General features: G+C 43.8%; 5 protein-coding genes across 12 annotated transcripts; 3 read left to right on the forward strand and 2 right to left on the reverse strand.

Annotated features, from left to right (window-relative positions):
- The first annotated feature begins 2,246 nt into the window (after positions 1-2,246).
- Positions 2,247-7,033, forward strand: LOC136766841 (GTPase IMAP family member GIMD1). The gene is made up of 3 exons (XM_066720676.1): positions 2,247-2,335; positions 3,804-4,203; positions 6,328-7,033. Exons 2-3 carry the CDS (start codon positions 3,814-3,816, stop codon positions 6,595-6,597), a joined length of 660 nt encoding a protein of 219 aa, XP_066576773.1. The 5' UTR covers positions 2,247-2,335; positions 3,804-3,813; the 3' UTR covers positions 6,598-7,033.
- A 2,699-nt stretch (positions 7,034-9,732) lies between these two features.
- Positions 9,733-27,269, reverse strand: aimp1a (aminoacyl tRNA synthetase complex interacting multifunctional protein 1a). 2 transcript variants are annotated; one of them, XM_066720678.1, is made up of 7 exons: positions 27,169-27,269; positions 21,428-21,561; positions 21,032-21,145; positions 19,582-19,746; positions 17,877-18,082; positions 11,599-11,767; positions 9,733-9,987 (listed from the first exon to the last, which is right to left on the reverse strand). In XM_066720678.1, coding segments are annotated over exons 1-7 (957 nt in total). In that variant the 5' UTR covers positions 27,171-27,269; the 3' UTR covers positions 9,733-9,820. The 2 variants fall into 2 exon arrangements, with proteins under 2 accessions (XP_066576775.1, XP_066576776.1); XM_066720679.1 differs by lacking the exon at positions 27,169-27,269 and adding an exon at positions 23,614-23,782.
- A 771-nt stretch (positions 27,270-28,040) lies between these two features.
- cyp2u1 (cytochrome P450, family 2, subfamily U, polypeptide 1) lies at positions 28,041-33,829 on the forward strand. Its single transcript, XM_066720677.1, has 5 exons — positions 28,041-29,643; positions 30,366-31,016; positions 31,493-31,654; positions 31,818-31,985; positions 32,486-33,829. The coding sequence occupies exons 1-5, from the start codon at positions 29,208-29,210 to the stop codon at positions 32,671-32,673; spliced, it is 1,605 nt and encodes a 534-aa protein (XP_066576774.1). The 5' UTR covers positions 28,041-29,207; the 3' UTR covers positions 32,674-33,829.
- An 840-nt stretch (positions 33,830-34,669) lies between these two features.
- Positions 34,670-38,762, forward strand: hadh (hydroxyacyl-CoA dehydrogenase). Its single transcript, XM_066720680.1, has 8 exons — positions 34,670-34,855; positions 36,353-36,481; positions 36,735-36,892; positions 36,999-37,125; positions 37,371-37,460; positions 37,564-37,636; positions 37,894-38,010; positions 38,338-38,762. Exons 1-8 carry the CDS (start codon positions 34,739-34,741, stop codon positions 38,454-38,456), a joined length of 930 nt encoding a protein of 309 aa, XP_066576777.1. The 5' UTR covers positions 34,670-34,738; the 3' UTR covers positions 38,457-38,762.
- Positions 38,763-42,690: 3,928 nt separating this feature from the next.
- On the reverse strand, positions 42,691-95,792 carry lef1 (lymphoid enhancer-binding factor 1). Of its 7 annotated transcripts, none has more exons than XM_066720686.1 (12): positions 94,707-95,791; positions 92,197-92,263; positions 90,167-90,300; positions 64,907-65,039; positions 61,607-61,697; positions 61,000-61,083; positions 59,208-59,327; positions 57,815-57,977; positions 57,115-57,222; positions 53,886-53,922; positions 52,972-53,012; positions 42,691-43,978 (listed from the first exon to the last, which is right to left on the reverse strand). In XM_066720686.1, the coding sequence occupies exons 1-11, from the start codon at positions 94,914-94,916 to the stop codon at positions 52,978-52,980; spliced, it is 1,182 nt and encodes a 393-aa protein (XP_066576783.1). In that variant the 5' UTR covers positions 94,917-95,791; the 3' UTR covers positions 42,691-43,978; positions 52,972-52,977. The 7 variants fall into 7 exon arrangements, with proteins under 7 accessions (XP_066576783.1, XP_066576781.1, XP_066576780.1 ...); XM_066720684.1 differs by having other exon boundaries at positions 53,886-53,925; XM_066720683.1 differs by having other exon boundaries at positions 53,886-53,928.
- Between the last annotated feature and the right edge of the window lie 48,387 nt (positions 95,793-144,179).

Consider the following 144,179-nt stretch of genomic DNA (forward strand, 5'->3'; position numbering starts at 1 on the left):
GACACGGACCCGGGGACACAAATGGAAATTGGGCTTCAAGGCATTCAAGACAGAAAACAGGAGACACTTCTTCACACAGAGAGGTGTCACAATCTGAACAAACTCCCAGCGATGTGGCTGAAGAGACAATTTGGGAACATTCAAAAACAGACTGGATAGGATCCTTGATCACTTAGTTATTAATGGACACCAAACGAGCACGATGGGGCGAATGGCCTCCTCTCGACTGGACACTTTCTTAAGTTCTTACAGAGAATCATTGAAAAGTCCCCTTTGAGTAAAACTATGGGAAATGGATTTCCTTTTGCAGAATTTTTTTTGAAATGGCGTTTGATTGCTTTTCACTGCAATTTGGACAGCATTCATCCCGACTGGCAGACAGCAGTGTCTCTTTTTGCTTATTCCAGTATCAATCTGCTGACTATGCTTCCCCGGCGTACAATCATCTTAAATACTTTATTTTTGACTGCTGCGATTCAACGAGCCTTGTAAGTATCTCTCTCGTAAAATGAAAGCAAAGCAGGACTTGCTATGAAATCCCAGCCTTTCTTTGAGAACAATATTTTCATAGACTGCGTATGTTTGATCAGATACACAGATGTCATAGCAGAGCATGCTAGGAACGCCTGCTCCTTGCTGGGTCTGACACTCACACAGTGTTGTGGTGTTGTGTTTGATCATTTTCCCAACCCTGATGCCAACAGACTGGCACTGAACATCCCCAACGGCCTATCTTTCATCCCTCTGCTGCCAATTTCGCGATTTCCCTTGTGGTAATCAGATCCTCCCTCAGACACCTTCACTCGTGTGTAGTGAGAGGTGGGGGTGTGCTCACTTTGCAGCTATGCATTCTGTACACAGCCTGAAACATTGTGATGTCTGAAACACAACCCCAGCTACAGCAACCACTGCTGCCCCCTAGAGGAACTCCTGACCAACAATCTGAGGGACACCTTCTTTAGGATTCATGTGCTTTATCAAGGCACACAATCTGAACAAACTCCCCAGCGATGTGGCTGAAGAGACAATTTGGGAACATTCAAAAACAGACTGGATAGGATCCTTGATCACTTAGTTATTAATGGACACCAAACGAGCACGATGGAGTGAATGGCCTCCTCTCGATTGGACACTTTCTTATGTTCTAATGTTTTAGATGTCCCTTGATACGATTATTTGAATTTATTAACAGGCACCTGACACCTAAAACATCAGTGGGATGGTTTAGACTCATTATCATTAATAAATTTTTTACAATCGGAAAGTAACAGACAGATACATTGTCTTCCATGTTCAAAAAACGCACAGAAAATTCACAGCATTAATAGCTGTTGATCCCATGTTGTATAAACATGTACAAGAACCACTGCAAGCTCTGCCAGCATTCTTTCATTTGATATAATCGTATCAAACATGGGGATACCACATGTTTTGCTAACGCTGTTGTTTGTCCACTACTCTCAGCGAACATCCAAAAACATCCAGAAGGAAACCGGAGTCACATGTCGTTCAGTCTCAACATATTCCGTAAATATAGCGTTGTGTTATGGTTGGTCATCCTTAAACATCTCATTTCGCAGACACAACATCGCGTCCGTCAGTTTCAGGATGTTGTGACGAGCTTTTCCACACACACTCATTCTCTCATGTAATCCGTCTCAGATCAGCACTGTGCCTCTGTGAATATGATGAATGTGTAAGGATGACAAATGAAAGCCCTTTTCGTTCACCTGTAATCTGCAGATAAATAAGCCAAAAAACAACCTTTGAATTCATTTTTGTAATGTCATTTACTTAGATACAAAACAAAGACAAAGATAGATCGATAAATAGATATAGGTTATTAATTCATGTCTGTATGTTTGTATTAAGACTGTTCAAAAGAGTGAGTGCAAATTAATTGTGAACTAAATCAAGACACAACACTGAACCACGACTAACACCTTCAGATGATCTGCTTTCGATTGCTGATGAACCTGGACTTTAAATCTATGATCCAACCTGGACTGTGGAGGTTTTCCTCAGTTCCTGATTGGTACAGCATTGAAATTGTTTTGAGCTGAGCAACAGTGGCCTCCTTTCTATCTGTTTCGAGAGAGATTGGACTCTGACCGTCTATTATACCTCGATATCGATCTCTGTTCTTGAGCTGCACGTTCACCTGACAGGCTGTTGCGATGATGACACCAGTTGGCCAATGTCAGTCAGCAGGGAAATTAGTAAATCTTTAACTAGAGCAAACACCAGGGAGATCTCTCCAGCAGGTACAGAGCAAACAGCGCGTCAAAGTACTCCAGCACATTATGACAACTTGAGGTTTTCAAACTCATAGAAGGTAAGCCCTGGTTCATTATTGTCATATCTAGTACTTATCGTATTGTTGTTTAATGCATTTTGTTATGGTTTGGCTGTATACTGTTTTATAGCATGTATTCGTTTAAAGAAGAGGCAGTAAAGAGGTTTAAGGAAGGAAGTATCTCATTATATATGCACTGGCAGTCAGACTTATGCCAACAGCTGGAAATCCACAACTCAGCAAGCGAGTTAGAACAAATGATGGATATGCAGAGATATTGTTCAGCGTTTGTTATTGCCAGCTGTTTATGGCTCACTTTCCTCTCCCAAATACCGTACAATTGTGCTTCAAAGAGGGTTAGTGTCAGGTGAATGAGGAACCTTAAGAAAGCTTTGTGAACTGCATTTCGATGGTGGGGTTGCGTAGGGCGATTGTTAATGTTATTCAGCTAATATTCGGCTAATCAAAAATATTGTTTTCTGTTCAACTTAGATACTGGTTCCATTGTGTTTATTGTGGATTTCTATGGAAACGGGATGAAACTCACTGAAGCATATTTACTATAACATACAGACGGGTGACAAATTAAAGGAAAAACCAACATAAAGTGTCTCAGTGAGGTGTTGGGCACCACAAGCCCCAGAACAGCTTCGATGCTCTTGGCACAGATTCTACGAGTTACTGGACTCTACTGGAGGGATGAACACCATTCTTCCAAAAGATATTCCCTCATTTGGGGTTTTGATGATGGTGGTGGACAGCGCTGTCTAACACGTCGGTCCAAAATCTCCCATAGGTGTTCAACTGGGTTGAGATATGGTGACTGCGAAGGCCAGAGCATATGATTCACATCATTTTCATACTCATCACACCATTCAGTGACCCTCGTGCCCTGTGGATGGGGCATTGTCATCCTGGAAGAGACACTCCCATCAGGAGAGAAATGTGTCACCACAGGATAAAGGTGATCACTCAGAATCACTTTGATTTGCAGTGACCCTTCCCTCTAAGGGGACAAGTGGACCCAAACCATGCCAGGAAAATGCCCCGTACAGCATAACAGAGCCTCCGGACCCCCTCACTGTAGGGGTGCAGCAGTCAGGCCTGTCCCGTTCTCTTGGTGTCCCACACAGGCAGTCGCCCACTTGTCCAGAACACGAGCCAGTTGAGCGTCTGTGTGACTGAAGCTCCTGCCATTCGTGCCCCAATAATGCCCCTCTTTCACAGTCACTTAGATCCTTTCCTCTCGCCATCTTGATCCAAAATCGAGGTCAGCTGGGCTGCTCAGTATTTGTATACATGCCACAGAGCACGATAGGATGATAATTGCTTAATTGTATCATGCAGTGAACCTGTTTGGAGGCATCTACATTCGTTATGTTCCTGCACTCATTTATTCAGGTTTTTCCTTTAATTTGTCACCCATCTGTATACGGATATAGATAACAAAAGTAGATGATTGTAAACCAGTAAATACAACCTCGCCATTGTTGCCGTTGATCCCCAGCACCCGGAAGATGCTGGCGATGGCGACGGACACAGACACACTGACTCTCAACATCCTGCTGCTGGGGGGTCCGCAGAGCGGGAAGAGCGCCACGGGGAACACCCTGCTGGGGAGCCACGAGTTCGAGAGCCGTCCCTCGCTGGGCTCGGTGACGCAGTCCTGCCAGCTGCTCGGAAAGACCTTTCCCCGGTACCTGCGCCGGCAGGGCGGAGAGGCGGCTCTGAGCGTGAGGGTGCTGGATACCCCGGCCTGTCCCCACTGCCTCCTGAGCGACGGGGACGTGCAGCGGGCTGTCGGTGATGCCGTGGCGCGGAGAGGGCGAGTGCACCTGGTGCTGCTGGTGCTCAGGGCAGACGTGCCGCTGTGTGGGGTGGACCGCCATGCTGTGTGGCTGGCCCAGGTGAGCCGGGCTTGGGGCGGGAGACGAAGCGAGGGGGATTGAGTGGGATCTTCTGAGGGAGGCGCACACAAGTGAAGCCTAGAGCCGACTCTTTCAAGGGTTCCCGAGTGAGGTTTTAGAGGTCAGTCTGTCTGTGACGCCCCTTACTGAACGCCAGGCCGGTGATCGGGTAGAGTGTAGCGATCCTCGTTCACTCTCAGAGGGGGTGTGTGCTCCCAGATGGAGGGAGGGAGGCACCTATTTTACAGAGACCACCAACACGAACGTGAAACAGTGAACAAAGAGAGGGGTCTGTCTGCAAAGTGGCGTTGATTATCGATGAGAGTAAACAGCCTGCAGAGGAGGAATAACAACAGATATGGAGTATGACGGCTATATGCTAATTCTTGGATTACTTTGTGCAAATGGTTTTTGAAATGTGTGTGTGATATGATATACATATATAATCATACAAAGCTGTCTTCTGTACTTACACAGCAGTTTAGCTTTTGTTCTGACATTTAAAAATGATTTACAAGCAAAGTATTTGTTGTTGTTGATCTAAGACAAACTCTAATGAAATGGGTATCGTATGATTGTTATCACAGCCATTAATTACACGTGGAAATGAATTCATAATCACACAAACCGACGCCTAATTGGACGCCGCGCTGTGCCAACGCAGCTGCTGAGCAATGGCCGGCTGAAGGCACTGCGTTTGTGGGGCGCTGACAATCAGACCTGCGCTGGGATGATGAGAGCGCCCGGGTATGTTACTTGAAAACAATGAACTCTATAACAGTCCTAATACTACTTAATTGCTTCCAGAGCCTTAACAAACAACGCCAGTTAGCCACAGAAAGCATGGCTAATTACTCCAGCCCCACCAGGACGGCCTTCTGCTTTAACTATGTTCGTTCTACACGGAAACCTGATTTGTCAGCTCGGTGGAATTTCACCAAGCGGTCGACAGTATGGGATTTGTTCAGCGAAGCTAGTTGGCAGCAGAGAGGACAGCGTTACTGACCAGCTCTGTTTCAGACCAGTCATTATACCCAGATTGACAGGGTGCTGTGGCACACACTGCAGGTCTTAAACCAGTGGTTCCCAACCTTGGACCTTGGGGACCCCCTTTCCCTGTGCGGTTTTGTTCCAACCCACCTCTCAATTACTTAATTGGACCCTTAATTAAGTAATTGAGAGCGCAGTTGGAACAAAATCCAGCAGGGTAGGGGGTCCTCCAGTAACCTGTCCTAAGGTGACACATTGATAGATTGATAAACACATTTGCCATTATTCATAAACATACTAAATTAATTCCAACAGATTTGCCACCCCCTTCTCTCACAGTTTTTTTGTTCTCTTAAATCACAACTGTGAAATGTTTATGCATCACAACTCTTTTTCCTCATTAACAACCTTGTCAACACCGGCCCGGCAAAAAGGGTTTCGTGATTATGTCTGTTCTCTGCAGCTAAATTTGTGAAATTACAAAAGGATGTCTCTCTCTTCCCGGCTAAGACCCTTGTGTTTATAGTGAAGAGTGAAGGTTTGTGTCTCGAATTCCTGCTACCCGAATTATCTGATACTCCGAGATGGCCAGCTGGCCGTTCAACATCTTGGGGAGGAAAAGCAGACATCAAACTTGACCCACATGCTGGACAGATCGGGGTGACGCATTTCAAAAGCAAATCTAGCCGTACGAGATCTGTTTCACGACGTCACACTGACGGAGATTAGAGGAAAAAAATTCTATTGTTTTGAATTATTTTTTGTGATTTATCAACAGAGGAAACTCTTCAAAAGACGCAGCTGTTTGGCAAATATGTCCCGAGCATCACAGAGTATTAAGTCTGTCATATGGAAACATAAAACCTTAGAATAACTAATTACAGACATCTTTTCAGGCTGGAGGTTGGGTTCAAGACGAACAGCACCCAACGCCTTCAGAGACGTACACAGCCCTCTGTCCTCTTAAAATATTCTATGGAGTACCAACCCTTACCCAGGTCTCTGAAAGACCCGTCTTCTGTGGACAGTTCAGTGAAACATTAGTCTTTGAGCGACAAAAGCGACCGCAAAGTAGTTCAGCTCGATCTCATTCAAGTAAACGAGCAGTGTCACTAACCCCTGCTCTCATTGCAGGAACTCTTCGGGCCAGAGTGGACCACGCACGCCCTCATTGTCTTCACACACCGGGACACCCTGGAGAGAGCCGGCGCCGAGGAAGAGGAGTACCTGAGACGGGCCTCGGGGATGGTCAGGGAGCTGCTGGACTCGGTACGACTCCGGCACCACTTTGTGGACAACTCTGCAGTCTGGCTCCGGACAGAAGGGAAGCCACTGCTGGATAAATTATTGGATCTCTCAAGGCAGAACAAATACAGAGAGCTCCCTTTAAAGGATAGTTTCTAGAGATTTTTGGAGGTTGATAGATTGTTCTTTAAGGCGTTGATACTGTTACATTAACTCCTTGCTCAGAGAAGGGTTTTTGTGAAGATGCATCCGTAGAAAAATGTGTTTAACTTGAAACTGTACAAGTAGCACACCTAGCTCTTCTCCTTATATTTAAATGTTCCAATGCAGGTTGCGAACACTATCTGTCCAGTAAAAAGCCTGTTTACATTTTGGAGATGTACAGCAAGGACAGGAGTTACAGACTGGAATTGATGGGAAGGAACTTTGCAATAAAAGAACATAAAATCATCTTAATTGGCAAGACTTCAGGCTACCGACAATATCCAAGATTAATGACCCGATTCATATTCTTTCTTGTGTGACCATTAGCATGCAATCCAAAGATGTATTTTAAGGTTGTGCAAATTAAAAGCGTCTAAATGTATAAATGTAATGACTTTGGTTCAGATTTTCTGCTTTTCTTGCATCTATCCTCATATTTCACTCGCCAGTTCTTCACAATGCGATCTTGACATTACAACAGGTATTAAAATGTATCTGATCCTCGTCGTTTTGCAAGTGCAACCCAAGAGCGCGAGGCTGCTTCTCATTAGAACGAAATTTACATCCAACTGTTCCCGATCAATAAACTTTGGCCTTGGCAGAGGGGAGGTACGAACGTTAACTCAAGTCCTCGAAACAAACCTAGGTGTTGTCTCTGGCCTCGACACGAACTTGGAATGATATTGTTTTATTTCTAAGCATAAAACTAAAACACCATAAATGTGTCTGTAAGTGAATATTGTCACCTTTTTTTAATATTCAACCAATCCTAGAGACGCTGGGAAACTTTGAAATGATCGAATACTTTTGTCAACGTGAGCTAAAACTAGTTGGAAGTAACAGAGATTTATTGAAACTATACCACTGTTACAGAAGTCAAAACTATCTGGTTATATTACTATTGTGACTGAGACACGAGAGAGAAAAATAATATGTTTGACTTTTGTAACAAACGCAAAAATTACAGATAAACCCGATTACAACGATGCAAACAGCTTGAACACACAACAGGGTTTGGCAGCGTTCGTCCAGGTTTTTTCTATGCCAGGCCATTAACCCTACCGCTCGCTCAATTACTCAATCACAACTGATGCGATTCCACTCGGAGACATAAATTAAGACCCCTGCTGGAATGAGACGCTCGGGCCAAAGCCAGCGGTCCTGCGCCTCCAGAACGACTCTTAAAACTGAGTGTGAGATTTATCTGACGAGCAAATAATGAGACAGCGGACGCAGAATAGAAATCAAATCAGAGGCCAAAAACATGTTTGTAATGATAGCTTTGCAAAGAACAATACGATCTCTGGAAAGAACAGGCCTCGACTGACCCAAAGTCAATTTTTCCAGCAGGCGGTTCCAGAGCTCGGGCGATATGATTTACCTCCCCACTCCTTTTCACTAATAACTGTGAACAACTCACTGCCAGATCAAAAGGCTAAAGAAAATAATCTACCTAGCAGAGCAAGGCAAATACTTTTGGAACTTTAATACGGTTTGCAGAAGACGAGGAAGGAGAAACTATTTTTGAAACCGAGATCTAGATAGACCATCTCTCTGGGATTGTTTAAGACCAATGTTGGGATTTTGGGCAATTTATAAAGAATCTAGCACGTGAAGAAACTGCAAAGACAATCACAGCTCTAGGGTGCGTAAGGGCAGCAGTGCGAGACGCACAAACCGATACAAACCTCTTTATACTTCCTAAAGTTCGTCAAAACTCGGAGAGACTGAGGGAACTGAACCTTCTCACCCTGGAACAGAGGAGACTACGTGGGGACTTGATTCAAGTCTTCAAAATCATGAAGGGCATCGACCACATCAAACCAGAGGAGCTTTTCCAGATCAGCAGGGACACACGCACCCGGGGACACAAATGGAAATTGGTGTGTGCGATCACGAATAAATTACAAGTTTATTAGCAGCATGGAGTGAAATCCACGTACAGAAACAATGACTGCTTACAGTTAATATCCGAGTGCATTAAAAACTTGGATTTAATAGGACCGGTGCAGTGCCGTGACTAGTTAAAAATAAACTGAAGGATAATAATCAAAGCGGTAGCAGCCGATGTTCTTAATATTTTATGAATAATTGGCCGGTGTTTCAGGCTGTGTTGTGTGAATGGTGTGCAGGACAATCCGCAGAGACAGTCAGTGAGAAGGCGAACACGATTCAGTTAACGTGTGCCCATTTACAAGTTAAATTAATGAATAGATAAATACAACAGATCTGGGTTTCCTCTAAAACATAAGGACTGGTTTAATAAATGCGTCCATAAACGCCATGACTGAGACGTGCACTTTAGTTGACCTGCTATATTGTATCTGGCCGATTAATCGTGAAACGTGTGTATTTTGTTTCAACTGTAACTTGCCCTGGTTAAGGACATCTGATAAGTAAATTATAAATAATACAGCAAAAAGTATCATTTGCAGTTACAAATCTGTAGTAAGAGTAATAAATTAAGTGAGTCACGCTGTGCCATTTAAAATACATATATACTAGCACAAATGATGACGATAATGATAACAATACATATTTGCGATTTAGTATTATTATTGCACATGGAACCGTATTCTTATATGAACATGCTTGTCTGAATATAATGTTGTCTACACGTTTAGCTCTTCCTAAAATCTCTTAACAGAAACGTGTATTTATTACGCTGTTTACAGTCATGTAAAGCAGAAAGAATAAAACAGACACACAAGTAGTACGAGTACGAGTACGAGTAGTGCTCGTAGTGTTGTTCTCTGTCTCCGTTTTTAAAACGAAACAAACCAAACCCATAGTCGCTGCTCCTCCATCAGAGGGACGAACTTCACAGCTGCCTGGTTTTGCAAAAAAAGCTATGGGACGCGTCTGAGGACGGATGCGTCCAACACGGCATGGCACGACACGGACGCTTAAGCCAGTGGAGCCGAGGCATTAGTTATTAATGGACACCAAACGAGCACGATGTGGCGAATGGCCTCCTCTCGACTGGACACTCTCTTATGTTCTTATGTTCTAAAGGAGAAGAACAAATTCCACCCCGTCCTCTGGATCCAAAGATCAAAAATCAATTGATAAAGACACCATCACAGATCATCAATTTCAAAACCTTTTATTGCGCTCGTGCTCCCATTTCTTTTTCCTCGTGTCAGCTGGGCTTTCGGGGGTTCATCCAGACCGGCTCTTATTTGATCCCGCTCGAGCTCATGGTCTGAGCCTTGCAGACCCCCTTGCCCCGGACCTCGAAAGGAGCCCCCTTGTACGTGGCCACGCACTGCGTGTCAGTGCGCAGGTCTGGCTGCACCTGCTCCCACACCTTCTTCTTGGGGTTCAGCTCCTTGTCGGGTTCACCTGGGGAGAGACGTCAGAGCACCGGTTACAATCGCAGCGGCGGGGCGCGCAGGTTCCTCGACACACTGAGACACTGAGTGACGCTTAGGAAGGGCCGCTGTGCGTGTCTGGAAAGTCCCGCAGCTTCGGACAAAAGCATCAGCCTTTCCACTCACTGCAATTAATCAATTGACTAATCAAGTCTTCGACTCTGCTGATCACTGTGATTCGGGAGGGAAAGGTGAATTCGTGGAATTAAGTTCGAGTCTGTCTGCTCTCCGCATGGAAGCTTTCAAAAGCCTCATTCTCGATACCCGTCGTGCTCCCGAGACATTCTGAGCAGCCGACTTAATGAAAGAAGTATTTGCACAATTACAGACGAACGTCAATGCATGGCAACAATTAGATTTGGCAGTGGCGGCGCTTGTGAAACGCTTCCTGCTTGCCGGTTGCATTGGACAAGGTCATGATGCAACACTTGAACCCGATGCCTCTCTGACTGTAAATGAATTCTACTGCTTTTAAATGACCTGGAGTGGGACTCTCTCTCTTTTTCCATATTCACCCACACAGAGATTAAACAATACATCAATAGCAAGCAGTCCTGAATAAGCGCTCTTTTTAACCTCGCCTCGATCCCACGAATTCAAACTGCATCAGAGCCGCCTGCTCACTGCAGCACCGCTGAGCTGCAGAAAAACAAGCCCAGCGTCTCCTGGCCCGAGCTGTAAACATCCTGTTGAGAGACGACGTGCTCACGGCTGGGCTTTTACGACCGAGTTCGTTCAAAGAACAGATGGGAATGAGACACTTTTTTCCGCACATCTATGGCCAACCTGAGAACGGCTTCCCTGGCGCAGGAGTTGATCCCACCCCCCCAGCCAGAGCACTTTCACAACACACCGCTTTAGTGGGGGCCCTGAAACTCACACTGAGGGGATGAAAACCTTGATGAGGAAGAAGGTGTTAGGGGCGGGATCGTGTCTATGAATGTCTATCGTCTTTCTGGTTCTCAATATCAAGAGGCAGGCATTGCTGTGATGAAACTGACACGGTGGCCAAGCGATAAAAGCCAACTCAGCTGATTAGAGGCAGGGAGAATACACCTGTCTGCTTCATCCTTGGCAGGGCTTGAAAAACACATTCCTGCCAGCGTCTTCAATAGCGTTTCTCTGAGTAATCACGGCCACAGGCCATTAAGATATATTAAACAGTTGGCAGACACCATCACGGAGAGAGGAGACCTCACTTCGGAAATACTTTCCGTCTCCGAACGGATTTCACAGCACGTCTTCAGATCAGAAGAAGACAAACACAGCGATTGTTTCTCTTGGCGATTACATACCCTTCGTTTAGGATGTACCCCTCATTTCATTAAACACAAAGTAAACCACCCATGAGGGGTAGAAAAAATGAACCATAAAATCCTCATTTACACCAAAAATCAAGGAATAGTTCTGCCTAATTTATTCCAGATAAAACGAATGTGAGATTTTTACATTCTGCTTTACAAAAAGAAAAAGAAAAAAGGTTTTGGAAGATGGGAGATCTACTGGGTGGATGGGTGTGTAATCACGGATGGGGATTGACCCGTTTCCTGGAGCCTCACGCAAGGAGACAGGAGTTACAAACCTGGGAAGCCCTCGAAGGAGATCCTGTCCCCGGGCTGCGCTCCGCTGGGCGGGTCGAGGATCTCCACTTTGTCCGGGGAGCTGGCACACATGACCATGGCCTGGGAGAGGACGCCCCTCATCTTGGCCGGCTTCAGGTTGCAAAGGAGCACCGCCATCCGGTTTTGCATCTGTCCGAGAAAAGGACGCAAACAAAATCCAAAAAGAGTCATTCTTTCTTTCCTTTCATCCCCGATTCTACAGCTCTCCGAAGCGCCAGTGCTGCAAACATGTGGAGGAAATGCCAGGAGTCTGTGCGGAAACGCAGTCACTTTAAATCAGCGCTTCCATTAATTAAGGCCCAGCCATTGTTTTATGACACACACAGAAACAATGGCTCGTTCCTGCCAGCTGACAATCATTGCCCTGGATTGGCATCATTCAGGATTAATTAAATCTAACTGGACAAGCGTGTGCACTAAAAAGGGTTAATTGTTTATTCCTTGTGAAGATAATCTATAGACAAACTGCACAACAATCATTATCTTTGTTTGTATAAATGTGTAACTGTTGTTCTTTGGAAAAGCTTTAAATACCAACAAATCTACATTAGTGCATAAACTCTCAGTCGTTTTGGAAGAATGGGACTTAAATTAGCATGTCTCCACTGTAATCTAATCTGGATTAAATTAATGGTTTATTGAACAAGACAGGACCTCCTGTATTAAGATGCCCTGTGATAATTGTCATCATTGTTTAGAGTGTTCAGAATCACACAGATTTGGCAGCCACATTTTTATGGTCAAGAAAACCTCAAACAATTGTGGAAAATTAATTCCCTTTAATTATCTATGAAGGGAGAGAGACAGTACGTAAAAAGGAGAACACCATGCAATCTAAAACGATCTACAAATGGCCTAATCTGTCTCACTATTTTAATTTCTAGCATGTGTCCAAATGTTTCATTACAGCAACATTTAGCCCAGAAACCCACATTTTCACACGAGACGCACGTTTGTGTTTGTTTGTGTCAGACGCCAACCAAACACTGCAGTGGAAACTCAAGTCCTCAGACTACAAGATAAACTGCAGGGACTTCTTGTAAAACAGAGACGAACCAACGCACATTACTCATCTGCCGCTGCTCTGTTTCTCTAGTGGTGAGATCTGGTGCCGCCCTAAACATCTCCGGCGACAGCAAGGCGCTATAAAGCAGTCTATTTCGTGGCCCCGGATTTACAGACAAGGCAGAAAGGAAGAGGCGTCAAGATCTTATGGGTGGTCTGTGTGAGGATACAGAAAAAGGGAGACCAATTCTTATGACAGCCAAAACACCTTTTAAAAAAAAGACACTAACATTTGGATTTCAAAAGCTTGGGGGACGAGTGGCTACAGACAATGGTGTCTCTCCTACGCCTCGATGGCAACACACGATTCTCTGCCGTCACAAATGACCCCAGCGGTTCACCGGTGCGGGGGGTTTACGACTTTGTTCTAAAATGGTGGAAACTTTAGGTTCGTTTCAGGCCAGGAGGGTTTTTGGTTGGTTTTGTTTTCGCTCTGCAGTATAGAGAGCCGCCGGCCTCACGCTGTCCTCGATGACAAGATCTGTTTCTCTTCAGCTCCGGAGGCATCGGACACACGCAAGTCTAGTGGAGCTCTCTGGACACCACAGCAATGTAGCAATAAAGCACATCCACAAAGGCCAAATGCATTCCCACCCAACGGCAAATGCTACAGAGCAGTGGCTGTACTGGAAAATTATTAAAATTGCATTTTTTTTTTGGTGTTACCTTTTTGGAATAATCGTACTGCTTACACAACCTACAAAGTGAGTTATGTTTGCACTGCCTGGAAAGAAATCTCTCTTGCTGTAAAGCTTTGACAATAAAACAGCTTTATTTAAGCAATTAACTTTTACGTACTCGTTAAACATAGACATGATTATTCATTACTCGAGCAGAGAAGCCAGAGGATTACTGGCAGTTTTTAATCTTATTCCAGAAATGACTACTTTCCCAAAAGCTATATATTCAGAGAGGTCAGTGACGTCCTACATGGTTTCTCGATGCGTCTTTATAAATATAACACACACAAAACAACAATCCATTCTCTCCATTTATGAGGTTTCCCAATAAAAATAAAAATAAAAATGCCAACACTGAGATTAGCACCATGTGTCGTGCAATTTGTCAAAAAGTCCCCAGAAATGTCTCACAAATTAAAGAGCTGAGCTGCTCTGTGGAATCAGTCCTGACTCGAACCCCTTCAATTATTTAGTGTAAAAAGAAGTGTACACATGACATTTTTCTTTTAAAGGTTCAGATACACATAGATTAAGTGTAAACTTAATTGATTGTGCATCTGAAAGAAACGGCTCACTGTGGAAAGGTAATCTACCCATTGCAAAAGACCAAAGACTGGGACAGAGTTTCAGCTTTCAGCAGGATAATGACCCCAAACACACAGCCAAAGCTACACTGTAGTGGCTTAAAGACAAGAAAGCGATCATCCTAGAGTGGCCCAGTCAAAGCTCAGACTTGAAACCGATTGAGAATCTGTGGCAGGACATGGAAGATCGCTTTCCGCCAACGATCCACACCCAACTTGACAGAGCTTAAATATATTTCAAGAAGAATGGGCGAATATTGCACAATCCAGATGTGCCAACCTGGTAGAGACCTGAACCAAAAGTCTCACAGCTGTAATTGCTGCCAATGGTGTTTCGACCAAATTATGAACTGTTGTTTCACAATACAAATTCTCTTGCCTCTTTAAAGTGTGGAGCAGATTGTGTCAATCAAAGGGAAAAATCCCATTTAAATACAGGTACAGAATATACATACATATCATCATCATAGGCCTCCCAGAGAGCTTTCGACTCACTTCAACCTATAGCTTCCCTTTTCACTCCTGCAAAGTTTATTATCTCATCTCCCCTAATTTTATGTGTTTGTCTTCTAGGTCTTTTTTCACCTCTTGGGATCTGTTCAATAGCTTCCATATATACATACACACACACACATATACGTGTACGATTGTGTGTGAAGATATCATATTTTGTCAACTTAGCAAAACGCCATCCCTCTCCTCTCCCTTCTCTTAATGCGTTGGAGGTCACATCTGCTGACTGAAGCATGAAGGGGGTCCGTCAAAGCATGCAAGCTGTAATTATGCCAAACGTCTACAGTCTCAGCATAGTTAACATTAAACCCTTCGCATAGGAAACGAGGCCTGAAAACACTTATTTTCGGCACAAAGGAAATCTCAGCTTGTCAAGGCTCAGCTCGTTTAATTTCTGTAACAAGCAAGCCTTGTCGATTTAAAGATCCAAGGCCCAATAAAAGCACTTCAGGGGGGAAGGGTGGCCTGTATGCCCCCCGCGCAGCCATCCACTCGCCTGACGCTTCCCTTTATAAGAGCAGAGGAGTGCTGGCGCCACGCCATGCCACGTCGGCTCTCCCCGAGACACTGAGTGGCCTCGGAACGAAAGAAAACAAACAGAGGATGTGAAGCGCCGCGGTCTCTGCACCGGTCCCCGCGCCCCAGAGCCGCAGTCTCGCCGCAAGAGCGCCGTGAGAGAGAGAGAGAGAGAGAGAGAGAGAGAAAGAGAGAGAGAGAGAGAGAGAGAGAGAGGCCAGACGCCGCCGCCGCGATGGTTATTACTGAGAGCGGGAGCCGCGGCCCTCCCCTGGCCATCCCTCAGTCCCTCGGCCAGACCTCCACACTCGAGAGACGCACAGCTTCCTGTCCGTGCGGCGGTCACCAGTGGCCCGCTTCCACTAACCACCCGCTCCTCGGCGACGCCGTAAATGACACAGCGGGCACGGACCTTCTCCATGCCAAGATCCGGACGGCTGCCACAGCGCCGTGCGAGCCGCTCGGCCCGGGCGTTATTTCCTGTCCTCCTCCTCCTCCTCTGGAGTTTTTGTTCTGCGATTTCAAAACCTGAGCTGGACTTTTATTTTGGGCTCGGAGAACGTGCCCGCCTGTCTTTTTCCAACGAAACCAAAGTGTTTTCTGAGGATCTTTCTTCTTTATTTTTAAACCGAAGTATGAGAGCATACTGCACAATTTTCTTTTCTGGGACACGTCTTATTATATCGAAAACTGGAGGGAACGAAGCTGTGGCCGTGGCAAGTCCCTATCTTAGGGAGATGTTAACAAAACAGAAAGGCCGTGCGTATATATTTATGTTATATAATCACGTTCGTTTTTAACAAGAGACAATTAAACTAGAGCAACTTTCTATGAGCTTTGAATGCTTTATCTGTAACCTGCATTTCTCCCAGAAAACAACGCAAGGTTCACTTTTACTTGGGTCAGGTGTTTAAAAAGAAAAAAAAGAAAGAAAACATGGCTCGGTTGACCATATTAAAAAGACAGCACCCTCCCATCAGCACAGTTAATAACAGAGCGAATCAGAAAGCGTTTTCCATCATTCCTCAAAGCATTTACAGCAGAATTAAAAGCACAGAGTTCAAGCGCTGAAGCTGCCAGTTCTATTAAAAACAATAAATACATAAATAGCCGTCAATGTACTAAGTAAATGAGTTATGACCAGCAATTATAAGATGTGCAATAATATGACGGCTTCCCACAGAGACCCAGTCGACACTTTTTCCCTTCTTTTGTGTCCAATGTAAACGTTTCATGGCAGCCTGGTCTTTATTGGCACTGCATACGTGTGAAACTGTTTAATCTGACGCCGTGCCAGATTCCAAGCACACGCCACGACTGCCACTCGATCGGTAAACCTATATCCAGCCTGCCGGATCATGCGCCGAAACACCGGTCCTGTCTGCACGGGAGAGACGTCGTTTAATTTTTCTGGCTCGCCACCTACACTGCTCCTCCAGTGGTATAAACAGGCCCCTTGCGTACGCTCTTTGTTTGTGCCCCAGAAACCACCCTCTCACCACAATGACAAAACTGTGTGCGCTGCGTGGTCTGGGCAGACAGACGCAGACTCGCAGCGCCGGCGGTTTGTGGGACGGCGGCTCCCCGGGGGAATTTCGATGCGTCGGGAGGGGAGACCGCAGCTTGTCTCGCAGTGTGGTCTGCCATGATCCGCTGGGGGGAGGAGAGCACCGGTCTGTTTCGGCGCCCAAGGATGCGCCGTCGCCAGGAGGAGGCCCGTCCTGTCTGAAAGGGGGCTATCGGTCTCACAGAGGAGGCCTGTTCCAGTGGAGACCCTATGGAGCTCCTGATGGGGTGCTATGGTGTCTTTTCTTCATATAATCGGAGGGGAATGCCGTACCAAAGTGGAACGGCACGCCAGAGTGGAGAAATAACGGTAGACGGGCAAAACGCATCTGTTGCCATAATGCCGAAGCCTAGAAGGGGACTGACGGCACAGGTGTCCTCCCAGCCAAGCCACGGGTGGACACACAGGACAGATCAGGACAATGGTAATAGTCCGGGCCACTGTAAGAGTGTCAGAGAGTATTGCTGGGCCTAGACACTTAAGTACATTGAAAACAGCTGTCCTCTGTCGTTTTTGTATTAAAACATCATTTAACTACATCCTACCCTGCCGGCAAATCAAGTATTCAAATCAAGAAACGTATAATATAGCCTCTTGGCAGACCGTCTGGAAGAAATTAACAGGATTAATGGGTTAAAATAGCAAACTGGAAGGGACTTGGCATGGCTTCAGTTAGCAGAGAGGGTTAAAGGGGTCAGGCAACAATCAGACAGAACAACGATAAGGGCGAGTGGATGTCCAGTCCCCTTTTCAATCCCAAACCGAATCAAAGGACTGACCAATAAGTGCCGGGTTTGTGCTGGATTAGTGCCGACTGGCAGGTCAATGAACTTTTGATTTTAACGCAGTGTATTCTTTGTATTAAAGGGTAAGCATACAACAAAACTATGACTTTCTGCTGTTTCCACTGACAGCAGAGTCTCTGACAGCTTGAAGCATCTCCGTCAATCCAAATGTTTCCGATTACGTGAATTTACTAGTTTACGTACACAGTAAATACAAATCATAAGACATTAATGTCTGGGTCTGAAGGCAAAACCTAAAACCCAACGTTTGCTTTGGTGGAAAACGCCGGCGACACATTCCTCCCAAATAAACCCTTTGTTTGCGAGAGAACCGGTCCGGCGATGGGAGGAAGCGCACGTCTCTTATGTCTGATCCGAATACAAACAAATCTATACGATCAATATCATATCAATACGATTCTAAATTCCACAGGAGTCCCTCTTATTCGCAGCTTTATGACAAAACTAAACATCTTGGTTAACACATCCCGCTCTACACCGGTGTGGGACCCGCGGGCCAGATAGTACCTGCTCCAGGGGCACGTGCTTCACCAGCCCGCTGACCACTGTCCTGGGTGCCGCCTCGCCCACGTCCACCTCCTCCACGTACAGGGCGTCGGCGTCCGGGTGCTTCTTGGCCGTCACGATCCGGCCGACGCGCAGGTCCAGGCGGGACACGTCCACCGTCCGGGCCTCTTCCTCCCCGCCCCCCGGCTGCTTCTTCTTCTCTCCGGCTGCGTGGCGGCAAAACAAAAAACAAGACAGTGGGGTAAATCACTGAGCATAACGCTGAGCACCCATATATGAACACCCATATAATTATCCACACCGCTGTAAGACAGGAGGAGAAACTGGCTATTCAAGTTCTGGATTTCGGTGGGGTGGCACGACTGCCCCGGGACTCTTTCTCTGATCCAGTACTGCATCGGCCCGTCCCAGCCCTTGACAGACGTATATTTTTGTTGTCGGTTGGGGATTCTGATGTGTAAAGTGCCTGAACTGTGTTTGCTGAAACTTTATATGCCAGGTCTATCCATCCAACTCGTTTCACAACCACTCAAACGAAGCATAAATCATCTGCGTTCATCAGGGCAAAAAAAACAACACAAAAAAACTTTAATTGTTGCCGACTCTGTGACATCTGGAGGAGAGGGATGCCAGAACTCACACATTTGAAAAGCTATAAATCTTCCTTCTCCCCCAACCAGGAAAAAAGTAAAAGACTGGACTGTGTGTGGAGATCTGCAAAGAAGATCCACGGATGTGCTTCCCGAGAAATATGCACATATACAATTTATATAAAAGAGCATTATCACAAATCCCGTTTCCCGTAAGTCAGGAATATTAACTTCCAATTTATAATTTGGAAATCTGGCCGTCACCATCGCATTTCCTTGTCTGTTGTTGTGTTTGTTTAACCACATGAGCAAAACTCTGCGGACGGAGGGGGGAGCTTTTCTTCATTTGCAACTAAAGTGAAGGCTTTCTGGAGTCATTAAAGCTGTGAAAAAGTGGATTTTTGAAGCTGGAAAAATCCTAAAACAAGAAGTAAATATATTAATTGCCCACACCTGAGGTGGTCCGTGATTTATGTTGATTGGCCCCCGGAGCACGGTTTCCCGCCAGTGCGTTCGCGGGGAGCGCAGAGAGCTTTTGATCTCGCCACGGTCCCGACCAAACCCGGAAATTCTGCGTATTCTTGTCAGTCCGGACTGGAGAGAGGGGCCTGGGTTTTGCCGCGACCGTGGAGGCAAGTAAACAAGGAAACTGAAAGCAGGCGCGAGGCGGATCCGGTTTTGCAACTAATCTAAACCTCGACGTGTGGCTTCGGCGGTGGAGTCACGGGGAGAAACGGTTCGCCGGCGTCGGCCTCGATTTCACTTCTCCTTGACAGGCAGGAGGGTTAGAACGCCCTCGAACTCGAGCGCTCAGAGGCACGCGGCAGAGAAAACGCTGCGAAAACCAAAGATGTCACGTACAGAGGCCGGTGCCAAGGCCTGGGATAATCGTTCACAGGACCCGGACCCGACGGAACCAGACATGGACCTGGCTGTGTTCGTTAGCTGAGCAATCACTTAAAAACTCTACTATTTCCTTAATTCCTACGTGCTTTAATGCCACTGGGTAACATTAACTAAAACCCCTTCATCCACAAAAGCTGCCCTGGAGCCACAACTCCGTCCTGCTGAAAGCGAGAACAAGGAGCACTGTTGACACGTTTTCTTCTCATTACCCTTCTTCTCCAGCTTGTCCTTCTTCTTCTTGTCCTCGCCGTCCCTCTGCGCTTTGTCCTTATTGACGGCGGCGGACGGAGAAACGGATCGGATTGGCTCGGGGTCAGGGGGCTGCGACGTGGACGGCGTGGCGGCGTCCGCAGAGGGGACTGCGACCGGTTTCACTGCAGACACAACAGGGAGAGAGAACAGTCTTTTGTAGCAGTTGTCTGAACCCAAGACAAGCCTCACAACCGTCTTAATCTTAGACAACATTCTCTGAAACTGAAGCCAGCCGAGGGAGGCCTTGAACTTAAGGCCTTGGACCTGCAGAGATTTAATTAAAACCCACACCTAACAATTTGCCATAAGGTATTTCTCTTAATGACAATTCCCTTCATATCTTAACAATACAGTTATGTTTTTAGTTTAAACACTATATTAGTAGTAATGATGGCAGCTGTTTCCTCTCTCTCTCGCCTGCGTGTGTGTCGTGCACATGCGATTGTGTTCACACAGAGCTGGCGTTTTGTGCCGATTTCCACTTCACACTTTCAGAACAGCTACACTTGCCTGTTCAACTGCATGGCTTTGCACAAATGCCAAAACACACAGGTTTTACAAGACACGGCGGGCTATTATTCACTTCACAACTCACAGGAAAATGAAAAACATAGCAAAGACGACGGCGTTTCTGCAGTGGCTAACGAGCGAAACAATCCTCCGATGGCAGAAACCGCACTTTTGTGGCTGGCAATGAAGTGCCAACCCCCCTACACAACTTGGCTTACACCTACACAACTAAAAAAAGTACATTTTAATAGCCGTTAATGGCAGTTGGACAGTAAAGTTTCGACTTTTTTGTCCCAAGTTGCCTAAATCTGCATCGACCTAAATGGTTTTAATTTCATGAAATTAGAAAGGAGATTAATTTTAATACACTGACACATTGTGAAAATAAACAAGATGTCGGCAATGAAAGAGCTTTTAACTACATGGTCTTTACAGCCTCACCGAAGTCCTGTTTTTTCAGATCTTGTTTCTGTCCAGATTCAATCCATATAACCTCCAGTTATACGGTGCAAGATTGACTGACCGATCAGTAACAGCGCAGCCTCGCCAGGACACTCGGACTGTTAAAAAGGAAGGGAAACGCAAGAATCTGTGCCGAATCGGAGACGGTTAAAGAAATGGCACTTGCGATCTCCAAAACCGGTGAACCGTAGCTTAAAGACTTCCTGCGCCGCCTAAAAAGATTAAAACCAAACCCACAGCCTGCATTCTGCGGAATCGTTTCACAATGGAAGACACTGGGATATGCAGATTCCTCCGCTGCACTAATTGACGATACGACAGTAGAAAGAGTGCAGACAGCGGACGGTATTGCGCTGCAGTGAAGACAAAGAGCAACATGAACTTGGCCTTAGGCTTCGTAAAGCAGAAATAGAGAGACAATCGTGCCCCCGATACCTCCTTTTCTCTTCTCCTTGTCGAGCAGCTGCTGTTTCAGGTCCTCGATGTCCTTCTTCAGCTTCGCGTTTTCCACTCGGAGCTTCTTCTCCTCCCGGATGGAGGCCTGTAAAACTGAGAGCGGAGAGCAATGAGATTTCTCCTCATTGTGTTCTAGATGGCTGAGCAGATACAGATATATTTTTATATATTCTGCCAGGCTTGGGAGTGTGTGGAGGCAATATTATTCTCAGTACTGGGAGTCAACAATTCGTGCTTTGGGACGTTTATGTTTAGTTGTGCAACCAGCCATAACACAAGTTACACAAGTCATGACAGCACCCCTATATTGCTCAGTCGCTATCTATTTAAAACCAGGCTTCGATACTGCAGCGGTCCTCGGAGATGGCGTCTTACTGGCTTTCTCCTTCAGCAGCTGGACCTGCTGCTTCAGATACTCGATGATCTGGTCGGCCTCGGTGGCCCGCTGCTCCAGCCGGTTCAGAGGGGGGTTCTTGCCTGACATCCTGAGGGCGAGGCGAGACAGAAACCTGCGGAGAGCGGGAGAAAGAGAAGGGACGGGTTGAACAGATTTGGATCGAAGGGCAGGAACGGAGCTGCCTGAGCAAATCATTGTTGCACGTCCTGCCCAAATACAACCCGGCAGTCCATTTTTTGATTTAGGCCCCTCAAAGTAGCAAATAATGATGTTGTGAATAGGATAGGACACTTTTCTGTGCTTCCCTTATAAACCCAGCTGTCAGAAACTGAATACTCAACCGGAGAAAGCATTGATGGTCCATACAAATGAATCTCACTTCGTCATTTTAGAGCTTTCAGATAAGGTTAAATATATTTAACCTTTCACCCCACCCACATCAAAACATGTCAGCTTGGATTTTTGTTTTCATTTATAATATATTTTAGCCTAAACCCTTAAATGCATTTCCTGTATCTTTAAGTTTGCGCCCAATAACAACTGAAGCCCAGTACAGATTTGTTTATAAGTTTGTAAGATCAAAATCATGTTTTATTTGGTATAGCGTCCTTGGCAAGGCCGCCACAAAGCGCCCCACAGATTAAAAGAACAATACAAGACAGTGGTGGGGATTTGGATGAATTAAGCAAGAGAAGCGATTCATTAAAATAAATGTAGACCACAGTGTTTCCACATTTTAATGAGTCGTACAAAAACAAACGCAACACAAGCATGTTAGCAGCCTCCACACTGTGAGTGCAGTAACTGTGCAAACGCCTTCCCAAGCAGAACCGATTCCCAACCAGGGCTACTCGAACGGCAGGGCGACCCGGAGAGAGACAGGAAGAACTATCTAGTCTGGGCCGGTTCCACTGAGGTCAACGGGATGAAACCGAAATTGCAGCGGACGTGAAAAATAAAATCACAGTCCTGCCTACGTCAAGCATTTACGTCTGAAATTTTTACTAGTCTGTAGCAGAACAACACATGGGCCGGGCAGATATATTGCATTTTAATTACTTTTATAGGTGCATCGAAAAGATTATTAGTATTGTTAATAAGAAGAACATGTCTAAGGGGGTAATAGGAAGATAGTTCTTTACAAGAGCAAAGAGAAAAGCTCTGAGGGATCAAACAAATGCTCTGTGTCCCCAACTGCAGAAACAGCTGCTTCCCAGTCAGTGTCTGACTCGGGACACGGACAGATCTGGCAAGCGTCCCTTTCCGACACAGGAATAAAAGGATTTTACAAGGAAGGGAGAGAAAGAGACAGAAAGACTAACACACAAGGAACAGGGTGGTGCTGGAAAGATCATAATTGGCCCTAGATAAAGATCCGACGAGGAAATTAGAAACATCAGAGGGGCTGGAGCTCAGACTGTCACTGATCAAAGTGTCGGTTTCCGAAAAACACAAGTAAATGTAAACACTGGCCCCGTGATGCGAGAATGTACGGGGCAGTGTTCTTTAAATACAGGGATCTACTCCAAACTGAGATCTTAATTGATTAATTGAACTAATTATTCACTTAACTGTGCCACCAAAACCTCTTCCCAAAGTCTAAAACGGGAGATTTGAGGAACACTGGTAGAGCTGTGACAATTCTTGTCACGTGAAACCAGTCAAATAAATCATGCGGATCATGAGGACTGAAAGGGGGAAGAGTTCAGAAATCACACATCCTTCACTAGAAGAAGAAGTGAAATCCTAACGTACTGTCAAGGTAGTAAGTTGCATTGCTGATGACAACTAAGACAGACTACGGGAATTCACAGATCCTGGTCTCTGGTGCGCAGAAGCGGCTGTGGTATTCATGCGGAGACAAGAGGCCCTCAACAGACATAACAGCTGCCACAGCCCCCCGAACACAGACAACACCATGTGCAAAACTATAAATAAACAGAGTGCAGGCCTCGGCACAGTGACAACAATCGCAACAGTCAGCAGCTTATCAGACTCATGCAAACTTTTATCACACAAATAGGTCCACCAAAAAAGAAACACGCAGTTTACTCTTATTTTAAAAGGTCTCTCAAAAGCGTCCGCCAGCAAAACGGTGACTGTAGAAAAAGGGACAACGACAAAAAACCCAACACAACCAAAGACCACACTCGCCGCTCACTACCTGAACTCTCCGACCCAAGCGACGGCGTTCCTATCCTCCAGCGACGGATCCCGAGAGAGAGAGGTGTGTCGATACGGACGGGAAGAGCCGTGGCCTCTCCCGAGTGGTCTCGTGAGCGCAGAGAAAAGCCTATACAGCCTCGAGAGCAGCGCCGGCGACTGACCCCCTCCCCGGGCCGCCCCTCTCTCTCAGCACATAGTTCGCATAGTTGCAGCTTGAGAGCAGAGACATGTGCACATTCCCAGGCGTGCCACGATCACCCGTATGCTCCCGTCTTCCTGTAGGCCCCCTCGGATTGAGACTATAGCATAGCTCCCGATATGGTCCTAGTGACACCACCCCGATGAGCGGCAGGAGGCCATGAGAATTGTGTCACACTGCGTTTTCGTCACGGCATCAAATTAATAAGGGAAACAAAGTTGCAGATGCTGGAATTAAGTATTCCTCTTATTCCACAGAACTTCCTATAGAGCTATCGGTGCCTACAGGTTCACTAGAGTCTCGAATAAAACGAGAGCGTTTACAGATGTTTTGGGGCCGAAAGCATCTTCTCGTATTGTAACAGTCGGTTGTCACAGAGTGTCATTACACACTGTACTAGAAACAAGGCCAACTTTAAAGTTCTGTACGCATTCCTATAGTTTATGCGTTTTATTTTGTGTTGGTTGACTACGAATTACAATTATTGCAAACTATCAGAGGGTGTCAGGGAGTCAACGGGGAAAAATACAATATAATCTACTCCTCGACTGCCTACGAGACAATTTATTAAGTCGTAGTAATAATAAAAATAATAAACTGCACAGGGCCCCTGCAACCTGGCACAAAACACAACACAAGCTTCTCTCATCAGCAGAGACTCCCGAACAATATACCGAGCGATCAGATTGGTTTCAGCCAAGAGCCAAACATTATAAGTCTTCTAACGATGGCTGGCACGGATCACACATAACCGTAGGGAGAGGACGGACAGATGCCCTTTGAGTCGCATGCTTGCTACATGTTAACAGGGTTTATAACCGAGACAGGGCAGCTGCTGTGAATAAAGTCACGCTGTATTATTAGATGATTAATAACACGGACGGTTTCTGAGCTGTGATAAAAATGCATAACAGTTTCACACTCCAGTACTGATGCTGCCGGTCTCAATGTGTCAAACCCCTTCATTGTCGAGCAGAAACACCACAATTTACCCAGGTATCCTAATTCTGAATGTAAAAACAAAGTGAATTGAAGGACTGCACATACAAGTCACTGTGTCATTGTCGAATGGCTTCTACTGCACACCCAGATCAAACACACACGTGGGAAATGTCACACAATTCGTGTAACTGCTGAAGAGGGAGGAGAGAGCGAGAGGTGGGAGGGCATGCTGTGGTCGCCTGCTCCAGATTGCCAAACCAAACCATGCACACTGCCCGGTCCATCACCAGGGGTGTGAAAAAGAAAGTACAATTAAAACCGCAGAGAACATCTTGTTAAACTCGGTCAACGAAGAGTTTGAGACGCATTCCTGCCTCGTCTCTGTCTCTGGCCTCTGTGGTATTATAAGGACTTTTATCGGGTTACCACCTGCCAGCTCCCAGAGCAGTTATGACCACTTAAGGCATAAGGCTTCAATATCGCGCCACAGAATACACTTTTTCTGCCAAAATACTAAAAAGAGAGATTATCTGGAGACCAGCTGTTCTAAAGCCTTTGCAACTTCAAAACTCGACTCTAAACTGATCAGGTAAGCGAAGAATATATAATGAAGTTATTCACGTCTTTATAAAGGAGCAAACATTACAAGAAGTTCTCCGTTTCTTGGAAGCCAGTCTTAATACATTTAATTCTGTCCCAGGACTAAAAGACAAAAACAAAGCAGCGATCAATAGCATCCTGAAATGATTTTCACTCCTTCACCCGAGTAAAGTGTCAGTAGAGTATTAAAAAGCAGTGTACTGTACAAACAAGTGTGCTTTAACTTCATTAAAGAATAAATACAGCATTCCAAAGTATTAATCTCGTCTCATTTTGTTCTGAATGAATCTCCTGATCATTTTTCTATTTTTATAACATTTCAATAATGAATAAAGAAAGAAAGAAAGCTGGCAGCCCTACATCTGCCGCCTGGCAAAGCTCGAGTGATTCCAGCTCAGCGCTGCATACTTGCACCAGGTCGTCAGAAACCCAATTAAGTGCAGCGGGGTCAGGGACACGTGTTTCATTAAACGCACTGCATGGCAAGTGATAACGGCCTGGGTTTCCATCCCAGTGAACACATTTCAAAATGATAAAAGGCCCGTTATAATGCAAACCAGTAACAGCATTCTTCAAATCTGTGGTTTTGGCTTGAGAGCAGCGTCTATCCACACAGACTGGCCTGACTCAAGACTGGAGCACCGGACTGGGATCAGACTGTCCAGGACCTGCTTATTTGCAGGTTTCACTCTTTGGAAACAATTAAGGCCATTTTAAATAGATATAACACTGTTCAACAAATCCAGACTCAGTTTAAGACTTTATTCGGCCCGTTTCATTTGTCTGAAACATGTTGATAAATGTATTAATTAATTGTATTGTTTGTAAAAGTCAACATTTTCCATTCAGCACACGATGGATAGGTTTCACCTCCTCTTCATTAGTATCTGTAAGTCTAAAACAGTTTTAAAGAAATGTCAGGGGATGACTCCTACTGGACGCCACTGCCTAGGGGATGTAGTACATACTGATATTTTAAAAATTAATAAATAATGTATAGCCTGTATCAGCAAAAGCAGCCTGTATCAATCCACTGGTGGACAAAGGCGTCCCCAAGACGTCTCCACTAGTTTTGATTAGTCTTATTATTGCATCTTCCCATCTTTCATGTGCTTTTTCGTCTCTTGGGGTCTGATCTCTATAGTCTCTCTTGTTTTTAACTAGTCATTCCAGCATGCATCTCTCCAGTTTCTGTATCGTGTACCATGAGCGGCCGGGCTTCAGTGCCGCCAGTGCGCACAGGTAGGTGCATCGATCAAACACACGTCCAGACACACATGCACACTTCCTTTCAGTAGCCTGTAAACATGTACATTCAAATACCCACACGGGTATTACAGCCATTACCGATCACGTCATCTGTTCACACGCTTCTTAATGATGAGAGATTAATGCCAGTGATCAGACGGGGATGCTTCTGGGTCAATGGGGGCATTAACCCCTTCATTGCACAAGATTAGTATGATTATTAGTGCTGCTCTTTATTTCGCAGATCTAACGCGTCGCTGCTGTATGTGCAAGTGTCTTCCGCGACACACGTGTTCAGGTGTCCGCACAGAAGAGCCCGAGCCCGGCCTGCGGTCCGGTTCCGCACAGGAGGGCCGGGCTGCCGTGACGCTTTACCTCGGTGTCCCACGCCTGTGCTGAGGCGCGGAGCTGCCCGCCAGCGTTTATTAGTTTAACGTATCGCATCATTAGTTTTGCGTGGACACTGCCGGTGCTGGCCGGTGCTGGCCGGTGCTGGCCGGCGCGGGGAGGGAGGCACGGCGGCGCAGGGCCGGTGAGGCGCCTCTGTCCGCGGGTTATACTCACATGCAGCTCCGCCGCTTCACACGCCGCAGACCTGCCGACGGGGCCTTGCGCACGGAAGTAAATACTATGCTGTCCTTCCAGCGCCTGATTCATTATCTGGTTATTATATCTATTTAGCACGAAATACATTAATATACGCACATCTCGTTCCGGGGATCGGTTTTATATCGGTTTCGAAATAAATTAGATCACAGTTGCACACTGCTGGCCCGTAAAACTCAAGGACGCGGTACTGTTTTGTGTATGTGTGTTTTACTCTCGGTTTCGGCGACACATTAATAACGATTTTCTTTCCGTGAAAATAATGAATCCAGAAGCCTTTAAAAAAACGAAGTGAAATAATTAATTGTCAGGCACGCGTAGGGAGGACTAGTGAGTGACGCGGGTAGCCTGTCAATCAACGCCGGCGAGGTCTGTCCAGCAGCGGGGACAGGGCGCCACCTGGCGGCACCGTGTGGATCGACAGGCACATCTAGTCATTTTAAATGTCCCGGCACTGAAGGCAGGAGAAAGAAACATAAACCCGGGGCTGAAGGGTCCGGTGCAGCCTTGTGAAGTCACTCAGAGCTCAGTGGCATCCCGTGGGATGTTGTGGACCTGAGCTGGAGATTGCATTGTATTAACAACGACAGAAAGAAAAGGAAAGCATTGCTATTGTATCTGGGTGAGTCTTTCACACACATAGTTGGTGTCTCACAGCTGCCCACACGTCCTTGATCCCATCATCTGCAGTGAGGTTTGGAGCAGAGCAATCCACACACAAAACTGAAGAACACACTCGTAAATGTAAGACTTTACTATAAACATAACAGAGGCAATCACAAGACAGTAAATAATAACATTAAAAAATATACATTCACTTGCTGTTATCCAAGGCAACTTACTTGGTTTAACAATCACTAGCTTACAAAGTCGCTCACATGCACGATATTACAACGATCACAACATCAGTATAAAAACAATCTGCACATTACAGAGAATAAGATCACAGTATACAATAAGATTGGGCTATAGGTGGAAATGCGACAGAGTCACCAGAAGAGTGGGGTGGAGGTGTAGAGCAGTGATGTAGTGGGAACACAATGAACGCGTTTTCTGCTCCAGGGCCTTCTGTGTGGGGAGGTCATTGCATGCGTGGGTCGTGTGTCAGCGGGTCATTCAGTGGCTGGATAATTGTGTGGCTAGGTCGTGTTATATAATCTGAGTTTTCTGAGTGGCTTCTACGGGCCATTTTCTCCCTTTATTGTGAACATATGCACTGAATTTAAATGCACTGAATAATTTACACTTCTGAATACGTGGCGTCCACAGCTCTGAGAAAACAGCAGCCAGTACATTACAGTGCAAACAGCAGACATAGACAAGATACAATCATGCAGCTCAATACAAGTCACAAGGGGACATAAATATATGTCATTATCAAAGACTAATATACCTAAATATAGTAAAATAAAAATGTGTATTCAGGTTAAATAATACAGGACTACAGAACAAGTTGAAACCCATAAAACTAATTATAATTGCACATATACAACTTTAAATATAAGAATACAAACTTGCTTCCTATAGCTGAATCTATAATGAATTAGGCTCTCTATGTAGCAAGTTCCCAAATACAATGTATCAACTTTTTTCCTTCCTCTTCTTAACAATAACAGTCGTCAGCTCCGGCTCTGCACATCTGGCCAGCGGTGTGTTCGCATTGCCGCCCATGCTTGTGTCAACGTCAAGCCCTGGGCTCCACCCCTTTGTTGTTATTACAGTATTCTGACCAATCGCGTCCACTGTAGGGCTTTCAGGGGGCGGGCCGACAGGGACCCGCTTAGCCAATAGCGGAGCAGATCCAGCCACTTGTTACAACGTAGCGGCTGCGGATGATTGACAGTGCAGAAGTGTCACTAAACTGCGTGAGCGGAGAGGCAGCTGCACAAACGCCTGCAAGGACACAGTTTCCAGCACGAATGCAATGACTGGTGGCCGGCTCTTGCTGACCCTGAAAGCCCCGCAGCTCCGCTCTTTAAATCATCATCATCATCATCATGCTGGGGGAGGAAGGGCTGTCCCGGCGGCGCTCCTGGCTCATCCCGGACCTCAGCCTGAGCCTGCTCGCTGCCACGGTCTTCCTCGTAGTTTACTTCGTGTTGCACAAACTGCGGGACAACCGGGACCTGTCCAGCCTCCCCCCGGGCCCGAAGCCCTGGCCCCTGGTGGGCAACTTTGGCTTTTTTCTCATCCCGGATTTCATCCTGAGGAGGAGGACGAGTGAGGCCAAACCCCGAGCGCTGTCTTCTCCGCACGTCCTGCTGACGGACCTGTCCCGCGTCTACGGGAACATCTACAGCATCTTCGCGGGGAATCAGCCGATCATCGTGCTGACGGGCTATGAGATGGTGAGGGACGCGCTGGTGAACCACGCAGACGTGTTTTCTGACAGGCCGGACGTGCCTCTTATTACCATCATAACCAAGCAGAAAGGTAAGGATCAGAGACACACATGTATGTTCATACACGCACACATACATACATACATGCATGCGTGTGTGTGTGTGTTTTGTGTAAGCGTATTCGGTTAGCTTGTTGTTGTCTTCTTAGTAGGTCAATTATCTGTCCCAGTTAGTTACACAATTTGTTAATTAACAACCTGTATCTCTGTAGTTTGCCCTCAAGTTGCCCTGATACAGACGCCGACTTCATCACAATGAGATCGTTTGTTTCGATCAGCTGTCTTTCGGAGTAGCCTAGTCAGGGTCCAACTGCAAAATAAATAAATACAGCAAAGCCTTCTTGGAACAGTTATACACTAGGCAAGCTGAGATCAATTATATAATTCTGTACATGTCCCATCCACCACAGTGCCACCAGAACAATAAATGCTCAGGGATTGAGTTGTCAATCTTGATTAATGTATAGATTAGTTGTAAAGTGTGTGTAAACATGAAACTGAACTGACAATGAAATGGATGTTGAAGTCTAGCACCAGTCCTGGAGGACACGCTGTCCTGCTGGATTTTGTTCCAACAGAGCTCTTAATTGCTTAATTGATTCCTTAATTGAACTAACAATGCAATATAAGGCTCAATTATATAATTTAAGAGTTCAGTTGGAACAAAACCCAGGAGGACAGTGGGTCCCCCAGGACCGGTTTGGGAACCCCAAACATGTATGATTCTGTAGGTTTTTTCTTCTTTTCTGCCCAGGGATAGTGTTTGCCCCATATGGCCCAGTCTGGAGGCAGCAGCGCAAGTTCAGCCACTCCACCCTGCGGCGCTTCGGCCTGGGCAAGCTGAGCCTGGAGCCCAGCGTCCTGGAGGAGCTGGTCTTCATCAAGAGCGAGTTCCTGCGGCTCGGCGGGGACGGGGGGGAGCCCTTCAACCCGGCGCCCGTGGTCAGCAACGCCGTCTCCAACGTCATCTGCTCCCTCAGCTTCGGCCGGCGCTTCCACCACCAGGACCAGGAGTTCCGGACACTGCTGGGCCTCATGTCCCGGGGCCTGGAGATCTCCGTCAACAGCTCGGCCTTCCTCATCAACATCTGCCCCTGGCTCTACCACCTGCCCCTGGGCTGCTTCCGGGAGCTGCGCAAGGTGGAGAGGGACATCACGGCTTTCCTGAAGGACATCATCGCCCAGCACCGGGCCGGCCTGGACTCCACCGCCCCCCGGGACTTCATAGACATGTATCTGCTGGAGCTGGACCAGCATGGGCAGGAAGGAGGTGCCGGGGACAGCAGCTTCAGCGAGGACTACCTGTTCTACATCATCGGGGACCTGTTCATTGCCGGCACCGACACCACCACCAACACTCTGCTCTGGAGCCTGCTGTACATGGCGCTACACCCACAGGTGCAAGGTATACAAATCCAGATGTTACCCAGATGTCAACAGCTATGAATCTGAAGTGCCTTATCCAATTCCAATTACACAATTTAAACTTATTTGTGAGGGGCAAAAGTGAATGAATTAAATATTTTGCAGGCCTCCTAGAGTTTGTTTGTCGATGTGGCTTTTTTTGTATCAGTCACAAGTTCTTGATTCTAGACGATAGAATTGGCTGCTTCCCTGGTTTGATCACGAGTTGTGCAGATCTGTCCTGTGGCTTCTCCACAGATCATGCCGTCAGCATAACCACACAACAAACAGAACCATCACATCCTCTTCCACACTTCCACTCAGGCACCAAATCACGAGCTGTCTTCAATCCGTAGATCGGTCCAGAGGGTGTCCGTAACCGAACGCGTGGCGCTACAGAACGGAGCAGTTTGAACAGGTGATCTTCTCGCCTGCCGTTAGCGTTGCGGTTTTCAATCCGTGCCTCTTGTTTGACAGAGAAGGTGCAAGCAGAGATCGCGTCAGTCGTGGGGCCGGACAGAGTCCCTTCACTTACTGACAAGGCTGACCTGCCCTTCACGGAGGCCACAATCATGGAGGTGCAGAGGATGACGGTAGTGGTTCCTCTGTCTATCCCTCACATGGCCTCTGAAACCACGAGTGAGTATGAAGAGGGTTGTTTGCTTGCAGAAGAATACATCTCTAAAAAAGCACTTATCATCTCAGCAGCCTAAAATCTCATCGGGCAACATCAGTGTGGCAGAGCTTCCTGCAACAAGTTGTTGTCATTTATTTATTTTCCCAACGTTCTTGTCTCCTGCAGCATTTCAGGGGTACACCATCCCCAAAGGAGCTGTGATCGTCCCAAACCTGTGGTCGGTGCACAGAGATGCGTCCGTGTGGGAGAACCCAGATGACTTCAATCCGTCTAGGTTTCTGGATGAAAACGGATGCATCGTGAAGAAGGAATTCTTTATTCCATTTGGGATAGGTTCGCTTTCCAGATACCCATGTTTATGTTGCATACCATTTTGAAGCATTTTGTTTTATATAAACCCTTTATTTATTTATATTCTTTACTTTTGATACTCAAAGGACTAAATGGACAATCAGAAGTATTTATTTAAGTCTGATTTGGGTCAGATTCTCGAATATAATATAACAGTTTGAAACGGAGAAACAAGGCAAAAGCCACAATTCAAGTTTTAATACAAATATACCAGAGGTTTTGTCCATTTACACTTTATACTCTCTGTTTCACTTGGTAAGGGATCTAGAAAAACAAAATCATAACAGACCAGGCACAGCAGATCGTTTATTTTCTGGAAGTGGTATGTATGAGTGACGAGTTTACAGAAAATCGTTCTTTGGCCGAACATCCCCGTCAGTGTGTTCAGGGCTCCATGGCTGCTGGTCATGATGATGATGATGATGATGATGATGATGATATTGACTGCAGTGACCAAACCAAGGGCTTTGCTTTGTCTCCAGGCCGCCGGGTGTGCATGGGCGAGCAGCTGGCCAAGATGGAGCTCTTCCTGATGTTCTCCAACCTCTGCCAGGCCTTCACCTTCCGTCTACCGCAAGGGGCTCCCCCACCACCGATGCACGGGCGCTTTGGCCTGACGCTGGCCCCCTGCCCGTTCGTCGTCCGCGTAACTCCTTGCACATCTGCATGAAGAAGACCTATGTCCTATGGACCGCACCAGTCCTCACGTCACGTTGGGCCCAACAGGGGCTTTGTATTGATGATCCTCCTGCTGGACTATTGCGCTCGTGCTGAGGTGCTGATCAAACCGAAGGCTTGCAGGGCAGACGGGGAGGGAGAATAGGCTTAATCTGGGCGTTTGTTGAATGATGCTTCACACGCTTGTAAGATACAAACGCAGGGTCTGGCTATGCAGTATTGGATAGCGTTCTTTTTCATTTTCCTAAGAAGAGTGGACTCTTTCATGCCTGTAGAATAGACCAAATAATACTTTAAAATGTCAGCAGCTCAGAGACAACCTCCCCTCCCTCTGGTGGCGTGGCAGGTCCGTCTCTCTGCTGAGGAAAGCGTGCAGCACGGTTCGTTTTTCTTTTTCTTTCCCTTTACATTCTGACTGAAATGTAACGGGTAATGATGTATTCAGTTAGCCTATAACACTTTAAAATGACTTTCAAATAAGGTTAGAAAGTTGTGTATTTTTATAGGATGCATTGTATATCTTCAATTGGGAAGAGTGAATTATTATATTTTGTATTTTGTTAATACAGCATTTGCATTCTAGAATGATGTTTATGGACTTGGCCTTAAAATAATGACTTGATGAATGTTTTTGGATCTGATTGACCTGTAATTCCCAGTTGTTTCATTCCTCGAGGCAGCTTTGACATTTCCTTTGAAAACTATTGGCCCTGCAACATTTCAGAAGGAAGCGACTATTATCAGTGAGTTAAAATCATGTAAAAAAATGAAGTACAAGAAATACAAGTTTATAACTAATGAAAGATTTCATGTTTTAAATGTGACTATATTGTACCACAGGCAAAGTCATACCGTGCTTCTAATATATACACAGCACTTATAACAAACACTATTTATTCATGAAAACTGTTTTTGTGAATAGAAAATGCTTCTGTTGAATTAAATTAAATATAAAGATAAAGATATATATTTTCTTAAAAGACATCTGTAATGTAAAGTAGTAAAACTACAGGAATGGTAAATGCCTTTGATTGGTTTCATAATTGCAGAAATCCACTGTTTTACCAGCATGTCTGTTCTGCTATTCTGTATAACATTGACATTGTTATATTGAAATTAAAGCAGATGGTGCACAGAATTGTCTTTATTATACTTGTAATTTTGTTTTAAGTATCCTTGACTATTTGTGTCTATATTAAACGTCCTGGTGGTGGTGTGGGGGGTTTACACACACACTGACACTGACAGCTATTTATATACTAGCGCTACACTATCACACACAATCTTATTATTATTATTGTATTATTATGTAGGTATTTTTTGTATACCCTTATCCAGGGCAGTTTACAGTTTACACAAGACACATTGTAAAACATTACAAAAGAGCAGTAATACAGTTTAGCTGCAGTGGGTGGGTAGTAAATCCATAAAGATTGTGTGAAGGCAGATCTAGGTTTGTGTTTTCTTTTCTTTGAACTGTACACGTCTTTGTTTAAATTGATGTTGTATTTTGTTTCAGTTGTGAAAGAAGTTAAACCTTGTTCTGATATGACAGTGCACCCCCTATTATGACGCTTCCTCCTCACACTGTCATAGTTAAAGCACAATACTTTGAAAAGCTTGATGGCAGCAATTTGTTCTTGATTAATGATGCATGTTCAGGGTGAGCAGTGAAGCTGTACTAAACTGAAATAATCAGGGCCTGGATTGAGCATTAGTAATCGTGTCCTGTATCAAAGTGTCCGATTACTATCATTATAAGTATTATTATATTTGCAAATGTCCATATGCATGCGCAGCACAAACAAGTGGGGGGTGTATGCGCCAAAGTAACTGTGCTAAAGGTCGCGACAGTCACATGACCAGCACTATGTGTGGGACTATGACCTTGCTGCTCCTCCTCCAGCCTCGGCCCCGCAGATCTGCGCCGCTCCACCAATGGGATCGCCGGGATTCTGCAGATCTGCGCAGGCCTGCGGACGTGAAGGACGCCCGGCCTCTGCTCGTCCCCCGCCCGCCTGCGCTCTCATTCCCGGCAGTCGCGCAGCGGAGCAGCCATGGCTTTCGTTACTCACCGCGCCGTCAGGTCTCTGTCCTCGTCCGCCGTCAGGAGTGCGGCGATTCAACACATTACGGTCATCGGAGGGGGACTCATGGGAGCTGGCATTGCGCAGGTAAACTGCAGGAGAGACAGGTTTGGTGGCTGCAAAGTGAGCAGCAAGCGACAGGCAATGCACAGGCCAGCTCACTGTGCCAGCAATAGCATGCCTGTTGCTCTGGTGCACACATATGTAACACACTCCAGTGTTTTCTTGGTGCTTTTCGTTAATGTGCGTCATAGACCGACATTGTATCTGTACAATCTGTTCTTATAATGATCTGGGCTTGTGATTGAGTTATGCATGTTAAATAAATGCATTTCAGGTTTAACGAATGACCTCCAGATGCTCGTGTACTGTCACTGCTCCTGCATCAGTCAGATATTTAGAAATACATTTTGTTTTCGTGTAGTTACTGTAGGTGACTTTCAGCTGGACTTTGGTCTTCTGACGCTATACAATGTGTGTGTGTACTTACAGTGCCTATAAAAAGTCTACACCCCCTTGAGTTTCATGCATTTGCATTGTATTGTTTTATTCCACTTCTCTGCAAACCATACTCCACCCTGTTAAGGGGGAAAAGTTATTTCAGTTTTGTATGTTTAATATATATCATAATTGGATAAGTCTCCACCCCTGTTGAGTGAATACTTTAGCAATGACAGCCCTGAGACTTGGGATCAGTCTCTACCAACTTCGCACACCTAGATTTGGCCATATTTAACAATTCTTTATAAAACTGTTCAACCTGTCAAGTTCCTTGCGCAGTGTTGATGGACAGAAGTCTTGAAGGACATGCCACACATTTCAGATTGGATTTAGCTCTGGACTCTGACTGCGCCACTGAAGGACATTATCATTTCTGTTCCTCCACTCCAGTGTAGTTTAGGCTGTGTGCTTTGGGTCATTGTCCTGCTGAAAGGTGAAAATTTGTCCCGGTTTCACTGCACAGGGCAACAGGGTTTCTTCAATAACTTTTCTGGACTTTGATGCTGCACCATCATGCTTCACAGTTGGCCATAATAACCTGTAGCTCTTGCAAAGTTGCTATTGGCCTCTTGGTAGCCTCTCTGATCAGTCTCCTTGACCATATAATTTTATATTCATAGTCAGGATTAAGTGGCCCATGAAAATAAACTGTGATTGGATGCAGTTTGTCATTCATGGGTAGGTTAAAGCTAGACCGGTTTTGATTTGGTCTAGGTGAACGTCAAGGACAGTGTCTCAGATATTGATTTCTCCTGCTGAATAAAGGCCAAACCAAATCAAAACTTTGACCTAACCTCGAATCGCAGAGTACAGATCTCTACCCTGTCACAGTTTAATTTATTGATAGAAGCCACTTTCTACCATTTATAATTTAAAACGCAATCGGGTACAACTTTGAAATTCACGATTTGCAGACAGGTCAATGTTCTGATTTGTTCTAGCCCTTAGTCTAATCAAGTGTGCTTCAAAATAGTGGAAATCCTTAAAAAACACTTACTGGCCATGCTCACTGACTCTGTGACCAAATATATGTTGTTTGGCTGCAGTAATACAGTGTTAAATGTTGTTTATGGTCATTTCTAGGTAGCGGCATCAACGGGCCACTCGGTGGTGCTTGTGGACCAGTCTGAAGACATCCTGAAGAAATCTCAGAAAGGCATCGAGGACAGCCTGAAGAGAATCGCCAAGAAGAAGTTTGCAGACAAACCAGAGGTAATTTCTTTATTTCCAGCAGTTACAAATAAACATACAGAAATTAATAATTAATAATATCAAATCCAGCCACTAACATCCAGAGTTTATGCCCTGAATACATTTAACTCTCTGGATACCTTGGATTATTTCACATCTACAGTAGTCTATCTTAAATCGGTCGCCTCGTTAATAATCGAACGCAGAACCTCTTGCGACCAGAGGAGCAACTGGGACCTGATCGAGATCTCACCATGTTCTGTTGGGTTCCCAGGCCGGGTCGGAGTTCATCGAGAAGATCCTGAAGAACGTGTCCATCAGCACGGACGCCGGCTCGGTGGTCCACAGCACTGACCTGGTCCTGGAGGCCATCGTGGAGAACCTGCAGGTCAAGCGCGACCTCTTCGGCGGGCTCGACAAGTTCGCCCCAGAGTGAGTGCCACGGGGCTTGACGTTTATGGATTGTATATTGCGTTGTGTGGCGTGGCTTGTCGTGGTTGACCGTGTGTCTGTGTTCGTCCACCTCCTCTCTCCTCAGACACACTATATTCGCCAGTAACACGTCCTCCCTCCCCATCACTGACATCGCAAACTCCACCTCCCGGCAGGACAGGTTTGGGGGCCTCCACTTCTTCAACCCCGTGCCCTTAATGAAACTCGTGGAGGTGAGTTCATAATCTTGGTTTTGTTTTATTTTGGTTTTAATGCTGGTGTTGAACAGTTTGCATTTTGACCATGTTTGCTGTTGATCTTCTCAACGCCTTCATCCACTAAAATAATGTTCAGACAACATCCAGTGTGTGGTTGTGCATCTTTCCTGTAACTGTCCTTCAGTGAGGTGGTTGCCGTCAATGTTTCGAATATTGTGTCAAAGGAGGTCCCTGAGGTTTGGTTGTTATTCTGTTTTCAGGTCATCCGCACCCCAATGACCAGCCAGAAGACCTTCAGTGCTCTCCTGGAGTTCAGCAAAGCCTTAGGGAAGCAGCCTGTGTCTTGCAAGGTAATGGTCATACACGTCTTTATGCCTTGATTGATTTTCTTCCCACGCTTTCACAGTGGTCTGTCCTCACATGGTCACTGACTCCTCTCTGGTTGCGTTGAAGGACACTCCTGGCTTCCTGGTGAATCGTCTGCTGGTGCCCTACATGGTGGAAGCGATCAGACTGCATGAACGAGGTAGGATGGCAAATAGTGGAGAGACGTACCTCCATATGTGCGCCTTTACTTGTCTTAGCTTAGTGTCTGGGTCTGAAATAACAAACGGGTCTCCACAGCCCCTCGTTTATTGCGGTGATAGTTGGATAGTTGACCCTCAGGTGTGGATACGACCCAAAGGAGCAACAGACCAGCTCCACTAACACTCTGGATTCACACACTGTGAGCCCGGCCTGATACCGTTTCACTCTGACGTGCCATCCTTTCCTTTGGCCCAGATCACGGCTCAAAGGAGGACATCGATCTGGCGATGAAGCTGGGTGCTGGATACCCCATGGGCCCCTTCGAGCTGCTGGATTACGTTGGACTGGACACCTCTAAATTCATCATCGACGGTCAGTGAATAATGAAAATACTACAGTGATAAATTACTGCAGCACAGTGTGTTATTGGGCTGGGGATTGAGAAACATTCACTTGTAGTAATCGTGAAACCTCCGAATGGGATCGGTTGAATTTAAGGTTGTAGATAATGACTTGAAACTGGGGAGCTGGACTGTGGGGGGACAGCTGTCTTATTGTGGGGAAGTTTTAGAACAATTTAGATCAGATTTGTGTCTTTGTGTGTTTACATTTTGTACGAAAAAAGTGCTTGAATTTAAAAAGGATTCAGAGCTGGTCTGTTGATTCATTGCAAGGCTGTTGTGTTTTGTTCTGGTCCAGGCTGGCACGAGAAGGACCCCGAGAACCCCTTGTTCGCCCCGAGCCCCCTGCTGAACAAACTGGTGGCCGAAGGCAAACTGGGGAAGAAGACGGGAGAGGGATTCTACAAGTACAAGTAACCAGCGGCCATCGCCATTGGGAGGCTCCTCTGAGTTCCCCATGAAGTCCACAGTTAAAGGGAGAAGGGACTGAAAGGGGGTGTCGGGGTGCGGATTAACTGTGTTGTGCGTCGCTCAGACTCGACACCGCTGTTGCACTTGTGATCCTCAGATGCGCTTCAGTGCCTCCGCAGACGCTCTCTGTTCAGCACCCTCGGGGCGACGCTTCTTTGCCACTTATTGTGCTTCTGAGTGACAGCTGTGCATTTGAAGTGTTGTTTGTTTTTGTGGTTGCAAAGTTCCCGACATTAAAAGTACATAAGTAACTACTTGTCTCCAAATATCTCCTCACTCTCATTTTACAGAACAGTGAGATTCTGTTAATTCATCATTCTGGAGTTGAATTTAAATCTATATACTGCTAATCATTTTTTCTTTACAAGACTTCAGCTCACAAATCACCTGCCTAATTGATCGCATTGAAATTGCTCCAGATGTTAAGAAATTGGATAAGGGCCCTGGGGGCTGGGTTTGGGCAGCACTGATTTTGTGTATGTCTGTATAGTTAGGTATTTTGTCACAAATCTGGAAGACTCAGTTCAGTCTGACCGTATTCAGAAATGAAATTCTGCCTCATGGCACCAGGGGGCACCATAGTATCGTGAAAAGCAGAGCCGTTGCTCTGAAACAGCTCTGAATTACACCGACTGAGACCGGCTAACCTCTTGATTGGACCAATATGAAGATTATACAAGAGCACACACTGTTTTCCAACATAATTAGGATAATGAAGTGTTTTCTGGAGATGCACTCGGCGCTGGAATTATCCAATTAGCACGTCTGGTTCAGCCGGCTGCTGAACGGCCGGGTTCGACGGCAGGAATCTGTCAGACTGGCCGGCACCCACTGTCCTTCGAGTGGCACGCAATTGGGAATAGGAGCGCCTCGGATTACAGGAGGGGACGGAGACGGTTGGCCAGGTGTCCCGAAACGTCTGCGATCTGACTGTAGCAGCGTCACGATCCCAGGAGGAGCCATTGCAGATCCCGGCACTGGGAGGAAGCCAGCCTGATCCAAGGGTGTCTCTGAATTCCTTCCCCATCTCTGCTCTTGTTCTCATTAATTATTTGACCAATTAAAACCAGGGGGGACTTACACAGACCCAAGCAAGACAGAGCCATCTAAGTTATTGTTCCTTGACAATGGGTTCCCCTTGTTTACAATACGGTATTTGTTCATTATTTACAAGTAGAAAGGCTGACTTGTCATCCTCCAAATCACTTAATACTGTTTCTTCAGGAATATTTATTTATTTTCTCTACTGTGAGATTTCTGTGCATACACAAGCCCCCCCCCACCTCAAAGCTGAAGATCTCACTCAGAGCAGGATTAGTATAAAGGAGGGCCGCGTGCCAGAGAGAGAGAGCGTGCATGTTTTTCTGTTCTTCTTATTTTCCGAGCTTCACTCCGAGGCGTTTATGTAATCGGGCGGTGAAATGCAGGACAGGGCGAGGTCTGATTTCCGCAGCCTTGCTGGGTTCTGCGCTTTACTCGGGGTGATAGCGACCACATAAACGCAGGCTTTTAAATTATGCACAAATATATTCTCTTTGAAGCTGGCCTGGAAAGCGCTGGAAGACCCCGAGTTATATAACGGCACAGCTGACCGGAGCCGGTGTGGACACTTCACACAGCCTTGTATTTGAGCGACACTGCTGTGCCGCACCACAGTATCGCAGTGTGCCAGTGTGGTTAATAGATTTCTTTCATACACACGTCCTGAACACCCTCCGAAAGTCCTCTGTGACATCAGCAGACATCTGCAGGCACCAAAGAGGGCGATATAGTTACTGTCGATTAAAGCCAGTGACTGGATTCCTTCTAGAAATCGCTCATGTTTACGTAGGCGTGCCGAGAGAGACTCCTCTCAGAAGTGGCAGTGGAAGGAGCCGGAGAACCCCAATCCGCCTTTAGCGACGGACAAACCTGCACCTGGACGGCCAACTAGGAGTGTCCGAGCAGGGACGGGGTGTGCGAGTTTAGCTGATGACCATTAGGAAGACAAGATGGTGTTAGGAGTGGGATATTTGGAAACTGCTCAACTTCCCCATGTTTTGCATCCTGGTGTCGCCCTGCTGATCGTTTCAGGGGCTTTCAAAACGCTGGGGTTCGAGCGTTTGGCAAAATAAACACAAATCTTTTGTTTGGTGCACGACAGAAGGGAGTTGTAGGCAGTGGTTTATTCACAGAGCATCTTCGGGAAACCTCTCAGCAGGCCGAGCACATCCTGCTGTAGCAGACCTCGGTGACGCCTCAGAAGCTATTTTGAACACAAGACAGGCCTAGGGCAGTGAAACTGTGTTTTGTGGAGATACAGCAGGCAAAGGCAACACGAACCAGGGACACGTTTCTATCTCTGCAGCTGCTGTCAGATTATCATATCCGGGGGGATGTCTTTAGGAGTTTTGTGTCCGTTTTTAACTCCCAGATTCAGCTCGGGTCTGCGGTCATCATGAGCCGTTACAGTCTCCGTACGATGGAAGCGGTTTGGGGAACATGAGGAACGATTGTGCATATTTAATCCCCCGTCTGAGAAACGCAAGGCCCTGCAGGCACATCGGACTCACTCGGCCCCGTGTGCCGCACATTTGCTGGATTCAGTGGGAGTGAACGATATTAATAACAGCTGCTCGAACGCCATGAACTCTTTTCTGCCACCACCGCTACCTCTTCGGCATCAGCGAATCTCCCCATCCCGGCTTTCCAAGACTCCGGCTCTGATACTCCGGCGACACTGGCCATTGGACTGGCGGTCGTACACCAGGCGGTAGAACCTAGCATGTATGGTAGTACAATTTTGGTACACTGTGACAGGGGTTTAAAATAGGTGTGGACAAATGTTATTCCTCCCCAGAGCCCCGATACGTTTGTATCTGCCTCTGTAGCCAATTCCTCAGGAAACCTGGCGGGACTGCCCTGTGCGTCTTAATTCCAGTCACTCAGCGAGGCTCTCTATGGCTTTACGACGTCGAACGCACTCGAAAGAGCAAAAGTTATTGTTCATCTGGTTTGTGTTAATTTCAGTTACCCACACAAACACTTCATTTATTCAGTATAAACCGACCGTAGTGGCTGGCTTTTGTAAAGATGTCAGCCCGAGTCATTTCAAACGACATAAATGCTGGCGGGGGAATCTCTGGTTTGGAAATGAGGGAGATCAAAACCCAGCCTCTGAAGAAAAAAAAGAAAGCACACAATCCTGTCTCACGATTCAGCATCGCAGCAACAGTGCGAGTCAGACTGAAATGATTTAATGTTTAAGCTGCTGCTCGTCATGAAAGAAGAAACAAATGTGGCTGAACGCTCTTAAATATCAAAATGAAGACACAACAATGACTACAATGATCAACAAGCATCCCGAATTGTTAAAGCCATTTGCAAGAGACTTCAGTATGATTTTGAACTCAATATGTTTGTGTGTGTGTGTATCCCGGTTTAATAAGCACAGAGGTCTAAAACACGGACTACAACATTTGAAAGTACAGGAACGGAGAACATATAGCCGTCCCGGGCAAAAAGGCCCGGCTCAGCAATTTCAAATCAAGAACGTATTTTGGTCCGTTTTAGTTGTTGTTGTTTGAATGTTGTCTTACATTTTGAATCTTTGCCTTCTTGTGCGAGTCGCAGTGATTCCAGCTCCGTCTTGCATTTTGTTAGTCCAATGCATTCATGGTTTTAAGACGCGCCACTCGACCAGGTTTTACAAACATGTTCTTGTTCATAGGCCAGACACCCAGCCACAATAACACAACTACGACACCCAACACAAAGCCACTCTCAGCAAAGCAAAGTCCTGCAACGGTAAGAGAAGACCCGAGCTCAAAGATAGTCCAGTCGTTCAAGTCAAGAATAACAAATGGCTAATATTGAATATATTATTGTAAGGCTGGATAAAGCTCATCTCCAGTGCAAAAACCGATCCAGGGTGGCACAGACTAATCCAACGGCAATTAAAATGTTGCCATAGCACAGCAGACAAAGCACAGAGCAGAGAACGACCTACAAAAACAAGTAACATCGCTTGTATTTGGCAGAACAAACTCCCTCTACCCTCAATTCTCTTTGCTACCATACGATGGCAATATTTTCACTGTAATCATTCGACTAGGTAGAGGGTTGTACAATGCAAATACATCCGAACGTGCTGTAGAAAAATGTTGCTCATGTTAAAAATCAACAGGCCTGGACACAGACATCAAATTTCAGTCATTGCTGCCTTTTTATTTTCTTAAAAAAACAAAATCTTAAAATACATTTAAAATGCAACCACTTGAGAGCAAAGTGCCGACCCAAGTTGACAGTGATTCAAAATTAAAAAAATAATTAACATAACGTAAAAAAAACAAATGCATCAGTTTATACGAAAGAAAAACAAAATAATTCAAAGGTGTTACAGAAATGCTTGCATGGAGCAGAAATGGCATAAGATCACACTATCAGCTACCAGAAACAGAAGACAAATACATTGCAATAAAAAAGACTGCCAAGTGCCATATTTGTTCCAACTGTCTCTCAAGTGAAAAGGAAAATACCGGCTTCTGGGCAGCCTAGTTTTACTGTGTTTATATAATCACCTGCAAAAATACCAAGAAAAATATAACAGACATATCCTGACAACCTTTAAAAGAAAAGAAATAAAAAATACACATGATGGCCTATTGTACAGGAGACATGAATGAAAGGTGGAATAGTTATCAAAAGAAGCCTTTATATTTCTCATTTCCGCAAGACGCTCCAACAGGAAAAACTCAACGAGACATAAAAATCGCCTTCCTTTTGCCAAAGCTTATTTCTTTTTCATATACAGTATATATATATTTATATTAAAAAAACTGAAAATATACACCAAGAAATCAAAAACTAAAAAGTTAAAATATAAAAAAAAGAATTAAAAATACATCGGAACCCCCCCAAAAGAACAAAAAGCTCAAATCAACCGATTCCTGGTGCACCAATCTTTTTTGCTATAAATCCGTTTTGATCTTTAAATAAGAGAGGTTTGGGGAGGCGGTATCTGTGACAATCCCTCTCCGTCCTCCGGTGTTGTGCGGTTGTGGTGCGATTCGAGGTGAAGTCCATGGGGACGTGCTTCTTGGCCAAACGTGGACAAATATCTAGTGTGCAGGACAGTGGGAGTGCTGAACAACAACAACAAAAGTGTGGTGGCCATTAACACCCTAGACCCAAGTGTGGGGACAGTGAGTGAGATAAACTGTGTGGGTGTCGTCTTTCTTCAAAAGTGGGGGGCCCTTATGGCGGTTTGTTTCTGTGAACGTGCGTTGTGCAGGTGAGGGTCCGAGTGTGATTGTCTTTACAGTTCAGTGTCTCTAAAGCCGGGACTGCGGGGTGAGGGACGTGGTCTTGCGCTGGTGTCCTCTCAGTGTGGGACTGTGCCTTTGGAGTCTAGCAAGCTTCCATCTCTAAAAGGGGGCCCGTAGCTGCTGCCTTCGTTTTGCACGTGGAGAAAGAGTGTTGTTTTCCTCCTGTGGAGAGGACAGACATGGCGACGTTACACTGGCACACCGAGACGACGCCAAGCGCCACCAGAGAATGCATACTTCAAACAATTGACAATTGTTTTGTCAATATAGACAAGATACATTCATGCAAAAACAGAAAAACACATCAGAACAGCAATGAAACTGCAGAGGGTGGTCGTTGGAAAAGTAATCCAATTAGATGGCTAATTGAAATAGCTATTGTGCAAATTGTGCAACAGCTGTCCAGTGCAGAAAAGGGCAATACGAAACGCACCCTAGTCCAGTCTGTCTCTCTACTAAATCTCACGGCACAAGAGTGTAGTTTTCGCTTTTTAAAAAAGTGGTTGAGCCCAACTAAGTTCTAAGAATACAGGCAACTTATAAATCAAGCAATTACAGCTGCTCTTCATGTGTTGGTAACTTAACCTTTTCCAACACACCACAATCATTATAAACCTTGCACTGAACCACGGGGAAATCTTCAGTTACGGCAACACCACCGCCGAGACGTGACGAGTCAATTTGAGTCCGAGCTCAAGCACACACACTAAGCGCTCACGTGAGATTCGTTTATTTAATTAGGAGGCAAAGATGTGGGTTTCTGATACAGCAGAGAGTGATGGGACCATCTCTGCACACATACACACAATATGTTTTGATAAATGTACTGGCTGTCAGTTTGTGCGTTTTGTTTGTATCCAGTATCCAGGAAGGAGAGCTGTTTGAAAGCACGTGTGTAAAGGGAAGACAATAAATAATAAAACAACCTCTCTCGTAATTGGGCTGTCAAGTTAGGGGCCAATGCACTGAACCAGACAATTCATCCCCGTTCAAGGCTTTCATCTTCAGGGTGGAGGTTACTCTGACACAGGAGGCCGTGTCAATACAGCGCAGTGTGCCGAGGCTCCAGGGAAAACCAGTATCTTCTAGGAATGGTAGCAAGATCCTTCTCACTGATGCATTTCATATACAAGTATGTCTCAGGATATATATTACAAACAAAGTCAGATGAAACAATTGGGCAAGACTGTGGGATGGGGAGCGGGGGTCCCCAGTTAGTTGAAGCAAGTTATCACAAAATGATAAACAGACTGACTCGCAACTTAATGAGTCCTGTATGCATCTCCCTGTGCCTCTATTTGCACGGCTCAGCTTGATTCCAGTGGTTTAGTTTTTGCTACACCTCTAGGACAAATGGAGGGCAGGGGTACAGGAAGTAGAAACCCCCCTCTCGTTGACGTCTCACTTTGACGGGTGTACAATTGGCTTCGACCCACAGCGGAGCTTTAATCCGCCCAATAAATCCTCCATTGTGCAGGACGAGACTGTGGCCGCATCAGAGGCGCTGGCCATGGCAGAGACCTGCAGCTCGTCTGTCGGTGGGGATTGAGAGCCTCAAGCCTTCCTCAACACGCACCCCCACCCCCGTCCAGACTACTTTACCACATGTGGATGAAAGGGGCCGAGCAGGGCGGCCTTTCCCAGGGAGAGCTGACCCCGAGCCGAGGAAAAGCAGGGAGGCAGCGCCGGCCAGAGCACCCTGTCGCTTTTATTTACCTCCTCTCCCCTTTTCATCCCAGGATTTCAAAGCCCCTGCGCCGACCGGCTCTTCCGGGGAAGGCTCTTCCTCTCGGCCTCAGATGAAAACACTGGGCTTCCTGTCGAGGAAGGGGCCCGGGGGCGCCGGTCCAGGCCTTCACAGCCTCCCCGGCACAAATGCCAGGATTCAAGAGCGACTCCCCATTAGTGCTCAGGAATGCCGGCTGGACGCGGAGGAAATGAAACGCTCCTCTGTTTGAAGGGCTGGCCGGGGCGGCGGGGCCCTTTGAAGTGTGGGAGGTTAAGATAACTGGCACGGCCCCGCGTCTCCCCAGCGTGGCCTTCACCTCCGCGTGCAAATCAAAGCGCCGCAGCTGCGCTGGCCCCCTCCCCTCTCCCCTGGCTCTGGGGCCGTCTCCAACCCCCGAGCGCCCGAGGCAAAATAAACACGACCGTCTATAAAACGTACCTAAAAATAATCCAATTAAAGACACGAACCAAAGAAAACAAACAAACAAACAAAAGAAAACGGACGGCATGAAGTGAAAACACTGGAGGTGGTGGAGCGAGGCCAGAGAGACGTTTCCTTCACAGACGTGGGCTGAGAGGAGTTATTGACCGGACAACAACCCTGCACAAAAGCACAACAATGGCTACTAGCACACCTCAGGGGTTATAAGCCACCTTTTAATTGGGAGAAAGCTACTGTTTTATGGGTCTTCTTGTGGAAAAAAAGGTTTTAAGTACCACCTCCTTATGCAATAGCAATCAGGAAATGTAAACTATCGAAACACAAAAATATGAATTGTGGAAGTGAGATTGTGTGTGGAGGGTAGTGTTTTATCATGCATTTTTTTGTTTGCTTTGCTTTCCTTTGATGGAATTAGGTGTAGGTGATCCTAGCTGCCAAATTATAGTTTTCTCTGGCCTACAATTACGTTTGTGGTAAAAAGAAATGTGTGGTGCAATATTTACAAGGGCGGTCTTGGGACTCGGAATGAGTGGTGTGTACCGAACAAGATTTCCAAATTTACAGTTTCCAAACATGTGCCCAAACTGTAAAAGCAGCTCATGATGAATTTTTCCACAAGACCCTCAACTGTGTGATACAAATAGAGGGCTCATTTTTCACTAAATAACAGAGTTTCTACCCCATTTATGGACTGAGACTTTGCATTTGGATTGGAGATTTGGATTGGTTATGGGGTGTTTGTTTAGGGAGGAAATACAGTATTACAGGTTTAGTCTCTGTAGTTTGTGCGTCTCACATTAAAGTCCAGACACTACCACTATATCCCACTCTGTTCTAGAAGAGCAGAACATCTGGAATCTAGAACAATGCTTTGCCGTTCACTGAGGATTCAGCCCAAAGACACTGAAGGTACATTTCCAATTATGGCTTTAATTCTAAATTCAAACTAACGAGGCGCAGCCGAAACAAACCGTTCTTCCTGCCCCTGGATTTATCAATCAGAATCACACCAAAATGGCTGCTTTTGCCAAATCTTAAACCTACCCTCTAAAATAAAAACCCTTTCCTCTCTACAGGACTGTGTGTCCAGCCGTGATCCAAATGACTGCTTTCACCAAAAACCAGGGACTGGAAATCTGCCGACTGCTCTACACACATGGGTCCTGGTGGCGAGTCTGTCCTCTGCTGTGACATTAATACACAAATACACAATAAACAAGACATAAAAAGAAAATGGGGGGGAGGCTAAACCAAGCTGGACGCAGGTCCCTGGGAGCGCACCGCCGCCACCCCCTCCCCGGCGAGGCAGAGCAAGGCGAGCGAGTCGCATCAGGATCCCTGCGAGAGAAACCACAGGCATGCGCTGCAGAGATGGGGGGGATTGCCCACATCTGAGGCAGCGCTGGGGGCCGCCGCTGAAGCGCAGCCAAGCCAGGCGTGCCCCTGCACAGCCCGCTCCCCAGGCCGGCGCGGCACAATCAAACGGCACAGTGGCGGCCGCTCTGCTGCGGTGAGTCTTCAAAGAGAGAAATGGCTGTGAGTCGCTCTCTGCAGTGTGTGTGTGTGTGTGTGTGGAGGGAGGGGGCAGGTGTTTAGGCTGTGACAATAGGAGCCAAAACTTCTCCCAGAAAGACCTCCAGTGCAAGAGGAACAGACCTCACAGTAAACAAATGGGCAGCGACGAAGCAAGCATGAAGCCGGAGGAAACTCAGTTTCTGTGCCAGTGTCTTCTCTCTCTTGGTACTGAGCTGGCCTTGCATGTATAAAGTCAAGGGCTGTAAAAATGATGTTTTATGTAAATATGTAATAGGAGGAGAGAGAGAAGGAAGAAAAAAGTATCAAGTATTGAAGCTCTGAGGAGAGACACCAGATATGCTAAAGCCATGTCTTGTTTAGATGTTTTCCTAAAACCGCTGGGGAAAATCCTGCTCCGGCTCCGGCCACCAGACAATGTGGGATCTTTTCAGTTCCAGTTTTCAGTTTTGCCTTTTTAAAATCTGAACTAATTGATAAGTATAATTGAATGAACACGATTTATTAAACTAAACATCCCATCAATGCTTTTAGCTGAAGGATGTAAATACTTTCAACTACAAAAAAGTTATTTTACTGTAATAGGGGTCGAGGGAACACGCACATTTTCACACCCCTTTAATTCTTGCATATGGACTCCTTGCATGGATAACGTCTTATTTTTCTTACGATTTAATATACGTGGTTTATTATACCGCAGAATTGTCTTGGGACTGTAAATGTCAGTATTTTTTTCCCCACTTCAGAGGGAAGAAAGTTATCCCAGCTTTCTACATCTCATTGCTTTTACCATTTAAACCTCCTTATTAGGAACGGAAAGATGGGGGTAACGTTTCAGATTCCTTCGAGTAGTATTAGCTGGGACGAAGCCTTTGATTTCTATTCAGGCTCTCCCCTTTGTGAGATGTACTGTATAATGACTTCAAGGCGGGGAAAAGGTACCAGCCGCGCATTTTCACTTGTGCGGCCGTTTCCCAAGTCTCCCATTTCACTCCGGCGCTCGTGGCAAGAGGCAGCCAGCGCGGCCCGCCGTCGCGCATTCACACATTCAATACCAATTATTGCAGGTCAGGAGTAACAAAATGAAACTTTAGCTGCCGCGTGTGATTGTGTCCTTAAGGTAGAGGATTCAAATTGAAAAAGCCAGGGAAATTAAGGGATGCGCAGGACCTTGGCTAATTGCGAGCGAGCGAGCGAACAGACTCCGGCGCTCAGAGGGCCGCGGAGCCGAGAGAAAGAGGGGACTGCGTTCCCCCTCCATCATCGAAGTCTAATGGTCGGATCCCATCGCCACGCGGGTGCCGAGCGCGGAGACGGTGCGCGAGGGTTTTGCCAGCGCAGCAGTAAGAGCGAGCGCTTTCATTTCAGTCGCGTAGCTACGTTTTCATCGCCGCACCACCGCAAAGCTGGTTCTCTCACACTTCTAAGAGCAGCACAGACAAATGTAATGAAATAAAACCTACTGCTGTGAATGAGTCGCGTAGGATCAAATTTGGATTTATTGAACCAAATGAACCAAATTTTGGTTTTATCCACTTCCAAACACTGGTATTATTCCACTGTACTTGAATATTATACTATACAATAACTTGCATATCCTAATAACTTCAAATTCTATAAATATCAGCTAGGATTACTGCTCAAGTTGTAAAGGAAGGTTATTTTTAACTACACAGAATCGCTCCGCCATACACAAACACAGAAGAGAATTGAAATCCATGGTTGCCCCTGGAACGACCCGTGCAGTTGGCCATCCTTTGCAACCCCCCGACCAAACGCTCTGACATCTCTGTGACGTTTGCTCTCCCCGGTGGCAGGACTGGGAACCTCTAGGGCATGTGTGTGTCTTACGCCGATAAACATCTCAAAGCCCGCGAATGAAAAGGCCCATTCAGAGCCGACAGGAAAGAGGAACCTGGGTCTCACCGATTCAAAGCGGCCGATTGAGCAGAGAAAGTCTCGAGCACAAAGGAAGGGCCAATTCGGCGGCGAGAGTGGAAGCAGCTGGTTGAAAGGCGCGTTGCTTTGACTTGATCATATGAGGAGAGAAACTTGAACGGGTTCCAGCCCCTTCACTGCACTGTGTTAACATCTGGTGCACAGGAAGGCGACCATTGAACTCGTCCGCTCCGCACTGCTATTTGGCATCGAGACCTTTCAACTCGGGAGCATCGTTCTTCTGGGAGACAAGACTGGAAAAATCGGGAGCTCCGCCAGCAGGGAACGAGACAGAAGACAAGACCCTCGCCCAAAAACATGCCAAAACATGACAGAACCAAAAATACAACCAAGTCAGTCAAAACTTAATAGTCAAGACTTCAAAACACAAAAGGAAAACAAGCTTGAAACTAACCGTATTGTAAACCAAACACCCAAATATGAAGATGTTTTCAAAAAGTAAGTGCCAGACCCTGCTCTCTCCTCCATCCTGCCTTTCTGTTCTGCTTGTCAACAGCTCGATTTCATTGCCTTGGCTCATCTCTACATGTTATTCAGGCATTAGCCGGGGATTTCCCACTGCATTGTATACCACCCAACAATTTCAGGAATCTTGGTTGGAGAGAGACTCCACGTTCAATCCTTCAATATTGCAAATAAATGGTTTGATACTCTCGTATAAAAATCACATATAAAAATCAGTTTACACCGGGAAAACGATTGGCAACGCAGTGAGAACGTTGCCAGGCCGGTGCAGTCGCCACGATTCTCCAACGTTGTCATCTCCGCTCCTTTGTGAGACGCTGATGTACGGCCGTGTATCGGGTGACAAGAGCCGAAGACAACTGTCAGAATTCAGCTCGACACAGGAATCTGTGTTGCGGACGATGGAAACTCCCCGCCGGGCTGAATAGGCCGTTCTTCCCTCCGAGGCTTTCATCTTCAGAAGCATCACAATGGTCGTTTCACATCTAAGGTCTCAATTTTTGTGTGCGTCTTATTTGGGTTTTAAAAGCAAGGGGGGGGTTTCCCCAACTCCGAGACCTTCCGATTCACTTCATGACAGGAATGTGTCGCCACAAGCTCTGTAATTATGTAACTGAACGTATGAATAACATCTTAACCCTGGGATAAGATGGAACAGGAGGCACAGTATTAAAATCCCAGTGTATCATTCTATCCCACCCTTTGGCTGACACGGATAGGGACAATTTAAAAATCTGGGTAGTGGATAACTGCGTCCGCTAAGAAATATTATTATAACAGAAACTAAACCAAAAAGCAAAAAAACTACAAGAACCATCCTGCCTGAAACAGAGGACTCCGATAACACTTCTGCATGAAACTAAACCCCCCAAATGTAAGCAGTTTCACACTGTTGGCAAGAATTGGGATCACATGGGGTGCCGAGAGCAAGACATTACTCAAGTGCCCTTTGTTAAGTTTCATATGTATTAAACCCATCATACATTTAGCAGAAGCCTCAAGACAAGGTCACTTACAGAGTTACACAAGTCTAACTGCCATATACACAGCATTTTAACATCACTGTGACAAAATGCCGAAATCAAATACGCACTCAAACACTTTTTGTTAACTTACATCACGCTTCTCTTTACGATATGATTATAACACTGATCATCGTTTCTCTTGGGTCTTAGATGTCTTTTGTGTTGCCTGCTTTTGTTTAACTCGACTATACATTCATTTATAAATCCCTCCCTTCCCCCCCGCGGATAAATATGCTTTGCTTTATAAATCGGCACTGAACTCTCCGTCAAACATTTGTGCTGGAATTAAAATACACGTTTTACATCAGAAGCAAGCAGTAAAATAAATGAGCAATGGCAATAATATTTAAAAATATGAACCACAACTTGATTTTTATACGAGAGTCACAGGAAACATCACGCATAAGAGTAAAACCCTCCACGATTACATTAAGTCACACAAAACATCCCTCAATGCACAGAAGAATACAAATGGTTATAAAAGACAGCATTCAATTCCTGCCATTCAATCGTTGGTGTTTTCCTACGGAGGAACGTTTTTTTTAACGCTATAAATTTTATGAAAATGGATACACACAATTTTATAAACGATGTTACAGACAAAAGGAGAAAAAAAAATGAGGAGGATAAACCAAATAAGTTCATTTAGCGATGTTTTCTGCAGTATAAGCTAAGCTAACTTCAATCCAGCTCTTGGGATATGCATAAATTGGATGCTTTTGAATTGCTCCAGTATTCGTGGTATTATGCATATTAGTTCAAGGCTGTCACAGAGCATCATCCGGGGTGTCAGTCTGCGCTGGGCTCGGCGGCGCTAATTATTGGATCGCTGTCGAAGCGTGTAAGCCAGCCTTCTCTGGGATCCGTGTCAACATCCACCAATAGATACGGCTCGGTGGAAGTGACGTTGGTTCGGGACAGGTGGGGGGCCGTACCGATAAGGACCTGCCTCATTATCTCGGCTGAATTAATAAACTAGATCTGCCCTTTTGTGCAGCAATGCAGGGAGAGGAAAAACTATATATAAAAAAAAAAGATTCCCTACAGTAAGCAAGAAGGACCAGTAATGAAAGGAAAACCGAAAAATTATCAAGTCTGCCCTGAATGTACCCAGGTGCACTAATTCAACACACTCAGGGAGCTACACAATCATTTTGCACTGGTCTGAAATAGAGCACCTTAAAACTGCCCTAACAGGACACCAGCCACTTATCGCAGTTAACTCAGGTCAACGACAACGGATCTCAAAATGGCACGACAGTGCAGTGGAACGAGGATTTAATCAAATATACGGTTTTGGTGAGATAATTACACCCAACTATAATTATACCTGCTGTGAACAGACTTCCGATGACTGTTTCTGTAAAAACTTTACTTAATAAAAAGGTTGCTACCACATCCCCTCCATCACTACAAATCAATATAAATCTCACAATTGTCAACTACAGTCACATCCTCTGCTGAAGAGGCTACAGACTCTTCAAACAAAAGCTTGCTGAGCCAGGATGAATACATAAGGTCCAGGAACAAATCATATGTATATATCCTTGAAGAATGCAATTGAATACATTAAATTGTTCTCTCTCTCACAACTACAACACTACGGGCATCAACACAAGCAAAGATGGGTCTTTTCATGTCTGTGCATAATCTTCTACAGCGCAGTAATTACAAGCCATCCTAATTTGTTGGGATCTTCCCAGACGGGGCGAGAGGAGGTTTGTTGGACAGCAACCAGCAAAGACGCACTCTTGATGTTTAAAGCTTTAAAGCCACACTCTCTACACACAAGCGCTACAGATGTGTCACCAGCCCTGTATTACACACACATCTCGTTTAGGTTTTGAAGCAGTTCCAGAATGAATACAATACTTTTTAAGGTAGACTTTTAGGATTAGTCTGTAAATCCATACCAGCAAAAAAAGGGTTTAGAAAAATGCATTTTGCTAAAACAAACACGACTAAAGGTAAATCAATGCATAACATAGTTGAGATTGTCTTACCATTGCTCAGATGTACGCAGTTTTCATTCTCTGGCCTGTACCTGTAGGAAATGTTGGTCTTTTTAATGTTTTTTTCATCCTCCTCATACAATAAAACATGTACCGTATAGATCTGTGTAGATAAGCCAGGATTCACCAATCAAGTGAAGAGGGAGCATCTCTCCAAATACAAACTTCTAAATATTAGCGGCAACCGTTTCTAACCCAGAGATGGACGGAGATCTCATTAGTGGTGGGCAAAGCGTGTCCACCGGAGAGACCGTCGCTCACCAGTGGATTGACAAGGGTTCGAAATGGACGCATAGATCCCAAAGACACGCTTAATGTTAAACAGGAGATCCCGTACACACACAGATCTACATGGTAGCATACATAGAAAAACGATAATAAGAGTGTCAAGCCATTAATAGTGAATAATTGTGCACCACTTTCTCCCACCCCGTCCCCTGAGAAGACCCTCTTCACAGACTAATCCCAGAAGTCTAGGTGCCATGGAGAAGATGAGTAGGCAGAGGAGATTAGAGGGGGTGACGGGAGAGGACAGGAGACTATCGTGCCTGGCGTGGTCAGAGAGCAGCACAGTATACCTGCACGACGGGCACCACATGCTAATTCCATCAAGGCCCAACAGGGTTAGACAGCGCTGGGGATCTAGGGGGATTGGGAGGAGAGTTCATTGGAGAGCGCGAACATCCGAGATGAAATCCAAAAGGTCTCCCATGAAGGAAAAATCTAATTACACTAAATCTATTGATATCGCCTTTAAGGGCATACAAACATCACATTCAAACATAACCTCCCATCTGTACGCTGGCACCATATGAAGAACACATCGGACAAGACAAATAACACAATACACAAAATACACACACATACACACGAGGGGTTAACGGTCGACTAGGTACTCGGTTTACCTGATGCTGGTTCTTGTAGCTTCTCCCGCTTCCTCTTCTTCTTCTTTCCCTGTAAAATATCCAGGTGAACGCTTAAAGTGTGGCTCCAGCACTCATATTCACTAAACCACTCCTCCCGTTTGCCATGCCCATTCATTCCCCTCCTGGACCCCTCGGGCATTTTCCTGTGCGCTTGAACACCTTTTTCACCAAAGGAAACCAAAACCGGCTGCGGTGCCCAATTCGGAGCGGTCGTCTTCAGATCAAACGTGGCCGTGTCACCGGTGACCCCCTGCAGACCGTCTGTGACCCCAATTTCTAGATTTACACTGCAAATGATCTGTCTTTTTGACATTAAAAAAAAGTCACATACCAATCTTCTGTGTCCAACGAGTGGACTTGATTAGGAAAACCGTGAGAACGACGGCTTATAAAGGTTTAATTTCATTCAATGTTTATCTCCGAGTGATGAATACAAGATTCATCATCAGATCTCTGTGATTTAATAGAGAAATGGACGAGGATTAACAACATTAATTACAGATTCAAAGCCGGGCACTGAGGAGCGCATTAAATGTGGAAAATAAGTCAGTTGTAAAGAGAACGAGAGACTGTTTCCATTGATATAATCTTGCTGTGCTGCTCTGGTGATAGCACTGCTGAATAACATGAATCTCTCTTGGTCTGTTAACAGTGTTCCCATAAATGTCTATATCTGAGCAGATGCACACAGACAAGGCGGTGCTTGAGTGTGAAGGTTTCTTTGGCTATTGGGGGTCTTCCCTTAGCGTGGACCCTCATTTTCAGCAGCAGCGACATTCTGTAAGCCGAACCCTAAGACAGGTATAACACGGCAATGTTCACCTTGGTTAACTTGGGGTGCCTGGCTTGCTACACCTTAAGCTGGGAATAAATCCACCTGACGTCCAGTGCTTTTTCTGAATACCGGGTTTAGCAGTAAGGGGCGGTTCCAGAACAGTCTGCTGGGTCCTTGCGCTCAGTCTAGGCACACGTCATCGATCGGTGGACGGTCAGTGCCGAAGTGAGCAACGCAGTCAACGCCACCCAAAGAAACCCTTTTCAGTTGTTGCTAGGCGGTCATTTTACTTTTTTCATAGCGAGAAGAGAAACGGCCCGTCGCTGTTCGTGGCAGAAACGCAGCGGGGCGAGCCGCCAGCTCTGGAGGTCGAGGCCGAGCAAAGCTTTTAAATAATGCATAAAAAGTCGATCCTCTGCTACACTTCCTGTACTCATCCAGCTTATGTAACCCCTCTGCTTACGCCAATACCGCAGAGGAACAAAAAGCCATTCTGACTCCAGCGATGCTTTTTTAAACTGGAAACAGCCTCCCACAGGTTTAAAAAAATATATGATATAAATAGAGGCAATACAAATCCTCGAGCTGGAGGTTACGTGGCAAATTTCCTGAATACTAAACAGGATTTTATTAACAGGTCTCTTAACCGAATAGACTTGAAAAGAGAATCCAAAAGTGGGCGCACGATTTCCAGGATGTTGGAAAACTAAAGGAGGTTTTTATGGACTAGTTGAAAATGCCACAATCCTTTTATTAACTGAAACAAAGCATTCCAACAAAAGTTAAATAGTTCAATAAATCAATAAAATCAGATTTCAGGGTTAGTTGTCTCTTCGATATTAAAAAGCTCGACTCTGGTGGCTGTGAGTATTTGGCAAGCAGAAAGAAATAAGCTTTTGATTTCATTGTCAAACATTTGGATGTCTAATTAATTTATACAGACAGACTCTTAATATTCAGTAGCTAGAGCACATTCAGGAAGTCTTAGTTCCTCTCCAGTTCTCCAACAATTCACTGAATGTAACGGTCGTTAAAAGTATAATTTTGAAGCGATACAGCATAGCAACAAAGCCAAAGATGGTGAACCTATTTCCAGAGAGGTGAAAGCTGCCATTAAACAGAGGTAGAAGAAAATAAAAAATGCCCAAGGTGTCCAAGAGGAGGCAGATAAACACCACAAACCACACTTTCCAATGGTGTAGTGAATATGAGTGCTGGAGCCACACTTTTAACAACGTCAGTCACACACACACACGCAGACGTGCATCCACACCGACCAAAACATCAGCGTACAGCACAGCCGCCGACACCAGCATTTGTTTTTGAGCCGCACGTTTCTGACAAAAGGCGAAAGGTTGGGAAGAGGGACCATGCAGCGTCGGGTTATTCAAGTCGTAAGTAAAAGGGGGTAGAAGAATGGACAGCTGGCAATTGCAATGGACAATTACTGCGAGACATGGGGTAGGGCAAATGGACAGCTCACACTACTGCACAACAATGTCAGGGAGATGGTCTAGAAACTCATGAAAATTATATGCTGAATATAATGTAAGTTTATTCTTACATTTTACACAATCCATTAAAAAAATAATCTACCCAGTTAACCCAGTCAAGTTTCTCTTAGCTAAAATATGATAGAAAACTTGACAACTACTTAGGCAAGATTTAGATTTAGAAGATTTAGAATGAAAAGCAAACTTCTGGAACTTTAAAATACACTGACCTATCCTCTCAATCTTTTTTAATTTATTTTTTTAAATCCCAGTTTCCCACCCCCGATTTCCAATTCAAATTTCAGGAGTTTTGCACACCAGGCAGGATAACTAAATATTTAATGGTTTTCTGAACATAGCTCAAAGCAAAATCCTTCTTGCGTAAATCGGTTAAATAATCAGCGGATTTTACCGAGCTCTTACGGCCTGAATGATGATGTTCGGGAGAGATCTCTCGATCCTCTCTCCCCAGGTTCATTCAGCACCGGGGCGCGAGAAGCTCGGACCGATCTACATAATAACCGTGGAAGGATTCAAACGTGGGCATCACATGCAAGAGATAAATACAGCAGAAGAAACGGCGTACTACAAAAAATTTTACAGATGTAATCCTTATTATTTTAAAATGCATCAAAAAAGTCGGGTATGAAAACTTATTTCGTGTGTATTTTAAAGCTCTGTCTAGATACCAGTTATTTTTATAATGTACAGGTGCATTATTAGTAGCACACTGTTTTTCCCCGAGTGCATTACTCTGGGAGATTGTGTTTTGCGGGCTACCATCGGCTCAGCGTCGGCTCAATGTCCGTACGCTGAATATCGCCTTGGTTGGGGCTCAGAAAGAAATGCTGCGTCTTCTCACGGTCAGGCTGTGCTGGGCTTCATTTCGAGGTTCACAGTTACACACCTTTCTGCTTCCAATCTGTCTGATGATACTTACATAATTGTCTCTCGCGGACCAGCCCGGGTACAGCTGCATGTGTAGCTGTCGCTCCTTGCGGGCTAATTCATAATACTTAGCTTGCTCTTCCCGAGATAAAGCATGCCACTGTTTTGCGCCAGGAAGATTAGAGAGCGAGAGAGAGAGGAAGAAGAAACAAAACAACAACAAAAACAGCAGTCAATTACTGGCATGCGCTTTCAAGTTCCCTCCAGAAAGACGCGTGCTAGTGTTTTGGTAAAATCCTTTTCAACTTCCAAACGATTTACACAAAAAGAGCAGAGCACGATGAACAGATTACCATGTGTAGCTGAAACTTTGATTTCATATCAAAACACTGGTTCCAATTTGGGTTTTTTTCTTTTTCCTTTTTTGTAGTACGTTAAAAGAGCAATTACTGTACATACCCATAAATTGTGCTTGGCTGTGGCATGGTGCCTAGACTGTTACAGCCTTATTTAATAATAGTATGAGGTAGTAGTTTATTTTACCGCTTTTGTCTCTTATTCAGAAGTCTATCATCATTTCAGGAACTGCTTAAGCCCTCTCTCTGAACGTATGTTGGCCTACGAGTGTGCCGGGTGCAGGAGTTGAGAAATAAGACGCCGGGGATAATTATGCAAGACTGTTTCCTAATGACATGCTAATTAGACACGATCTGACGCCATGCTGTTGGAGCGATCGGGCGGGAGCTACTCACCCTCCTTCCCAGGATCTGGTTGATGGCCGCGCTCTCCTTCAGCGTGCACTCGGCTACTACGTTCGCTCTCATCTCTTTCATGTACAACATGAAAGCGTTTAGAGGCTTCTTGATGTGAGGTCTTTTGGGCTCCTGCTCTTTTCTCTGCTCATGCTGAGGTTTCCTGCAGAAAACGCAGGGAAAGGGGGAAAATAAACCTGGTGCAAACAAAAGTCCGCAAAGAGCTCAGAGGCGATACAGAGGCCTGGGCTGGTTGGGAAGCTGGGTTGCATTTAGTCTCCTTCACACACATAGTTTGAAAGATTCAGCTATCGTGTATATTAATGCATTATTAAAAGAGCAGGCATTCATATTTCTGCATAGAACTGAAATCTATTCAAGCTTTGCCACGCTTCATACCTCGGCAGACACTGTGAAGCCTGAAGGAAGAATGCAGCTACTAAATACTACATATAGAGCAATACAGCATTAATGTTTTAAGGAGGTTTTGGTACTTACAGGTTGTACAAAACTGAAAAATTAATAACTTCCATTTCTTTAACAGATTTTTAACTGATTCTTGAGTTTCAGCTAAATGAGGAATTCAATACCTGCATAGAAACCCAGGTTTGGCGAACAAAGTGGACATAAAACCAGTGTGTGGAAAGCTTAGGGGGATTTTTTTTTTTTTTTTCAGAAATCCAAGCAGCAACAAAGCAAAACATCGACTCTGAAATGTTTACAAGGGAGGATCTGAAAAGCATCACAATCAGGGAAAACCCCCACACAGTGCCGACTGGGCAAATGTCTCTCCGGGAGACCACAACATTTTGGGAAGGATCAAGCCAATATAAAAAGCCTGCTAACCTTGCAATACCACAGATTTTGTTGATGGTTTGTGTTCTTAATCATTTTTCTCAGATTTCTGGCTTCTAACCTCTCCAGTACAATCTGTTCCCATGTAGCTTAAGGGCTACGGTAAGGAAATTGGAAAGCTATGCTCTGGATCTGGGCACAGGGCTGCGTTACGGGGCGTTAGTAGCGCTTTGTGTGATCACCTCTTTGACTACTTTGGCTCCAGGGCCACGGACAGCCGAATCCAGAAGAGAAACTCTACACAGGACCTCCGAGTTTTCTGAACGTTCTGCGAGGCTGATGACGGACCAGTGAAAGTGCCAAACGGCTACACTAGGGAAATCCCGGATGTCCATACGTACGTTACGGTAACTGCACGTTACAGGTGAAGGAGCACAGTCACTACAATGATTTAGCGACTCATTTAAGCGACTGTGCCCATTCCCCTTTTACAGCGTTCATTTTTATTGAACTGCAAGCTTTAATATGCAAAAAGAAACCAATTATCATACAACTACTACCAATAATCACAATCACAAGAAGAGTGACAGTAACTTACATGTGCATTAGGTCGCTGTCATGGGGATGCTCGTGTTTGACCTGGGGGTTGACTATGGCGGGGTGGGGGATTCCAGTGGCATGGGGTCCCTGGGGGCCAGGCACCATATGATGTGAAAACCTACGAGAGAGAAGGAAAAAAGGAGAAAAAAAAATGCAGACTTTCTCTGGAGAGCGTGAACACATACTCACGAGATAGTGATTCAGAACAAAGGAGCGAAATAAAATGAGAGAAAAAGCACTAATTCTATACAGAGGAGTCCCCACCAGTGCAGTAGAATACAGTGGGGGGTGGAGGAGTCACCGTTTAAAACCAATATGACTAATACGTCCATCTGTGTAGAGAAATTGTGAGAGAGACCCGACACAGGAAGTAAAGTAAAGGGCAAGGCATTGTTTTCACCAGTCAGAGTTCAAGTGCTTTTCAGTAACAGGAAATGTCACTAGTTTGAAATGTTTGAAGGAGGTTTAGGTACACTAGGGAGAAAAATAAAAACGACAAACTGCCAGCCACTTCCTGGGAAGATCGTTAAAACCTTCTCTGTCATCAACCATGCTTAAAGTGGAGGAGCAGAGACTGAAAGTGCAGCGCGGGAAATGGTTTTAACTTGATATTATTCGGTTATGCAGAAACTCAAACTCGCAGCAGTTTGTCAGAACAGATTATTCTAATTTTCAACGCGCAACACCTAGTCCGCGGTGTACCACATTTCACACTGTAGAAACGCATCTTTAATTAGTCTGTTGACAGATAATCTGCAGGAGTTGCTCTTTAAAGCTCTGCCGACAGATTTATCCTTAAAGAAGAGGGTGGTAAGTCTCCGGTAATGAAGCTCACGTCGCTGACGGGGAGGGAGCTGAAAATAGAGGCAGTCGTCTCTGTCTGAGACACGGATGCAGCAACGGTGGCCTTTGGGGGCAGAAAAATTAATCTTCAGGTGACATAACTGGCTATCAGACTCGACCTGCTTCAGTTAGGAAGACCGTGGACAACTCAACGCTGGGGGGAGGAAAAGTGCTACTACTACTCCCATTGAAAAGATTAAGGTCCTTCGCCGGCGCCAAACTACACCGCCAGAGCTGCGCCGGCACGAGTCTGGCAGCTGCTGCTGAAACTCGGCTCCAGAGCGGTGCACTAGTCTCCGACGAGCATCTCTCCAAGGACCCAATTTAACACGGCCCGGGGAGGAGTTAACGGAGTGCTAATTAAATTTACCTGAAATACCCAAACGGGGCAGAGCGCGGCATTGCAGGAGACAAACGAGATGCATTCCACCATGAACGACAGCAAGAGGAAAGGGGGGAGGAAAGAGGAGGGAAGCCTTTTCTTCATCCTGGCAATATTTCTGTCTCCCATGTGTTCCCTCTCTGGGGAACATGCAAGGTTTCCGGCCTCTTTTCCTTAAAGTGATTTTCCATGTGGAATATATACATTTATAGTGGGGGGAATAGGATGCCCAACATGTGTCCACATTTCAATACAGTACAGTTTTCTAGGGGGGTAACTGGCATTACCAGTCCTGCGGGGGCAGCAGATTCAGCAAGGGCAATTAAAATCAAAAGGAGGTGGTATAACCAATCTTCAATTCCTCAAGAATCAGTCCTGCGCTAACCGCTCGGCAGATCCACGGATCGTGCTCAGGAGATCAACACGATCTGGCTAAGAAAGCACATACAATAATCTCACCCCCCACCCCCCGCTTAAAGCTTCCCCGCAGGCAAGCGCAGGAGGAAGGAAGCGGGGCGGGGGGGGCAGCGTGCTCCCTGCGGCCTGCAGAGCCCGGCCCACCTACCTGGCCATGGGGGAGTCGACTGGGAGAGCAGATGGGTAGGGTTCCCTAAATCCACCTGAGATTGGATACACAGGCTGACCTTGCCTGAGGTTCCAGAGAGAAACAAGAGGGGAGATCAGAACTGCAGTCCAAGTCCGAGACCGGCACATTACCAGAGGGAAATGGGTGCAGGTTTCACCAGGTCGGCCACAAACCAACATTTTAGAAACCAGAACAGTGCATCATTGCGCCGGTTTCTTTCTCTCCCCACCCAGTAATCAAAAATCAAATAAAAACCTTGTGAAAATGGAGGATTTCAATTTTTTTGCCAAAATATCACTTCGCACGGTGAGAAAAATAAAGACTATGCCAGCATTGGTCAAACCAAGCATGCTTCATAATCCAGTGAACTCTTTAGAGAGGGTAATTGGAGCATAAATCTGCAGCCATCTTGAAAAGCCCGATTAAAAGGCAGGCGGCATTTCTTGAAGCCACCTTTAGAAATTAATACACGTTCCTTAAACCCTTGGGTTCATAATCATCTACACTCCCAGCTTCGCTCAAAGGCCGTCAATCCTCCATTTCCACACCAGCGAACAACTGGAGCAGCAGCGGTCCAACAACTTACCATCCTAAGGGCGGGGTGATCTGTCCGACTCCTCCGGGAGACAGAGGATAGAAATTGGGTATGTCAGGACCGGGATGGTGTCTGGGCATTCCTGGAGAATGACAGAAGCCTGTTACACTCCAGCTTTCCATTCCGCCATTTACACAACATGTAACGCAACACCAACCCCTACCAGAGCCGCTAATAGGAAAAGTGCCCCTCGCTATTATGGACTTAGCAAAAAATGTAGTTTACCCTCCTCTCTCCCCTGTTCAACCTCTCCACTATATATATAGATATAGATATATAGATATAAACTCCTTCCACTGGCACGTATAGTTTAAGCACGTCAAGCACGCACTTATCCAGGGGTCAGAAGCCCGGGGCTTTTGATTTTGATTCAGCACTGAGTGGTGCTCAGGGACTCCACACATCGTCAAATAAATGTGATGCGATTAATATCGGTTAAATATGCAACTGTCTCAACTGTTACCAGAAAACCCTAAGAAAACAATCCGGTTTTAAAAAGGTAATCTGGCAGATGAGAAATATCTAAAGGAAAAGCCATTGATGAACCCTGAACTGAAATTGGATAAAGGTCCTCTTTTACAGAACTGGAACTGTTCAGAAAGGCACGCATCAAATTCTGCCTCGGAAAATTCCTGCGTTCCTCGTAAATGTTCCACCCATCGATCTGCATAATATAAAATAAAAACGATCTTCCTGTGCGGCGCTTAAAGTGCCAGAAATGTGCCAGGTTAGCCCAGCAACCCTGAAATAAACAGCCTTAAACTGGCGTTTGGAATGGGTGCTGCATTGCAAAGCGACAAGACGATTCGAGTAAATTATCACTTGCCTATTTTCAGCCCATTCCCTACAGGCTATACAGGTTTTTGAAATTTGCCACCAAAGCGGATCACGAGTTAATTAAGACCCGTCCGCGGTCCCGTAATGCTCGCGCTTGATACGATTCATTTGGCTCATGATTGTCACTCCAGCTCGTGCTAAGCTCTTCATCAAGGCGATTCCTCTGGGCTTCAAGGTCAAGCGCGTTCTGCATTTCATAGCGTTTAACGGGGGAGAAATAAAGTCTGCGCTGAATGGATCCGTCAACTGGCATTCCCGCCGTACAAAGCCCTACAGCTGTACAGAGGGAAAGAAAGTCACTGCCTGAAGATTAATACCAAATCCTAATCCCAAATGGATCAGAGCCTTCAGACCCCCACCTCCCCTCTCCTATTCAAACTCAACTCAAAAGACTAACCCTTAAGGAGAGCGTTCCCCACGAAAAACTAGTCTCCACCCGTTCGTTCCCCACCTACTGTATCCAGGGCGGTCAGAGCAGGGCGAATTTTGCAGTCTAGCTCACTTGAAAAGCCACGAGCCCCTCAGTTATATCGGAGCAAAGTAACAGTTCGATTCATAAGTGACCTATTTCGACAGATGCATGCAAATGAGGCCAACTTCCTGCAAAGCTCGTTTCTATCAGAGTTGTGATCTACAACTACAGTGTGAGAGCTTTACCACATTTTGAGTGTTGTTTACTGCCCGATAGGAGATCTTTTATATATTAGAAAAGGGCACAATCATACAATTAGAAAACGTGCACCTGGATTACACCGCCTGGTGGCTTTTGCTCGTCTCTATGCAACAGACGTGGTGCTAAAATTAAACCATGTGGGTCAGATTAGAAAGGAGTGAAGAGTCAGATTTTCTGACTGAATTAAACGTAAGCATGAAAACCAACATGAGCAAAGCACGGCTCTCCATTCCTACCTCTCTCTCTGCATGGTTTTATTCCCATTTAAGTACCAAGGGATCTAAATCTGCAATAAATTCCTAAGAACATTTTTTTTTCCATTGCTCCCTCCTAAGAAATCTACGCCGAAAAGCAGATTTAATCTGCAGAAGAGGTCGATCGTTCGAGAGCTTGAGATCTCCTCTTGGGCGTCCTTGGCAAATGTACTCATCAACTCAGATTACTCACAACAGGCAGCGAAAGACTGTGGACCCCAAACTACAGACAATACAGCAGATTACTGTGGATTATTCAAAGTTTATTTGCTATTTGCAGGGGCAAGCACCTTTACATTCATGTCGTGAGCAACTTTAAATGTTTCTCTGTGACTTGACCAAGGTGTCAATGAGGCCAATGGCAGTGTTATTTAAATTCCTGAGTATCGAGATTATTGCCACAACCTGAAGGGTTCAGAGGGGGTTATGAACGAGAGTATCACAACCAGACAATTTTTTATTAACAGTAAATGGGTATAAAAGTATATAAATCTGCACACATTAACCAATCACTAGATTACTCTCAATAAACCCCTTTAATGAAAGTTTAGAATCATTCCTTAAATAAAGATTGATGAATCTGTCCTGTGTGTAAGATGCTCAGACCGTAGTTAAAAACTTCCCCTTTAAAGAGTCGAATAAGAAAGGCATTGTAGTCTTTGAGGTATTAAGGAAATCACACTCATATTTGTGGAGAGGAAAGAGGAGGGGAAAAGAAAAAAAAAAAAAAAAACCTTCAGGGAGGCCTCTGACCCCTACTGCTAAAAAACACGTCGCCTTTCATTAGAAGTAGAAACTGCCAGAGAAACTGGTGTGAAAAAGGCACGGGTGCCATACTAGACCTTCAGATCACATGACAGGCTGTAAATAACGCGGCGCTAGATGAATACATCGAAGCAGCCCCTGGCTAATCTAGAAGAAAGGTTTAATGTCTATTAATGGTTGGCATACGGCCCTGCGGGGTTATTTATATCCCCACCAAACTTCGTTGTGGCATCACATCCTGTTTTGTCCCGACTGCTTTTAAGTGGTATATGTTGAATGTCAGCCGGAAGGAAAAGGCACATATGGAGCTCGCTTGTGTGTAAGAACTGCTGCCAACAATCATCCTAAACCGCTTTGAAGACTCCTCCAGCTCAGCTCGTGTGTTGGCAATCATCCGCACGCTTTACCTTCATGGCGTTTGTTTAGAAAGAGAAGAAGCAGTCGAGAGCCCGCGAGCTCGAGCGCATACAGGAGACCACAAACACATTTCTACGAAAGCCAGGCTGCCTCGTGCAGAAGTGTGAAATACTCTATAGTGGAAAATATTTCGGCTTGCTCTCTCAAGCCTGCCTCCCCCCAACAACAACACACACATCGTACCTGCCATCATCTATAGACATCTGCAGTAAAACCTACATGGACGGGAGAGAACAAACCCAGCAGACAGGTTCTCGCATTCGTGACTTTGACACGTCTGTCGTGTGTGTCCGGCGAGAGATGGCCGGTCAGGGACTCGGAGGAGTCGCTTCCCCGGCAGCTCACCTTGCTTGGCGTTGAGGTCTTGGGGGTGGTGTCCGGAGTGCGGCCCGGGGGCAAAGTGCTCATCGCTGTACGTGATCAGGGGTGTCAGGGGGTGCACAGCGTGGGACGGCTGCACCACCGGCACCTTGTTCGACTGCAAGAGACCAGAGAGAGAGAGCTTTTATATAATGAAGAAAACCTAGATATGTTTAGTTAAACATATCTAAACATATACATACAGGCAAACACATATTGCATACCAAAACACATCTCGAAACGTTATTAAAAAAACAGGTTAGGGTAGACAATCTCTTTATGCAGGCAAAACAATTTTAAGGGTTTTAAGACCAGGCTTTTTCATTTTCAGAGGCCTTTTTCATGAACTCATTTATTTATGAAGAAAACATCTCCTAAATCCTCAAGTTGTACACATTCTGGATCATGACGATATACATTATAGTGTTAAGTCAAAAATATTGCCAGTGTTTTAAAGAAAAAGCAAAAAAGAAAAAGCAGCAAGGAAATGGACCCAAGGGGCACAAACGCAGAGCAGAGGTCTTAGGTTTATGATCAAAGGAAGTCATTAAGTTGTGAATTAGGTTGTTCATTACGCCACAAGTGGAAGGCTTTAAGAGAAATATTGTCAGTGGAGCTAAGCAGGGTTTATCGCGTCAACCAAGAAGTAGAGCAGAGAAAGGGATCGCTGTGTGAGTGAGACTCACACCTTGGGGCTGATTCATGGAGATATTAAAAACCTTAACCACTTCTACCTCCGACTGAATTTCTGCAGGAAAACACACACGCTGAAGCAGCACCACCAAAAATGGCACCGATCACATTATGCACATTGAGAAGCGACTTGGAAAGCGGAAAACCACATATCCAAAATAAAGAGAAGATTAAGGATTTTCCACCAAAGTCAAATGACCAGCTGTGAGCGGGAATCAATTTCCTCCTCCTTAACCGTGGTAAAACGACTCCACCACACTTCCGTTCACTTCACGTTTTGAGGAGGTTGAGTAAAAATCGGTAAATAAAGAGCGATGTGTGGTCTTAAGTCCACCACTTTTGTCTGAGTGTCATTGGACTCCCAAATCGTGATGTGGGTCACGACATCACTCACTGTGGTTCATCCCACGGGTGACGTCTTAAGCCTTGTACACGGCTGAAACTTCGGCATTAATGGGTCAATGGGATTCTGTAACCCCCGGGAGCTGCTCTTTCATTCCACACCATGACTTGATAAAAGGGTTTCTTATTCCAAGCGAACGGGACTCGACGCAGTCCGACAGTCTCGACAGTTTTGAAAGCAAGGCACGACGCAGATGAATGCGTGTACGAACGTCACACATAGGACACAAAGTCCTTCAGGACCAGAGGACCACTTCCCTGCCACTTGAGAAATACAGCCTATGGAGACCAATCCACAGAGCGTACCACGGGGTCTGGACACACATGTGAAGTATGATTAGTCAAATGAGATGCATGTTCAGAACTAGCTTCCAAACAAGGCTAAGAGCACAAAGAATTCTGGGATAGGAGTTCAAGTTCTCGGACGATACGAGACCATATTTAGAAAAGATATGGGATGACATTGTGAGGATAACGTCTGAGGTCTGAAAGACGGGAGAAGATGTCTGGCCGTGTGTGTGTGGGGCAGACAGCCATCATCAGCACACACACCCACAGACCCACCTTAGCTGACACCAGGACCCAAAGGCAATACACTGAACTACGTCAGCTCCCACAGTGACGTTTGTAAACTGATCTGGGCCTTGAGATGTTGACAGACCAGACATGGACCATTCATTATTTTTGTCACAAGAATTATTCAAAGTGGTAAACATCAGTTTGTTATGTTTACCACTTTTGATTCTACCAATATAAACCATCTACAGTAATGACCACTTTTGTCCACAGTTCAGTAGAGCGACAATTAATATGTTTGCCTTATCTTTAATATTGAACAGGGAGGTTGTGAAAGACTATCGATTAGGCTAGGGTTGAGTTTGGCAACAGTGCTGAAAAGTCAAGACCCCTGTGAACCCAACGCTGGGGGACATTTACCCAGAACTGCTTCCAGACGCTGAAGAGGATGACTCGGGCAATCAGTGTGGGCTTTTATACATTGACTGGCTTCCACTGGTCAAATCGGAGCGAAACCAAGCCTGAAGTAATGCCTCATCTTTCTAGTTTTTTAAAGTACTTTGAGGATAAAAAAAACATAAGCAGGCGATGTTTGTGATGAAGTGGCAGCTTCTTCCATTACATTTCTGAACCATTACAAAAAAAAAGGTCTGAAGATGTCAATTGCAAGAAAAGGTCTTGCAACCAGAAACCATATGGAAGAAAATAAATGGATGTAAAGATGTTCCGTTTGGCGAGGATTAGTTTGTAAGGACAAGATAGTACCTCTTCACCGCCTGGCAAGCTTGTGACATCTGTAAGTATTACCAGGAGTATAGATCCCTACAGCCCTGCCATCACAAATAACCGAATGGCATCGTCTCCCTATTAATGCCCGACCTCCCCCTGGAGGCAAACGTGCAACTGCGCAGACGAGCCACTAGTCGGCTACCCGATACCATCCGCGCTCTTAATTTTACGCTTTTCAACTCAGATTTACTTTCCTGTGGGAAGGAGATAAGAACCTTGAGGATTTTAATTTAAGCTCCAGTCTTGTCTTTTACTAAGGAAAAAGAAAGAAAAGAAAGGAAGCATATATATATATTTGAGAGAGAGAGAGAGAGAGAGAGAGAGCACAAGTATGAGAGGAAAGGGATGATTCTGCCAGTTTAATGCCAAGCTATGAAGACAAATAATTAAAAAGCAGCGTACTATCGAACGCTCTTCCCGATGAACAAAGACAACATACAAAGCTAGCCAGTCATCCACCCCCCAACTCCACCCCCCCCGGCTCCCATACCACCACATGGGAAAATGAGACAGAAGGCTGACATTGTGTAACCCTTCCCCATCAAAGCGGAGACCTGCCAGAGATTAGACGCACACGCTCCGCCATTCGGAGAGAGGACCTCTTTTGTGCTTTCTGGCTGCAGCTGTCAGTCCTAATTTTTCTCAACTTCTCAATAAACACCCTGTACTGTACCACGTTTGAGGAAAGCAAAAGCTATAGCACTCGATTCCATGTCCAGTACGACAGCGTCGAGGTCGGGATGTATAGATGCACAACGCCAGGACCAGTGGCCTTAGCTGGGGGTAAACCGAGCGTTTCAGAGAGGCAGGATCCCGAACGCCTGCTTTACCACGTATGGTTTAAATAGGGAGGTGACAAAATAAATCCGATGGTTTATGCAAATCTCTCTCTCAAGCATACATGCAGCTGCAGTGTGTAATTGTGCATGTCCCCCAGCTTCCCCTTTGTACGATGATGGGCCTACATCCTGGCCCGTAGTCTGTAGGCGCTGAATCACTGTGGAAAGTTTTTTTGTGGTGGCCAATGCACAATGTTGACAGCCACAATTAGTACACTGAGCTTAAAATTTTAAAGTATAATGCTTTCCCGCTGCTAACGTAGATACTTTTCCCCACAATCATGTCTTCTCATCGTCCCCCCAGTTTCTGTGGACGTCCGAGGTCAAAGATACATCTACGGAAAGCGAGAGGCTTCAGACACGTTGAACTGCAGACAGAGCAAGAACAGGGATGCGTTTAGTTGGTCTTTTGTTTTTATAAATCATAACCCTCCTGGGACTGAATTCAGAACGATTGAATTATTCCCAGCTAATCTTCAAACACTCGGGTAGATCTTGAGAGAAAGCTGTATGCTCCATTTTTTAAATGGAGAATAGCAGAAGAAATCACGTACATATATTACCGCCAGGTCTGTTTGTCAGCTCTTGATTAATACATTGTTCGCAGCGATAAATGGAGTCAATAAGGATGCACTGAAGGGATTTATGATATTAAAATATACAGGGATTGAATTTAAATGCGTTTTCTTTTCCACAAAAGGAACCCAATACAATTGCAGTATCTGTAGTGGATTTTTATATAGGAGCTGACCTATAGAGCAGTCTTAACCAAGTCTAAAATGCACACGTTTACAATTTCCACTCCAACGCAGTATTAAAATATACTAATTATATTGCTCCCCACATGATTTGTAACATACGAGTATAAAGAAATCCCTATAGCAGGACAGCTGAAGGGTAAAGACTCCCAACATGAACTCCGGTTCGTCAGCAGTGCACTCGTTGCCCCTCGTGAATTTGTCAAACTGAACAACAACTGCCGCGGTCCGCTGCATCCTGCCTGATCCGTGGCCGTGTCACCAGTTGTTAGACACAGACACGGAGCATATTTCTCCCCTCTTCCTCAGCAGACGGTTATGATCTGATCGAAAGTCACCAGCAGCCCCCGGGCCAGGATTTGCCAAAGCCTTCCTGCCGCTGTCGGGCTCTCGGGGCGGGGGACGGCCGGCAGACGGGCTGGTCTGTGGGCAGCTGGGGGGCATGCTAACGAGGGCTGCTGCCACGTGTCGTTATGGAGATTGCTCCTCTGCTCGGGGGGCCCAGCGGCCAGTGGAGGGCTGACACGGAGGGGAGCTTACCCGTAGGACAGGCCATAACACTCGGGGAGAAGTCTGCCCAGTTACATTTCGGGAGAAGGAGGAGGAGATGCCAAAACAGGCTTGACCAAGTCCACGTCCCCAAATCTGTCGGCTCCGTTTCTGTTCAAAATGTGGCGCTGCCTGCTCAGTTTTTAGATGCTCTCTCATGGTTGGCCTCATGGAGGAAGATGTATGTATTTATGTATGTATTTACAGAAGATGTATATTTCTCTATGGAAAAACTACAAAATGGTGCTTTAAAAATTCTCTCTCAAAGAAGCATCTCAGCATCGTACCAGAAGGATGATGCCATATATTTTTAAGCATGGCAGGAGTGCCTGATGTTTCCAAACTGATGGAAACCATCAGGCAGACTAATGAGAAACAGCAAAAAGAAGCCGCATTAGGTCGGCCTGGAGGCTAATTTCGACAGCGTTATCCCCCCACACCGCCAGACAGTTAGATCACATTACAACAACGTACCTTTGATTCCCCAGGTCAGTGCTGGCGAACGATCTGCCCACGGCTTTTCAGGGACACCGCGTGGAAAGAAACGCATCCTACCCACTTTCTCCGGGCTACAAAAAGGGCTGTGACAGGGATGGAAAACGTCCATATCGAGGCCCTTTCTTGTGAAGGAAAATAATAAGCTTAGATTCCTCAATTCAGATTTCCAAAGCGGCAGCACAGATTGGAAATAAATGTTCCGTTTCACGTCTGAAAATAGGGCTCGGCCAACCCCATTAAAGGCTCAGATGTGGTTTCAAGAGAAATTCATTGTGCGTATCGCAAAATGGCCAACTGCTGGGTGTACGTCGAGCCTTACAAAACAGCCACCGCCAGCCTGGGACTGTGGGTGGCGAGTAACTGAGCTCTCTCTGGAGTTTGAGGGATCCTCTCTCAGATACACACGCACAGACACACACAGACTGACCATTTTTCTGCTAAATAAGCAACTCCAAATTCAAACTCCACAATGAAGCAGTCATCTGACTAGGGTATCCATCCAGAGTGAAATGAACAACTTGGAAGGTGTGCATTTGTTTCCACCGGTCTGTAACTCGGGATCGATGGAGGAACAGCGAGGAGAACGTTTGTGTAAGTTGGAGGAGAAAGTGTTAATTGTTTAGGGCCCTCAATCCTCAACACAAAGCTCTCACAAGTACTGGGTGCAGGGCACAGGACTGCAGAGGAGAAGGGGAGCGGGTTTAAAATGTGCCATTACATAATCCCTGGAGAAGAGAGATCAAATGTACTAAGCCTTTGATAAGGGGGCTAACAATACGCAGTGCGCTGCTGGACACGTTACACAAGCAGTCAATTAAACATGGCCGGGACTGGAAACCAGCACTGAACCCGACAGTGCAACTTTTCCCTCCACGAATGCCCTCATAACAGAAACTTTCTCCTCTCCCCCCTCCCTAATACCAGTGCTTCATAACGCAGTCAATTATCACCCTGTGCGGAGTGGGAAATGGGAAGCAGGGTTTTAATAATAATTACTTCCCACTTCAGTAATTTATATGCAATGAGGACTCCTCTGGCCCATGGCTACAATCAAGGGAGTGTTAAAGCATGCGAAGTATCTTGCGAACAGTTTGGAAGATAGAAAATTAACAAGTGGCTGCAACACGTTTGGAGGCTGGTAAACGTTTCCAATTCGCACCTCTCTCCCGTCGCTGTCCTCTCGCCAGCACCTCCGAACATTAGAGACGATGATCTGAGGGACTATTAAGGGGTTGCGTTTAAAAATAAACAAAATCATCAACACAACAACTCCACTGCCTCCACAGAGCCGGCCGCCATTACTTCGCTTTTATTCGCTTTTTAAGGAGAAGTCAAAAGGAGCTGCTAACTGCTGGGAAATAAGCAGCTTGGTTGAGAGAAAATGTATATTTGTGCCCAAAGAAATAAGCTTTTATATTGCATAAGGTTTCAAATTTAATTCTCATCTCGTTTTGGGGTAATTTGGGTTTATAAAAAGGCGGGCACTACAACAATAAGCGACCTAAACCGGTTCACCTCACTTGCACCTAGTCAGTGAAACAAGGCTTTGGGAAAACTGCTCCTTTCTGCTCTTATAAAACACAACGGTCCTAAAAACATGATTCTCAATTTCATGACTCTAATCTTGTGGGTCTCTGCCGTTCCTACATTTCCCATCATCTGTGCGGTCCGCCAGGGCTTGGAGGGGAAGGCCCTGCCATGAAGTCTAACCGCCCCAATACAGGACCTCAATAATCACACTTCCAGGTGGCAACAGACACATTGTGCTGTGTCCTGGTAAAATCCCGAATTCTCTGACCCAAAGTACGTCCTGTGAAGGTCGCACAACAACCCACTCATTTATGAACACAAGACCATCCGAGAAAACACCCAACAACAACCTTATACAGCACGACAAATGTCTGGGATCAATATAGGAGCTATTCTGACCAGACTGCATATGCAACTTCACACAAATGTAGTTAAATTAAAAACTGGCATGCAAGGGTTGTTAAAACATCAATACGAGGGCATGTTTTTAGCGAAATGTGGTTTTAAAAAGCATATTTTGAAAGCAACAGACTGTCCACACATTTCCAGGAAATCAAATTATACTTCCCAGTATAGAGGTTTCAATCTTTTCACTCTTAAATATTTGCATATAATCACAGATTTTAAAAAAAGCAGGCAATCGCATACAGACGTTGAATTTGTTTAACTTTACCACAAAAATACAGTCGGGTAATGAAATAAATTGTATTATACTGTATGGGCACACACTTGACACAAAGCCCAGTCACTGCTTCCTGGTGCCGGAGGAAATTGTCTTTTTCAATGTATGCGTTTTAATTGGGAGTTGAAGCATTGGTTGCAGCTTTCGGTTTGGGGCAAACATTACACTGAGCAATAGTGCTCCCATTTACAGACCTTAAAAACAGGGCCGTAGAGCTGAACAGACCTCGCTGTAACCTTTCAGTTCAGCGCTTGAGTGACAGGTGAGGGTGGGAGGGTGGGAGGGTGGGAGGGTGGGAGGGTGGGTGGGTGGGTGGGGGTTCGCGTCCTGTAGACCCCGCTCTCTGCGCGCCCCACCCCCCCATGCCTGTAGAGACGCACAGCCCTCCCGCGCACCTGAGATGCAGAGCGAGATACAGCTGCTCGACGGCAGACTGTGCCGAGTGCAGATAGCGATCATCCCCCCCGTGTGAGCGCTGCAGCGGAAACGTAGATCTGCACACCATCTCCAGCCTCGATACGCGGGCCGGCGCGATTGTAGCAGCAGAGACAGACGACCACAATGGAAAACAGCTGGGCTTCGGCAAGGCTGCTAACCACCCTGGCAAAGCCTCTCGACTCAAACCACGGTTCGACAGCACACCTACTAGCTCGGCTCTGCAGAAGAGTCGTTAACCCTCAGCACACCGAGCCATTAGGGTCTGTCCCGCTGTGTGGTTGCGCGTGGTGGGGCTCGGGGGGGGAAGAGAGCAAGGTATGCATGCACAGGCTCAAACACGCAGAACGAATGCCCTGCCCGTCATTCAAAGCCCCTATGAGACAGAGGTGAAGTCAAAGTGGTCTGAGAGGTGGGAGAAGGATTGCAATGGACACTGCCAAACACAAACACGCTGGACACTGTCCTTTATGCATTTAGCACTTGGCAATATTTTAGTCGGGGAGCAACATACATAGCATCCAAAGAAAACCAATGAATTCCAATGAAGCGTGCGGGAGAAATTAACCACTAGTTTCTTTCACAACACTTTAAACTGGGTAAGGGATCCCAACACAAACTAGCCTTTTGACACAAAGCCCCGATGCTAGAGAAGTTTAAAAAGCCCTGCAGCTAATAAACATGTATACGTGGGAGCAGCATTTTATATGAAACTTAAGTCACTTGACAATGAGACTCGGTGGCAACAAAGAAGCCTGGATTATAGCTTATTCCCCATTGTGAGAGCCGGACCCTCGAGCACAAAGACACACCGACCCACAACCCCCCACTGCATGGCTGGCAGGAAACATCTGCCCAGGTGTTCCTCTTCTTAGAATCTCAGAGCACATGACCTTTACAACAAAAGGTGAACAAACGGCCTTTCAAACCAACGGGTGGTGACTTTACAACACACGCACACAAACAAACAGACCGTATATGCAGGGCTGTGTAGGCATGTGAATTGTGCATTGCTAATTTAATTGTATGGCAAAAGACACACACAAAAAAGGACACTGACAGTTTATTTGATCTCCCCCGGTTTACTGTAAACCTTAAAAAATAAATAAATAAAAGTGGGTGTAACACAATTAACACTGTTTTATTGGCAGCCTGGCCTTTTGGCCTTTGGGCTTCAAAAATATAACAAAACCCAATTAATGCAGAAGGAAGGTTTGCCAGAAGTGGCAGCAGCAGCCACGTGCCCAGGGTAATGCGAGCAGTGGAGGCATAGGCATGAAATTTGAAGAACAGAATATAAAAAGAGTAAAGCCTACCCTAAAGAAAGATTTACATCACCACACCCCCAGATTACAATTGTGAGGCAGAAGAACACCACAGAGAAGCCAATACTGATTTGAATAGGTCTGAAGTAGACTTCTTGAGGTTTAACATACAAAGCACATTCGTGTGATGTACGAGTCCCAAAACCAGACCGATCGAGTCAGTCGTGATGCACCCACTGCTCCTAAACCCTGGTTGCAGTCATCGATCCTCAACCGCTGAATCACTGAGTCACTGACACCGAACCCCGAGACCCAAAGAGAAATTTAGATGTAAAAAGGCTCCGTTCTGCTTCATCGTAATACTGTAAATTCCCTACTGCGGGAGAGCAAAGAAAAGAGTTTTGTACGTAGAGCTGAATTGTGTACTTGGTTTGGTTGGCGTTATAAATGCAAAAACGGGGAAAAAAGCTATGCAGTGAAATTCCAGTTCTACAATAAGGAATATAGCGCTGCAGTACTGGTAAGGTAACCAGTTCCTTTTAAAGAAAAAAAAGTCAAGTAATTGGGGGTGGAAGGACGGAAATGTAGAGTTTGTGAACACAGGCTTGCCAATTAAGCTCGGTGAACCGTCTGCTGAGGATATCTGTGGGCCACGCATCCTGGTTTTGAGGTTTTATTAAAGATTTATTCTTCAGCTGGCATTCGGTTGGCAGTGCCGGGTTGATGGACGCTGCTCTCCTGGAAAAATGCAGGGTTCTCTGACCATGCGCTCATTTTTGTTGCAGTCACAATTCAAAGGTAAAAAAAAGAAAGGAAAAAAACAGATCTTGATGTAAAAAAGTTCTGAAGGTATTGAAACTGTTCAGGAGTGACAGTGCATCCCTGGAATTTCATGTCAAGACTTGTGGCTTTCTGGCAGGGGCGTCCCATGCTTAATTTCTCCTCTATTTCAGTTCTGAAAGTTTATTCCTGTTTGTTTTTTCAGCACTAGCCCTGCTACTTAAAGAGTCAAGTGCCAGGGGGGTTTATCATTGTCTGACTAAGCCTGGCCTGGAAACTCACCTCCTCTGTGACCTGAAGTGGACTCGATTACAAATCCCTGAAGGAAGTTGGGCCCATCATACCTGGAGGTTTTCACACAGTCATGTTAGTTAAACTGAAATGTTTTGTAAACTAAAAAGTCTCATTGGATCGGAGACTTCTGTAGGCACACAAATGTCAATGTGTGAACGCTGAGGGTCTCGCATGGGTTATGTCACACCAAGCCTGTGTTACAAGGTACCGGACACACTGTTTATTATTCCACAGAGTTAAAACCTCCAGACACACAGCATGTGGCTCATCTCAGGGCGACCTCCGCAGTTTCCAGCGACCGAAAAGATCAAGCCGCCCATCAGCTCACACACACGCACAGACCCCGTTTACTACATCCACCCCGGCTTTCACCAGAGTGTTAAATTAGGAAGTCAAAACAGTTCCCCAACTTATTTCGCCTCCACCTACAAGTCAGACAAAAGATACAAGCTGTTCCTTTTAACAAGGCAAACAAGGGGCATCTGGGTATTTAGGTCACAACCAAGGCTCAAGTAGCTCCTGAAAAGCAATCTTAGAAACTACCCACTCTTTTGTGTGGAGGCACCCAAATCTAGCCACACAAATATTTGGGTAAGCAAGAGGAGAAATATAAATAAATACATTAATAAAACAGATGCCCATTTTCTCAGGTAGAGAGGAGAGGTCTGCCTTGCTCCCTCTGCCGCCTCGGCAGGACAGTCAACTCGTGGCTGGCCGTGCGGCTCATTAACTCGGCGGGAGTCGGGCAGATCAAAGGCCTGAGAAAGGTCAAGCATTCCTGAGGAGTGACACTCAGCTGTCAGCAACACCGCCCCTCCCCCGGCCTCCCTCTCTCTCTCCCTCCCTCCCTCCCTCACTCACTCAGTTGGTGAAGAATAAATAACACCCTGCAGGCTGGTCACCAGACTTCAATTACAGCTGTGGAAACCAATGAGTAGGTTGGGGGGACAGTCAGATCGACCACAGCTTTAAAAATTAACACCTGGAGCCGGTCTTCCAAGAACGAAGGTGGAGAAGAAAAGGGAATTTAAATCAGCCTTGTTCTCAAGCACTCTCATCAGCAAAGTTTCCACAAACAAGGGCATCGTGACCACTTCGGTCTTCTGCCAAGATGAGTAACATCCTTCATCCCTGCAGACAATCTCACGAGCAAAACGGGCACCTTTGTTAAATCCAGATGGAATCGAATCGAGATTTACAAGATCATATCTGGACAGGGCAGACTGTGGGACTGAATCATTCCCCGCTTTCTGTGCAAAGACAGTCAGACAGAGACAATCATCTGGGGAAAGAGGCTGAGTCAGTGGGGGTACACAAAACAAACCGCCTTTTCTAGCAGGCGAAGATCGGGGGTTGTGCAAAAACAATGACGTCTTTTTCATCTCCACAGTCGCTAGAGAACCGAAATGAGAGGAAAATGCTGAGAGGGAGCTTAAATGTGCTTTTTAAATATGAGCAATTCCATTTGTCTGCTACACCTAGATAGCATTTGAGCCCGGTTTAGCCAGGTATTCTCCCGGTGAATGGCTGTCAGTTTCAATTTAGGACAGGGTGGCCGGGGGAGAAAATGGAATCAAGCTCGGTCTTTGTAGCTTTACCTGTACAGTCGACTCGCTTACAGCACTCGTGTTGTGTGTACTCAGCATAAGTTTAAATTTCATCTGCTCAATAACAAAAGCCAAGAGGTAAATATTTAAGCTGACATCGTGGGAAGTGCGGATGGGGGGGGCATGGGGCGAGGAGCTAGCTTGCAATGTTCTTGTGAGCGTGACCAATCACATCTCGAAACTGAAAAGGATTTGAATGCACAGGGAAAATAAATACATACGTATGGGGGGAGGGAAACAAACAAAAAAACAGCTTCCGTTACACTCTGCGCAAATCCTGGCAGGTGAGACTCGGCTGGTGAGGACTGACCTAGTTTCCAACATCACTCTTTTCTGCCCAGCACTTCGCAGGACTGCAGCATGGCCTTTAGCCAAATATGTCAGAGAAAACTTTGCAGCCGATCCACACAGTGAAGTGGGAGATGAGAAATTAAACTTTCGGTTGTGATTTGGTGGGTGAAGACATTATATAACCTCCAGGAAGTACTGGGAGGAAACTGAAATGTACAGCTAACTTCAACTCAAAGTATAATTGTTTAGTGCATATAAAACAAATACACTCTGTATTATAATTTAATCGCCAAAGGATATAAGCATTTGTGTTAGGTAGCAACCCTGAACGTTTGATTAACTCAACATGTATGTTTAAGGTACAACACGCTCATCAGATACGGTGCCAATTTAATAGTTCACCCCTCCCACTGTAGTTCTGTATATTTAAAAACTGAAATGCATTTCCGTCTTGATAGCTGAACAGGATATGTTAAATACCAAGCTTGTATTAAACCAGCAAAATATACAATCATCTCACTGCCATTTTGTGTGTGGCTACAACTAACAAAACTGCATTAAAGCCACAAACCATTGTATAGAATTTTTGTTATATATATATATATATATATATATATAGTGCCTTTGAATAACCCAAAAAACATACAAGAAAAACAAGCAAACACTCTTCGTCTGCGATCGCTCATAGCAGCTCGCTTGGTCGTGGAAGCTGAAACCAGTCTGAATGGATTACCGAGCTCAGAAACCCAAACAACTGCTTTTCGGCCTCAAATTAGCCATTGAAATCCTAACGTCAGTGTTTTCCCAGCTTAGCACACTTTCTCCTCAAGAAAATGGGTTGAAGGACACGCCCCCATTCGAGCCTAATCTCCTCTGAACAATCGGCCCTTCAGCGCCGGTCTGGGCCCGTCAGAGACCGCGGCACTTCACAGGCCACTCGAGCCGATTCGACGACCCTCGCCTCCCCGTGGGTCAGTACGACACCCTGCACGCAAACAGAGACCCAGTTTTAAAACAATGACCGCCGTCTAGTACATATTTTATATTTAATATCTCACTACATTATCGGACACCGAGATCTAACGGATGTAGACGAAGTGAAAACGAGCTAATCATCTTTAAAGCCCCCGAGCACAGAAGAGATGCATCTCACACGCATTTCTATGTATTTCTTTAGTGAGCCTGAAAATGCTACTAGCAAACAACCTCCCTATGGCGATCCTGTGCTACAATTTAAGCCAAGGCAGTATATACACCAGGCAGTTCTAGGTATAATGCAATGCTATGGTCCAGTAAGGTGATCGGAGGCTAGAACCATCTTTTTCTTGCATGGTTTTGCTACCATCTTTGACGTATTGTACATTATGTACGGACATCACCCACCCAAAACAGTAAAATAAACTTCAATACTACATTATTTCCCCCCAACTCCCTCACCTTGTCAATATTCACTGACATGTATGGACATTGTATTAATTTAGGAATCAAATTAATGTTCTAACCGAAGTCAGTGGTTTACCAGAGAGAGAGAGAGACCTACTTTTGGATACAAGCGGGACACAAGTGACATGTACGAGGCAAGACTGCAACACGGACATGCCTCATCTCTCATCGTGCCGATTGAGCCGGCCAGTCTCCGAGGGAACAGTAACACCAGGGCCCATCCCAGAACAACAGCCGGTCTTTAGAGGCAACGGGACCATGGAGGTAATTTAGTTTTGGATTGTCTGCCCGGATTTGGAGAGTACGGTTTAAGAGTAATGGGGCGGTAAAGTGCCCTGTACACTCCGTCCCCAATTATCCAAAGCTTAATGAGCCACACAGCATTTTTTGGATGCATTTCATCCCGTCCAGCACTTTTAATTTCCACAGTAAAGTGCAAGGAAGCTTCACTCCCAAGTAAAATGCATTGTCATTTGGCCACGGTTATCACATCACCATACTGAAACTGAAAAACACGCCGTACGTAGACATTCAATGCCAACAGAATATGTTTACAGAGGACATCGACGGCGGGTTATCTAGTGCAGCAGGCTTTTAAAAACTCGGTCTTCCAGCCCAGAGTGGCTTTTAGAGAGCCAGGCCTGAACTGCCGACCAGAGCGAAGGAAACTCTTATAGGAAATACTTTCCAAAGAGCTTCCCCCCACCCTCCTCCCCTCGCACATTTTGTCGGCAGCAAGCTGTTTGATGTCTGGAGATGATGTGAAGGGCCAGAAGGAAACAGGAGGGCCTAGTGATGCTTGGCAAGCCCAGGGAAGGAGGGAGGGAGAGAGAGAGGCAGACAGAGAAAGGCAATGGAGATTTTTTTCCCCAGTTAGGAGCGGTACTGGTTCTGGGAGAACGAGAACGATCTCGGCCCACAGAGGGGAACGGTCACCGATGCAGCGCCTAAACCCAGGCCTATTAACTGTGCCGAAAGAAGGTTTTTTAATCAGTATCTCACGACTACCATAAAGGCAAGACGATATGGATTGCTTTACTTTTATAGCCATTTGAAGGCAGCTGCCGAGATAAAAGGATGGCTTCACGCCTAAAAGGGTGGTGATCCCGAGGCAGCAGGTGAAAAAGCGCACGGTACTCTTCCACCTGTTCAAATACAGCATCAGTTCAGTAGAGTAGAAATCGATCCGGGATAGAAAAAGACCCGACTGTGGCGCATTTTATTAACCCGTCGCACGAATGCGCACGTTCACCACCAGCCAATTCAGTGGACACGTTATGGTTTCTACCCTTACCCAAGTGTTTTATATCCATCAAACGATATGCAGTGTCTGAAATCCAGTGTATATGCATAATTAGATGTAAACAAAGATCAAAATAAACAATCTCTTGCGGTCATTAATAAATTGCTACCATTATTCATTTTTGGTCGTGGCGACATTTCTGTTTTGGTAAAATTCAGCCACAACACCTCAACTCCCTCACAAGTACTTGAGAGAGACAGAGAGACACACAGCTTTACAATGACATGATCATCGTCGAGGCACAGGGAGACCCGCACACATCTGCTCAGAGGGCTCGTGGTCTACTTTTCCACTAAAAACTTCAGAGCTCGGAGAGAAAGAAAATTTCTTTATACTGTCCATCAAGTGAAATCCCTGTAAGGCTCCAAAGAGTTTCCATTTAAGAAGTAGAAGAAAGTGAGTGTGTAGGGGGGGGGATACACAAAACAAAATATAAGTAAGGAAGCCAGAGACGAGAACATTGCCTGAAGCACTTTGAGATGATAAACCCTGGATGAAATCACCCTTGAAACTTCCAGATAAAATGAAGCCCATTGATGTCGGTTCAGAGTCGGCCTTGCCGGGCCTGGCCGAGCCACGGAGCCACCCAGCGCTCCTCCGCACCGATCCTCAGCTCCTGCGCCGTCAGCTCGCGCTCGCTCTCGGTTTCCACCCCCCTTTCATCTCTCAGAGAGCCGCACACAGGGATTGGGTGCATTGATTTTGTGTTTGGACTTATTGTTTGAAGATCGCTAACTCAAAGTGGCACGTACTCCTCTGATGTTTGAGCTAGGAGAACATTAAACGCCTCACCTGGGCCCCGTGCAATCAGTGCACATCAATGCAGCCCCACGGGTCTGTAAATAATCATCCAGGCTAGAGGACACACACTCACACACTCGCATGGTGGCCCAGGAGTGAACACAGCCAAACACCCGTACGCAGCTCCAACACCAGGCTATTCCTTTCAATATCTATTCCAGTTTACTTGTCGTAACGGGATCTTTATACTTTTATCCGGAATTCACAAATTAAAATCAATCCAGCCATTTTTTTTTTCATGAAAAAGCCTACATTTCCTACTACACTTTGGTATGGCATTGTGATCGATCAAATTAATTAACAACCAAAATAAACACTGGAAAACTGCAAAATCATTCGCCAAAAATAACAAATTAGCACATGATTAATTACCCAATTATTTTTAATTGCAAAACTGGTTTAATTATTGTCGAAGGCTATAATGGTTAATTTTGTTCTTTATCTAACTTTAACCCAACATGTTTTGTTTTAAATTCCACAGGGATCAAAATTAAACTAAACCAAAGTAAAGAAGGATTCTAAAAGTGGGGAAAAGTGTAATCATCATCATCATCATCATCAACAAATTACTCTTGGGAACAAACGTCCAGCCATTTCCCATAACATGCCAAATCTGTATAAAAACATCCTTTGGTTTCAGAGACTGGAAAATAGCAAGCCATGAATCCGAGATACTATGATAGTAGCCATAAAGGAAACCAGCTCCTGAACATATTAACTGCTGGACTCCTATCTGTTCAACTCCACAACACTTCCAATCCCAGAAAACCAAACTACTTCTTGGTCCTTCATTGCCGATCTTATACAGATGACGTGTCTCTCAATGAAGGACCTGCGAAGGGAAATTAACTTCACAATCCGGCTACATTAAGACTAAGGAAACAATGGACAGGATTGGAATATTATTTCAGAGCAGCAGACAAAGAACCATAATGGACACATGAACCAAGCAAAGGATAAGTTACATAAAGAGCCATTGCAAAGTATGAAAAACAAACGCCTTTGTCACAATAATGCACAATATACATTGAGCATCTTCCACAGCAGTAGAGTGGGTCAAAGACTGCAAAGGTTCCTCATCTGAAACAGATAAAACTCCTCAACCTCAGGGCTTAAAGATCAATCTGTCCTCAGACACGTATAACCGTGACAAAGGAAACCCAACCACAGACAGAGCCGAGTTTTACTTGGGCAAATTCTCTCTGCTCACATTTGTCACTTTATATGTTTAAACTCTACGATCATCACGTTAGTTGTGTTTATTTGTTGTTGTTTTCTTCCCATTCAACCCAAAAACAGAGTCAGTAGGGCTGGTGAAGTGACCCCAGTCCTGTAGGCATCTGCATTTGCAGACGTTCGTGAGACCGAGGGACAGAGAAGTGGCACGTGCCCGCCGACAAAAGACAGCCTCATTAGCCCAGTACAGATTTCAGCCTCGCAGAAGGAAATAAATATGGTTACATCTGCAAGTGTAATCTCTCCATTGTGGACCGATTTTCCGCTCGGCTGGGCGGCACGATGGCGGCTTTTCAACAGCCCCGCACCCTGCCCCCTCGCCGTCCCCGTCCACCGCTGAGAGATGAAAACCCACCCCCGGTCTCCCCCGGTCTGAATGGGCCTCCCTCTTCCTCCGGTGTCTCTCAGTCACTCAGGTAACAAACCCCCTCGTCTCAGCCTGCCGAATTACACATAATAGCAACTGCGCAGTGATTGATTTCAGCCTGCATACAAAAAATAAAACCTCCCCCCCTCCCCCTCCCCCTCCCCCTCCACTCTCCCCTCTCCCTCCTCGGCTCCAGCGAACAGCAGCCAAGAGTCTCCATCTAGTAGGAGGCAGGAGGCTTTGAAGAGATCAAAGCCAAGGCCGCGAGCAGTTGTGCGCCCTGGGAATATGGAGAGGCTTTCTGCTCCTCAGACCCATTTCCCAGCGTCATGTCGGATTGCAGCTGTATTGCATTTCGCCAGTTTCCTTAATGCTCTCGGTATTGACTCTTTTCAAATCGAGAGCATAAAGAGGGATAGATTGAGAGAGAGAGAGAGAAAGGAATATAGAAATAAATAAATAAAATAAAAAGAGCCGCTACAGGCTGATTTTTATTTTCACAACTCCATAATTGGGCAGTTCAAAGGGAACGCGGAGAGATTTTTTTTTTTTTTTTTTTTTTTTTTTAAAAGCATTTGTTTTCAATTCGGAGGATGATATGAAAGGAAAAGCAAACTTTTATGAGTTTCCCTGAAATTAAAAACATGTTGTTTTTGTCATATGCTAAGAACAGGGTTTTTTTTTTTTTTTTTTTCAGTTTAGACCACACAAAATGAATTGATGGCTATTCTGGGAATTTCCCCCCTGCTTTTACTGTAGGCTGGAACTTAGAGAAATAAATTGTGTGACAGCTTGGCTAATCAGACCTGGTGGAAAAGCACCTTTACAACTTGGAAGATGTACACAACATTTACACACAATACCTCCACCCTACGTGTCAATGTGTGCAGCAATAACCATCCAAAGAACAATATAAAAATAATAAGCGATGGGGGAAAATGTTTATATTTCATGTGAAGAACAATGACTAATTGTGGCTGTTTTAGAAAGACAAGAGCCCCAGTATCAGATCATCTTGGGCAACAAATTATTTATAAAAGGGCTCCGACTCTCAAACTGAATTATCCAAGGTATCCAAAGCTTGATTGATATTATAGGACTCATGGAATATGACAGACTGGACAACAAACCTCTTCAGAGACGAGCAAATAAAGGAAATCGATATTCATTTCTGAGGCGGTCTCTGTGTGCTTCAAACCCTCCCAACAAACTGTTAAAACAACAAAGTTTTCTCTCTCTGTTCCTCCAAGGCAGCGTACAAATGCCAAAATGCATCCCATAAAGTGTTTCTGATTTGTCAGAAAAGCACCTAAACTGTTAAAGCTCAACTTCACTAAAAATGTCAAAAAAGAGAAAAGCCAATCTGGCCACATTCCCCTTCAGCAGGAAGGACTGTTAACAAGGATTCCCAGTTTCATGCTCCAATCATCACCATCTCACAATGGCTGAAGAAACTTGTATAATAAAAAATAAACACTTTCTGCTCAGTCTTTTACAGTCGACACGATTTCTCAGGTTAAAAACAGATTTACTTAAAAAGCTATATCCTCAGCTTTATCCTCAATGGAATATCTTGTAAGCAAACTATTACCAGAGGATGGGGAAAAGCTAAGGAAGAATGATTTTGAACTCTATTCAGAAGGGAACGAGAGTCTGTGGAGGAATCATATGAATTGAAGTCCAATTTATTTGTCAGCCTTTTCATTCTAGACATTTTAATGCAAAACTCAAGTGAAAAACTACTCCCCTTAAAAACCATTAAAAACAAATGTACATCCCCTGAAACTTGTGCCACTAGCGTTGTGTGTCCTGAAACATCGCTGGCACCTGAAGGGTCCACGGCACTTTTCCCACAAGAGGTGTAAACAGGCCAGGACTCGGGCAGAAGCACACAAACACAAGATGCTTCACCTCATGCGTGGTTAAAGTCTACTTCCACCCTAATTGGTCCCCATGCACAAGCTGGGTGCGTCTGCAAAAGCATCCGCTGCAACGGACCACAGAGATGATTGGACATCGTGGCAAAATGTATCCGTTGGCTGTAACTAGCTTTGTGTTGCACATCTTCAACAGTGGAAATTCAACCTGCAGTTGAGAGCAGACACACACACAGGTCTCCTCACGGGGGGAAGCAAGAGCATGGCTCATTTAGCTCAAACAGTGCGTTAAACCGGAAGATGCACAGTAGCGGTTGAAGAGCAACAGCAACAATACATAAAACCAGACACTGTCTATTTTCCCAGCCCCCCACCCACCAGCTCTGAGAGCCCACCCGACCACAGAGAGAGTGAGAGAGACACACAATCTCCAGTCATGCCCAGTGTAGGCCAACTGCAGAGTGCTGCCCCTGGCCAGGTGCGCTTGTGGTTTCGTGGTGGCTCCATTTTTCATCCTGCACTCAGCACTCACCCTGCTATCTCCCGCCTCTGAAGACCCCGGGCCGGGCAGGACCCCCAGCTGAGGCCCTTCGGCGCTACATCCCTGTGAGGTTTTGCGCGCCTCACTAACACCTGCAGTGGGACACACTTTAGACTCCAGTTCTCATGCCTACAATCCACTTCTCTTCACAATTGGCAAATTGGTTGTGCATTTCTCTCAGTGTCCCTTATTCTGCCTTTTAAATTATAAATAAACCCAAATAGTAAGGGAGTCTTTTTTCTTGGGGCAAGACAACCGTAGTCATTACACCAGTAACTCCAAGTAGATTTGCCCATGTCTGTATACCTTCACCAAGGATGTTTTCGGCCCGAGATGCCATGACCAAGTTATCTAGCACCTACAATGATACTCTGCTCCTAAAAAGCATCACGAGTTGAAATTAAAAGTGGGGAGACACACAAGAATGCCACCACATCAATCTAACAACCGCAGGGACTTCCCAAGTTCAAGGCCGAGAAAATAAACTATACACGTGTGACAGGGGATACTACAACATTGACTGTGCGTGTGAACACTTCCCTGCGTGAAAAACAAACACTGAGAAACCAAATCCGGTGGGGAGGCGGACGCTTCGCATCTTTGTTACCAGCGCTGCCTCGTTAAAACAGTGGTATCGGGTTTATAGCGCGTGACCAGCCGCCATCTGAGAAAGAGAACCCGAATGAAGCCATCCAGTACAGATATCCAACAGGACATCGGTTTATAGTTATCTGGACAGTAAAACTATTGACCATCCAGTGTAAATGCTCCAAATGTGCACAAGTCTTCTGAATATTTAAATCCCCAGGTATACCCACAATGCTCTACATCTGTACATGAACATTGAAACACGTATGTTGCTTCATAACTCAAGACATTTCCCACAAACCAGAACCAGACCTTTCCAACAAAGCAAAATACAATAGAATATGCCCATTATGGAAGTCTCTCTTCCATACTTCATTATATATCATTGGGGGGGAAATCGAATTACTAAAAATTGAAGAGTCAGAGGCAATAGAACACAAATATTAAGGGATTTTAAAAAGCATACCTTGGTGGAGACAAACAACCTAGCCTGATTATTGTGAATCAAATCCAGTGCCATTCAGTCCTGGTATTGGCGAAAATTGGTGAACGTAACAAGCAATGGACATCAGCTGAAAGTGGATGTTAGGGTCTTCATATCAGGAGTTGTGCGAAAGACCACTATCAACTCACTTGTGGTGCAGGGGGGTTTTCTCAGTGCTTCCAGTGTTTGAAAGCAAGAGCAACACCTGAAAGTTTAATCTACAGTAAAGACAATTTAAATAGTTATGAAACTCCCCCCCACCCCTCATTGCAAAATATTTATATTTCAAAGCCCCCTTCTAAAACACCAGGCATAATACGTACCAGACCTCTCCGAGCAATGCCATTACCAGATGTTCGAGAGAGAGGGAAGTATCGGCTCTCACATGAAAGACCTTTATTTCACATTCATGAGAAATCTTCATCTGAAAATCTCTTTCGATAATCATCGCTCTTCAGTGAATATCGTGTTTATTACTCATCGTTGACATGCTTTGCAGAGGGAAGCTCCGGGTCCTGGTACACAACATCCCTAGGAATAATATAATCTGGTGGGTCCATAACAAATGCTTTCATAAACTGAAGCCATCTTTATTCATCGAGTAAAGCACGACTAAAATGCTGTTTCTCTCCTCTTTTGTTGACCACAGTGAAGTGAAAGGGTTAGATTTAATTGTCAGGCAGATTTCGCATCAACACTTTAGGCCAGTGACAACAATTAAACCAAAAACCCCTCACGGCGGGGATAATAAATAGCGCCGGTTAATACTACACACCGAGACGAGCACAACCACGGCGAACTGATTGGGAGAGTAAGGTTTTAAAATCCATCACAGCCATTTAAGCAGCATTCAATCACGGAAATCCCTTCTTGTGTGCATGTGCAGCCTATTGCACTGCGTCTACGGCACCGGATCACTCATGTTTCACATCAAAGGCATGAAAAGGTTCACAAGAGGGAAAAAAAAAAAAAAAAAAAAAACACCTGCGCTGCATCAGAAAGCTCTAGAAGGATTTTTTTTAGGGAGGAAATAAATACATGCTTTATGTTCAGGTCCACGTGATAAATAGATGGTTCATTTTGAAAAGTGGAATAATTGCGTAGGTCGTCGCAATATCTGCGGAAATAAGAAATTTATAAATCTACAGGATTTTAATCCCCTTGTAACATATAACACATCTTATAAATCCAGTTCTGTGTCTTATAGATTAGCTGTTCTTCTACAGAGGAAAACCCAAACATTAAAAAAAAAAAATATCCTTACAACAAAGATAAATCAAAATAAACGCATCTAGAAAGGAAAAAGCTATAGCATACAAAAATGTTTTAGGTATCCCCAAACTCCACTCGACCTGCTTTTTAAATTGGCTTGGCTCCAACTGGTTGTAACCTCACCAGATAAAAAGCAAGACAGTAGGTTTTTTGGGAACGTGAGGGAAATTGTTATAGCTCTCCTGTGCAGCCTTTAAAATCAAACACGATTATAATGACTTGAAGTCAAGCACAGGGTCTCCGCAAAGATAAGGTGTAACCCCAGCCTCATATTTTATGAGGGATTACATGTGTGGCTCCATTTATAGTCTGCGCCCTGACTCACAATTTCCTTCTGCAGATTACACGCCAAAAGGAGTGACCACAGGCCTGTCTAGTAAAGTGGTTTAAAGAGACAGCAGCCCTTTTGTCATAAGTAATGTGGTGTAATTCGAGACCTCCAGATCATTAAATTAACTTTCAACAAGAGCCAGTATTTTTTCAAAAGAAATCCCAACGCGGCCTCAAAGGAATCTCGCTCAGATTCGTCACTGGAGACCCCAGAATGGAAGCGGTGCCAAAGGATGCCTATATCAATTACGATCCCAATTCGAAACACATTTCCTCCGAGATCGAAGTCCAAGAAAGAGAGCCAACGATGAAAACGTTTTCTCGTAACCATGGTTGAAGACTAGAGACGGAAAACGGACGGCACATAGAAGAAAAAACGAACAAAAAGTGATGTAAAGGTGACCATGACAAACTATGTAAATTTAAGTTCTACATTTATAATTCTTGCATCCATATTTTGATGAGGAGTTGTGTGTGCGTGTGTGTGTTAAAGGTGCGGTTTAGATACTTGACCAACTCCTAAACATGTCATGGTCGGTCTCCTTTTACCCCCACTGAATTATTCAGCAATAGTCCTCCGCAGGATTCCTTTGTGACATCAGCAATGGAGACCACAAACCCCACAGAGAGGAAGACCCTGGTAAACTACTATTGGAGACCACACCTAATGATCTCATGACTTCTCATCCAAAAGCACAGCGGAGGAACCGGCTGCTGTGATGCGGACGAGTGTCTCCACAGAAAAGGAAACTACTTGGGAATGGACACAATCACTGACCTGTCCTTCGGTGCGCCGATTGCTGGACGGATTCAAGTGCACTGGGTTCAAAAAGTAAACTGTGGGCTCAGCTAGAGAATCTCGGACCTGTCTTCCAATTTTGGCGAAGCAAAATAAGACTAATCATCAGAAATGGGATGACACCCAATCTGTTTCCCATGTTCCTTTAATTACACACAGTGAAATGTGACAGTATGTGGCACCAGAAGCTCTGGAAACGATGCTCCTAACCCTCGGGTTAATTAGAAGGAATCCACAGGGTGCCGAGCAAATCTCATTAGAAGAATGATTCGTCCAAAGAGGGGGATCTGCACCAAACTAATCAAGAGAAACTTTTCTGCTCCGTCTTATTTTCCTTAGAAATAACAACCGTGACAAGAACCTATTCTTCTGAATCAGAACATGGATAATTCCTTTACCACCACCTTCGCACACAATCCTTCCCACCTTGTTTCAGATAGAGAGAGAGAGAGAGAGAGAGAGAGAGAGAGAGAGAGAGAGATTCTTGACAATACAGACATATCAAATGCTCAAGGAAATACTTAATATGATGTGGAAAAAAAAAAAAAAATTATATATATGCACTTGAATATTAAAAACACTTGTTGTTGATCCAATTAAGTAATCAGAGCCTATATACACACACAAACAGAAAACAAAACAAAAAAATCTATATAAAACCATATACACCAGAGAGCCTTTGTTATGCTGCGAAACAGGAAACAAAATTAAAGCCTCAGAATTTGTTGACTTTCGCGGAAACTAAATCCCTTTATAAGGCCCAGAACTGACAATACATATGTATAATCAAAAGACTGTAAATACTTCAGACTACAGCTCTACACAGATAACTGAAATATATACACAGGCAATAGCAAACAGACACACTGACATGCTATTAAGACACTGAAGTACTTCCAACTTGCTTTCTTAAAGAGTGAAAAACCATTATAAACAAAGTAGCCCTGAGAGCTGAAACGCCAGGTCAGACGGCACATCTGAAATCATGACTTCTGGTCAGGTTGGGTTTCTATTCTGTTTTACTAGCTGTAAAAACATGTGTCAGTGTGCTGCGCCTGCTCTTACCTCTTGGCATCCACAGTCCGCTTCCTAACCAACACCATTTGTTCCAGATACCGGCACGACCGAACTCGCAGGTCATTATGAGCTTCTGCTAACAATTAGATCAGTCACCACATTAGGCACCGAAGCATTGAAGTTTTTTTTTTTTTTTAAACGGTCGACTGTAAGGATATTTAAATGCCTATGTGGTCTTGCAAAATTACAGGGGGAGAAAAAGAAGAAATTACAGCGTAAAGCGTTCCTCTCTGGACAGCAGCGGCAACCGCATACGGAAATCATGCTAAAGACGGAAGCACTGATACAGAACAAAACCAGATCCTGCTTAGCGTGTAAAAACAATGGGACAGAGGTACAGCCTTCCACACAATCCCTCTCCCGCTCCTTCTCCTTCTCCCCGTATCTCCCTTTCCTTCTCCTTCTCTCCCTCTCCTTCTCCTTCTCTCCCTCTGCCTCTCCTATACTTCCTCAATGGGAAAACAGGCCTTAACATAGCGCTACAGTACGTTTGATCAGTGTGTATTCAGAGCATTTCTGATGATTTCATAATATACAAGAAGAATTCTGTTCGTTCCATAAACATAAAAATCATAGAGGAGCTCAACGCATAAAGCAACTATAAAAGCCACTATAAATCCTCCTTCTGCTTTGCAAAACTGAACACTATGTGCCACATTATGAACTGCCAATTCAGGTGGGTGCAAAGTTATGCCCTTTGAAGCCTCTGGCATAAAAAATACCCTCCTTAATATTTGAAAATAGCACCGTGCAATAACGGCACTCGGCTGTCGGCTTTAGCAGCTTCAGACAGCGTCCACTGTGGGTGTCTCCCTGGCACCGAAAAGGAAAAAATGGATTAGAGCAGACAGCTGTGCAGTTTTTTTTTGTTGGTCTGCCTTTCATATGTCAGCATCGCAGACCGGGAGCCAAGTGGACGCAACACACAACCAGGAACTCGTTCACGGGACGAAAAGGACAGGAAGTGAACTTGTGACAACAGAAAAGCTTTTCACCAGCCTCGATTCCACAGGCGCACTTCCAGTCTCCCACCATCATCCCCCCAATCCCCTCTTCACCCATTTCTTCTGACGTTATAGAGCACAGAAAGCGAGAGAAGATCCGGGCAGAAACACAGGAGCAGAGGATGGACACAGCCATGAACTGCGTTAGCGTGGCGTCGATTTGGAGGAACTGAGAGGATGCCAGGGTCTACTCACCGTCCTGGGCATGGGGGGCGAGAGCGAGCCATTGTTCATATAGGAGTCATTGTTCATGTTTGGCATCATGATGTAGCCCGGGTATCCTTGGTAGGGATGCCCTTTGTTGTAAAGCCCTCCATCTTGATGTTTCCCTGAAAGAGAAGGACGAGACCATCTAATCAGGGACACGTTCTGCTGCTGGAAATGATCCTCAAATTCATGATTGCGAAGGAACGTTAAATGCTCTTTCTTCATCAGACGCAGACTGACCACCTGAGTCACAGTTTCACCAGGAATAAACTGACGATTAAGTAGAGAAGCAATACATGTGTAATTATGGCTGCATGGTGCTCTTATTTCTCTAGAACAGACTACACTCACAAACACAAAAAACATTCCTTATGAATTTTAATTAAGAGCTTATTCATGGGAAAACAGTCAAAAAATTTAAAGTAGCTCATTTAGTTTCCTAGATTTGAACAAAATCTATTAATTGCATGCTGAAATTATTTAATTTTTTTAAGAAATGAGGGGTCAAAACTCCTTGTATCAGGGTATTTATTGCTTAATTATTTCAGCAACCTGGTTTAACGACGTGATAAAGTACACAAGGCCGTCTGGCTCATTGTGCCGTGTTAATGTTTGACATGTTCACTTTGTTTGCCATCAGCTACCATTTAACCACCCTGTTCAACTGTAAAGCAGAACAAAGATATTATTCCCCAGAAGAATGGAGCCCCTCCATGCCAATTAGGAGCAATTAAGAAGAAAAGACCGAACCCGGTCAAACAAGGATGTCCCACTGTTCGCCGCGGCCTTTGACACAAGAGGGTCCCGCTCCCAGAGACCGCCTCTCCCACACTGAAAGGCGACGCACGCTAGGTTTCGGGGGATCGCAGTTTGACACGGGGGAAGATTGATGGCAGCACTTTGAGACGCCGTTTTGCACGTTGTGGAGCCAGAGTGTTTAGCGGTGGCCTTTTCAACATCTTCAGCCTGTGCTGTGGGCCTATTCATGGCAGAACAAAGGACAGACACTTCTGCGCCTCCATGCTAATCCAGGCTCCTCCGTCTCGGTACAGGAGCAACAAAGACCCGCCCCTCTCTGTGCGCAGCGGAGACCTGCCCCCCCAGCCAAGGTGATAATATCAAGAGTTCTCACATGAGGACCACAATCTTCCCCCATTGTCCTCTCCTGAACGGTGGGATTATGGCAAACTCTAAAATCGACCCGTGAAACGTTGTTGTTTTCTTTGTGTGCCACAGGAAACACGACAGAAAATGTGCAGTAGCTAGATTTTTAGCTTTCCGAATCGTCAAAATGGATTTAAGTTATCGGAGATGATCTCTGAATACCAATGGTTAACTCAGGTGGAGCAGAAAAAATGACTATCAGTCTGCGTTGAGACCAAACAATTGACCAAAACAGGGTAGGGGTTGTTCTCCTCAAGCAGACTGCGGTTCTATTCCACCACAGAGAGCAGGACACGTCTTCACCACACACACTATTCAACCCCCTTCTTAAAAATGCAAGTTAGTAAGAAATAAATAACTGGAGTCACTTGAAGCCATGTGATCAAATATAATAATAAAACAACTACTCTATCCCTCTCCGTTCACCTCACTTTGTTTACATTTCAACACAGAGTTCTTGCCAATACATTGCAATGAATTTTAACCGATCACGTTTGAGCAACCCTTGTTTTGGGCAACAGAGAAATGACTCCAAATGTGGATTCCTGTGATATAGGAATAAAAATAAAAATATGTGTTTGGCTGTAACCCACCGCCAGCACCCCTCCTACACACACAGATAGATACAGACTTTATTTAGAAATTGAGTGTCCATGTTATTGTTTCGAGTGAGGTTTGAAAATGAATAAAAGAGCCAAAAGAAAGGAGTGGCTTCTTATACAGTATTGAAGAGTGTGGCTGGAAATAAAATAAAAAGAGTATATTAATAAATTAATCCACAAGGGGTATGTGACCTATACCTATGGCAGAGGGCGAGGAGGGAAACTGTCAGACTTCACCAGTTCGTTACTTACCCTCATCAGAATGATTTCTGTGCTTTTCGTGGTACGAATCCTGGGGTATCTGAGATTGCCGAGCTGCCTGCCAGGGGGAACAACAACAACAGGACGCCGTGTCAGTACTCACACTCCAAGGACACAAACTTAGCACTGCTGGACTTCACCAACACATAGCAGAGACCTTAACCCTGCCTCCCTGCCCCAGGTCTTCAGTTTGCTTTTGGCTGCAGGTGGCCATCTTGTTTATTCAAAACCCCTGAAGCCCAGATATCACAAACGAAGAATATTCCTGCCCTGTTTTAATTAGAATAGCGAGGTTTAGGAGCGCGGGGATTAGCCGTCTCCGTCAGGCATCTCCACATTCACCCGGCTCCTCGGCCAGGCGTCACATGCCGAGGCCTAGAATTCAGGTTTTATTTTCGTCCGGGGTATTAGCTCCTGTAGTAGGTTTGGCAAAAAAGGAAAACGAATGCCAGCTGATTGAGCTCCAACACAGACAGGCAGCCTCTCCGAGCGTCTTTGATAGCAGGGCCTCAATCAGAATTCATAAAAGATTTCCTCCTTTTTGAATTCAGTTCCTTGAGGCCCTTGCCAACAGAGCCAGTGAATTGCATTTAATTTGGGTTCAGATTTACTGTCCTGGAAGTGTTCTTACCTGACTGTGATTCAATTTGAACAGGAAATTAAATGAAAGGTGTTATATTTCCTGTTTGTTTAAGTAGGAGGCAATGGCAATACGTCTGTGTGGTTCTACATTATTTTAAAATTCAGTTTATATGCATCAGTCAAATTCAGTTATGCCTCTTCCTAGATCTGAGCAATATTTTCACCACAGAAAAGAGTTTTATGTTTATACCAGTGAAACAGTGGGTTTACCGCCTGAGCAAATCAAATAATTTTAAAATGGTAAAAAAGGTATAATTTATGTCGGCATCATTTTGTTTTAAACGCATGTATTGCATTCTATAACTACAGGCTTTGCAAAAACAGGGAAACGGCCAGAAGCCTTTGCAAGCATAGTTTAAATAGTTTTTTCTAGAAGGCTGCAATTTTTATTTAGTTTATTTTGATTTGAGGCTGCCAAAACAAAACCACAAAAAAACATTTATTTTAGACTGCATTGAGCACAGTGTATTTAAAATATAAACCCGACGTCTGCGATTGAAAATATTTGCTGGCTTGCCCGTTAGCGGCAGGTGCCAATGGTTGCAGGCAATAACGTGTAATAATAAAGCAATGTCAGGTACAGTTAAACGAGGGCGTCTCTCGGTGAATCAATCATACTCTGCTTTCGTTTTGTTAAACAAATTGTGGTGATAAAAATGTCAAAAACTTGCTTTTGCCCGAAATGAAATCCTAATATGAAAATGACAACTGCGGTATAACAAGTCGTATGAAAGCCACCACACACCAGTGCTGTGTTCAAAGCAGCTGGCAGTGGGGGTGTGCCTGGCCCAGGACACACACATGATTAACACAGATACACAGGTGTGTGCATGCCGGGCCTTTATGCCGAAAACAGCATTTATTTGTATTTAATTTTGTGTAACATTAACCTGGCTGGTCACTGGTGGTAACGTCGTATTAAATTGAATGTGTGGGTGAGTGCACGGGTCACCGCTAAACAGAACAATTCAGCATGAACACGGCTTTAAATGTGCGGTACTATTTATAGTCCAGGCTGATAATAACAATAATAATAACAATAACAATAATATTATTATTATTATTATTATTGTTGTTGTTATTATTATTATTATTATTATTAATAATAATAACAATAATAATATCATCCTGCTGAAGATGAAAGTTCAGGCTAAATATTTAGGCCTCTGGTAACTTCTGATCTTGTTTTTCACACGAAATAAAACATCCTTCATATTATGTTTCTTGACAAACTTGTTGAAATGTGTGTAATATAAATGTTGCTAGCGAGAATTATAAAAAAAAAATACATAGACTTGCAGAAGAAAAAATATATTAAAATAAATGTATGCTAGTGCAATTGAACGGGAGAAAAATGTTATTGGACTAAGACTCCCCACAACCACATCCACGTGTTTCGGCCGGTTTGGCTTTTTAATGATCCGACAGTGACGAGATGAGCGGCTTCACCTGAGGAGGAGGAGGAGGAGGAGGAGGAGGAGGCTGCACATAAAGCCAAGGACACAGGACTCTGCCATCAACTCAAATCATCATCATCAGTAGATCATTATTAAATTATATAGATTATAGATCAGTTCTGGTCAGTAGAGCAGATGGTTTTGTCTGACGGAGCTGGAGCTGTCAGTTTAAAACTGTGGATAACAGCCGGGGTCTCGGCGGCATGAATACAGAACAAATCGCCTACTCCAAGACAGCAAAAAACGAAAAACTGGACTTGTGCACACTTTTGCGCACACGAAGTTAAAATACAATCTCACACACACCTGAGTGGCCCTGTGCTCTCATTTCACTGCGCAAAACCCGAGGGTTTCCAACTTACAACAACAGTAACAGTGTGCCTCAACCCAAACCTCTCTGACCTCATGGCTGTTGCTGCTGGGGTTGATCTCCGACTCGTTGACCAGGGACGATTTGATATCGGCCAGATCCCCCTCTTCCTCCGGGTGGCTGATCTCGGCGAAGATCTTCTCCTTCTGCGGGTCGCCTTCGTCCTTGAACGGGATCATCTCGTCCGTGGCGCACAGCTCCGGGTCCCCGCCGCCTCCACCACCCCCGGCTAGCTGGGGCATCGTGCGGTTCAGATTAATTCAGATCACCTGGTCAGTAATGTCGCAAAAGCAGATCACTGGTCTTAAATCCCAAAGAGAAAGCGGAAGGGTCCTGGAAGAGGGAGGTCACAGCTGAAGGTCCGCCGCTGGGTCCCTTTGCAGCTTTGCGTTTGGGCTGCAGCAACAGGAGCGCGTTTCGGGTCGCAAGTGTGAGACTTTAAAGTGAAAAGCAAACACAGCACCCAGGACAGAAGAGGACTGTAGCGTTCAAACGGTTTAAATAATGGTCTCTCATTCAGTAAGAAAAAGAAAAAAGTTAAAAAGTCCCTTGCATGGCTGTCCCCGGTCAGGTTGTGCGCTTTCCTCAAAATATAACCAGACTCCTTGGACTAAAAGAGGAGTAAGAAGGAAAAACAAAATGTACAGATGCTGAGGAAAGCACGCCGGATTTCCCCGTGCTTGTGTCGTGGACAATAAATAAACCACAAAGACAGAAAAAAAAAGATAACCTTTAAATAATGTCGCCCTCGGTGTTTCGTTTTGACGAGAGTCTCCTTTAGTTAGCAACACTCCGCCAGAAGGAAAAGAAGTGCAGAATAAAAAAGTGCAACCTGCCCAATGCGTCTCGGGCGCGTTTCCCCGGCGCTCAGCGTTTCCAAACGGCGCGGCGAGCCTGTGTCTGTGTCCGGGGCGCACACCGCATCCTCCCGCGTCCTGCAGCGCGAAACACCGCTAACGCAAACGCAGCGAGGAGAAGGAAAAGAAAAGGAAAAAAGTTACTCGGAGTGTCAAATCACTGGGTTGTAAAGTGGAGCCCCGCTCCGTGCGTAATGCGGTGCCTGTGTGTGTGTGTTGGTAATGTAACCCTCCTCCCTCTCTCTCTCTCTCTCTCTCTCTCTCTCTCACTCTCACTCCTCCGTCCTGCAGTGACTGGGGGTGAAGATGAAAGGGAAGCCGCCGCTCTGATTGACAGCGCACTGATTGACACTCCTGAGAGAGCGGGGTTTACACACACAACACACACGGCAAAGGGGCAGACAGGAGACAGGGGGGTGGCGAGTGTGTGTGTGTGTGTGTGTGTAGGAAGCCGACACCAGTCACCAGACAGACTTACTACTGTAATGCAAAAAGACAAAAAAAGAAAAAAAAAAAAGAGAGAGATGAAGTAACACTACTTTCCCGCACATTAGACTCCGAGGTGTGCAACTGTAGCCGTGCAACTTGTGCAGATTAATAAAAATACAACTGTATGCTCTACAGGACAGGCAAACCTGAAGCTTTTATTTTTTCCTTTATCTCTTTTTTTAACAGCTCCTTAATGTGTTTAATAGTTTAGGCTACATACTGGGGTGGGACCGTCAAGTCACAGTTCATAGCCATACGTGCATGTAGCACCTCAGCGCAGGGTGTCCAGCCTCATCCGTATTATTATTTTAACGAAATGTGTTCAATTACCTGCTACCTTGACTCGGTGAAGCAGTCCAAAGACTTTCAAAATAGCAATGACAATAAGAGGGCATACACTATAACACATTTCCTCCACCTCAAATCGGATGCATCTTCTACTTCTTGTTATAAGACTAATAGTTTACTATTTCCTCTATGATTATATTATCTGATTGTTTTCAATAAAATACATTTCCTTATTCAAATCTCAAATAACGCATAAGATGCATATCCGAGGTTTAGATATACTGGAAGGAATAAGATATGAATTAAAAACGTTAATGTTTTGCTGTGCCCGTGCAAGTACATGTATACATAATATATAAATACATCTTTATTTTGTGACCAAACAAGTAAGAAGCTTATTTTTTTAAATATTGAATACATTAACTTATTATGAAATCAAAATAAGCATGCACACGTGTATACATATACCTTCTTTGCAGTTTAAAAATGCGTATGTGGTTATAGATAAACTTAAGTATGATTCCCCATGTTTTAACCACACTTATATAAATATGTTGGACGTATAAGAAATATAAGGAAAAGACCCATCACTTAGGATCAAGGAAAACATTTTAAAAAATAGCACATAGCTCGTGTCATGAGTATATTAATATAAATAAGAAACATCGAAAATATTAAGCATGTTCATTTTATCGACGATGGTACATATGAGCTACATACACGAATGCATTATTTAAAAACGTTTTTATCAACCGACAAGAATCACCGTCATCATCACCAAACATTATTATTATTAACACTAATAGCTATTAACGATGAGTTACAGTTTCAATTATCGTTTCAATTATCACAAATCAAACACAGCAACCATGTATTCTCTATATTCCAGATGTAATTGTTTTATTATGTAGTAATAAATATTAATCATTTTAAATCATTAAATAAATATCATTAAATACATTTTAAGATGTCCTTAAATATACTACTAAAATAACAAACCATAATTTAAAGTGGACTCAATGATAAAAGCAAGTGTTGTCCACATTGTACGCTTTATAGCCTAATTAGGATTTACTATTTTGGGAGGTATAGAAAAACAAACACAAAAATAAAACAGTGCAATGACACAATCAAAACCCTTTTATACAGACTACATGCCTGCACTTAGCATGTGTCGTGTTGGTTATATGAGCACATATTCTGTGGCCATGTCTGAACATGCCGGATCAATATCTATGTGCTCAGCATGGTAAAAACGAAGGGGTGGAGTGCAATGGGATTAATAATTGGTGGAAAATTGCCTAATTTAGGCAAATTGGGGGATATTGTTGTGTCCTATCAATTAGTTTCGATACTTTGTCAACATCAGTTCAGGCTATTAGCTTCTTCTCAGGTGCCTGACGTCTCAGGAAGGCTGGTCGCTTTGTTGTCTGAATATGACGGTAATTAAAACGAATTTAATTACAAGATTGCTGCTGAGCTAATGTTACGAAATGTCTTTACACAATTCAAATATCGAATCACAACTGCGTTCGTTTATATTTCAGTGCGCAGCTTTATATATCGATAGAGCGTCAACTGGATTGCTGGCACACAGCTGTAATAATAAGTTGTTTTTGCACATATTTGCAATTGCAGTGCGTGCTTTTGGCGGAGCGGTGTCTTGTGCATAGTCCAGCTCGCCTTTGATCAGAGACGCGGGTCCGTGTTAAAGATGTGTCGGGAAAAGAAATCCGAGAGAGAAAAGATGTGCGCCTGCTCTCTCCTCCTTTTTGTGCTCCGTCTTTACTCGGCGGAAACAAAAAACCCGAGAAAACAAACAAATAAAAAAGCAGTGTAGGTTACTGCCAAATTATTTCAATCTCCAAAAAAACGACGCATTTAATTAAAGAGATATGTCGCTTTTAAGATGTTTTTTTCTTTCTCTCTTGCTTTTCTTTCTGCATCTGCCTTTCCCCTTTATGTGGGCTGGAGTGTTTCCCATTCCAGTTTTTCGGTGCTAATGTTGTAAAGAAAGATGGTGTGGGCGGATAATGATTTATGACAAAAGCAGGATAAACTCAGGAAGCCTCAAACCCAACGCCAGATTTTAGGGGCGACGTTACAAATTGCATGCACTAGAAAAGAAGAAAAAAAAGTGCCGCAAGATGTGACATTGAACGAAAAAAATCAATTAAAATATTGCAGTGAGGATAGAGCGTCTTAAATTGCGCTAAATATATATATATATATATATATATACACCTATTTAATGTAGGCGAGAGATTAATCTTCGGGTGATAGATGGTTAATTTTTGTTGACGTCAGTATTGCAACATATTGGCTATCAAAACGGTATGAAATAATAACAATAAATGCATGAAATAAATGCAATTCAAAACCGATCTTCCGTGGGTTGTATATATATAAAGGAGGACTGACAGCTCAGAAAATACAAGAAAATAAAGAAAAAAAAACTTCCACAATCTTCCAAGTCTTTATTTCCTTTTTTATATTAAAACCCCCTACTTCTAAAAGGCGCTATAACTGTTAAAAACCAGAGGCGGGAGTGAAAGGCAGTATCTTGAGCTAAATCAAGTGAGTGAAACAGCGAGGGGCCGTTTCGCAGCCGCGCCGCTGCAGTCGCACACGTTGCGTGAGAAGAACTCGGGAGTCGGAGGCGGGTCTTTATAAAGCGCGGGGGCGGGGCCGCGGTGCCTTTGATCTTCTGGCGGCGGCTCCTTTCATCCTCAGCCCCCCCGTTGGCCTTTCGCAGGACTGCAGCGGGAAGAGCCCGGAGCCGCGCCAGGCTTCCCACGTGTGCGCCCGCGCCTCGCAGCTGGGCCGGCCGGGACCTCTTCCGGGTCAGGGGACACCGGCAGATCAAAGGCGCGGGATGCGGCGCTGTGCGGCGAGGAGCCCAGGCTGGCAGCGAGCCAGGGAGTAGTGGGAAAGCCGCCCCGCAAACACACACACACACTCAGAGGAGAAGAGACAGGGAGCTGCAAGGGGGGAAAAAGGCTACATCTTAACAATTGTGAAACCAGCATTACATGCACTGATTTATTTTGTTTCCATTCAGTTCTGAGACGTGAAGCAGTGAAACACAAATATTCCGACTGAACAGGGATTTGATGCATATGCGCTTCTTCTTCCTTCACCCCCCACAGCCAGATGTGCGAGATAAGTGTAGACGACATGGAGAGCTGCTGGAGAGTGTCAACACTTCTGCACGTCTTTACTGTCCTGTCTTAGACCTTCACTGCCCCAGGCCGCCCACTCTCTCGCCCGAATTAGCCCCCGTTACCCCCGGCAGCAGCAACTGCCCCACAGCGCCGCTCCACGACTGCTGTTCCCCGGCAGTGTCTGTAAGCCCTGCTGGCTTCACTAGAGTTTCTCTAAATAATTGCGGAATACTATATTCATTTTGGTCTATAAAAAAAGCAGATTCGATAAACATTTTTCCTGACTGGGTCTGTGACGTCATTAACAGCTGAGCTTGTTTGATAGTTTCTTATTCTTTGATGTCGTAGACAGCTGCAACAATGTGACATTATTCTCTCATTTCTGTATCTCTGGGACGTCAGTTGTTTTTGTTTGTGATGATTGTATTATTTGAAACTGTATTTGTGTGCGTGTGTGTATGTCTGTGTTGAGCAAGTGGCTTTTAAAATTAAATGGATTGCATGAACCTCATATCTATTCCTTTGGTCTTGTGTGGTAACTGGAACAGGGCACTGGATATAGGGCTTTCCTGCTCTCTGTCCCAAAGGCTATTTTAACCCCTTGGGTACCATGATTATTATTACAGACACACACATGTGGTTCCACAACAAAGCTTCACTCAGACCCCACACGCCAACAGAGACAGGATTTCCTCAGACAGGGATGTGGATGTGAAGGCATTGCATGACTTTTCTTTTGTGTCTCTGCTTGTGTGTGTGTGCTTTCAGTAGCCGAAACGAGTGCAATGTATGAGTAAATCAAATTGCGGAGTAGTTTCCCTTCTTTTTCTTGTTTTTCTATCTTTCTTCCTTCATGTTTGTAATCTTTGTTTGATTCTCAATAAGTTTAACATTGGAGTTAAAGTTTGATTCAAGTTTTTAGTACAGCAATGAATGTTCGAGAGCAGTTTTCCTTTGAATTGATGTTCGTGGCAATCTGAGGGGGGTTATTATTTATTTGTATGTTTTTTTATTAGCAGGTGCCCTTATTCTTTAAACAAGAAACGTTAGATGTAGGGTAGATTGGTCTCTCCTTTATGTGAGGACGTTGTTCATCCAAGCTGTATAAACCCAGGCATGAGATTACCACTCATCCTGTGACCATCCCCAAACTTTGCTGTGCCATTTTCCTTCCCCTGGCCAGTGACCTTTGACTCTTCTCTTTTGGGACTCAGTGCTGGGTTTTAAAACACACACGAGCACAAAATCCCACTGACGTTGATTTACGCCTATGACAAGCATTTGAAATCAAAGCCTCGGTCCCTCTCCACCATCACCTCTCCATTAGCTAAGCTCTTCACTAGGGGAGCGAAAGGTCGGACTTTAAATCCTGCTTATGTTCCTCACAGTCAATCGCTGACACTGCTTAATGCTTAATTACATAGAACTGTGTCCTGTCTAATTGTGGATAACAATCTGCAGTTACATTTGATAGAAATTGTGAGTTTCATTGTTCAAACTCCTTTGCACTGAAACATACTTCTGAATATTGTTGTTGTTGGATAAGATAAGATAAGATAAGATAAGATAAGATAAGTCTGGCATTTACTTTTTATTTTTTATTGGGCAAACTCTAAAGTGTCTGGAAAATGGTGTGGCGAATTGAATAGTACCTTTCTAATAATGTTTGTGTTTTGTTTTGGTGATATACCCTTCATTATGTGTCTGGTTACATATTCCGATTGTGCTTTGAATGATATAGTACTAGCCTGTCCAGCACAGAGCTGAATACAAATATCTGCAGCATTGAGGTAGTGCTGAGAACTTGTTAAACAGGGTCTTTCTATTCTTACAGATTTGTGATGAATTGTTGGAAAGAAATGGTAGGTGGAGATGGTGTTGAACTCTGACCTCGTGAGCTTTAGGGTTGGCTTTCCACAAAAACCTTTAAAACGGCCTGACCTGACTCAAACAGAACATAATAGGCAATGAATTTAATAATGATCCAAACCTATTCAAGACTCTTGAAAAGGCTTTTCTTTACAGAAAACTTGCTGGAAACAAGAGTGCGACAAAGGCTCTTTATTGACCGTTGCCTGGTTTAGTGTGTGTCCCATATGGAAACACAACAATCAACGACACAATATAACTTGATGGTGGCCCTCCGTTTTACCTCTCCTGCCATTGTGTAAAACAAACATCAAACGTCGGTGTAGTGAATTGAGCTTTCAATCCTTTTTTAAGTTTTATTTTTTTAAATGAAAACAGATGAGATACTGCTCTGGGCTCGGGAGGAAATACAGTGAGCAAGTGCGCAAGGTTGGACCCCCTTCCTAAAGACACAGTGATGTGGAGAGACACACACAGACATCTTCACTGTCGCTTTAATCAAATCGGGAAGGTCAGCACTCTCTGAGACAGCTCAACACAATGAGCCCAACGTTGTTTCTCAGAGGACAATACAGGGCCCTACCCTGTAGCAGGGAACACCGACCTATACAAATGTGCTTCCGCCCTCCAGTAAATAAATAAGTCATATCCAGAAGTGTCTAGCACTCCCGGACGCTCAGTTTGTCTCCGTGATTCAACACTAGGTGCCATGTTCTGTACAGCACTTTAGTCACAGTTATACTCTGGCGATGATGTCTGGAGAGCCACAGCTTTTTCCTATTATCCTTCAGCGAACCAATCCATTCGTGTTGACGACCGTCTGGCCACAAACCAAGCCTATCTTTACGGGTTGTGTTACGGGACAACTACATTACAATTTTAGATTCCACGGAAAGAACAACAACTTACTATTACAGATTTTTATTTATAGTAAAAGACGCATTTCTATAATCTAATCGAATTTTGCGAATTCATTTACAATCGTCAAAAGATCAGAAACGCACAATCCCACATGTGCTGGTTGTGATGTGCTGACTGCAAATCAGGCGTCAGTGCCGGGGTTTCGTCAATTCTGCTTTCAACACCGGGGTGACGTGTTGGCATCCCAGTCCTAACAGCTTCGCCAACAGGTGTCAGGGGTCGGCCTGAGGGGTGTGAGATATTTCACACGCTAATACACTCGCTGCGCCACACTCCATAACTCTGCGGCTGCAGAGGCCCAGGAGCTCTTTATCTCTTGACGGTGACAAAGTGCACGTACGTGACGCAGAGCTGGATCAGAAGAGTGTGAGAGTGCGCTTTGAGGGAGTTCGGAAAGATGCCTTTCCACAACACGATGGCCTAAACTAATCTGGCCATGCAATAACGTATGTGGGAAATAATTTCTAATTTTACTAATCTGTATAGACACAGGTTTTGTATCGATCCCTCGCAAACTGCGATGTCTGGGGTGATGTCAGAATAATAAATATAAGATTAAATTGATATAATCTTCATTGTAAAGGCTCTGTTATGCTGTGGGGTGCATTTTCCTGGCATGGTTTGGTCCACTTGTCCCCTTAGAGGGAAGAGTCACTGCAAATCATGACACAGTTATTCTGAGTGATCACCTTTATCCTGTGGTGACAATGCCCCATCCACAGGGCACGAGGGCTCACTGAATGGTGTGATGAGTATGACAATGATGTGACTCATATGCTATGGCCTTCGCAGTCACCAGATCTCAACCCAATTGAACACCTATGGGAGATTTTGGACCGATGTGTTAGATAGCGCTCTCCACCACCATCATCAAAACCCCAAATGAGGGAATATCCTTTGGAAGAATGGTGTCTATCCCTCCAGTAGAGTCCAGAGACTCGTAGAATCTGTGCCAAGAGCATTGAAGCTGTTCTGGTGGCTCTTGGTGCCCAACACCTTACAGAAATGCTTTTATGTTGGTTTTTCCTTTAATTTGTCACCCGTCTGTACATTTTCATAGCATCTGCATCTGCTGGGAGAAAAATGCTATAGAAAAGAAATATTTTAATGTGGATGAGAAGAAAAAAGACTAGACACTCACAAACGTTCTGTTTCTACACTCACCTAAAGGATTATTAGGAACACCTGTTCAATTTCTCATTAATGCAATTATCTAACCAACCAATCACATGGCAGTTGCTTCAATGCATTTAGGGGTGTGGTCCTGGTCAAGACAATCTCCTGAACTCCAAACTGAATGTCTGAATGGGAAAGAAAGGTGATTTAAGCAATTTTGAGCGTGGCATGGTTGTTGGTGCCAGACGGGCCGGTCTGAGTATTTCACAATCTGCTCAGTTACTGGGATTTTCACGCACAATTTTTTTTTGGGTTTACAAAGAATGGTGTGAAAAGGGAAAAACATCCAGTATGCGGCAGTCCTGTGGGCGAAAATGCCTTGTTGATGCTAGAGGTCAGAGGAGAATGGGCCGACTGATTCAAGCTGATAGAAGAGCAACTTTGACTGAAATAACCACTCGTTACAACCGAGGTATGCAGCAAAGCATTTGTGAAGCCACAACACGTACAACCTTGAGGCGGATGGGCTACAACAGCAGAAGACCCCACCGGGTACCACTCATCTCCACTACAAATAGGAAAAAGAGGCTACAATTTGCACAAGCTCACCAAAATTGGACAGTTGAAGACTGGAAAAATGTTGCCTGGTCTGATGAGTCTCGATTTCTGTTGAGACATTCAGATGGTAGAGTCAGAATTTGGCGTAAACAGAATGAGAACATGGATCCATCATGCCTTGTTACCACTGTGCAGGCTGGTGGTGGTGGTGTAATGGTGTGGGGGATGTTTTCTTGGCACACTTTAGGCCCCTTAGTGCCAATTGGGCATCGTTTAAATGCCACGGCCTACCTGAGCATTGTTTCTGACCATGTCCATCCCTTTATGACCACCATGTACCCATCCTCTGATGGCTACTTCCAGCAGGATAATGCACCATGTCACAAAGGTCGAATCATTTCAAATTGGTTTCTTGAACATGACAATGAGTTCACTGTACTAAACTGGCCCCCACAGTCACCAGATCTCAACCCAATAGAGCATCTTTGGGATGTGGTGGAACGGGAGCTTCGTGCCCTGGATGTGCATCCCACAAATCTCCATCAACTGCAAGATGCTATCCTATCAATATGGGCCAACATTTCTAAAGAATGCTTTCAGCACCTTGTTGAATCAATGCCACGTAGAATTAAGGCAGTTCTGAAGGCGAAAGGGGGTCAAACACAGTATTAGTATGGTGTTCCTAATAATCCTTTAGGTGAGTGTATAGTGTGCACCAAACCAGACCCTGACCTTTCCGAGCTGCTGGGCAAAGACCTGGGTGAAGCTCTCAGCTGTGAGAAACAAAGCCAGCACTGGCGTCACGTCCGGGGAAGTGCCATGCAGGCCTGCCTCTTGAGCACATTAACCGCGATCGTTAAACAAATCCAAACCCTCGCTGGTGAGGAATGTAGCTTTAGGACACATGGATTATGCATGGATTATTTTAAATTATTAAACAGCATAATGAGATGCAGGACACATGCCCAATTTGATAACAATGCACAATAAAGTAATGAAAAATGGAAGATGTGCGCCATTGAAATATAGAAACGATGTGAACGGATAGGCAAAGCTGCCAGTGCCCCCTGGTCTCAAGCATGGGGATCGCAGCCCCTCAAAGGTTTGTTTGGCTTCAGTCTTTTGTCTGGCATGACGGGTGTAGTGGCACAACGCCCCAACCAGCCCTGACTTTATTTCGAGGCAAAACAGCAAAATAATAAAATCTCATCACAGTAATTTCCCCCTGATGAATGCAAAACATTTACGTTTATTATCCAGTGACTGACAGTGTAATACTCACTTATTAAGCTTATTATTGCTCACCAATTTGATCGCTGGGAATCAGGGAGATGAGTGCCAAACTAGAAAGCTTAAGGCAATGGGATTTAGGCAGGGCGCTGAATACCTGGTGATAGACGGGTACACATCAAACCAGAGGAGCTTTTCCAGATCAGCAGGGACACACGCACCCGGGGACACAAATGGAAATTGGGCTTCAAGGCATTCAAGACAGAAAACAGGAGACACTTCTTCACACAGAGAGGCGTCACAATCTGAACAAACTCCCCAGCGATGTGGCTGAAGAGACAATTTGGGAACATTCACAAACAGACTGGATAGGATCCTTGATCACTTAGTTATTAATGGACACCAAACGAGCACGATGGGCGAATGGTCTCCTCTCGATTGGACACATTCTTATGTTCTTATGTTTTTAAAGGTGGCATTTTACTCACTAGGAAGCAGATGAGCGCCACGGCTGCCCACTGTGAAGGGTGTGATGTTCGGGGACTCATTTGATCAGTGGACTTGAAAGACACAGAGCTGTTGTGAAGACAGTCCTCTGTCTGTTGCTCCTATGAAAATATTTCCCGAATTAAACTGATTCCCTGCAGTTTAGTCTTCTTTATGGGTTCATTGGCTTTTGCATGGAATTCAGTTTTATAGAAAATATAATTACATTTAGGAAAAATATATGGGATTAGAACGGACTCAGAGACGTTCAGTCTTCATCGCTTCCAGATGTTCAGCCGTCCGCATCACACTAAGAAGTTGATCACGTTATGTAGGTGGATTTAATGCATGTCTTTAATATGGGTACAGAGCATAACTAAAAGTGTCGAATTCTTTAATAAAGAGATGCACATTTGTGCAACAAACGTCTATGTAAATACTAGGGGAGCAATCCCCAGGAGAAGAAAGGGAGGGAAATATGACTGACAGACCGACTGGAAAACAATAGAAAGTAATGTCAAGCATCAAAGAGTTTCCTGCAAATACAATTAAACACAATTAAACATTCAAAGGAAGTTATTCCTTTGAATGTTCAAGCAGAGCTGAGTTTGCAGCTCCCACAGATAGCCTCACTTGTTAGAACAATCAGATGCTTATTGCCTCATAAATCACGGGATCTCTGTTATTAAACTTGATTCTGATTTGCAAATGTCTGCAGAATGGCCTTCAAGTGGTTTCAGTGGAGAGTTTGTCTGCAGTCTGTCTGTCCACCGTCGCTAAACACTGCCAGCTGCGCACATGCACTCACACGCTTATAGATGTACCGGGATTCTGATAATGCAACTGGCATTCAAAAGCCATTCACATTCTCATTTAGGCAGAAATGATCCCTGTCTCCTTCCTTCAACTGCAGAAACCTTGAATTGGAAGTCATGAAGTAAATCAGAAATATATATTAACACTCACAGACGTGAGATTCAGAGGCCGTTAAACTCCAGTGTTTTTAAACTTCTAATTCAGCGTGCAGAAAGGAGAAAATCAGACCTTTGAAAAGTGCGTCTCCAAATCGGTTTCTGCATGTCTTAATGTGGCGGCAGGTCATCAGCATAGGACATCCGATTCCTGTATCCTGGCCTCCCAGCGGATTCATCACTGAAAGGGAATACCTTGGAGAGGACTGGGTGGTGTTTGTGTATAGGGGGATAGGAGCACAGCCGTAATCTACACCAAAGGTTAATTATAATTCAATTTTAAAGACAGGCCTTTTTTTAATTATGCAACTCTGTGCTGAAACAACAATACTTATGAGATGCAGATCACAGTCAAGCTTTTTTCAGCTCTACTTACAACTGGGACATTGCTGCATGTCCATTCAATTGCTAATATTACAATGGTTCTAATCAATTAAGTAAGTAATCAATAACTTAATCAATTTGACATCCACATTCTAGCAGCACATAGTATGGCTTGTTCCCCTGAGACTTTGTCCTGAGACTCCCTGCTCACTCTTGACAAATAAATAAAGCTTTTGGGGGTTAATGAGACATTTTCTATGGCTGTTATATCAAACTGGCTTTTTCAGCCTCGCTTTTGATGTTTGTGGCGATTATGATTAAACTGGTGGATATGATTATTGTGAGGAGACAAGTTTGAATGCATCAGTCAAACCATATTCTGCAAGATATTCAATCGATCCAATGTCCTTTAACCCACAGAAGGCAAAGCGATCTGAAGTAGAAAACATGCAGAAGATGAAGGAACCATGCACGATTCCACAAAGGACATTTTAAAAGTGTGTGCTCATTTCTGTTTACATTTCAAGCTTATTTCATGATACTGAATGCATTGTCTGGCCACCTTGTGTTGACACACAGAGTGTCTTGTTGTAGTAGATGTATTTCAATCCACGATAGAGTATATATTTTGTGACTTTGGAGAGAATGTACTCGCCTGCTTTGAAATATGTTTCCAGAAAATGGCCTTTGATGTTCACTAGCTCAGTGACAGGCTCTGAGACACGGGGCCGCCTGCTGTACTGAGTTTTGTTTCTGTAAAAACTAAAAAGAAGTGTGATAACCTTCTCCCAGCAGTGTCTGTGAATAAAAACTTTATTAAAATGTTTTCAATGTATTAAAATCTATTGCGACCGAGCAAGCAAACAGACATTGAAAGACCCTCACGTCGCAGAGAACTGTGTCCATGTGAATGCTTTTAAATATGCTAGCAGAGTACATTGCAGGGCTTTTTATATCTGCAGCTAATAACCATATGTGAGATGAAAGAGGAAATATCCAGCCACAAAACACTGCGCATAATAACCAGACATATTCGAGAATTATGCACTAATGATGCTTAAATGCTGCTCCAATTTTCGGTTGGCTTCTTGTAAAATGCATCACAAAACTTGTTTAATGAGTTCATGAGGATGACCTCGGCAGATCTTGCAGGAAAGGTGTGGGTTTTTAGCACTGTGTGATCCTTGATGTAAATTTGCATTTTCCTGTTTTAACCATTAACATTTTTGTGTTGACACAACCCAATCCTTGCAAGGTTGTGTCTTGAGTCCGTCCCCAGCGTACTCAAACCCTTTTATGAATTTTCAAACCTCTGAACAAAAACTCTCACCGTAGGCATGGTCCTCTACCTCCTCTGAAATCTTCTTCACAAACTTCATGACATACAAGCGTCCGCATTTTACTTAAAACCGACACTTTAATAAGTCTTGAAAGGGTCCTGACTTGTCTCTGAATGTTTAAAACACCGTTCTTTAATATTAGACCTCAATAGACCTTTCAAAAAGCCCCAAAACACTTTAAGGAATAAATCCACCTATTCAACAGAATACATTTCGATATAGTTTTCATTGGTAGGCAATAAATTGTGATGAAAACCTTCCATGTGGACAGAATAGGACAGATGAATGTCTGCATGCTTTAATTACGAGCGCTGTCATTATCTTGCGTGTCTCCAACGCTGGTAATTGAATTTCCAGAAACATTCACGTCTTCAAATAACTTTTCAAACTACAATTTCAGATGATAACATTCCAGCAGAGAGACGTACGCTACTTGAAAATGAGAATAATTGTGAGAATATAGGACTGTTGTAGTGATTAAAAAAATATGGACGAAGTGATATATTTAAACCTTTAAATAGGCGATGTTTAAGTATTTATATAACCAGTTTCGAGACTGAGATAGAGGTAGGAGTTTTATTTCAGCGTCAGTAAGGAGCATTACTTTAATGCAATTTGGACAGAATATAAAGCATTCTATTAATACATTTAAATTGAGTAGACCTTCATTTAGCTCTCTGTGGCGATGTTTGGATATTTCTACATGCATTAAGCCAATCCCCAACTGAAAGTTTAATTTTAATTTCCTTTTCTCTTGACGTTTTCATTTCAACTATCTGTACGGCCAATTGGGACTCAAAATAAGAAAGCATCAAAAATGAGATGCATAACTTTTTAACCATTTGTTTTTACAGTCCTCAATGGAAAGGTCTACAGGTTACAGTCGCTTTGATCTGAGCATCCCTTCTCTTGCAGAGTCAAACATGGGCACACTGTCGACACAGTTTGTTCAGCTGACACACACAGTCACACATGTTGACACTATATCACATTTCTCCAAATGTAATGAGTATTATTATTGTTTTAAACTTTTTCCCTGCTTTTAACCTGCATGTTCCTCCACACCTGTACCTGCATTCGAACCTTCACTGGTAATAAATCTGTGTATCCATTTGTTTCTGTTCAAATGTTACTTGTTGTGATTCGTTTCTTATCCCAAACTGATCTTTGCTTCTGCTCAAACCCCGTCTCCGCTCCAGCTGACAAAACTGGCACCAGGTTTGGATTCCTGTTGGTGTCTGTTGTTGCCATATCTCGGGTAACCTGGATTTCTCATGGCCCGTTCTCGGCAGCTTCCCAATAAAGCACAGGAAACCAAAACTAAATTAAGCTTAGAACAGTTTGCAATTAAAGTTAAAAAAAGAAGCCACTTATCTACTATAAAATCAAGACAGGGGAGGTCTGTGATTAATTATTATTATTATTTTTTTGTTTCTCTTTGATAAGGGGAAGGAGGAAAAAAGAGAAGACGGGATACAAGGCAGGCTTTTGAAGTGGAAGAAAGTGTCCCAAGGGGATAGTTTTTCTCCTCTGAAGGGAGTCTTGGCCTGGCCTCTGATCGGCTGATTTATGGAAGCACCAGTAAGGGTGTGAGACATGATGTTATTAAAATGAAATTATCCCCTTGTCGGAACTGCTAGTGGGCTGCGGGAGCTTTCACGCAATGCTCAGGTAGAGAGATGTCTTTGAAGCATCGGAATTGTAAACACCCACGGTTTGCCTAAACAAGTCCCGCAAAAAAAAGCACCAATCCAGAAATGATTTGTCTGTAAGGTATTATGGCAACGTGCCTGTGTCTGTTTAAAGGCGGCGATCTATTCCAGTTTGTGCAAGAAGAAGACATCGACCATCACACTGTGTTTTTGGTTGGTATTATTTCATGTATGTGTTGGTCTTCACAGGGTCAAGATTTCCCTGTTGTTGTTGTAGTTGTTGTTGACGGGGATCTTGTGTTTATTTTCTTTCTTTTTTTTACCTTATTTATGCCAATTGAAATATACTATGTGTTTGGATGTTGTGTTTGATATAGGTGTTTCAAGTCATGTTTCCCCAAGCTATCCTCATCTATAGAGACTCGCCATATGAGAACGAGCAGCCCTGACGTCTGCATGTATGAGCCACAACACTAAGCACAAGGCAGAGCAGACACAAACACACCAGTATCATGGAGCTTGTGCACTATTCCAGGCTTGCACAGGTGCTCATATATAAGGCTGTCTGTTGTACCATAAGCATTGACATATTTGGGCAAACTAGCCAATTCTACTTTGTTTTGGAGTGCTCATTTTTATATGGCAACAGTTTATAATGTCTTTAAAGGCCGTTCTGTCTCCAGTTATCTATAATTGCTGTGTGAGTTTAATTAAAATATAAAACGAACAGGATTGCTAATGAAACGGGTTCATCACAGGAAGCGGTGACTTAGTTTTTCCAGAACCCTCAACAAGTTTTAAAGATAGCCATTCAAATAAGGATATTAGAAACTTTCTCTCACTGCAAATTAACAAGAAAAGAAAAAGAGTTGGAGTCAGAAGTGCTGTATTGTGCGGGAAAGACGGACGGCATATTGCGCTGGGTTTAATTAATAATAGTGGTGTTCGTCTGCAGTGTACGTCGTGCAAAGTCCTTGAAAGGGTGTCGTGATTCTGTATCATAAAAACTTTCACAGAGTAACTTTATAAAATGATTTTTTTGAATCTCAATGTCCTCTATAGCAGATGAGTCAGAATTTCGCTCATTTCAAATGTATTTTTGCTTTTCAAGGAGGTAGAAAGTAAGAAGCCATAAAACAGCCCACATGAAAGGGAACCCCCGGGTCTCCGACACTTTATATGAAGTAATGTTTAACGAAAACCAATGACACATCGAGCCGCTTGGCTTCGGCCTCCAATTAAATCTGGCGACTCCAGTTCAAACCATCTGTGATGCATATTGCAGGAGAAAATATGGAGTGGGCTTTGTTCTAGAGACGGAGAGAAGCGGGGCGGGCTGTGTGTGTGTGTGAGGATCACTTCTGTCATGCTTCAGCTTTTCTCTGGCAAGGCGGTATAGGGTTACATGTCCTGTCCTCCAGAAGGGAACACCAGCATGCTGCCGCTCTCTTGTGAAATGTAGACGGTGCACATCCACATCTGGCCGCGCTCTTTCCTCTGCGCGGTGCTGTAGGTGCACCGCAGCTCTCGGCGACGTTACAGTCATTATTCGAGTTTCGTTACGGGAGATAAAGAGGCAGATTAACTCTTGGCTGACCCCCCGTCCTGGAAAAGAAAGGTTTATATACGCGGGAGAGGGTATATTTACCTACGAGCTGCAGAAGGGTTGGTGCACTTTTCTTTTCTCGCTGTCATTCATGCTGCTGAGTGCTTAGAAATATTTACAAACCACAGACCGGCATGCCCTCTCTGCAAACTTTAGTCTAGCAACCTGAAAGGGCCCGAATTCTTAACCCTTTGTTGCCCCTGTCTCGTTTGCTATGTACCGTGTCAACTAATGACTGCAATTACTGGATACAAATAAAAAACAGTCAATCAAAATCCAGACACATTATCTTAAGGTACCAGTACTGCTTCTAAAGTGTTTGGGCTTTAACTGAACAGTCAGGGCATTTATTCATGAATCCCCTTAATATTCTTGACACTGTTTAAAATGTATTGACATACATTAGCAGAAACTCTTTGTCTGAAACAATGTTACTCGATGTTTTTCATCGGGTTAAATAAATGTTCGTCAACAATACCAACCTTAGTGATCGATGATCTGTTTTCAGGGTTTGTTTAAAGCTGAGTTAGCAAAGAGAAACAGCTGTAAAGACTCCAGTTATTTGACATGGTGGTGTGCAGACATTTGAGTGCTGCTCGGGAGAAACTGACGAGCTCACAGTCTTAGCAGGCAGTGACACAGTGTGAGTACTGAGTCCTTTCATCTGTGATGGGAGGAAGAAAACTGTTTACGTAGCCGAATTAAAACCCACAAAATGAGTCAACAGCGTGATAATCTGTACAGTCTGTCTGAATCACTCAGTTGTTTTACAAAACACTTTTTATGAGAACTACATTATTAATAAGCAGACAAACGTTTCCTATGGCTTGTGAAACGAATGAAAGTTGGTTTTTAAACTCCCTTCCCTGGGGGGGCTGGCGGTGTGCTATTTTGAGGACCCCTAAAGGCTTCAGTGCCAGCGGTCATGAATGATTCAGCGGCGCTGTTTTGTCATGTTTACAAAAAGCATCCCAGGAGTGAGTGTCATGTGAGGCCCGCGACTGAGAGCCTCCGCCTGGGAGCCCCGAGAGGAAATCCTCCGGCACACGTCTGTCTTTCATCCTCCTCTGTCCCCCGACATGGAGTGCTGGTGCATCGACCGTGGAGGGCCGTTATTTTGGTTCGTGGCAGACCCACTGAGGTCTTAATGCTCCCGGCCTTGATGTAATCGGCCTCGCAGTGCTAAGAAATACGGGTTATGTAGTTAATTGTCCTCTACTGGAAAACACTAATTTTAAAACAAGACACCTGTTGGACCGTGAACTGCAGAACCTGCTCAAATCATCGTCAGTGAACGCAGGAAAGAAATAAAAATAAAACGGTTTGTGAATTCGTGTAAAAGTTCTGTAAAAACATCACGGACACGTCTGTGTAAATGTTCGCGTTGTCTTTACTTAGAGAAGAATGTTTAACAACCCAAATGTACCAAGAAGAACCGGCTGAAAAGACCAACTTGACAGATGAGAACAAAGAGCAAGCTGCATTATTGATCAGCGTTCTATGATCTGTCATAAACTGTAGCGGTGAGGCTGTAGGCAGGCATTGAATTTTTCCTTTTCTCTCTTTCGTTTTTTTTGTGTGCAAACTATTCAAATCCCTTGAATTGTGTCTAGGAAGAATGCTCTAGCAGACACACGCACACACACAACCGCCTGGGCGAGTCCGGACAGGCAAGCCGGCTCCAGTTACTTAGACAAATTAAACTTGATTCAATGTGTGGCATTAATAATAATAATAATAATAATAATAATAATAATAATAATAATAATAATAATAATATCTATTTGGACTTCATCGCCTTGGAAGGAGTCCCAAAGAGTGATTAATCTCGACCTGGAACTTCTGCAATGCAAATATTAAAGATAATGACTTTCCATATTCACAGACACTCACTGCAAAGCCCTGATTTGTGTTTTGTTGCCCCCTCCAGATCTGACAGAGTAATTTAAATTTTTTACTCTGATTTATTTCTAAGGCTTCCTTTTCATGGACAGTGTGGGGTCTTGAGTGTTTAACCATCCTATTTGAGGTCTTTATACTATTAACACAAAACAGACACGGAGAACAGCCTGCCCCTCTAAAGCATTTTTTTTTGGGGGGGAAACAAGTTGCAAGCTTGTCTGATAGTTCTGCTAATACTAAATAACTAATAAAAGTGCAAAGGCTGTACCGACACCCTGGGATTTCTTTCGTTCTGCTTTCAGGGCCCAGGACGCCCACCTGCAGCTCATGAACAACATAACCAGCGCCAGTGAGTATTATTCTTGAGAATTACATTCATTTTCCACGGACGGTTTCAGAGGAATGACGATGTTTTCTGCAGATCTCGAGGAAAAAGAAACTAAAATTAGCTGCTACGAAGTCTCGCCGGCCATGAAATGAGCATGCCACTGAAAAAGAAGGACTTGTTTTTGTGGGTTTTTGTTTCTACTGAGTTCTCTGCTCTGGATCGGGGGCCGTCTGCTTCACCGCACCTCCTCTGGTTTGAACATAGAGTAAAGGAGCACGGGCTTACATCTGTCAAAAGCAATATCTCTCCCCATGGTGCTAGTGTGGAGATGATTGCTGTTGTAAGGCCCATGTTGCTGTGATGAAAGCCGGATTGGGGAACATGTGTCCCACCTAACACGTCCCCCCTCCACAGAACCCACACGCACAACTCCTCGCTGAGCAGTATGCCTTGTGAAAGGGTCTGTTATGAATCCTCTGAAAGCACCATAGAAGGAAGGCTCTGCTGCTTTCCCGCAACAGCATAGTTGGATCGGAGCTGTCTGCATGCTTTTTCTTTTACATCAGGGACATTTGTTTGGGCTTCAAAACACATCAACCGCATCTCAAACACCCTAACATCTGCACCGCCGCCTCACAGAATCCCCCTCTTTTTGCCTTCATCCCTTTCTGTCAATGTCAGTCATCCTGTGGCGACACTTGTGCTGATCTGCCACCCATGTGCTCCGTTTCAGAGCAGACTTCACTCAGAGAGCTCCAGCTACAGGGAGTTCCAGGATGAAAAGGTTCAGTCATTCCCTTCAGACCTGGAATAAGTCTGGTTGCTCTCCTCTGAACTGCCTTTAGAGCAGCGATATTGAAGTGTGGAGTCCAGACTGTCCACAGTATCCAGATGAGCTCTAACTAGTGCATTGTACAGTCTGAACATTACTGCCCTTGTTCTCAATTCTACACTTTTGACAATATACCCTAACACTCTGTTTGCCTTTTTTATTGCTTCCCCACATTGTTTGGATGGGGAGAGTGAGGAGTCCACATATACTCCTAGGTCTTTCTCATGGAAAAAAAGAGCAGACCTGTGACCATGATGCTCTGAAGTTGGTCCTTCTGCCTGATCTTAAACTCGGATGGCTTATACTTATATTACGACATCCAGAAAGGATCAAGGAAAACCGTGTTGGCTATTGGGCCTGTATAGAATACAACAATCACACACTTGGATAGTTACAAGACTGGCAAACAGATCCCTGCGTTGAGTGGGGTGTTTGAAACCCACCATTGGCAAGTGGGAGAACCTTTTGATTTGATCTCTGTGTCGTGCTGAGTTGTGTTTGCTTGCTTGCTTGTTCCTCTGGTCTGCATTTAATTCAGTCAACATGATCAACCAATAGATGCCCCTTCTGCAATAATGCAGCAATCATCTAATACGTCATATAAGTAGAGATCTTTCTGTGAGACAACACTAGACCGAATTAATTTGCATGTAAGTTCCATTTCTGTGCATTTAGTCAAGTAATTGCTATTTAAAATTGATTTGCTAATAGAAAAAGTTATTATCAACTATATAAGTTATACAACAATTTTAAAAATGGAAGAAAGAAAATGACTGGCAAAGAAAGTTTACAAATAAGTGGAAATTGTATACCAGTGTTGATATAAGAACATAAGAAGAACATAAGAAAGTTTACAAATGAGAGGAGGCCATTCAACCAATCGTGCTCATTTGGTATCCATTAATAACCTGCTTCCTGCGCATTCTTCCACCCTCATCCTTTCATCCCGCCCCCTGGGGAGCTTGCCTCCAATCTGCACTTGTCAATCAATAATCCCCATAACATGCTGTGGATATTTCCCACCCAGTCAGCGTGGGACCTCCCAGGAACATCACCTTGCTCCCTAAGGGCAGCCTCCAACCGACAGGGGGTGATAGCACCAAAATCATCTCTAATTACTGTTGTTCAATCTCAGAGAACTGTTTGATCTATTCCTCTGTCTGTGTTTTCTCTTGCAAGCCTGGAAAGGAGTCAGTGGAGCTGTGAGATGAACCTGAGGGCCAACACAGATCCCACAGATACCTGGCACTGCTTATGGTTGTGCCGATCCCACAAACTCATGGCGAGCCAAGGAGGTCTCCCGTTCTGGCTAGTTTTCCCAGTCACAGGGAACTCCCGGCCACAGCGATGGCTTCCAGGCAGAAAGATTCATCATGAGCTTTCGTGGGAGGCGTTTCCAAAACTAACTATCCCTACTAACATATATTGTGTAAGCAATTGAAAAACAGCACCACCAAGAAAAGACAACATGCCAAAAACATGAGTTGATCCTCTATTTATCAAGAACCCCCATGTGTTGAAACTTGCCTTGTTTCATAAAAAAAAATCACTTCAGCAGCTCTTATGCAGATGGGTGGAAACTGTGGCACCAGGTCTTCATGCTCGGTTGCTTTCAACGAGAGTTCGGTGCCCTGCCAGCTGAGAAGCTCTGTTTACAGTCCAGCTGCTCAGCACAGCACATCTCAACCCAGCTGTCTCGCATGCATGCAGTGGCCGTCTGGAGAACATAACTATTTGCATTTCTTTAAATCATTAAATCAAGCCTAAACACAAAGTTTTCAAAAGGTTTAACACGACAATATCCAACGTAAAAGATGAAAACAAAAGCACCAACCAATTAAATATCAGTTACAACATTTGAATTGCTTGGTCCTAACTTCTTCAAGTATCACGCTGGTATAAAACAAAAACTGCAAGTTGTTGAAATTCAGTACTAAAAACACCAACTTACTGAACTCAATTTAGGTTCTCTCTATTTTTCTTTATCAGTGCCTTTTTATCACAGTACATTCTGATGAACTAATTGAACTAAACTTTGCTTTTCTCTTTTTCCTTTGTTCTGGTCTTCTGGCCAAACAATAAGTGTTCCGTGGTTCTGTTCTCCGATGATAAGACGCAGAAGGGGGAATACAGTTCGAGAGCATAAATTATCCCAAAATTAAATTAATAATTAATTCCGAACCCAGGCTTCAAAAGATTAATTATATGATGCTTTAATTGATGGATTTCCAGCCATGACTTCAGTGTAATATGCTCTCAGGACAGCTTTCAAGGCACCCTGCCCCATGTGATCAATTTTCACCGCTTTCTCGAACTCCAAAGAGGAGTCAGACAAAAATTGAAAGTACACTTAAGTAAATATAGAGAGAAATACCCATTTATCTTTTCCGTACCTATGTTGTCTCTTGCTCAGCTTGCCTCTCGATTTCCACAAACTGGGATAAACCCTTGCCGATGAGGAGCACCCTTTAAAAACCACAGCATAGCTTTTTAAGACACACTGGGTTGAGCGTATTAATTTGATCTTGGCGCCACATCGTTTACATTCATACTTTCTGGTGTCAAACATTCCCATGATATGCAAAACTCTTGCTGGGCCAAGACACACACGGTAAGAAGACAGTCCTTCCAGTCTCCTGCAGACCCAGAGGTCAACTTTCCAACCAGACGTTGGACACTGTTCAGACACAGGTTGGGCACCATCTTCAAAACAAAGCTGGGGACTTGTTTCAACAGGTGTCGACTTGCATAAACAAGCCCGAGTCTCTCAAGTGAAACAACCTGAACTCAACACTAATGCAAAGCCATGATCAATACTAGGCTGCCATCTACAATGTTGATGGGGGAAAGTTCTTACTTTCTGGGAATACAACCGTGAGAAGGAAGAGCATCCATCCACGCCCCACTCTGGACATCAGCAGGCCAGCGGAGTTAGAGATGTCAGAATGTAAATGGTTTGAAACAGACCCGGATTCCGAGGGAGATTAATTAGGGCTATGAAGGCGCCTTATTCAAATGTATCGCAATTGTTCGGCTGTTGTGTGTGTGCAGAATTACTGAGACTAGAGGGAAATTCAGATGCTCGTTCTAATCAAGTTCCTGCATTGCAGAGAAGACCCAATTTGCCTATAAATTGCACCAGAACCCCACATATTTCATATAGCATATAGTTTTAATTTGCAGCCTCGTCTTTTACATGTAATCCCGCTGCACAAACATGTCCGTATGAAAGGGATTTGGTTCACAACTTAAAACAAAAACCACACAGCCTTCTGAAACTCTCAATTTATTGGTTTTACATTAACTTAATCTTGCCTGCATTTTGCCCACAATATTTTGCTAATTGCTAACTAATTTCCAGTACGATACATTCTGCTGATCTAGACATAGCTTAAAACACATATTTTAAAAATATTTTTACTTTATTGTGGACTAGCCAAGGCTGCGAATTCTAAGCCGTCTATCTAATTCATTCAGTAAGACTCAGGTCATGACTTTGTGTTGAATAATAAGATAAATGTATGTTAATAAATGAGTATTACCATGCTGCTAAAAAGCTTTTAGTTCCATCAGCATATCAATGTAAAAATGCTAATTTATTTTGAGGTATTACATAAACACTGGCTGAGCTGAACATTTGGATCCAAACCTTTACCGGCCCATCATTCCTTTTACCACATACAATATATATATATATATATATATATATATATATATATATATAATAACGTGTTCATAATTAGAGCATAAGCACATAAGAAAGCGTCCAATCGAGAGGAGCCCATTCACCCCATCATGTTCGTTTGGTGTCCATTAATAACTAAGTGATCAAGGATCCTATCCAGTCTGTTTTTGAATGTTCCCAAATTGTCTCTTCAGCCACATCGCTGGGGAGTTTGTTCAGATTGTGACGCCTCTCTGTGTGAAGAAGTGTCTCCTGTTTTCTGTCTTGAATGCCTTGAAGCCCAATTTCCATTTGTGTCCCCGGGTGCGTGTGTCCCTGCTGATCTGGAAAAGCTCCTCTGGTTTGATGTGGTCGATGCCTTTCATGATTTTGAAGACTTGAATCAAGTCCCCACGTAGTCTCCTCTGTTCCAGAGATGATTGACAGGTTGACCTGCGTTAGAAATGCAGCTGGACTCTACAAGGTGTACAATTCCAAGATTTAGACGTCTGTCCTTTGGTGGTCTAAGTCTCACAGGAGGTGACAAAGTGCTATTTATCACTATGGCCTTTTTATTATTATTATTTGTCACTTTTGTCCTTGTTTGCCTAAACTTTCTCTACAATTACTACTTTGTCATTAAGCGTCATGGACACGGGGCGATAGAAATTTGGTGATCTCGATCACAGAGGCCCTTGCCCCTTCAATGACAAATCCAAAATATTGTAGAATGGCTACAAAAAATTAATAACAGACACATTTGTAAATATTTGAACCTTAGTGCACTGCAACCCTCTCACCTATGACATAAAAACACCTATGCTGAGTGTGAGTCACCTTTCACTGCGGCATTAGTCATATAAAACAACAACATTTTTGCCTGGACCCAAAAGTATTTCTCAACCGAAAAGACCTGGAGCTGCACTGTTTCTGCGTGTCCTGGCTAAAACAACACGGAGGAGAGCTAAACTGTCACACCTCTCCTCACAGGCAGCCAAAACACAGAAACAGAAACAGGAAGGGGCTCTGTTGTTGTTGATTTAATCCCAGCCGGTGCTGCGCTGGGCTACCATTCAGGATGAGATTGAAGGATCTGGAGTCACAACATTCCTGTAGCAAGCTTATTTATCTTTCCCCCTTTCAGGTATGTTCTGGTATCTCAACATCCTTTGTGTATAAAATGCGAATGCAGAGGTGCGGGTGAAAGAAAATACTGTGTGGTTCCGCTGTTCGTGCGATTGCACTGATAAATAAGCCCAATAAACGATTCAATATGCCTTTTGAAGCAGCCCTGCCATTGTAAACACTACCTAGACTGAACGTTGTCAGCTATTTGCAGTTTCCGACTGGTGATAAGGGTTTGGTGAGGAAGTGAACACTTTAATGTAAATAACTTTAGTAACGATTATGAACAAATCATATTTTCTTATAGAAAAAATATGAACATAAAAAGGAATTGACTATTATATATATATATATATATATATATATATATATATATATATATATATATATATATATATATATAAACTTCTGTTCCACCGACAAGGGTTGAATTCAGCATCAGTCAATAAGGTGTATAAAATATAATCTGTTAGTTCTGGTGTTAAATGTCACTGTTACCCTTTCAGAGAGGCATCTTTTCGTTTCTGGGCTAAGACTGTAAAGAGACATCTGATTATGTGGGTGGAGTGTAACGTCAGTGGCATTCATGGATGGAGGACATATTTCAACAAACGATGAGACGTTGGTCACACCTAAAGGACTGAGGGACTGAAACATAGTGGCAGGAGGACAGAAGATGTATCTTGTGCTTTAATGTGTATTGTCGATGTTCTGGACACACATTCAATCATTGTCCTTCTCAGTAGGTTAATATCCGTGTCCTAAATCCTGAATCGGCCGTAGCCTAGAGCCCAGAGCATTTCCCATCTTGTTCTGGGTATGAAATCGGATCCAGAAGAGAGAGTTTTCCCTAATGGTCCACACATGTTGGTTTGGATGCACAGGCATTGATGAACACTTGGCAGAGGTCTTCCCAAAGTGAACGGCAAGCGTGAAGGTATTTTTTGCATTTCCAGTTGATCATTCTGAATGGTTAATGCATAAGTCAGTCTGTTACCTTGATTCCCCTGTTCTGTCCTGAGATTTAGCTACTTCAGCTGCAGAAAGTTTGCTAGAATTGAAGAATTATGCTTTTGGTAATAAATAACACTCGCAGTATGAAAGGCAAGAAATCACTAATGAATTCTTTGTTCTGCATCGGCCCAATTAAATAAAGATCAAATGCAATGATTTTTTTAGTCAAAGAAATATTTTCAAAGAGTTTTACCTCAAGACAAAGCAAAAGACTTCGGAAAAGCCTAATAAAACAAATCTTTTTAATTTATAATTAAAAATGCTAAATAAATAATACAGCCGCCTCCTTCTCACACATCAAAACAATATTCACTACCTGCACCCATATGGTTGGCTTTCTGTTGTTAGAAGGCATTTTCATACAGATTTGTTTTATCAAAGAACGTGATTGGAGTCTGAGATGTTATAGAAAAATATACCTTTTCCCATTAATGAAAATGGAGTGAAAATGATCAAATATGACATCACTTCCATCTCCAGCTTTTTCTTGAGCAAAGCAGGATGGTGCCATATTCCTGTTCATTCATGACTATGTGGAGACTTGATTCAAGTCTTCAAAATCATGAAAGGCATCGACCACATCAAACCAGAGGAGCTTTTCCAGATCAGCAGGGACACACACACCCGGGACACAAATGGAAATTGGGCTTCAAGGCATTCAAGACAGAAAACAGGAGACACTTCTTCACACAGAGAGGTGTCACAATCTGAACAAACTCCCCAGCGATGTGGCTGAAGAGACAATTTGGGATCATTCAAAAACAGACTGGATAGGATCCTTGATCACTCAGTTATTAATGGACACCAAACGAGCACGATGGGGCGAATGGCCTCCTCTCCATTGGACGCTTTCTTATGTTCTGATTTTCTTATATCAACAGTGGTATACACTTTCCATTGTTTATGTCCTATTTGTAAACTTTCTTTGCCAGTAATTTTTTTCTTTCTTTTTTGTTTTTAAAATAACTGTAGTATAACTTATATAGTTCATAATAATTTTATCTTAGTAGCGATTTAACTTTAAGTAGCAAATACTAAATGCACAGAAATGGAACTGAATTGCAAATTAATTAGGTCTAGTGTTGTCTCACAGAAAGAGCTCTACTTATAACAGCAGCCTCAATGACAGCAGAAACAAGTCTTGCTTTTGCCACAAAAATGCACTAAGCTTTTGAAAATCCATCCCTGATTTCAAAGAAATAATAAAAAGCAGAATATTGCATGAAACTTGATCTGAGGTTGAAAGACACCACAGTCTGTATCAACAGTTTCAGTCTGTCGTAGTTTTATACCCATCAGTATTAGAGGATTGCTGCATTATCGCAGAAGGGGACTTTATTGGTTGATCATGTTGACTGAATTAAATGCAGACCAGAGGAACAAGCAAGCAAGCAAACACAACTCGGCATGACATGCAGATCAAATCAAAAGGTTCTCTCACTTGCCAATGGTGGGTTTCAAACACCTCACTCAACACCTTGATCCTTTCTGGCTGTCGTAATATAAGGCTTACAGTACAAGCCATCCGAAGGACCAACTTCAGATCATCATGGTCACAGATCTGATGCTCTTCATATCCTTAAAATCCACTTGTCCTTTGGATCACAGGTCTACAAATGGATGACCTTCCTAACTGTTAGATTGAAAGGTGTATTTGACAATACTGGTCCTGCCATTTCTTTACAATGATATAGAGAACTGAAAACATAAAGTGATCTTAACTGGCTTAACCCACTCAAAATCCTGCTAAAACAATCTTCCCTTGTTTGTCCTTCAATTAAAGTCTTTGACATTCAAATCTACTTACTTGGTGCAACTAGAATTGTTGGGGGAAAAGTTTATTATGTTATAATAATGTCACTTCCCCGGGTCCTATTGGCACAGCATGCTTGTTGCTCCTTTAGGATCTGTGCATTTGGACACTTGAACGTGTTCAAATCTGGATCTAATAACACACAATCACACAAGGCTGGGACTGGTGGTTGACAGATCACTTCATTTGCTTGTTTACCAAAATGTTTTATTCGGGACATTTCTGGAGAGTCCATGTAATTAGACTACATAGTAAAACAAGGACCAGAGGTGATGAGTAGAAATTCAGATTTTAGTGCAATTAGGACTTTGGCAAAAACTCTGGAGGATCTGGATTAAACTAGATGAGGCTGAGAGTCTTGGTTCTCTTAAGAAATGGGGTCATGTAATTGTGTGATTGTTTAGCTACTGAAAACCAATGAGCCAGGTGAGGTGACAAGACTCCCTCTGTCTTGATCTTTTCTAAATATAACCTGATGTTTCAGATAACTCACCGCAGTAGCGTTTGTCTGTCCACGACGGGCGCCCGGCAATGGAAACACACCTCCGTCTCTGTGCACCAACGGGAAACTCGCACCGGGAAGATTCAGACTGTACAATTTACATATTTTACTAGGTCAGTCAGTATATCAACGGCTTTGCCTCGCAGGGATTTTAATTGCCCATTCGCGATCACTGTAAGATAGCACCGGCATTTACATAAAACGAATTTAGATCACTGGGAGAGAAAGAAAATAGATCAATTTTTTATGTATAACAAGGGGGGCTGAAGCGACAGATTCGCGTTACAGTTTATGCACCATGAAAATACGATGACATAGCTGTGAAAGCAGAAAACAAAGATAAAAAGCCCATCCAGCTCACGTCTGTGTAAAGTGTGCTCCGGTTGTATTTCGCTCTAACCTTCGGAGCTGATGCCAACACTTAAGCGTCCGTCTCGCTCCTGGCTAAGTAGCGGCCGTACACGCATGCGCAGCCGGAGCCCAGCTCAGGTGTATTGTTTTAATCCCTGGCGGCTTTTTGCGTTATTGTGTAGTTATCGAAGCCACAGTTGATCCTTTGTGCCGGGCTAATGATGCTCTATTGTGCAAGACAGACTTACTAGAGATGCACTAAGTGCTGCTTAAGATCTTAACATGACTGGCAGCTACCTAGTGGTATTAATCCTGCCTTTGTGCCCCCAGCGGGCTCCATTGAGGTCCCTGACAAGGGTGTGCGCCCCGATCCAGCCGCCTGACAGCAGCCTTCCTCGGCCAGAGGGGGAGGCTGAGAGGCAGACGGGCAACAGCCAGGCTTTTATCTCTGTAAAGGGCCGAGGCAGTGTTTCCTTATTACAGTGTGCGGGGAGACCATGTCTAAATCTACAGTGACAAATATATACACAAACATATATATTGTGTGTGTGTTTGTATATATATATATACAGACGGGTGACAAATAAAAGGAAAAACCCACATAAAGTGTCTCAGAAAGGTGTTGGGCACCACGAGCCCCAGAACAGCTTCAACGCTCTTGGCACAGATTGTACGAGTCTCTGGACTCTACTAGAGGGATGGACACCATTCTTCCAAAAGATATTCCCTCATTTGGGGTTTTGATGATGGTGGTGGACAGCGCTGTCTGACACGTCGGTCCACAATCTCCCACAGGTGTTCAATTGGGTTGAGATCTGATGACTGAAGGCCATAGCATATGATTCACATCATTTTCATACTCATCACACCATTCAGTGACCCTCGTGCCCTGTGGATGGGGCATTGTCATCCTGGAAGAGACACTCCCATCAGGAGAGAAATGTCACCATAGGATAAAGGTGATCACTCAGAATAACTGTAATGATTTGCAGTGACCCTTCCCTCTAAGGGGACAAGTGGACCCAAACCATGCCAGGAAAATGCCCCCCACAGCATAACAGAGGCTCCGGACCCCCTCACAGTAGGGGTGCAGCAGTCAGGCCTGTCCCGTTCTCTTGGTGTCCCACACAGGCACTCGCCCCCTTGTCCAGAACACGAGCCAGTTGAGCGTCTGTGTGACTGAAGCTCCTGCCATTCGTGCCCCAATAATGACCCCTCTTTCACAGTCACTGAGATCCTTTCCTCTCGCCATCTTGATCCAAAATCGAGGTCAGCTGGGCTGCTCAGCATTTGTATACATGCCATAGAGCATGAGAGGATGTTAATTGCTTAATTGTATCATGCAGTACACCTGTTAGGAGGCGTCTGCATTCGTTATGTTCCTGCACTCATTTATTCAGGTTTTTCCTTTAATTTGTCACCTGTCTGTATGTGTGTGTGTTTGTATACATATTCATTCTGTATTTTATTTAATTCAGCATTCTATCACAGAGCTATCCATTCTATGCTTATTTAATTTAGTTTCCTTCCATCATTAAAATAAACGAATTCATATTCTCTTCTTTGCATTCTCCATGTAGTTAGCTCAGATACAAGTCCTTAAAGATGGCTCACTACCAACTTGCAGAAAAGCTTCTCCTGATAAACAGCATGCCTTCATGATGATGTCAGACATCTGTGCATCTGTTAAAGGATATTCAGAGTTTTTTTATAGGATTCACAACGGTGTGTTTAGTAAAATACTGTTTTATTGGTTTTAGTATTTTACATTTCAAATATAAATAAAAACATGTTCAAAATTGTAATACTTATGATTAAATTTTTTTTAAATCAATTCCTAAAATCACTTAAAATTTTTAAAATCTTAATGTGAATAATACAAACTCAACTAAACATGTGCATAAAACAATAAAACAAACTTGTGATAAAAGCAAAACTGCAAACCAACAAAAAGGTCAAATACATTGAAAGTAACTGAAAATGCATCAGACAAAACAAAAAACAAATAAAACAATAAAATAAAAAACAAAAACAAAACGGTCTGATGCATTTAAAATTTAAATCCAATTTATTTGACAAAATAATAGAACAGAACAACCAAAAAAACCCAAACAAAACAAGTGCCTTTAAAATCAACTCAATCTTTAACGGTGTGTTTAGTCATAGCTAACGTCGAGGGCTCTCTCTGTCCTGTTGTCTCCTACCGAACAATAAAAGCAGCAGTGACTAACGCCAGTGAAACTCAAAGCACAGGGGTTTCTATTGTTCGTTGGAATTCCCGGGCTAATAAGGCGGCGGCTCATAGTTTCACCGCTCTGATTGTGACTAACAGCGGTGAGACTGTTACCTTTCACTAAACATGCAGTACACAGGGGTTCTGACCATGTGCTTTTAGTCATGTCATCTCTTGTTGGTTTTAAGAGTTGTGATCCATCCAGACGGTGCTGCGGCAGCGAAACATTTGACACCAAAGACGGAAGGAAAAAAAAAAAGAAGGATTTTTTAAATATACTTGAAAGACTGGAATAGTGTAACTCACACCTTGACAATAAAGCCATATACGTCCGAGGTCATCAAATAGTCTTTTACAATCAAAATACAATGCAAATAATTGTGCATCAACTGTAGTGACAGCTTTGTGTCATGTCAGGCTGTAGTAATACATTGGTTTACATTTTAAAAAACAGTAAATTATCCACATCGTATTCACTAACAGCCTTACTGGTGCTTTTACGGCTCACTTATCTGCAGTTTGTGGAGTTGGGCTGGACCATCATGAGGGGCGTGGAAATTTGAACCCACGTCAAGGAGTAATCAGTCACAAACATTAGTCATTAATCCTTTTTTATATACGTTTGCGTATTTGTATTTTTGTTCGAGTTTTGTTTGTTTCATTGCGAGCGGAAAAAGTGTGTTCAAAATACACTGACAGCAACGAATAGCCGAAGAGAATAGAGTCACGAGGGACAGAAGAATTGAGAGAAATGAGAAAGAGACACAAAAAGTTGTCAACGAGGGACCGTCCGGTTTCTTTCGGCTCCTTCTCCTTCCACCCCTTTTATAAATAAAGGTGATATTAGATTTAGTTTTAGCACTGAGGATATTGGACATTGTGTTGCTTGGGTGGATTTGTGTTCCCCTCTGTTTTTTGTGCATCTGATTGAGGTTCGAATTCTATTGTTTACCTACCAGAGTTGTCTGAGTCGAGTGACCCGAACATCTGCTGAGCCTGAGTCGGGAAAAGAAAGACTCCCCGGGTGGAGTGTAAAGTAGGAGTATACTGAGGTCCTCTGAAACGGGAGTGGTGAAGTAGCTGCTCATGCTATATCACTCCAGGTGTGCGCATTTAGTATCACAGGGACATTTATAATAGTGCAGACAAATTCCAGATCACCACTCACACATGATGTCTATGCTTTGTATTGTTCAAGTTCGGTTCTGGCTTCATGGTTTGTAATTCATTGTGAAGCAACACATATTGTTTAACGGTTACACTTGTTTTAGTGCTGCAGTTGAAGTTCCTGGTAATCTCGCTTGATTACTCCAAGTTATAATTAAGACTAGTGTTTCTGTCATGTGGGTTCAGGCATGTTGTGGGATGAGCAAGAAGCAAAGCACCAATCAAGTTAAATGTCCTCCTTTGAACTGAGGATGAGATGGTGGAGGCGCAGGGGGGTATTTAAAATGGATGTTAAAAATATGCAATCATAGTGTCACAAGCAAAAGTGCTAGATACATATATACTGACATCCTGTAAATCTGTACTTTGCTGAATGCTTTGTGACGGTTGACTATTTAAATGTGTCTAAATTACTTTATAATTGAATAATGACACTGTAGAGAATTAGTAGGGGATTATAGATCGACTAGTTAACATATATTCGATTGTAATATTTTGCCCATAATGGAAAGTAATGGATATATGAGTGTTGATATATCCTTGATCCCCAATTTTGGCAGAAAGCTTGCATTTGATTTAGAATAAGACTGAGAATTTGCAACCTGCATTGAACTCAAAACACACGGCTGAACTATCTTTGTGGTGGATCCCAGTACGGTGTCTCCGTCCAGGCGGCAGTCCTCCTGCTTTCGGTTTCAGGAGCTCCAGGTGGTTCTGCAGAAATTCCGCCCAACCCCCTACCTCCGCCAGGCATGGGGCATCTCCGTGTCCGAGTCTTTTTCCACCAGGAGTTGTGTTGCGGTGGACGCGCACTCCAGAGAAGGCAAAACTGGCACCAGCTACACATCGCAGACCCCGAAATCAAAACTGAGCGATGTTTTGAAACAAAAAAGCAAAAACAAGCCAACCGAATATGATACAATTGTCTGAGGCTATATGAACCTCAATTACGGATGGAAGGGCTTTGATTTGGAGCGAATGAGCTCTTGATTTTAGACTTCAAATGGGAGTGCGAGGAGCATCAAGCGGATGCTGTTGTTTTTCAAACCACACAGTTAACACCAAAAGATTTTTTCCACGGCTTTGAAACTGTAATTGATTCCTGAACCGTAATCCCAAAAAACAGCCGTAAACAATGTTTAAAGCAGCTGAAGCAGTCCGGCTCAATAAAAGTACAGTAATTCAACAGACACATTTCCCAAACAACTCATCATTATCTCCATTATGAAACACGCCGGCGCTTCAGACGCTGCAGCACCTATTTAAATTACCGCGGGAGAGATGAAATGCTCGGCACTGACAGCCATTTAATGTGAAATTAATATGAGGCTCAGGACGGAGGCAGCGGTTCCCATTTAGGAAAACATCCATTTAAATGATCGTTTGTGAAAGCTGCACAGCAACACGCGCCAGATAAAAGAAGCGACCTATTTTGATTAAATTATACACAGAAAAAGTCTTGTTTCAAATTACTGTGATTATCCTTTGAGATTATTGCAGCATTAGTGTGAATACCGCTTCCACAATGGGGGAGCTGACACGCTGATGCATGTTTGCCTGGACGCTGCGTTTGCCCCCTGCAGCCATAGCCAATGTGTCGAGCACCTTCCCCACGTGAACAGTGCTCTGCTGACTGATGGCGTTGAATAAGACGATGGCCGGAGCCATTTTCTCTTGTAGATGATTGTATAACCACCTGAAATTCTCAACTGCACTGAGCGCTAAACCTGGTGTCGAACACAATTCAGTCGCTGCCAGCACCCTGGTGTAACAAAACTATCGCCTACTGTAGTACGCAGACTGGCGCTGGTGACTGAGAGAAATGTGAGCCTCCTGTTTGGCTGCAAAGATGCGCAGCAGTGAAGAAGGGTGCAGTGTGACACGTATGCCCTTTGGTTCTCTTCCACGGATGTATGCAGCTGGCCTTGTGGTCATGGAGTGACAGGCTTGCCTACAGTACCAGCAATCAGGGTTCAATCGCCATACCAGACCGTCTTTCCCTCCCAGTGCTATGCTGCAAACTGCAAGAGTCAGTTACAGCATGAACAGAAAAAGACTGGTGAGCTGGAACCCAAAGATCCTTCCCAGAAAGGTATTTTCTCATCAGATCTTTTATTCAAAATGTGTGGCACCAGGTTCATTGTTGGTAGGAGTCGTTTACTGCCCGAGTTGACAAATCCTCTGCGCTGGGACATCAGAGTGGGTTTGCGCAGTGAGGTTGACGTTTTTCGATGGACTGGTGTCCAGATGTATGCTTGTGATGACCAGCCAGGCACAGTGGTGCCATGACATCACAGAGGTGACTGATGTTGGTCGACCTTTGAGGCTGCTATGAAGTTGATGGGAGGAGAGGAAGGCAGGGCCCACTGCGCACAGAAACCCTATTATCGTGACATCGGTCTCCTGGGTTTCTCGGTAGCGTACAAATCCCCCTCTCTTAGACCACGACATTATCCGATTGCAATGTGGGAAAGTGAAAGTGATGAATTCTGTGAATCACTCGACTGAGAAAGAGGTGGTGATTCAATACCAGACACATCTACAAGTAAGACAGGAAATTATCAATATCGAGGCGCTGTTGTGAGGTATCCAAAAATCATGTGTTAATCAAGAAGGTGTGAAAGTAGTTTTGTATGCCCGACACATATTGTGAGTACTTTGGTCTGCACGCATAAAATGTGAAGATCTTATTTACCTTTCCCTTTTAGATCCATTCCAGGCACAGTCCCTCTTGAGGGGTTTTTGCTTCCTCCTGCCAAAGGCTTCAGCCAAGTAAGTAAATAAATATATATTAAAATAAATAAAGAATATTAATACCCACACAATGCAAGACTTAGGAGATTTGTCTAACTTTTTAAGGCTAATTATATAACAAATAACATCCTTAACACTTCAGGTTTAATCAAGACCTGTATTCACCTTCCAATTATTTGTAAACAATTACTTATTTTTGCTCTTTACCAGACGTACGCAACCCTGGCTTTGCATTACGTGCTCAGCGAATCTGGCACTGGGTGCTCGGCTAAAGGATAACTAGCTGTACCCTGAAAGAAGCCTGTGCTGGTATTTATGTGCTTGCCGCTCAATGGCTAAATTGGTTAAAAAACATCCAGAGACGTCTTGCTTGAACGTACAAATCCAAGATAACTGAATGGACGAAAACATCTTCGGGCAAGGAATGTCTCATTCTCTTAGTCTGTGACGAAAGCTGAATGTATAATGAATCATAGTGACTGAACCACATCCACTGTATTACAAGAGGAATTGTATAACTGGCTTTTTAGCCTTTCAGTTTTCTAATTTGGAGGGGATTAGAACACAAGCAGCATGCAACACTCTTTTCTGTTATAATTGGTGACTTTTAATTATGTGGTGCCCAGAAAATAGTATCTGTAGTTTTATCTCTCACACACAAGTTCTGGACAAGAAATCGTGGTTCTTAGAAAATATTGCAATTGTAGTTTTCTGCTTATTCCATTATATGTTAACAATACTTAGTGAAAATATGTTACTACCACTTGTTTTATTCACTTTGTAACATGTTGAAGAAAGACTTTATATGTTTTTACCATGTACTGTGAAGGAGTTCTTACAAACTGAAAGAAAACACTGGTTTGAAGGTTGCAAATGTCAAATACATTACCACCAATTTATACATAACATTGAGTATCTACTTCAGTTGATCTACTTCAAACATCTTTGATTTAGCAAAGCTGTTAAACATGACTTTGGTTTTAATTTTAGGTTAATTTTAAATCCAGTTTTCTTGCACCTGAGAGTTCTTGATATTGAAGCTGTTGGTCTTCTGGTGTTTGAGTAATAACAAGCAGTAAATCATTGAGGGTGTCACATATTACATTGTTATTAATATTATATTAATACTTTATTAACACATTTAAAAAAAAAACAAGTATACCTCCAATTTGTAGCTCTGACCTAAAGTGTTACTGAAGTCTTTGGGTTCAAGGTTTTATAACACCTTTACATAATAGGTAACTTTCTCCAGTTTAAAGTTTTAGGCCGGTCCATTCAGTTTAGTTTTGAACTCTGTGAGGCCAGGGATCTTTGCCAGCCTGGGAATCTAGCTCTTTATTGAGTAGCTGTGTTAGTGTTTTTTTGTTCAAGATAAAGACGTGGTTAAATAACTAATGCCATTATTTACTCTTCTACAATTATTTATACAGGCCAAAATCTCGTGACTGTGTTCCAAGTCAACGCCAACAATGTTTATAAAATCGATGTGTTTCACCACTGCTGAGATCATACCCAGTGATCAGCAGGTACACACGATATAAAATTAAACTTCACTACATATTTTGAATCTCTTATTCCCAATGTCTTAGAAAATGTGGTTACTAAATCACAAGTATAAGTTGCTGTTTCTGTTGTCTTTCTTCTGTCTTTGAAAACAGTTGTCTTTCACCTCATAAATCTTAGTCTACTACAAAATAGTAAACAGATGTTCTCATAATCCTTCCTAATTACCTCATTTTGAAAGTCTCTGTAGTTACAATGTGGAACACAAGTGTATTTTATATGTTTTCATTTTCGCAAATGTTCCATATTTTTAACGTGAAGGGGAATGTATTATATACTTGCATGTATTCTAAAAAAAAAAGGATTTACCGTTTGAAGGGATGGGATTTTGTCATTGTGAGAGAACAAGTGAGTGGTTAGTGAGTGTCTGGAAGGAAAGCTTTATACCGAATAAGGAAGTAGATTATGTTGCATCTGATAGTATAATCCGGGGGCTCAAAGTGTTGTGAAGTTGTAAAATGAAAGAGTGTTGGTAGTATTTTTAATTATTCAACGGATGAGTCTGCGGAGGAGCTTGTGGGTGAAGTTTGTAAACTTAGCTGTACAATTCAATCACTGGTACTAAGGGTTCTTATGTTGAAAGTGATTAGAGTTGTTGGCCGTGTATAATACCATTATGGAATGGTGTTAGTTAAATGGTAAATTAAATAGTTTATATGTATCACAAATGTGTTCAGTGTTGAATGTGCTGTTTAATAAATGTAAAAACCTCTGGCTCACATTTAAAGAACCACAGCAACGGGCCAATTAAACAACACCAATCACAATGTAATGTAATTACTTGGTAAGAAAGTTAAACAAGTAGAAATATCATCAAGGTAGGTAATCTGTTGAGTGTGTTTACACAACATTCATAGCATTTGTTTTCTCTTTAAATGTCATGAATGAATGAATACAATTTCATGAACATGTAGCCTTTGGATCCTGCTGTTGTTTTCCTTTTCAAAGCTTATGTATTGCAATTCTTATAGAAACCCAACTCGGGCCCAGAATCAAAATCAAAACTTTAATCCACCCGTCAATCAGCTAATTGAAATGCATAACTACGCGGTTGATTGATTGATTTTGCTTGATTTTAATTTAGGAAATGGAGGGAACCAGCTGTGAAATTGTGATTCCCTCCTTAAACAAAGAAGGAAGCGTCAGACCAAAGACCAAAAAGTGGGATAACCCAGGGTAGTTTCCCTCAGCTCTTATGTGGTTGGTGCTGAAGCAGACAATAATGGCAGATTGAATATTGAAACAACAAAACAAAACCCTTCAGATTTCCTTTCCAGTCCCAGTAAATTAATCTTAAGTGTGGGGACACATCTGTGTTATGATCAGATTCGGTCTAAAGGTACAGAACATCACACGAATATATATATATATATATATATATATATATATATATATATTGGTGGACTCTACAATTTTTGCATTTAAGTGTTTACTACAAAATTCTCAGATTGTTTATTCACTACAGTATTGCCAAAAATACACAATGTTCAAGATGTACTACATATTTGTGGAAATGTTTGTACAGGTTCATTACAGAATGATGTACCATTTTGGACAAAACAAAGATATTTGACGTTCTCTCTTTTGTGTTGATGTAACCCTTGAATGTTTACCAACACGCAGATGAGTTTCTGTTTCCCCCAAATCACATTATTGACACATGAAGCTTCTGTGGGGCAGTACACCCAGTGGTCCCCTGTTCACATCGTCTCCATACTTAACAGTTTCACAGTTTGAAATCTCAGTGGTCTGTTAATCGTGGTGGCTGGGCATCTGAAACGTCAACATCAACGATTAACCACAACAATTAGTGACAAGCAAGTCAGTATTTAAAATGAGGGGTCTAGTGTGTCTAAAGTCTAAATGTGTCTAGATACCGAAAGGATACCCACCGCCACAGACACTGAGAGTTTCAGGGAAAGGAGACAGGCTATCAATGAAAAGACACGCAGTTGAAAACACTCTCTGATTTAAACACACAGAGACCAATGTTTTCTGATGTATTTCCCAGCCCTGTAACATTGAGAAGAACTTACTCCTCCGAATACAATAATCTGTCTCTAACAGTTGGGTTCAGAATAAACCAAACAACACTTTCCTTGGACACACAGTGTCCAATCAGTCCCAGCCTTTCATCCACTCACACGCTTCTCCAGATCAGAGCTCTGCCTCCTTCAGATGACCTCACAAAGAAATAGATGATCTGGAGAGTTACAATTGGACAGGAGAGATGTAAGACACATTTTTCACAAGACAGTTTCACAATCAGGGAGTTACTATCAAAGACTGTTATGTCAAATATGTGTAATAATTCAGTAAGCAAATATTGAAAGAGTACCCTTTAAAACATCTTATTTTGTTCTCATCTTTTTACTGCTGATCATTTATTATTTTAGCAAGCAGTTTTTGCAGAACATTTATATTAATTATGTGTAATCCTTATTTATATAAAGGCAGCACTGATGCAATCCACAACATTTTTTTACATCCATAGCTTTGGGCCAGCAGGGAATGAATGTTTCTCAAGTCAAATTGTCGAAAACAGAGATACCTTAAATGATGAGATATATCGTGACATCTCGCCTATTTAAGGTTTTAGAGCCTTTTCACACAACTTCCAAATCTCCCTGTGAACCCAGCAGAGAAGAAGCTGAGTCCGGAGCGAGCTTGGGTGCACAGTTGAAATCCCCCCCTTTAAAAAAGAAGAAGAAGAGGAAGCAAAACAAGAAAGTTCTGCGTTTGAAAGGTGTGTCGGACCAGAAAGCTGCACCAAGTTCAAGAGCACAGCGAGCGCCGCTTTCCCTGCTGCAATAAAGCGTTTCTTTTCCCTCTGATTTAATGCGAAACTAAAAGAAAAGCGAATTTAAAAGGCCAGTAGTAGTGAGGTGCTGCACTGTGCCCAGTAGGTTTTTGTCAGTAGCCTAATGAGATCCTAAGGGAAGGAGGTCTGTCAATCACAAGAGATTTTTTTCTTCTTCTCTAGCACTATCATCTCTTCCTACATCACAGAACCACAGGGCATAAAATAATTAGAAAGCACAGAGTAACTACTTTATTTTACATGACACCCGAGTGGAGAACATTGGCTAATTTACATGAGAAGGTCGCTGTTTCAGACGGGGGAGGGCGGCGGAACACTTGGCCAATAAGTGAACGACGTCGGGGTTCGAACTAATGCGATTATGCAAGTTATTTTCCTGGGCACATGGCATTCATGCATTCGGCAGAGGGGGAAAAACAGCAGCAGCGAGAACAACAAAAATCTCCCTTAAAAAAATAGATATGAAGTATCTTTTATTTGCCATTAAATGGAAACTATCCAGGCTGCTATGGCAGCAGCCCGTGCGGAGCCTCTTCTTAAGAGAGGGAAAGGGCCGTTGCGTCAAGACTATTGTTAGCTGGGAATTCAGCGTGAGGAGGGCTTCAAAGCTGAGGGGATTAGGGAAAGAATAATGCTAAATATCTGGTATGAAATATTTATAAGCCATCCATAGCAAGGAGAGCGGTTGACAAAGTGTATGGAGCGCAAAATAAATAAACATTTTCGCCCGCCCTCCCTTTTCTGTGACATTACCTTTTTGGCGGATGGGGGGGGAGTATAGGATTAAGGATCATCTGCATCTGAATGGAGCTGCCTAAATATTGCAGTAATGAGAGTTCCCTTTAAGTGGTAATAATAAGCAATGTGAAAGGAAGATAGAGAGGGGAAGGGGACGCCGATTTGGAGAGAGGAAGGCGTCACAAATAAATTAGACGAGGTTTCTTGCGCTCAATGGAAAGAGCTTGGGATTCTCGGTCGCCATCAGGGGTTTACATTAAGGCACCATATTGTGATTATTCTCATTCTTATCAAAGATAGCTCTTGTTCATAGTGAAACAGCATACCTCAAGAAACGAGCCCCAGATGGCAGACTTCACTAATGGAGACCGCGGAACAAACATAAAGAGGCTCTCTATTCATAAACCGTTGAAATGGGCGCTACACTCTCAAGGAAGGGAAGACAACTCAAACTGACGCATGAAAGAAGGTTTTAATTTAACTTCAGAGCTATTTATTTATTATTTATTAGGTATTCATCGGCTTCAGCTTTCCAGGAGGGATCATGAACTGAGAACTGAGCATGCTTCTCCTCCTGTATATAACTCTTACATTTAAAGAATCATTAAACCACATTAAATTAATTCCTGAGTTCAGTTTGCCAGTTTTGTCAGAGGTCCGGTTTCCATCCCAGCAATGCATTCTTTCTGTGGACGAATCTGAAACGTCTTTGTTTAGAAGACAGACTGATGTCAAATTATTATGTTTACATTCCTTAGGCAAAATTTCAGCAGCTCCTTTTCCTTGCAGTAAAATAAACCAGGCTAGTGTCGGGGTGTGTGTGTGTGTGTTTTGTTGGTGATGGTGTTTACACAGGTTCCTGTTTTAATTGATCAAATATGATGAGGGCTTTTGCTGCTCACGGTCTTTGTAATCCTATTAGAGATGGAAGCGTGGCCAGAGTGAGAAACGCATGACGTGAGCCTGATCAGTCTCCGAGTCTCTTGTTCAGCTGTTCGGTGTCTGTGGTTTTGGGAGGGGAGAAGCATTTGCTCCAGGGGCTGGGCCATATGACATTACTCAGCACGCAGCTTAGTGGAGGAGATATGTGGGTAAATGTCACACCCCAGCTGCTTTATGATGAAAAGGCAAGATGGCCGTAGGAAGCCGTGGCCACAAGCCATGTTCAGGAGGTCAGGAGCATTTTCCCAAATATCCCAGCAGTGTTCAGGCAAGTGAAGGAGCAACACCAGTCACCAGTTTACAATTTAATTTATTAAAAACAGACATACAAACATAATGTTTCAGTCAGAAGCCTGGTGGTCTTTTGATGCCAGGGATTAGTGACATAGCAGAAAAAAGGTCTGGCTGTATATGACACACGTGTCCCCCATCCAGTTTTAAGCGGTGCCTACGAGAGCATGTGAATGCTTTCATAGTCAAAACACATGTTTGTGGAACAATAAAGCACCGAAGAGAAGTGCAATGGCATCAGCAAATACAGGCTGTGGGGGCTATTGGGGGGCTATTTTCTTTATAACCCTTTGACTATTCACAATTCACAGAAAACAACCATCCCATGACCAGATACACCTGTGACCTGTTAGAAACGCCGCATCTCAGACACTTATTCCCACCTGAACAACCTCATTCATCATGGAATGGCTCCTGGTTTTCAGATGCTTTGTGTATCATCTCACCTGCTGTCAGATAATCCCAGTTCCTTACTAGAACCTGCTGCACTGGTCTGCACTGAAGTCCACTTTGAGTCACACCATAGAGGAGCTTTACTGGGTTGCGATTAACACTGGTAGCTGGACACATGGTGTGCAAACCCGTTACAGGGACATCATTCCTCTGAAAACTTGTTTTCCCTGATTCAGGGGTCTGGTGATTCGGGGTAGCGGCTTTGACTCCCTGCTGGTGGAACGGTGCGGATTGGAGACGGCGACGGCGATGCCTTAGGCGGCAGTTTGAATCTGACTGAATAGGGGTCTGACTCTACACCATACACTCTATAACAACAACATCACACTCCTGGTTTCCCAAGAGAGTCAGAGGTTGACACTGTTGTGGTCCGTACTGTTCAATCTCGCCTGACTGTTCTGAAGAAAACACTCAGGATCTTAGTGCGTAAGGACCCGAAGACCACAAGTCCTAAAAACTGTTTAATGCAAGAAAAGCTCTCCTTTCATCTACAGCAATCAGTGTCCCTTCATGGCACATTGCAAAGTATTTTGGGCTTGAAAGGCTGTCGGGTGTTGAGTTTGTGCTTCGACAGGCATGCTCCTGCACTGCACCCGTAGACAGTGTGGAAAATAAACAGCTCCCGTGGAGAGGAATAACTCCCAGCTTCTGAGTGACAGCGAGGAAGTGGGTGATGGCCAAGGTGGAGGGGCGAGGACCTGGGGGGCCGGGGAGGTGGTCTCTCCAGAGCAAGAGTCATCTGGGTCCCCAGAGGCGGTCTGGGGGGAATTGATCAGAGTCAGAGCGATATTCTCTACTGTGTCTCATTAACACCAGATCCCTTTGGAAACACTTAAAACAAAAGGCTCTCAAACATGTGCTGACTAGCTGATCCGAGTGATTGAGACAAATGGGTTTGGTGTTGCTCCTGTTTTCTTTTCTCTCTTTTTTTTGATGTATGGATATCGGCAGGCCTTGACGGAGTCTACTGTAGATTGGGAAAATCCCTTCCGTTCGGAGGGAAAGCCACAGGGAAGGGCTAGGGAATGTGTTTTCACTATGAATGGGAGAGGCAATAATGCTTACAAAGGTACAGTTACCAAACCGAATGTGAAGATGAATCCTTTACTCAATTAATTATTGACACAAGGCTGGATCTGTCTTTTTGGTGTGGATGTATTACTCAAATAAATCTTTAACAATCTCTCGTCTCTATATGGAGAAGGTGTCCTAATGTGACCTTTCAGTTGTCTTATCTGAAGGGCAAGAGAATAAAATATTGGCTAGTCTTCAATCTGTCATATCAATTCAATACTAATAATGTGTTGTATCAAAGTTATTTAGTCCTTTAAAACCAACAAGTGGATCTCATCATCATTGGTTCAATGTATATGTATATCCTTGACTGCCTGGATTTGTACTCTCATCAGATACTAATCAAGTCGTTTGTTCAACAATGATTTCTTTATTTAATTTCAGTGGAAATATTTGTCAGCTTTTTCTTTTTGTTTGGACTTTTCCTGAAGAGTCCACATCGATCGCTTGACCTCAGCTGGTGCTCGAACAGTAATCGCAGAAATTCAAAAGCTGCAGGTTGTCCTGAAGGGCTTATGATCTAAAGTGTGTCGATAACCCCAGCTGTGTGGGACCTCAGACAGGGTGTGGCCGAGACGCTCCCTGGTAATTACAGACTCTGTCCAGCGTGACACTCTATCCCCCTCTTCAGCACCAGTGGGCATTGTGTCTTCCTCGAGAGGAGGGACACTCCTAATCCACTGAAGTCCTCAAACTCCTCGGATCAAAAAACGAGACGGGGAGATTGCTGCACGTCCTGTGAAGTCAAAGTGGACAACTTCTGAGGGGCTTGGCATACTTTAGTCGTGCGCCTTAGCGTTGGCATCTTGATGTAGCTTTCTTGTCGTTTTAGTCGAAATTCCTTGCATTTGTATTATCAATACAGACACACACATAGCAATAGTCTATATGCAAAAAATCTGAAATACATTTCAAAAGAGGCTTTATTTCTAGAGTGACTAAGCTGGGTTTTCTTTCCTCTTTTCTTCAGTTTCTACAAAGCAATCCTGAACTGCAGCCCCAGCAGTCTCCTTTGTTGACTAATCAGTGTGAATTAACACATCATAGCTTGTGGTAAATACAGATGATATACAAGAACCACCAAATCATCACACACTGCTCTTGCTTTGAGATTTATTTATTAGTACCTACAGAGGACCAAGACCGACCTTAATAGATATCTTCCTACATGTTTTTATTGTTAGAATAATAATTTACAGCTTTATTCGCTTTTTTCATGTTTAACCAAGATACATTTCCCAGCGATCGTCCAATATATATTATCATAATCACACCGGTGTCAAGGTTTACTGTGAAGAACAGCAATGAAAGTGTATATACTGTTGTGCACATATAATGTTAAAAGAAGATTTAAAAATGGAACCGTAATATGAAAATATCCTTAGGAATCAATAGAAAACAATCTGCCATTTTCTGTTGTTAAAACCATTGCTTGAAGAGGTAGTTTGATATAGTGTTGCTTCTCTATGAATAATAGATTATGATTTATAGTGTTTTCAAACTAAATAAATTGTCAATAAAGTTCATTTTCTCTTCTCTGGTAGTGGTCTTTAACTTTCATTACAGATAAAAGATGTGTAAAACTAGTTACACTACAAAACCTAAAATATATATAACCCCTTCATCATATGTGTTTATTTGGAATTGAAAAATAAAAATATGTCTCACTTTCCTCAAGCGTTCCCACACATCTCAATTTAAATTTAATTCTCCAAATGCAATTGAGCATTGGCTGAAACAATTCAAAGTATCAATACTGTTGTCTTCCTGGCTTTTCACCTCGCTACAAAAAGATCAAATTGAACAAGAAAATACAGTCATTAAAAATAAAAAGACTCCAAAATGCCTGGAGCACATTATTACAATGTAATTAATTTCTTACTTTTTTTTGGGTCGGGGGATACCCAACATTTTGGCTATCGAGACACTCTTCTTATATAATATAATAAATCAATACCACCATATCAAAAACAAGAAATGCGCAGAATAATGCTCCAGGCGCAGATTACATTTTTCATGGGACAAAGCAGGATTAATTGATCTTCTGTTTCAGCCAGCTCTCAATTGATATCGCTGCTCTCATCCCTCTGGGAGATTTCTGGTTATCTTACATGTGACTCCAAAACACTAGTTAAAGGAGTGATGGATGCAGACAGCAATGAGAAATGGAAAAGTTTGAAAATGGATTTCCCCTCCTCTGGACTAGAGATCAGAAGATGCTAAACACATTTGGGCCACATTGCAAAACCCTCCAGGATAATTTAGGGTGAGAAGGATATCAATTGGATCCCTGCATACTGTAATTAATCTCACAATTTTCTCACAGGCTCCTGGGCAGAGTTGTGCGTTGTTTCACTGGACTGTTACCAGACAGTTACCTCCAGGCCACAATTTAGGGCAAAGAGAATGTGTTTGGTCTTAGGGGGCATCTGTTAAACATCAGGCATGCTTGTGGACTTCGGTGTAGGTGGAAAACTATGGGGCTGGGAGGTCTTTGTCAGGTCTTCCCCAGCTTGATGCCTTCACCTATATCCTGAAAGGGTAATGTCACCTCTATTGCAAGTTAAATCACAACCAGAGGTTCTTGTGGTGGCTTTGTTTCTCGAACCAAGCTCATCGGAAACTCTTTAGGGTTGGACTGTATCCTTTTTTTTTCTTGGTTACATTCTTAGCTTTTAGCTTAGTGTCATTTTGGGGAACCATGTTAATTGCCTCGACAGTTAACCATGATAATTTATCCCGCATGTATATTTATAGAAACAAAATGTTGCTAGTGTCATATAATTTATTTGAGATTTTTTCCTTCTTCTTCCTTACATTTTGTAATTTCTGAGGGGAGGCGTGCTCCATTACTGGAAAGCACCTCTCGACACAGTGTTGTCTGTGATGGTAATTCTGTTTTCCTTCTCTGCCAGGTGAAAACTCTTCATTCTTGTGTTCGCGGCGGTGTTCCCGCAATCAGGAGTGCCGATGTTGAAGTGAGCTGCTTGAAAGGCACTTCTCACGAGAAACTATTATCCTGGCTCGAGGAGGCTGCAGCTTTGATACCGACGATTAGATCAGCACTGGGAGCCCTGCAAAGTGACCTGTCCTAATTTGCAGATAATGCAGGAGTCATTTAATTAATATTTGGCCTAATCTGCCATAAACCAGGCATTAAACCTAATTAGGGAAGGGGTACGATGACTAAAGATTACGTGAAAAAACGAATAGTCTTAATTCATACCTAATTATTGCTTGTTTAGAATTGAAAGGTTCAAAATTTAACTTCATTACATATTTTACTTTAGACCTCAACATCAGCGAAATGTACCACAGGTAACTTTTTCACTGCAAGCTAGAATTATCCGTTGTAATTAACAGGCTATTTATAAGATAATACGTTTCTTCGTTGTAGCACCGGTGATTGGTGTTTCATGGAAACGTCATTGATTCATTGATTCATTGGTTGGTTGTTTGGTTTATTTATCTGTTTGTTTGTTATTTAAAATAATAAGACAACAAATAATAGAAATGCTATACAAATCGATTATAAAATGAAGAATGAAGCCTGTTTTGCTTCCACTCATACTGACATGGTCTGAGAGGCTGCAAATTAAACCTTAAGCCTTTGCTAAATTGACATTGTAGTTATATTACCAATAAGCTTGATGGCATTACTATAGTCATTTAGGAGATTCAGAAAAAAAGCATTTGTTTAGCATTAACATTAACAAGCATATTGTTCTTTCTCTGGTTGCCACATGTTTAAACCAGCTTTTCTTGTATTATTTTCCTAATTTGCACAGACTTTGCTTGATCAAATCAGTAACACTTATCAGCTGTTCACTCAGAAAGTCTAATTAGGAGCAGGAATGTTTATCAGTATGACTGACTCAGTGGGCAAGAGTCAGAAAATGAGCATGGTGTATCTCTTTCTATGATATTGTTTGTAGCAAATATTAAAATTGAACTTTGTGGCCTAAATGTAAAGTGTTATGTTTGGCACAAACACAGCCCATCACACAAACAACACCATCCCTACTGTGAAGCACGGTGGTGCAGGATAGAACGGAAAATGAAGGGGAAATGAATGAAGCAAAGTAAAGAAGGGTGGTCAAATATTGCCAAATCTAGGTGTGCAAAGTTGGTAGAGACCTTACTGCATCACTAAAAGCCTCAGGCTGGTTTATCCCACGACTGACACCAATGTACCATCCTGGGGGTTTCTGGCCACAGCAAAATTTGAACACCGGTCTCCCACGCCACAGTGCAGTGACCTTATTGCATCAGTAAAAGGCCCAGGCTCCATAATGAGGCTTTAGGATACATACTGTCACATTTTTGTCACACATTAGCATAAAAGGATCAAAGTACTGTTGTCCGTATAAATCCCTTTAGAAGGAAAAACTGCTTTCACATTTGTTTTAAGACGTTCTTTCCATTGTTGGTGGAAAAAAAAGTGTTTAAATATAAGTAACAGTGTCTTATTTGCTCTCCCTCTCTCTCTCCCTCTCTCTCTGTATATATATATATATATATATATATATATATATATATATCCATGCACACTCTCACACTGAGGTAGTATCTCCACAGCAATCGAGCAGCTCCAGTGCCATTGTACTGTTCGAAAACCAAGTGTGACAAATCTGGTCTGGGGGGCAACAGTGCCGTCCCCGCCAGCCCATTGCGGGGGATTTTGTTTACAGCTTGAAATTGAGTCCTGGCAGATTGTGAAAAGAGGAGGTTCTGGGCTTAAACGAGCTTAGCCTGCCCCCAGTGAGGTGGCGTGTTGCCGTGGAGTGCCGAGCAGGTGAGAGCAGGAGCCGCGCACTGCAGGGCATGTTGTGCAGCTGTGTGATGTGGAATTCCCCTCAAAAGGATCAGCGCCTTTGAAAGTATAGTTATCATTAGAATAAAAAGGCTCTGGCGCAGGAAAATGGATGTTAATTACTCGCAAATTAACCCTTTGTGCCTTCCCCTGCATGGAGAAATAAAGGACGCAAACTGAAAACGATTGCAGATTCCTCCTCCTCTTCCTCCTCGCTTTTTTCCCCGAGTCAGATCAAATATTTTTGAAGTACGTCACCAGTGTAACCGAACTTGACAAGAAAGACCTCGACATCAAATGCACCGCGCCGGTCATGGCGAAAGTATGCATGTAAAATACAAAGTGATGTGTTCAGAAAATAATAGCCTGAAGCGAAAACACTCACCTTTGCTTTATCTCTACATGCAGCATCGGCAAGGGAACATTTCCTTCACTTTCTCCAGGTTCTCATCCACATTAATACGAACATTTCATCTTATAAACTTCGCCACATGTGATATATTACCAGGCCAACCAATCCGACAAAGTCTGTGTGTATTTCATGTTGATAACTAAATAGGTTTACTGTCCTGGGCGCATTACTTGCTGTTGTTTTACTTTTACTGTAACAGGCCTCTGGCCCTGCAGGATATGTTTCTATAAATGGGATATTGTTAAAAAGAGGATTTATAAAAGGGGTCTTCTCAATGCATGTGCAGACCCTCAATGCCGTTCGGATCTTTGCGGCACTCAACGGAAACCACAGTAATGGCAGTCGTAATTGAAATGTGTATTCTCCAGTAATGTGATGAGTCACCATAGTAAACTGCTTGTTTTTAATAGCTCCATACCTTCTCCTCTGAGCGCAGACATGCTGCATGCGAAGTCAACCTTTCGCACTAAAAGGCATCGGTGTGCTTTCTGTTTCCATGCCAACAGACTTTCATCTTTCATCTTTCTTAGCAGACCATCCTGCTTCAGATGAATTAGGTTTGTTATAAATTCTTTTGAAGTACAGAAGCCGCCCCCCACAACACACACACACACCCACCCCATCCCCTCCTCAGAGAAACAAAACAAAAACACCAAAAGGGTATGTTTTTAAGCCAATAATCTCTTCCATTTTATATCCTTGGTAAACCAGAGACAATGTGCACACAAGAGCACATTTCATCGGGTCTCATTTCCCTTTGAAATATTCACCAGGATCCCATATTTCCTCATGAGAGCCACACAGTTACATGTCGTACATTGGCTCATACCTCTTGTCTTGTGGTTGGTAATTACCTTTAATTACGGCTGAACCTAATGTGCCTTCCCCAGAACAAAGGTTCCAACCTCGACGAACTGCTGCATCCATCAAAAAAGCATAATTTTCTCAAGATGTCCTAATTAAATATTCTTTTAGCCCAAGACTGACAATTTCCTGCACATGCTTCTGAATACCCGGCAGGACAATAGAGGGGAACTCAAGGCAAGTCCCTGCGAAGAAAAGAAACACAAAAAATGGGGGGTTTAAAGCTGTTCTGACAACTGTCATTTGCATCATGTATTTATTGGTTTTGACGCAGTATTGAAGGAAGGAAAATTAAATTAAATTCGAAGTGGATTGAGGGGTTAAAGTGGGGCACAGAATACTGCCTTTTTGAGACGCATTTTAGGACAAATTAAAACTGGGCTGAATAAACATGAAAGAATAGGCTGTAATGAACATGTTATAGCGTTCCAAGTCTGTAAAAACAAAGGGATAACACTGCGAGAAAATGCACATATTATAAAAAAGATAAATGGTCGTCTGCAAGTCTTTTTTAAATGTGCTTTACAACATGCGTGGTGAATGAATGCGTACAAAATTTGCTCAGAATCAGCTGTCCTGTTCTTCTGTCCTTTTTTGTGTGTGTGTAGTTTTGCTTAGTTTTTTTGTTCTGCTTCCTTTCAAAGGCAGTCGGGTCTGAATGGCGCTTTATATCAGTTTTTCATTCCTTCTGGTTCAGCGATGCTAAACATCTGTTTGTCCAAACAAATGTCTTTTCGAGGACAATTAGTTCATTCTCTTTTGTGAAGACCATCTATAATTACAACAACGCAATTGCTTACAAATTAATTATTATTTACAATGCTCTCCTCTGACATCTTAATCATGGTAATTGAGCCCCTTGTTGGTGCCACTCATTTGAGTCTGATGGTGCTGAACTATACATGACTGCAATTGTGCTCTAATTTCTGACGCCCTTCTAATGAGGTTCTGTTGAACACCACGTGGATCATCAAGCTG

This window comes from Amia ocellicauda, chromosome 13 (genome assembly GCF_036373705.1).
Source record: "Amia ocellicauda isolate fAmiCal2 chromosome 13, fAmiCal2.hap1, whole genome shotgun sequence".
NCBI lineage: Eukaryota > Metazoa > Chordata > Actinopteri > Amiiformes > Amiidae > Amia > Amia ocellicauda.

Coding starts and splice junctions, on each gene's coding strand:
- LOC136766841 (XM_066720676.1), top strand. CDS start 3,814: ATGCTGGCGATGGCGACGGACACAGACACACTGACTCTCAACATCCTG. Junction 4,204..6,327: donor ATGCTGTGTGGCTGGCCCAG/GTGAGCCGGGCT, acceptor CTCTCATTGCAG/GAACTCTTCGGGCCAGAGTG.
- cyp2u1 (XM_066720677.1), top strand. CDS start 29,208: ATGCTGGGGGAGGAAGGGCTGTCCCGGCGGCGCTCCTGGCTCATCCCG. Junction 31,017..31,492: donor GCTACACCCACAGGTGCAAG/GTATACAAATCC, acceptor CTTGTTTGACAG/AGAAGGTGCAAGCAGAGATC. Junction 31,655..31,817: donor CATGGCCTCTGAAACCACGA/GTGAGTATGAAG, acceptor TGTCTCCTGCAG/CATTTCAGGGGTACACCATC.
- aimp1a (XM_066720678.1), bottom strand. Junction 21,146..21,427: donor GCTGCTGAAGGAGAAAGCCA/GTAAGACGCCAT, acceptor CTCCGCTCTCAG/TTTTACAGGCCTCCATCCGG. Junction 11,768..17,876: donor AGCACGTGCCCCTGGAGCAG/GTACTATCTGGC, acceptor TTTCTCGGACAG/ATGCAAAACCGGATGGCGGT.
- hadh (XM_066720680.1), top strand. CDS start 34,739: ATGGCTTTCGTTACTCACCGCGCCGTCAGGTCTCTGTCCTCGTCCGCC. Junction 36,482..36,734: donor AGTTTGCAGACAAACCAGAG/GTAATTTCTTTA, acceptor TTGGGTTCCCAG/GCCGGGTCGGAGTTCATCGA. Junction 38,011..38,337: donor CTCTAAATTCATCATCGACG/GTCAGTGAATAA, acceptor GTTCTGGTCCAG/GCTGGCACGAGAAGGACCCC.
- lef1 (XM_066720681.1), bottom strand. CDS start 94,916: ATGCCCCAGCTAGCCGGGGGTGGTGGAGGCGGCGGGGACCCGGAGCTG. Junction 61,084..61,606: donor ATCACCCCGCCCTTAGGATG/GTAAGTTGTTGG, acceptor CTGGAACCTCAG/GCAAGGTCAGCCTGTGTATC. Junction 59,328..60,999: donor GTCGACTCCCCCATGGCCAG/GTAGGTGGGCCG, acceptor TCTCTCTCGTAG/GTTTTCACATCATATGGTGC.